This window comes from Lytechinus pictus, chromosome 9, assembly GCF_037042905.1.
Source record: "Lytechinus pictus isolate F3 Inbred chromosome 9, Lp3.0, whole genome shotgun sequence".
Classification (NCBI taxonomy): Eukaryota; Metazoa; Echinodermata; class Echinoidea; order Temnopleuroida; family Toxopneustidae; genus Lytechinus; species Lytechinus pictus.
Window position 1 is genome coordinate 284,710 of NC_087253.1, and position 144,179 is coordinate 428,888.

General features: G+C 35.0%; 1 protein-coding gene across 1 annotated transcript; it reads right to left on the reverse strand.

Annotated features, from left to right (window-relative positions):
- Nucleotides 1-23,549: 23,549 nt before the first annotated feature.
- Nucleotides 23,550-89,143, reverse strand: LOC135155463 (liprin-alpha-1-like). Its single transcript, XM_064104438.1, has 20 exons — nt 88,287-89,143; nt 86,327-86,548; nt 85,193-85,339; nt 83,747-83,881; nt 79,472-79,555; nt 78,144-78,275; nt 76,233-76,387; nt 74,801-74,933; nt 71,649-71,872; nt 70,216-70,367; nt 68,641-68,897; nt 66,359-66,421; nt 61,259-61,297; nt 55,163-55,302; nt 51,809-51,987; nt 47,820-47,907; nt 37,129-37,411; nt 28,085-28,335; nt 27,416-27,513; nt 23,550-26,170 (listed from the first exon to the last, which is right to left on the reverse strand). Exons 2-20 carry the CDS (start codon nt 86,390-86,392, stop codon nt 25,905-25,907), a joined length of 2,892 nt encoding a protein of 963 aa, XP_063960508.1. The 5' UTR covers nt 86,393-86,548; nt 88,287-89,143; the 3' UTR covers nt 23,550-25,904.
- Between the last annotated feature and the right edge of the window lie 55,036 nt (nt 89,144-144,179).

Genomic DNA, 144,179 nt, shown 5'->3' on the forward strand with positions numbered 1-144,179 from the left:
CGTTCATTGAAATTGGACCTTGATCATGTGACCTAAACTTGTCAGTGATACTTGATTACCCCTATATCCACATTTTATACACTATATCTATAAACTTTGAAAGTTATGACAGCAATCTAATAATTACCTCTAAAATGGCCAAAGTTCAATGACCTTAAATGACCTTTGACTTTGGTCATGTGACCTGAAACTCGCATGAGATGTTCAGTGATACTTGACGACTCTTATGTCAAAGTTTTATGAACTAGACCATTTTACTAGACCATTTTACTTTCAAAGTTATAATGGTAATTCAACCAATACCCCCAATTTGGCCAAAGTTCATTGGACCCTAAATGACCGTTGACCTTAATCATGTGACCTGAAACTTGCACAGGATGTTCAGTGATACTTGATTACTTTTTTTTTTTCTTTTAAAAATAATTTTATTGGTAAAATAATCATATGTAATAGTTACATAAAATGTAAACAATGTCATACAAAGCATGAAATATTTTCTTCAACAATACTGTTTTCAAAAATACACAAATTTTTCCTTTTACAACGCTTCTCTATTTCTATACGATTACAAATCAACCTTTTGAATAAACAAAGTACATGTATACCAAACTCTTGAAAGCGACAACTCCGACTTTCTGTTCGAATAAAAATTGAATAAATAGCATACCTTGCATACATAATAAGAAGATTCAAAATTCTATACTCTTTATTTTTAACTCATATCCTTTTATCAAAGTAGCAACATTATATACTTGATTACTATTATGTCCAAGTTTCATGAATCAGATCCATAAACTTTCAAAGTTATGATGGTAATTCAACAGTTACTCCCAATTTGGCCAAAGTTCATTGACCCTAAATGACCTTTGACCTTGGTCATGTGACGTGAAACTCATGCAGGACGTTCAGTAATACTTGATTAACCTTATGTCCAAGTTTCATGAACTAGGTCCATATATTTTCTAAGTTATGATGTCATTTCAAAAACTTGACCTTCGGTTAAGATTTGGTGTTGACGCCGTCGCTGCCGTCGGAAAAGCGGCGCCTATAGTCTCACTCTGCTATGCAGGTGAGACAAAAACTAAAAGAATTGAAATCGACACTTCGCATTTGGAATCTTAGAACTCTTTCCCATTTTAATTATGCAATAAAACAGCTTGGGTAAAGCGATACTTAGACACGGATAATAATGGGAAATGGAAACTATTTTTGAAACGTTTACTTGACAGGTTTGACAATGTTTTTTTCTTTCAATGAATTGTAATATGAAGTCTGTTGATTTACATATCAACTTTGACAATGTATTTTGGAAAGACGTTCTTGATGCATGGAATTTTTTATAAATACTACAATCCTGTAAAATTTAAAGAAATTATCTCTCAAACCCTTTGGCTTAACTCACATATCAAAGTTGATAGAAAAATAATTTTATACAGAAATTGGTTCCAAGCTGGTATGCGATATGTCAAAGATGTTTTAAATGTAGACAGTTCGTTTATGTCATATGAACAAATATGTGATGAATTTGGAAATGAATCGTTTTATGTTATTTTTCTCTTTTACATGCTATACTATTTAGAATGGAAAAAAATAATGAAAAATGAAAGAGGATCACATTGTAGATGAAAGATTAGGTCATTTTACAAAAAGTAATAAGGTCACGAAATTGTGTTATATAATACTTTTTTAGAAAGAAACATGTCCCTTTTGATGACTTACCAAGATTTCAAAGCCATGAGTGATAATTTTTCAGACTATCATATATTTGGAACTCTCGCTTCCCTCTTTTATATAAGTCATCAATTGATAATAAACTTCGAAACTTCCAATTTAAATTTATTTTCAGAAGAATTTCAACACAAGATTTTTTATTTAAAATTGGATTAAAAGATTCTCCTTTATGTAATTTCTGTGAAAACCACGTTCAAACAATTCTCGCTACCCCAAATAGCGATTTCGCCGAGATCCGGGAAAATCCCTGTAACGCGCATTGCATTATGGGATAGCTTTTCGGTATTACAACTTCCTGATCGGAAGTCCAATGCACTGTTTTGCCATTCAGATCAACAGTGCCGTCATGCACAACAACACAACGTCACTTTCGCTCGGAAAGTTCGTGATCACAACCCTCTCTTTCACATTTTCACGTGAAATATATTTTTTATTTTTATTTATAATTCAAATGGAATCAAAACTGACCAAATTAGATAAAAAGTATTATAATCTGTACATATTACGCTGATTGGCATCGATTTCAGCGTGGTGGAAAACTCAGTATCGCGAACCTCGCGTGAGCATAACTCTGAACCGGAAGTGGTGATGACGACCCGACGGAGTGAAAATTATCTCGTCTCGCGCATTATGAGATTTTTGTTCCTATTTGGGGTAGCGAGAATTGCTCATCTATTTCTTAGATGTGAATATGTAATTTCATTTTGGAACAAAGTTCACGAGTGGTTGAAGGCCAAGCATATTAGAAGTACACAATTCAGTGACATAGACATTTGTTTTGGAGTTATAACCCTCAATAACTTTCATCTTACCAATATTATTGTGTTGTTTGCAAAATATTTCATTTATTCATGTAAATACAGGAATATCAAACCCACTTTTGCTAATTTTATGCTTGGTTTGGAAAAAATCGAAACCGAGAGAATTATTGCTTTTAAACGTAATTTTATGAACGTGCAGCGAAGAAAATGGAATATTTTGTATACAAAATGAACCATTTACAATGTACTTTTTCAGGGCATGTATTGGACTGTGGAATGTATTGTATTGGAATATATTGAAAGTGTGAGATAACATTGCAACTTCTGTTACCAGATATTTTCAATGTTTTATTTCTCTTTTGATTTTTTTTCTATTTTATCTAATATAATTAGTTGGTAATAATTGGTACTAGTGCCCCTTTAATGTACATGTAACTGGCTCTGTAAAAGTCAGATTTGCAATCCTTTTTAAAAAACAAGACAACACTCAAATCAAATACAAGAGAGCACTTAAGATAAAGAATAACTTAAGTTTGTTTATTTGGTTATCTTTTTTTTTTTTCATTTTCTATTTTCAGTTGTGATACATAGAGGAATAGATATTACACAATCGTAATCTTCACAATTTTATTCTCTGTTACTGTACAAGAATCACATCGATATGAAAATTACTTCTGTATGCATTATACATTCAATTTACATGGAAATCTCTTAAACATTATTCCATCATTTCTTTTGTGAAGAAAATTACAAGATCCCATATTTCATTAAACTTACAAGAAAATAAAACATACATCAACATATATGTGTTATATGTGACAAAATGAGGTTTCCAAAGAATGTTGTGTCATAACTACATGTATGTTGCAATTATTATAAATGCAAATAAATAAGATCTATGCCACATAAAAGGTGGGACATAATGAAATGACTCTATTCCATTTGTAGGTATATATGATACAATGTGAAACATGCACCATAATAACAAAAATGCAGAGTTTTTATGCATTGAAATCAACAAATACTCAGAATTAGAAGTCAATGCTTTACAAGTAATTAGCTTTTATTCACTATAAAGCTTACAATGCAGGTTTTCCCACAAAAATATTGAATGTCACTTGTTGATTTACAGGGGGCTGTTTTGTGTTGCCTACCTATTAAGTTTTTGAAATTTTATAACTTTGAATGAGAAAAGGGCCTGTTATTGTGACGTACAGGTGTCACTGATCTTGGCATGAGTTTCAAATCACATGATCAATGTCAAAGGTCAATGACCATGTTTTGGTATCTACATAAATACCTTAAGGAATGTTGAGATTTAGTCCCTAGTCCATGAAAGTGAAATATAATGATTATCAGTGGTATGACTGTAGCATTACATTAATAATGTATTTTGGTATATTCTAAGTCTTAAAAGTGGTTCACATATTTTTTGAAACAATTTTTTAAAAGGGAAAATGGCTACCAAGTTTTTTGCCTTGGCACTGTTTTGTATTAGCAACCTCTCACTGAATGGGACAGATTGGAGCTTTGTCTGAAGACGATGAGTTGTCCCTTCATTTTCTCTACAAAACAAACTTTTCATTAAAACGTAATGCATTGACATATTCAAATAAAAAAAGATATTCCACTCTTTACATGATAACCTTGTCAAAACATCTGTTAAATAACAGCTCCATGATATTGTATTCATTATCTCACTCCATATTAAATATTTGCATAGACAAGAATATTCCTCACATAGAGTTACAAATAGAAAAGGTACATGTAAATGGTTGATACTACAAATAATTCTTCAAGAAGATCGCCAATAACTCCTCAATATGATCTTCATTTGACTAAAAGCTATAACACTGTACACCATGTAAACAGCTTTCTCTGTAGTAGCTCCTATATATCATTCTTTATTTACACAAAATATGGAGACTATTTCACACTTTGATCAAAGCTATATCCAGTCTATGCAACATAAGAGGTTTGAGAGTAAATGCTTGGTTTGGAATGAAGTGAATTCATCAACAGATATGACATAAGACAACTTTATTTTATAAAGCCATTAGTCTACTTACACACAGTGTCAAGCATGGATCCTACTAGGCATTTCTCAGTGTATTCAAGCATTCCCTATTAGATTCTATTAGCATAGACAAACTCGGATTTCAGTATGTACACAGATACTGAAATCTGAGTTTGTCGATGAAAAGATGCTAATAGAATCCCATTTAGCATTTCTAAGTGGTATTCAAACATTCCCTATTAGTTTGTGTACATACTGTTGATAAGATGCTATCATCTCAGACATTTGTGTCTCACAAATGACTTTAATATCAAACGCAACACAAAGTTGTACACACTTCAACAAAAGCTGAGAACAGATGTAAATTAATTCACATGTTCGATCACACTGCTTCGTTGCAAAAAAAGCTCTAAATTGTGTAATCATGATGAGAACAAAGTTGAGCATTGAAATAGGGGAAACGTCTATTAAAGAAGTCAATTGCACTATCATGGCCTGTATGTGACTAGGTGAGGTGCGATTGATAATGGACAAAATTATGTATAAATGTTTATTTGGTTTCATGGTCATTTTCCATCTGGTATCACAAGAAAATCATTTCTAATAAATATTACTTCTTTTCAAATAAATGAAAATATGGTTGTTCCCGATAAGATAAATATTAATCCAACTCTGAACATTAAATAATCTGTTCATGAAGGAGTATCTGTGGTTTACAATGTGTTAGTCAATGTAAGATTTGTCATTTATTTAAAGGGACTAAATTTGGCAAACCGGCAATATGCAGAAAACACCCCAGGCCCCTGTCTTACAAAGAGTTGCGATTGATCCAATCAATCGCAACTATGGACGGCCAGCAACGTCAACCTGAAATGTTTTCTATGATGCATTCATTGTTTTCATGAAAAGTGCTTCTCTTTGTTTACAAAGGACATTGTGCAAATTTCCTATAGAAAAAATTATGACACTGATGCATTTCCATAGAGTTATGATTGATTGGATCAATCGTAACTCTTTGTAAGACGGGATCAAGGTTACAATACATTGTATCATTTAGATTCAAATTCAGCAGCCATGAATTGACAAACTGTCAATATATAACAAGTTGCACGCCTATGGCAATCTCGCGTGCATTACGCGATTCGATATTGTATCAGTGCTGACTTTGAATAATTGTGAATAATTATTCACAATTCACAAAAGAAAACATTCATATGATAATAATGACCTTTGACCATGATCATGTGATCTAAGATGTGTGCAAAACGATCATTTATACTTGATTACCCTTATGTTTGTTTCATGAACTACATCCATAAAAATTCAAAGTTACGATGGAATTTCAACAAATACCCCTAACATGCCCACAATTCATTGACCATGACCAGGTCACATGACCAAGGTCAAAGGTCATTACCTTTGACCTTGGTCATGTGACCTGAAACTCAGGCAGGATGTTCATTACCCTGAAGTTTATGTTTCATGAACTAGGTCCATATACTTTCTAAGTTATGGTGACATATCAAAAACTTAACCTTAGGTTAAGATTTCGACATTGATTCCCACAACATGGTCTAAGTTCATTTACCCTAAATGACCTTTGACCTTGAACATGTGACCTGAAACCAAGGCAGGATGTTGAGTAATACTTGATTACCCTTATGTCCCAAGTTTCATGAACTTAACCTTGGGTTAAGATTTGATGTTGACGCCGCCGACGAAAAAGCGGCGCCTATACTCTTGCTCTGCTATGCAGGCGAGACAAAAAAGCAAGGTTTGGTCCATTTTCTATGGGGTCTAGCCTGTACTTAAAAGGAACATGGAAAATTTTCACAGAAATTGGGAAGAACGCAATATTTAAAAAGTTTCATAAAAAACACAATTTTCAGCCCCAAACCAATTTGAAAGATGAGAAATACATACATGCTGAGCATTTGTTCCCCAAGCTTTTTCTGCACAGTGCAGCATGTGTATTTAATGAAGCTTACTATTATCTATAGATATTTTTTTTAACCCTAAGATTCTATCATGGAGCACAAATATATTTAGTACACTAAGAACACAGAATTACTGAGAACTGTGTTATGAGGATATCTGATTTGTCAATGAGTTGATATTGGTGGGCATTCAAAAAAAAAAAATTTACTTCTAGAGACAAACACTTTCATATTTTTGAAAATGTAGAAATTGACAAATGAACACGTAAGCAGAGGTAGTTTAAATTTATATTTCACAAAAGGAAAATGTGTAGTATTCTGATGAAGCAAGTATTTCTAAACTTTTAGTTACTTCTGTGTTACTTCTGTTTCTGTTTATGGTAACTCCCACAGGAACATGGCAGGACTTGCCTGAAGATTTTAGCTACTGACTTAAATGCGCATGAACTAAACTCATTTTGTAAACCTCCTTATCTAGATGTAAATAGACTCTTTCATCCAGTTAAATCTAAATAAATATATAAATTAGCAAATGCAAGTATTTATAAACTGGCATTATCTCTGCAACATCTGGCACTACATGTTTAGGGTCAGTATCATTTAAATACTACATAAGCTATGGGATAATCTTATATAACTACAGGAATTATGCCTTGTGGAATAATGCAATGACAGCTGAAATCATTTAATCTCTCTTACAAATTGATTTTATCTCTTAATAGTGAAAAATCTGATAATTATATCACAATACACCAAGCAGTAGACCAATAAAATCACAAAGAACTGAATTAATCTCTCATGAAATTGATAATTGATTTTATCTCTCGGAGTACATCACCCCCAGTCTCTAGCATGAGAAAAAGAGGATGTGTTCAAATTGACAAATGTCTATTATTAGAGGTCCAGTCCACCCCAGAAAAAAAATGGAGATTTAATAAAAAGAAACAGAGTGTTGCTAAGGCGAGCACATAATACGCCCGCCTGTAACACAGAAAATGGAGTTATTGGTCTAGCAAGAAAAGTGGAAGGTGGCGACTTCACCTTTGACCTTGTGACCTCAAAATCAATAGAATTGCTAGTATCATACACACCAAATTATATGAGCCTAGGTTAAGTTCAACTAAAGTTATCGCGTTAACAAGGTCTTCAGAAGGGTAAGATTCGAGTCATTCATGGGATGTCGCCACAATACATTAAAGATACGCTTCAATCCAATTCGTACTTTGAGATCTGGAAATGACAATTTGCTTCTATTTCCTCGTACCCGACATTCTTGGGGGCATAGGTACTTCTCATATACTGCGGCCAAGTTGTGGAATCAACTTCCTCAGTTACTCCGCTGCATTAAAGTGCTTCTAAAGACCTATTTGTTCAACCTGTAGTGCCTTCGACAACTAAATCCATATTTATTAGAAATAACATTGTTTTGTAGACATGAAAAGTACATTCTATTTATCATCACTCACTGGTCTGACTAGCTAGTCAGCCCCTATGGGGGCTGGTGCTCTTATTTGCTAGAGCTCCTGTGAGTTCTGAGCTGACCGAGATTGCCCCCTAAATTGTCGGTGAAAGGAGCAGCGAGCAGGAGGGCACCAGGCCCCACCAGGATGTAGCTAGAAATTCCAGTGAGTGATGCAAAATTGTACTTAAGTAACTTAAGATTTCTTTTTTACTTCATTTACATTTAGATTTGTAGTTATGTATTTCCAAAAGAAATGTGCTAGCGCCATGAGCGTCTCTCGACTGTGTTTGCGCTCAATAAGACATCACTATAATTATTATTATGTAATTGTTACGAGAAGCATATCAACTGAAATCAATGGCAATTGCAATTAATTAAAGACATACTGTATTTGTGACTCCTAATACATATGCAATTGCCTGCAGATTTCTTGAAATGCCCTCATTAATCCCAGGCCACTGACACAATTTCTGATTGACAATAAATTACCAAAGGAGCTCTTCTATTAGGCAAGTGCATACATGTACTATTTTAGTGGAATGTAGTTACTTTCTAAAACAACAAAATCAAACTCTTTGGATGCATTACAAGACGTAACTGTTCAGATTAAAGTATCGCTTCCTTCTTTTCTCACATTTTCTTTCATAGTCAACACTCTATTGTTAAAAAAAAACATCAATTTTAGATGAATTCCCCCCCCCCAAGTTTGAAGGATATATAGTGAAAACCTAATTTCAAATATGCAACAATTCTGACTTGTCTAGAACAAATAATTATAATCTGTTAGATGGAGTAACAATGTGATTTTATGAACTAGAAACAGGGCCATTAGAGGTATAAGGATTATTATTAAAAGTGTGATATTGAAATCAATATTCATAAACATATTTGGGGGCATTTGTCATAAGAACTGCTATTAATACTAAAAAATGTGAGTCATTTCTCATCATACCATTAATAATCAAGATAAATCCAAACATTACTTCTTTTGATCACAATCACTTTCAGATATCATAAATAGGTAAAGTTATGATGAGTGCTTCAGATATCATATGATGAATAAGGACTTATCGTTGGTCAGTTTTCATGGAATACCAAATAGTTCCTTTCTTAATGTGACATTAAAACGAGAGAGTTCATTGTCATTTGTCCAAGCTGACTAGACCATGCCAAAGTTGCTGTAGAATGGAGTGAAAATAGACAAGGTGACATGCTTACTATAAGTAAACTACCATTCTAAGTAAACTAGTCTTTGGACTCGAAAGGCCAGTAACACAAAGCATAATAATTGATCAGAAAGCTCACTTTTTGATGACTGACTGCATTGATGCAATCAATCATTTACACCTTTTGATGACTGACTGCATTGATGCAATCAATCATATTCACTTTTTGATGACTGACTGCATTGATACAATCAATCATATTCACTTTTTGATGACTGACTGCATTGATACAATCGATCATATTCACTTTTTGATGACTGACTGCATTGATACAATCAATCAGTCACCACTTTTTGATGACTGACTGCATTGATGCAATCAATCATTTACACCTTTTGATGACTGACTGCATTGATACAATCAATCATATTCACTTTTTGATGACTGACTGCAGTGATACAATCAATCATATTCGCTTTTTGATGACTGACTGCATTGATACAATCAATCATATACACCTTTTGATGACCGACTGCATTGATACAATCAATCATATACACCTTTTGATGACCGACTGCATTGATACAATCAATCATATTCGCTTTTTGATGACTGACTGCATTGATACAATCGATCATATTCACTTTTTGATGACTGACTGCATTGATACAATCAATCATATACACCTTTTGATGACCGACTGCATTGATACAATCAATCATATTCACTTTTTGATGACTAACTGCATCGATACAATCAATCATATTCGCTTTTTGATGACTGACTGCATTGATACAATCAATCATATACACCTTTTGATGACCGACTGCATTGATACAATCAATCATATACACCTTTTGATGACCGACTGCATTGATACAATCAATCATATTCACTTTTTGATGACTGACTGCATTGATACAATCAATCATATTCACTTTTTGATGACTGACTGCATTGATACAATCAATCATATTCACTTTTTGATGACTGACTGCATTGATACAATCAATCATATACACCTTTTGATGACCGACTGCATTGATACAATCAATCATATTCACTTTTTGATGACTAACTGCATCGATACAATCAATCATATTCGCTTTTTGATGACTGACTGCATTGATACAATCAATCATATAAATGTTTTGTGTTACATGGTCCATGGGAAAGATATATTTGGATTTCATAGTACACAATGTTTTTCATGAGGTAAATATGTCTACAAAAGCAGACATAAAAATACTTTAATGAGACTGCATGTTAGCTTCTATATATGTCACTGGTTATATAAAATAATGGCTAATAATGGCTACAGTGAGCTGCAGTTGAAGACAAACTATAACATATAAGGTCCTGAACTTTGACCTATGACCTTGCTAGGGGCAAAGGTCAGCTTATGATGGGATGGCTTGGTCCCTGTCTCCATGGTGATACATTCTGTGGATAAGAAATACAAAAAAAATCAATTAGACATGTATTTTCCTCTGAAAAACAAAATTACATCTAAGTGATATTCCCTTAATTTTGATAAAATTTAGCAAATGAGATGGACAGGGCAGTGAAGTATATAATGAATAACTAAAATGAAGGTGACAAAATGTGAATTATTTCAGAATATTTTCTTATTTTGTTTTAAACTAATAATGGCCCATTCTTCTCCCTTTTCTGATTCAAAAGTAAGAGCAAGTTTGAAAAAAAATAATTTTGGGAAGCAGAATGATGAAAACTTGAACCAAATCAGAGAGAAAAGGGCAAGTGTAATAATAAACTCATTGATTCAAGAATAACACTGATCTAGAATTATCAAATATCTATGTCAAATATGATATGATTCCTTGATTTCAATTTAATTTCTTTCAACCATTCTATCTCCCTTATTTTCCTGCTTTCCTTTAATCCATCTTAATTTCAATAGAGAGAAAGGGGGTGCTAGTATATCCCACATTTGTCTTTCTTTTCCACTTCATAATAAACCTAGATATGCATAGAAATATTCAAATTATATATCTTTCAATCTTTAAGGGCTTGCCGATGAATCAGTGTTCCCTCAACCCTAATCCTGCCCGGGGGGGGGGGGGATTTTTTTTTTTTTTTACGTGCCGCTCGCTAACTTTTTACTTTGAAGTCTTGCACATCTTTTGAGACTAAATTTACAGTGCCTGGGTATGCGATTAGCGTGTTCGGCGGCTGAGATCTCAAGGGGGGGGTTTGATTCAAACCCCCCCCCTCCCCCCGGTCATAGGGTTAAGTGAGGGGGAGGGGGTGGTAGATACCTTATATCGAACAATCAAATAAAAAACAAGAGATAAACATGAACAAGACAGGAGAGGTACATAATGAATCACATGCATATAGCAAGCAGTTGGATAAATAAACTTTGGGTTAAAAATAAAAGACTAAAAGCAATGGGACAATGCAGTTAATATCTTTTCAATTGTAGAAGCCTAGATAGAAAACTCTCCACACATCGTCAATAAAGTTTGTTCCATTTTTTTGCAGTAATCAAAAATAATATTTCAGACAATCTTTGTTCATTTTTTAGATCTTGGTAAGAGCAAGAATTTTGTAACTCAGTTTCTTACTTTATACAAATGATTTTTTTAGCCAACATGGTTAATGACATTTACTTGGGGTACTGGTATATCGATGACCAATATTCCCCTTGTTTTCTTTCCCTTAAATTCCCTACCATCCTTTTGGTGAATATTAATCATTTAATTGTGATATACAATCATTTTTTATTCTTCGAATTGGCATTCTAATTTACTCAAAGACCCCGCCCAAACCTAAAAGTGATATTTACAAATCAAATACCAAACAAAAGCTTATAAATTTCAAAACACTGTTTTGAAGGTTTTATGTACTTTCACCGTTGTCCAACTGAATGTTTTGCTTAAATATAGTTACAATTATCAGGCTTCAAAAATATGCTTTATTATTCTTTTTCACCAGCCTGTGACATCTGTGACATCATTGTTTGTTATAAACATTGTAATGGCAAATATTTTTACACAAAGAAACTGGGTAATTATCTGATCTGGGTCTTTAGATTAGCAAACAATATGCTTGGAAATACTTCAATTCATGAAACAAGTAACCATATTGACGCAAATTTGAAGAATAGGTGATCTTTGAAAGTACATGAAACTCCTATTCTGAAATGGTTAAGAAACGTCAGGACACACCTGTCAGCATGAGTATGTTTTAAGATTTGTTGTATTGCTAGATGTATTCCCGGGTGGGACTACCACCCCTCCACCGGCTCCACCCCTCTGAAGGGGTGGAGAGGTTGGTAGAACAGGTACACCATGGACCACCGCCCCTCTCTGATTTGTATACATCATAGTTCGCTGTGTGGGAGAGCCTGGGGAAGGACCGTATGCCTCCATTCGTTCTCCGGCCGTCAGGTCTAGCGGTAATTTGTCCTTTCTATGATGAGCGGCGGCCTCTTTGCTCTTGAACATGCGTCGCCATGATGGACCTCGCCTAAACTTCCCTAACTCTCCCTGTCAGACATACACAAATACTTTTTGATATCTTGCATTCTCTTATAAGGATTTCTGACTGAAATTTCTGATCCATCTACTTCACTTGTTTTCATTTTGTTTTCACTGATTTTATCATTAACCATGTCAAAGCACTGACATGATGTTTCACACGATAATTCTAAGCTTATATTTCAGATCATTGTACTTTCTTTATCACCTAGTATTTGTAATATCATGTTACCAGGTCATGTGACTGTTGGATTCTTTCTTTATAAATTTACATCTTTCATTTTACATAATAATTTTGGAAAGAAATTACCAATCCTATATCATAAGACCATGTCATGTGACTGCTATTTTACCAATATAAAGCCCTCTGACTGTATTGCAACTTCTGATCCATTGTTATGTTTTCAAAAATGTCACAAATGTGTGTATATGGTATTTATGTGACAATGTTTGTCAATAGGCCTATGTGTCTTCTGATTCTTTGATTTTTCATTTCCAAAGCTGGATTTCATTATACTAGAAATATCTGACCAGTTTTGATTTCATTACATGATTATGCTTATGCCATGTGGCAATCTCACAAAACCTCTTATCTATCAGAGTAGTTTTAATATTTCCTCTTTTTCATTTCTTGACAATAACACAATTCAGAGGTGAATATTTCCTTTTTTGTGAATGATATATGGAATTGTATTAATGTGACCAAAAAAGTTTACAGGTACTCATGTAAATTATCAGTTCTGTAATGTAATATAAAGTTAGTAGAAATTCAACAATTCAACTCCTGTACACATTGAAAATTTTACCTCACAATTCAACTCCTGTACACATTGAAAAATTTACCTCACAATTCAACTCCTGTACACATTGAAAAATTTACCTCATAATTTTTGCTATCCACTGCAGTCTTTGCCAACACAGATAAACTCAGAACAATCAACATCATTATAAAGTGTTAAAGACCTACTAATAGTTTTAGAGCATTGTAGAAGATACAGGAATATATTTGAAACGTCATTGTTCATTCACAAAATAACAAACCCCCTCATCAGAGCGTTATGAGGCGTTGTGGCCCAGTGGATTAGTATTCTCACTTTAAAACAGAGGGTCGTGGGTTCAAATCCAGCCACGGCGTGTTTTCCTTCAGCAAGAAAATTATCCACATTGTGCTGCACTCAACCTAGGTGAGGTGAATGGGTACCCGGTAGGAAGAAATTCCTTGAATCCTTGAGTGCCTAGGCAGCCAAGCTAAAGCTGGGGTAATAATAATAGCAGGGCCCGCTGGGAGAACAGTTTTCAGAACAGAAGTGGCTTCCCTGGGTAAATATACCTATATTATCATTATTATCAGAGATATACCAATGCAACTGTTAACTTACAAGAATCAACCACTAGTAGCACTAACAATAGTCCTTTGATCTGTAGTAAGTTGGTATGTGTTGACAATTGACAAGAACCTTAAATTTCAATGGCATATTAAGAATATGTATGTAAGTTTGCATCCTTGGGTATTTCCAAGATTCAGACAAATTAGGAAGCTACTCAACTTGATCAATATAAAACTGTTAAAACTTACTCCTGCCTATGTATCCTCTCACCTTGATTATTGCAATTCTACACTTTCTGGAATCCCACTCTCATATTTACATCAACTCAAAAGTATTCTGAATACTGCTGCAAGGCTTGTTACTCTCTCAAGAAAATCTGAAAATATTACACCAATTCTGAAATCACTTCATTAGCTTCCAGCGTATACCAGCTTCCAGTGTATACCAGCGCATCATTTTCAAAGTTCTTCTCATAAAATAATCAATGGCCTAGCTCCTGAATATCTCTCTAACCTTATCTATCTCCACTCTTCTAGCTCACTCAGACCACTTTGTTCTTCAACTACCTTGCAGCCAACTCTAAGACCACAAATAAATACTGGTTATGGTGGTCGAGCCTTCTTTGCTTTTGCTCCAATCCTGTGGAATCCATTGCCATCAAACATACATAATGCCAACTCAATCAATTTAAGACTCAAGACCCATCTTTTTAATGTCTATCTTTGCTAGACAGATTAGATAATCTGTCTAGCAAATGTGAGTTGGTCTATATGTAGGTGCACATCAAAGTTTCGCTATTTTTTTCATTTATTAAGATTACATTTTTATTTTTTACGGTAATTCATAGTTTATAATAAAACTGAGCGCTTAGAAAGACCTGTATTAAGCGCCAGGGGCGTCGATCCATTTTTCAGATTGGGGGGGGCAAAATCATAAACGTTCCAAAGGCGCTTGATCGTACAAAACACCCACCCACACACACACACATATATATATATATATATATTATACACACACACATATATATTTATATATATATATATGTATATATATATATATATATATATATATATATATATATATATATATAATTATATATGACTCATGAGACACAGACACGTATCTCACTACACAGATAGTTCGAGTGCCGAGAGTGAGCTCAAATTTCTTTATTCTGAGCTGAAAACTTGATATTCTAAGCATTTTTGGTACCAATGATTAAGATTTGTATCTAAAAGAAGAATAGATGCGAGCGCGAAGCGCGAGCTGAAAATTTTGATATTTCGATCTGAAAAAATGACAGTTTACTGGACGTTATTGATAAAGAACAAGCTATATATCCAAGAAAAGATGATTGCAAATAGAAGTTCTTTTGAGGCTTAGAACTGAAAAGGGGACATGTACATTCACCAATTTAATCATGAAAAGTATGGGTTTTTGCTACAGAAATGATGCGAGCGCTTTGCGCGAGCTGAAAATGTTTATATTCCAATCTGAAAAGCGGACATTTTGAGCACGATTTTAAATAAAGAACGAGTTGTGTATCTCAATCTCGCTTGCTGAACATTAAAATATTGTTTTTTTTTCAATGCATATCCGGAATTATTGGGGGGCAAAATGATATGTTTGCCCCCCCCAATATTTTCATTGGTGGGGCGATCGCCCCCCCTGCCCCCCCCCCCCCCAGGATCGACGCCTCTGTTAAGCGCCTAAAAATGTTGTAATTATTCATATAATAAACCCTGAAAAAGGGAGATATCCAGTTGCATTATATGAACTAGTATTATTTCTAATTCTGTGGCTAATTTCCAAGATAAAGTGTGAATTTATAGAAGTCACAGGGATGCACATAAGGAATTAAGTTGCATAAATTATTGTGCTGATCATAATTGATTAAGGATTTATATTTATAAGTTTCTATATTTATAAGGATTTATATTTATAAGTTTCTAAAAATTGAAAATTAATATTGTAATAATCATTGCACTTGTATACCTACAAATTTTTCTCCTGCTTTTTTTTTATTACAAACACGCAACTTTCTGATCAATCTGGTGCCATATCGTATTTAGCTTTTGGTCAATGGATAATGGTATCACTCAAAATATCTTTTGGTCACAGATAATGGTATCACTCAACATATCTTTTGGTCACGGATAATGGCATCACTCAAAATATCTTTTGGTCATGTATAATGGTATCACTCAGAATATCTTTTGGTCATGGATAGTGGTATCACTCAGAATATCTTTTGGTCACGGATAATGGTATCACTCAGAATATCTTTTGGTCATGGATAATGGTATCACTCAGAATATCTTTTGGTCATGGATAATGGCATCACTCAAAATATCTTTTGGTCATGTATAATGGTATCACTCAGAATATCTTTTGGTCACGGATAATGGTATCACTCAGAATATCTTTTGGTCACAGATAATGGTATCACTCAACATATCTTTTGGTCACGGATAATGGCATCACTCAAAATATCTTTTGGTCATGTATAATGGTATCACTCAGAATATCTTTTGGTCACGGAAAATGGTATCAGTCAGAATATCTTTTGGTCATGGATAATGGTATCACTCAGAATATCTTTTGGTCATGTATAATGGTATCACTCAGAATATCTTTTGGTCATGTATAATGGTATCACTCAGAATATCTTTTGGTCATGGATAATGGTATCACTCAGAATATCTTTTGGTCATGTATAATGGTATCACTCAGAATATCTTTTGGTCATGTATAATGGTATCACTCAGAATATCTTTTGGTCACGGATAATGGTATCACTCAGAATATCTTTTGGTCATGTATAATGGTATCACTCAGAATATCTTTTGGTCATGGATAATGGTATCACTCAGAATATCTTTTGGTCATGGATAATGGTATCACTCAGAATATCTTTTGGTCATGGATAGTGGTATCACTCAGAATATCTTTTGGTCATGTATAATGGTATCACTCAGAATATCTTTTGGTCACGGATAATGGTATCACTCAGAATATCTTTTGGTCATGGATAATGGTATCACTCAGAATATCTTTTGGTCATGGATAATGGTATCACTCAGAATATCTTTTGGTCATGGATAGTGGTATCACTCAGAATATCTTTTGGTCATGTATAATGGTATCACTCAGAATATCTTTTGGTCATGTATAATGGTATCACTCAGAATATCTTTTGGTCATGTATAATGGTATCACTCAGAATATCTTTTGGTCACGGATAATTGTATCACTCAGAATATCTTTTGGTCATGGATAATGGTATCACTCAGAATATCCTTTGGTCACGGATAATGGTATCACTCAGAATATCCTTTAGTCACGGATAATGGTATCACTCAAAATATCTTTTGGTTACGGATAATAGCATCACTCAGAATATCTTTTGGTCATGGATAATGGTATCACTCTAAAGGTATCACTCAAAATATCTTTTGGTCACAGATAGTGGCATCACTCAGAATATCTTTTGGTCACGGATAGTGGCATCACTCAGAATATCTTTTGGTCACGGATAATGGTATCTCTCAAAATATCTTTTGGTCACGGATAATGGCATCACTCAGAATATCTTTTGGTCATGTATAATGGTATCACTCAGAATATCTTTTGGTCACGGATAATGGCATTACCAAGAATATCTTTATTTCGCTGTCAAATTAAAAACAAGCAGAGCCTGAGAAAGTCTTTGGAAAATGTTGAATCTTATGAAGAAGGGTGTTGATTGATATTGGCTACCCCCCCCCCCCCATGTTGAAGAACTTCCTTTCATTGAAAAGAGTAGGCAAACATCTCCATTAGCTTTTGTTCATCATCCTCAAGTTCATCATCCTCAAGTTCTCATAAAAAGCATGTCCCAGAAAAGGAGGAAACCAAAATTCCCAGCTACTGTTTTCCTTCATTAGCAAATGATTACACTCAGTGAAAATTACTGCAGACATGCCTCATTTTCAAATACAAGTGGACTTTGACCTTGGTCATGTGACCTGAAACTCGCACAGAATGTTCAGGGACACTTGATTACTCTTATACATGTGCAAGTTTCATGAACTACATCCATTAACTTCTTAAGTTATGATGACATTTAATAAACTTGACCTTGGTTAAGATTTCAATACTGATTCCCCCCAACATTGTCTAAGTTCATTGACCCTAAATGACCATTGACCTTGGTGATGTGAAACTTAGGTAGGATGTTCAGTAATACCTGATTACCCTTATGTCCAAGTTTCATGAACGAGGTGACATTTCAAAACTTTATGAATATGTTTCAAAACTTTAATCTTGGGTTAAAAGGACTGGGGGGGGGGGGGGGGGCATGATGCCCTCTCCCATCGATGCTTCGCGCGTTATTTCCAAAACCAAAAAGACAGCGCCGCAAAATTTTATGATTTTTTTCTTTGAAGTCTAGCGCAACTTTTGAAACCAACGCGATATACGGGTATAGCATCGCAACGTCACGTGACTTCTTTCTTGTAATGTCATGCCGAAACTGGGTCATTTTTATACTTTGTGTACAAAGTCTATGGGAGATAAAATTCATAAAAGGATGATTATTTTTCGTTCTAATTGGTCTGCTTAATCAATTTAGGGTTTAATTTAGTTGTTAAATGGTCTCTAATAATTTCCATTGAAAAAAAAACAATGAAACACAAAAGATGAAAAAACATAGAAATACATAGGGAAAAAATTGGCTTTCTCCATTTTCTTTGTGGAAACCTTTGAATTAGATTACAAAGATAAGATCTGCAAAAAAGAAGAAAATTTGAAGTGAAATTGGGTAGTAAATATGCAAATGTTTTTCATGAATAAATTTCTATATTTTATTCATAATAAATAAAATAATTATTTTCAGAATTTTTTAATACTATCTTGTAGTTTATGTGGTAAGGAATGTGTGTGCCAAATTTCGGCACGATCGCGCGAACGGCGGCTGAGATCAGAAGGGGGGCCATCATGCCCCCCCCCCGACCTCAATACATCTCAAATAGCCCCGTCCTGTTAGGGTAAAGATTTCAATGTTGACGACGCCGCCCTCGGAAAAGCGGCGCATATATACTAGCTATAAACTGCCATGTGTGAACGCTTTTCTGAATAAATTTGGAACCTAGCAAAATTCACTCTTACTATCAAAGTGAAATTGGTATAAACCAAAGAGATTTCTAATGATTGCCATTTTTAACTCTGAAAATGGGTTTCTCTTCTACTGGGATGCAATGTAGTAATTCAACTCAAAGTGGGGGAGATACAGGATTACAGATAAACAGTGTTGATGAGGAGAGAAGTATCTTGACCAAACATCTTGTTTGACTGATCACTGTGGGTAGGTCCCCCGGGGGGGCCACTAACATTGACGAGTGGATACCATGCGCGACCAAAAAAACACGTAAAAAGGATGTCTTTTTCAAGATAGGGCACGTTACGTACGTAACGTGATAAGGGTGTAAAAAACACAAAAATATTGAAAAAAGGGTATCTATTTCGCTCGGAAAAATATACGTGTTTAGGGTCAAATATGCGGGGATGATAAAACAAAATCAAAATGTTTTATAAAGGATGTCCTTTTTGCCCCAACACTACGTGTTTAGAGTCCGGTTTGCGTGAGGTGTGGAAGGTAGGGCCGTACTAAACCAATATAATGGTGTGTAAAGGTAAAACAGACGACCGACGGACCCGTGACATAACAATAAAATATCGCTGTACTTGTTTAGGGGTTCATTCCAGGGAATACTTGCCAAGAGTATCGCTTTGTTTCCAATACTTGTTAAGGGGTGCATTTTCAGAATATGGAAAATACATCGCTGTACTTGTTTAGGGGCTCAATTCTGGGAATACTTGCCAATAGTATTTGTTTCCAATACTTGTTAAGGGTAGGGTTTCACACGCCAATACTTGTTAAGGGGTGCATTTTCAGAATATGGAAAATACGTGTTTAGGGTGCTTTTCAAGACCCCGTGGTCGCGCATGGTATCCACTCGTCAATGGAAGTGGCCCCTCCGGGGTAGGTCCATAATGTAATGCACCTTCTAGCACTGTTGTCATTGAAGTGAATACTAGGATAGCCAGCAGTGACTTTGCCATACTCCACAATAACAGGATATGCATGATATTGGACACAAAGCTAAAACTACTGTAAGCAATGCAATTGTTTTCATCAAACTGATCTATGTATAAGATACCATTTCCACATGAACAGATCTTCTGAACAAATAATGGTGGGACTCACATGTAAATGGTTCTCATTAGTTCATGTCATATTCACAACAGGTTTACCCACAGGCATGACATGTTCACGCACTGTCACATTATTCATTGGGGAATAAGATCGGACCCACCATGATGATTTGTGAATTGCCATTCATTATTGCCAAACTGCATATACCATTAAGGTGAACAATTCTAAGACTTGCAAGAATCATGCATAATTCATTCATGAACTTGTCGTGAACTAGTTATGAATTAGTCGTGAACAAGGCGTGACCTAGTGGCACGACTTGGTCTAACGAGGTTGCGCACAGTTAACGAATAGTTCATGACAATTGTCTCAGAAATGTCACGTCAAAGTTTAAAAGATTCTAAAATTTTGGCCCGACACTTCAAGCATTGTGCCGCAAACCACCTGTACACTTCATGACATGGGATAACGTGGCACGGTTCCGTGCGTGAACTAGTCGTAAACGGTGTCCTAGCAGCTAAACATAATTGATGCAGAATCACAAAGCAGTGTCAGCAAGTGCCTCTCAGCTGCCGACCTCCTTCTATCAGACCATACCTGATAAAGGATGGCCAGTCATCTCAGTGTTCAATGGTCTTCATCAGTCCTGACAGATGAAATGAGAAATAAATGCCAAAGTGCATTCATTCCAAGTGAAAATCATCAAATCCTAATATTTGATTCACAATAATACATCACAATATCTTTAAATGAACTATTCATACACTCTCCTAAAAGTGAGGCATGGGACAGTTTAATCAGGACGACATCTGCAGCCAGCTCGCTGAAGCACCCTTCTTGTCAAATACCCTAGGTAACCAGGCAGAAACTTGTTAAAAATATCCATAATTTTAATGTTAGCAGGGTTCAATAAAAGAACAAGTGGAATCACTACAGAGCAAGTAAGTGTCAATCAGGCAAATAGACAGTAACGCTTCTGCTTTAATGAGGTGCACTTCCCTGGAGTTGAACCAGTTTCATTGAAGATTCCGACATAGCAAGGTAAACATCAAAGAAAATTAGTTAACAAGTGTAAAGAAATCCAGCAGCAATGCTGACTTTCAAAAAAAAAAAGGAGAAAAAATATTCGATAATAATATCCGAAGACTATTGACCTCAAATTACCTTTGATCTTATCCATTTTGTATAATTTGTTATACCCAATAATAATCTCATACAAGATTTATATAATTTGATTCAATATTTTAAAAATAATGAACTACAAATTCTTATCCAAGTTATTGGATCTGAAGTGACCTTCTTCCTTGACCAAGAAATAACCTGAAATCTTGCTCCTCCAAATTCTGATACTTATATCTAAGTGTAGAATCTATCTTTACCTTTGGTAAATACCCCCAATTATTTTACATCAGAATTTAATTCAATAAAGTGACAAATTAAAACAGAATAACTACTTAGTTTTGTCTCGTTTATATAAAACACCTACTTAAGCATGGAATATGCAGAAAATTTGAGGATACATTCTTTGTACTTATCTCACATTTAATATTTTACAATTAAAAGACTACATGTACAGTGTAGCTAATGTATTTATAACACAATGTCAATGAGAAACAAGACACAGTTGTTGGTCAAGTTGCTTTTGATTTTAGAAATGGTATTCTTTTTCAAAACAGCTAGATGGAAAAAGGTTGTACTAACCAATAAGCTCTTCACTTAGCTTCAAGTCACTGAGCATATTATCTTTTTATTGGTCTGTGGCTTCAGGTTGAAATGCATGATGGGTACAAAACACAATGTACTATAGAGGGTGGCAATCAGGATAAATGATAAACAGACGAGGGCAACAGATAAGCTAAACAGGAATTAAAGCAGTATATATCAAACATGCATTTTTCTAAGTAAGCTCCACAAATCTATCTCACTTGCCTAAGCAACAGGTTTGAACTCGATAACTTCTTAACACACACAATTCTCTTTGCAGATGACAGGTAAATAATGATGAAATGTATAATTTAGAGCAAAATTAAGTTTACAGAGGTTTGGCCTTTGAATAAACAATCTTTTGGTTGTTTCCCACATCACACAAATGAACTATGAGACCTGCCACCCCAAAACCATGAAGAAAACACAAAAATTAAGTTTTAATTTTTTTCTTGAGCTAAGAAAGTATATCCTAAGTTTTAAAATGATAATTTGTCAAAATTGATGAACAATAATCTGCAAACGTAATTGACTGAATGTAGAAGAAAGAGTTTAAGAAATGAAAAGCAGGTTTTAGATTCACTCAAGTATGAGATGTGCACTGTACTCTGCGATCTCATTAAAATTCTAAGCAGTCTGGAAAAAATGGTGTAAAAACCATCCTGTATCTCTTCTTTTCTTTAAAGGAGAATGAAACTCTTGGAGCAAGTTAGCTTTTGTGAAAGCAGAAAAATCAAAGAATAAGATCAACAAAAGTTTGAGTAAAATAGGACTAGCAATAGAAGAGTTATGAGCATTTGAATGTCGAGATCACTAATGCTATGGAGATCCTCCAATTGGCAATGCGACCAAGATCTATGATGTCACAGATGAACAACTCTCCCATTTTGGACACTGAAAATATACCCCAAAACATCTCTTTTTGTTCATTCTAATCATATGACAAACGATTCATCAATGATATAATGTTATTCATTCAATCTTCCTCAAACTTTCAACAATATGTTTCTTTGATTTTTCTCTTTGATATGGATTCAGCTGGTTTCAAGGGTTTCATTCTCCTTTAACCCTATCTAGGCCGGGGGGGGGGGGGGGCCTTGGAGGCCCCCCCCCTCAAGGAGTCGCGCGATATTTTTGCCGCGCAAAATTTTTTGAACGCGCTGCTCGCCGACTTTTTACTTTCAAGTCTTGCGCAACTTTTGAGACCAATTATGCGTCACCCGGGTACGCGGTTCCGAAATTACGCAACGTTATGTAAGTGCATGTCAGACCAAAAATTGCTCAAAAACGTGATTTCGTGTACAAAGTCAATGTAAATTGTGTTTTCAAACAAAAATCATAAATGTATGATTAGTTTTAGTTTTGCTGGTCTAAATGTATGTATTTTATGCTGTTTATGATCTTAGAAGAGTCCCCAAAGAATTTCATTGAAAAAACAATGAAAAACAAAGAAATACATAAGAAATTGCAAAAAACAATGTAATACATAAGAAATTGATTTGATATCACAATTTTTTTCATGTAAACTTGCTGAGAACACCACAAAGAGTTTCTATGCCAAAAATTAGAACATTTGGATCTTTATTCATGGAGTTAGAGGAAAAAGTATGATTTCGCATACTAATTATGCATAAATTAGCATAATTACTTAATAACAATTCGCATGAAATAAATTACTATACAATTTTGTAGATTATATCCCAGACAACCTGCGTGCCAATTTTCGGCGCGATCGCGCGGTCGATGGCCGAGATCTCAAGGGGGCCTGGGAGGCCCCCCCCCCCCCCCCCCCCGGCCATATGAACTCCCAAAATACCCCGGCCTAGATAGGGTTAATAAGCTAATTTTCTAGTCATTCATTTTTGAAGAGTAAATTACATTATTGGTTATTTTCAGATAACCTTCTCTGGAGATTTATTATTGATTTGGTTTAGGCTGGTCACATATGACCATCATAGTAAACAATGAATTGACCTATAATGTGTGTTGTTGTATTATTAGATAACTGTTGATATAAATGTTCATCCTGGTGTTGGACTTGCGTCTGCGTTACCGACAAACAATTATGATATGTTGTCATTAAACTAGAAACTGTTTCAGTCAAACAATTGTTTTAAGTGTGTTATGATGTAGCTGGAAATCGTAGCATCTGTGTCACAGATTTCAAAACAAAATGTTTAATCTCTTTTGTTTTACAAGATTAGTTTTTTTCCGTTCTCCTCTGTGCATGTTATTGTATGTGAATTTTCTAGGCATCGGATAATCTGTTGTCATTATTGCTAGTGAAAATCAGTTACGATCTCAAAAAAAATTATGCAGTAATCAAAATTAATGAATTTCCATATAAAATTCTAAATAAAATTTAAAAAAAGCACTATTATCTAATAAGATTCCATTTTCATGATTTTGTTGATCAATAATGTACTACAGATCATATCAAAGTGGATGTATCGGAATCATGCACTAATAAAATGAAAACTCAACCCTGATATGAAATTGATCTTTATTAGAAGCAAGAACCAGGTATTGCAAATTTGAAGTACAGAAAAGATGATTGAGAACCAAAATGTTTACTTATTCATCTATTATTATTTGTATCATAATAATTCTTTAATCCATTTTTTATTCATTTATTTATTTATTACTTATTTCATTATTTTTTTAAAATTCATTCATTATTTATTTATCTATTTTTGTCTTCTATTTTTTTTTTCTTGGGGGCGAGCGGGAGTGGATTCCTTTGCTTATATAATCATTTCACTGGTGACTTGTAAAATGAGATGCAATCAAACACAAATGAAATAAATCAAATCCTCTCAAAATCTTCTAAAAACTCCTACTGTATGTGAAAATTCACTACTTTACATGCGCTTCACACACTCTTAACAGAGTAGATTTGGTGCTTTAATTCCTATCACTGTTATTTCAATATAACTGCTAATATTATAATCAATTAAGCTTTTATTTCAAGATCTCATAAGAAGTATTAAATGGCAAATTCTGAAATACAATTGAGGTTAAATGACAATTAAGAAGTTAAGATGCAATTTCTTAGAAAATACCATGTTTTCTCTCACTGAGAGAGGCACCACCTTTTTTGCTTCCATAAAACCAAGTGACTATCAGGTTGAAATTTACCTCATTTAATTCACGCTCAATTTCCTTACCCATGCAGTATAGCATCAGGACACAGAACAAAAAAAATAAATAAATAAACAAAACTATCTAAAAAACAAAAATCACAAGCGATTAAGAATGGATCAGAAAGTTCAGCCAAAAACTATATCATAATAATAAAAGTGTTATTCTAGTTATCAAAATCACTGAAAATGAAATACATGTGGATGGGGGATGAGTCATTTCAAAATAAATAGGGCATATTAGATTCAATCATTAAATAGATGACAAATAAGGCATGAATATAGACAAGTGAATAGATAATTTATGTTATGCCATATAAATATCAAATGTAAATATAATGGTATCAAAAAGTTAATGAGGGGTTTCCAAACTGTTAGTTGCTTTGTTGATGTTGTTTCTCCAAGAATATAGTATTGTGCTTGTATGAATCAAACTTTTTATAAATACAAAAAAGTAATCCCTATGTTTCTATAAATACAATGACTATTTACCATGACAAGTTTGAGCAAACTTATTTGGTAACTGCACTCACTAAATTGTGTGTAAAATCTCTTTGATTCTCTGAGAAATGTGCGAAATGAAGAACTATAACGTTTATAAAATGACAAGAGTAATTTCTTTTTGCCAATATAACAATATGATCTGAACCACTCATCATTACTAGAGAGATCTTTGAGAAGTAACACTTTTGCTTTTAACATGTGCTCATTTACTCAACAAATAAATAAAAGTTAGTCAGTGGGTTTAGCAACAAGTTTTGCTCAAAACTGACTTGTTAAACAGTTATGGTATTTTCAAAAGGGTTTGTATACGGACCATTTTCTCATGATGATTCCAGGGAGTGTTTCATAACAAGTTTGGTCAGGACGTTCACTGATATACACCCCAATAGATGAGAGCATATTAGTCAATGAAAATTATTAGCAAATTTTATCATGAAGCTGACAAAACTATATTCTCATTGAAGAATATTACATACCTCCTCTAGTCTCCTCTCTGTGCCAACAGTAAGTAGATTATTAAACTCCTGTTCTAACGTGCTTCGTGCCTGCGTGTTTGGTGTTGGAATCTGAAGCGCAAGTGCGAGGGCACTGACATCAAATGTTTCATCCAGAGCAACAATGGATCCATGTACGCCACTTTCCTTCAGGTTTTGAGCAAACTCTTTGAGTCCAATAGAACATACCCACTTTATTACTCTTTCATTGCTCCATACTAATACATCTAAAAGAACAAATATGATAAATACTATTAAGCATCAGGCAAGTATCATGATGTTAACCTAATCATCCAGAGTAGAATCAAATCCATCAGGTAAGCATTATGTAATGCTTTGGAGCATATCTCACTTTCTCATTCTAAACAGCAGAGGGGGCTATTTAATGTATCAGTACTGTGTTAACCCTAAGGTCTGAAACCATTCAGCTTTAATAATGTTCACCCTATAACAGGTGTTGGCATTTATCAAGAATGGACTCATTTCATGACAGACATTGTTACATTACATATATCAGGGATCACTGGCAGATCAGGGGGAGGGGGGGGGGCACAGCCGGCCCGTGCCCCCCCCCCCCTTTTGAGAAGCAAACTTAAAATTTGTAATGTAAACATGCCACTGAAACAGAAGTGTGCCCCCCCCCCCCCCCTTTGAAAGTGAAGACCTTTCTTTTCTTTTTTTTTTTGCTTGTCAAATTTTTCCTCGGAAAAATGTGCCCCCCCCCCCTTTGGAAAATCCTGGATGCGCCCTGTCAGGGAAGCCACTAAGGCTGGATAAAAAAAAATCTGCAAATCATGTAGAATGACCCTTGTCTGACATCAAAAATGTGTTTTCTATGACTGAAAATATCTTGAAAGTCTGAATTAAGACAGTCTGAGAAGAATATACTTCCCTTGGTTGATAAGGTAAAGGAGGAATATCTTTGATTTGATGGTACAGTAGTAACTACATGTAAGCCAAGCTCACAGGTAAGTTACAGGCTAAACAGATTCTTATCCCTGCAAAAAATAATCTACATCCTATGAAAGTTCAAGAGAGATTGTTCTTTGAAATGTTTTCATTCTCTGCCAGCATGCTATTTTGCATGTTATTTGGCTACATCACAGATTCTAAAATCAAATATGTATAGCAATAAGTAGAAGGTAATTCCCAAGTCAAATTCCATGTTCTTCAGTGACATGCATAAAAGATTATCATGAAGCAAATATAAATAAATTTTAGTTTACTCCAAGAAAAATGAATTTCAATAACATTTAATTCCATGCAGTAAACTCTGCAGAACCTCACTGCTTTAAACAAATTATTGGTAGTGATTTTACCAACAATGATGGAAAGCTTTATTTCAATAGATCATGAAAGTGAATGCTAGTGTTATCAGACTTTAAACAGTGCCAAGATAAAAGGTACATGTACATGGATAAAGGAATTCCTGGGGATTGCCCTTTATTCAAGTATTTCTATTTTATACTGACCTTTAACCTCTACTGCACTCTCTTCTCTCCTCTTTTCTAATTCCTTCCTATCATAGTTGACTTTTTTCAGACATAGTATACCGTACTGGAAGCTATTCCTGTTGATACAAGTGCAGGATTCAGAGACTTTTAAAACCATGATCTTCAACTCTACTTTAATTCAAGCCTTCTGTGTAAAAATTATACAAAGCCTAAAATTTCAAAAGTAAATGCTGTTTTTCAAAAGCAACCAATTCATGAAAATTTATTTCTGGTTTGCATCCAGTAAATTATATTGCATATTTGATCTGATAGCCAAGTTAGAAAAAAATATTGGGATTTGAACCTGTCATCTACTGACTGCTGGTCAGTGACTGGTCAGTAACAATGAAATAAGAACAAATACCACAATAACTCTGCCTAAGTTAGTCATGGAAGTACATTTCTGGCTTGCACCCAGTAAATTAGATCACATGTCAGTGGAACCTAATTATCGCTATGATCAAAATTGCCCTTACAGTTGTACAATGAACATATACATTAACTTTTAAGACTATACCATTTCACCAAGAAAAGGTGTTTTCACAATTGACCCCCAGCTCTATAAATGGTGTCACCCTAAAGACGGACATCATATATATTTATATACATGTTAGACCATATCATTTGCTAAAGAAGGGGTGTTTTTACCTATGGGAGCTATCAACCATTTTAAGCTGTCCTCTAAGGTCTTTCTTGGTCAGATGATCCAACATCCTTGCATCTACCAGACATTCCATGAACGTTGAGCGGTATTGCGGCAAGCCAATGCTGGTCAACCAATCATTTCCAATCCATTCATGATTCATCTCACCGAATGCTAAAGTCTGCTCAATTGGATGGGGAGGGGGTGGGGGAGGAGAAGGTGGGCGGGGCGGGGGTTCATTGATATTCTCATCAGACTGCATGGCAGAATGTTTTTGTTTTTAATGGATAATGAAACAGAAAGAAGCAAGGTGCACAGTTAGTAACCACAAGGGCATGCAGCTAATCTACCACCAATATATGATACATTCCCATTCCGCCACTTAAACAAGGGAAAAACAGGTTATTAGAGGAGGATGTAATGAATATTTCAGTGATGAAGAGCAAAGTTATTTTTTACTGACCTCTTCCAGAATATTTTTTTATAAAGCTATGCAAAGAAAAAACTGTCTCCTTTTTGTGCAGGATGCTTAAGACCATGGACCCGTTGCATAAAAGCTGGTAACTTTGCCATCCAATGGTAAATACCATGGTAACACTGATCAACAGCCAATAAAAATAATGGATTTCATGAAAGATGCCATTAGATGGCAAAGTTACTATGATAGTAACTTTTATATAATGTTTTTTATGTCAAGGCTACAAATTCCATTTTTATATCATTTTGTTGTTGTTTTTGTTTAATCATTGTTACTTTTTCTTTTATTTTGTTTTCGTTTGTTTTTTATACAAACATATCCTTCAGTTTACAACATGGAAAGCTAATTGATCTGTAGCCTATTCATGACATCCATCTTACATGTATAAACACACTATAACATGAATTTGTTAGCTCTGAGGTATATCATGCAGATCACATAGATATGGATATGCATAATTTGGCATTTTTATTATATTCAAAATATATCTCCACTCAGTATAGCTGATCAAAGCCGACTTTAAGATGAACTTTTTGATTTGCAACAATGTTTTCTGACACGGTTTTCTCCCATTTCTGTCTGGGTAGGTTGCATTACTGTATCTTGAAGGGTGCCAAAGTAAGATATTAGGTAATAAAAGATAAACTTCCAGGGGATGTTTTACAAATATTTATGTATTACCAAAAATTGCAATTGAATTCCCATTTGCATGTGGTCTTAAGCTTTCATTTAATGAGCATCATCTAAAATTCCAATTAGAAACTTGAAGTACCAGTTTGATCTATTTTTTTTTCAACCACTCATTCTCTGTGAACATACAGTGTAATATTCAAAATCAAGCATATCTAGTGCCCTTTCTTGGTGATTTTTATTATATTTTAAAAGGGCTCTTTGAGCCCTTATATCTTATAAATTTAGGAATAGGTTTAATATCCAATGGAAACCCCACACAGATATTTTATTTTGAATGGGCAATCATGATTATAAAGTTTCATAAAATTGTAAAATTTTTCCTGTACACCACTTTTTCATTTTATATACTCCACCAATAGTGCCTACACAATTCACAGTAATGGAGTGGAATAGTGATAGTCACATTTTTAGAGATTTACCCAAATTAAACACATGGTCAGATCATATCTCATAGGATACAGCATAATCATTAGTAAGATTACACATTGTTAAACATCATGAATGCATTGGAACTTATAGGCATGACTCCCCCCTCCCCCATACTTAAAATTTGAAAAAGTTTGATTTTTTTTTTTACAGAAATGAACTAATGAGAGTAATCAGAGACTTTGTGTGATACTGTTTTCCAAAAGTAGAATATTAGATTATTTCCTTTAAATGACACCATTAATATCACCTCAGGTGAGGGAGACAAAGAGCCCCCTCCCCTTTCCCTCTGGCAGTCTCGCCTGCATTACGCCATTCAATAGAGCAGCAGTGCTGACTTTGAAAACTACTATAAAATCATTATTTTCAAAAACATTATTCACATGGTAATGAAATACAAAGTTCATTGACCCTAAATATCATTTGACCTTGATCCTGTGACTGAAGACTTGATTACCCTTATATCCACATCTCATGAACTAGATCCAAAAAAAATTTAAGTTATGATTTTAAAGAGAAATTCCAGTATTTGCAGTAAACACTGATTTCATGAGAAAGTCTGTAAAACAAGGCTTAATTGTCAGTATATCATCGAGGATCTAGATCTGGTACAGTTACATAAACTGAACTTTGTGAAATCTTGAAATCTACGCTGAAAAATGTTCACACTGAAGATCACCAACACAGATAGGCACACGTGGGACAGTGTATTATTATTGCTAAAATAAAGACCCGACGGAAGTGACCGAATCCGCGCTTATTTTGCTTATTTCTCAGCATTCACACAATTTCTTCCAGAATCCTTTGGCACATATTTTTTATTCATACAAACAGACACTTAGGTGGTCATTATATTAGATTCTGTAAAAAGTCATTTTTAGATCGTTACCAAAACTGGAATTTATCTTTAATTCAACAAATAGCCCCAACACAGTCAAAGCTCATTGACCTTGGTCATGTGACCTGAAACTCACACAGGACTTCACTGATGCTTATGTTCCAAGTTTCATGAACTAGATCCATATACTTTCACTGTTATGACTAGGGTCGCAAAGGGCTGGAAACTTTCCGGAAATTCTGGAAAATTTCCATGGAAAGTTTCTGAGATTTTCAGCTGCCGGGAATTTTGGGAATTTTCGGGAATTATCACTTTTTCACAAAAGTGATAAATTCTGTTTTTAAATACAAAATTATAAATTTATATCCTCAAATATTATACTTTTGTATTTAATCTATTCTTCATTCTTTAAATTGCCCTGGCCTGGGTAATAAAAATACATTCATCAAACTGTACAGACAATACATTAAATGTATAGTACATGTATATGTATCAAGTAACATGATGGAGCATTATGTACAAAATGAAGCTTATCAATTCAACATGAAAAATAAAACATTGCATTACACTATTTTTCATTTCTCTTTGCCCCTTACATGTAGTCTGAACGCACAGACCCTTATTGAAACTTTGATCCATAAGTGGGTCTTCACACAAGACTAGCAAGAATACAACTTTCTGTTGAACAAAAGGACCTTCTGTACACAAGTCATTGGCAGAAACCTTAGGCTGCAGACTACTTTCCTCGAGTGCAGGGTTTGCACTAGTCTGCTGTGCGAAGCCTTCACTTGAGTTAAGGGTCTGAATGTGCAGCCTACTCATGCCTTGTGTACTGAAGGCCCTCTCGCTCAGGAAATAGCAAGATTTTATGTGCTAGTCTTTGTGTGGAGACCCACTTGTTGATAAAGTTTAATCAGGGTCTGTGGATGCAGACTAGGTTTGCACAGCAGACTAATCCCACCCGCAGCTATGGCACTGGCTTGAGTCTTTAAATGGGAAAAATCAGGTCCAGGAACGAAAAATGTTAAATTACTTGAGATGCCCCCCTCCATCCCCGAAAAAATTGGGGGGGGGGGAATAACAATATAATGGCTGACTTTGAGAACAATCAAGATGAATAATTTTTCACAAAGGGAGAAAAAAAAAACATGCACTAAGTTTGTTAATAATAATAATAATAGTGGTATATTTACCCAGGGTAACCACTTCAGTTCCGAAAACTGTTCTCCCAGTGGGCCCTGCTATTATTGACCTTTGACCTTGATTGAGATTGAGAAACTTCTATTAATTTCATATCTTTTGTAATATTAAATTACAATCTCATATCAGTTTCATTTTATTTGATCTGGTATTTTAAAAATAATGAACAAAATGTTTCTGTCCGAGAGGGTTAATTGAACTGAAATAAACTTCAAGCTTGAACCAGCAATCTGTATACTCTATATACTTTATACTCATCAAATTAACTCCGCAAACAGCACCAATTTCTCACTTCTGCTATGCAGAAATAAATGAGAAATGAATTAATGATAATAAAATAATAATAATAGTAATAACAACAATGTTATAATTATTATTAGCAATGATTCGCATTATCTGCAAAAAGATCAGAATATCCAATAGGCATCATTCCATGAACAATGTATATCCATTGTGTAAAGCATTTGCAGTGTACATGTACTGCCATCGCACGTACCATTCAGCCACTAATACAGTAAATCAACTTTTACATGAAATTCATTGAAATTCTGCCTTGTCTGACTGTCTTAGCATAATATTTGGCTTGAAACTTGCTGACAAAGCACAATCAAGCATCATTTGCCAGGGTACTCCTTTTGATTCCTGTATATAAATATCAGAAAAATGCTACTTTTTGAAAATTCCCAACATTTCTTGAAAATTCCTGAAAATTGCCGAAAATTCCCAATAAATTCCCATTTATTCCCATGGAAAGTTTCCACCGCGAATTTTGCAACCCTAGTTATGACATTTCAAAAAACCTAACCTTGGTTAAGAATTCAAATGCCCCAAACATAATCTAAGTTTATTGATCATAAATGACCTTTGACCTTGGTCATGTGACCTGAAACTCACAAAATATGTTCAGTAATAATTAATTACTCTTTTGTCCAACTTTTAAGAGCCGGATCCATAAAATGTCAAAGTTATGATGGAAATCAACAAATGCCCCCAACATGGCCAAAGTTCATTGACCCTAAAAAACCTTTGACCTTGGTCGTAGGACATGAAACTCAGGCAGGATGTTAAGTAATACTTGATTACGCTTATGTCCATGTTTTAAGTTATGATGACATTTCAAAACTTAACCTTTGGTTAAGATTTTGATGTTGATTCCCCCAAAATAGTTTTAGTTCATTAATCCTAAATTACCTTTGACCTTGGTCATGTGACCTTAAATTCAGCCAGGATATTCACTAATACCTAGATATTCACTAATACCAGGATATTCACTAAAACCCCTATGTCCAAGTTTCATGAATTAGGTCCATATAATTTCTAAGTTATGATGACATTTCAAAAACTTAACTTTGGGTTAAGATTTGATGTTGACACCGCCATTAGAAAAGCGGCGCCTATAGTTTCGCTCTGCCATGCAGGCGAGACAAAAAGGGGACTTCATTTTCTAAAACCAGCTCCACTAGTAATTTATCAATCGTTTTCAATACACAAAAATAATAACATTACCCGCCAATTTATCCCCGAAAATAGTCATATAAACAAATAAATTAATAAAACAATAAGATAATTACAAAAAAAATGTAAGATTTCCAGAGCAGGATCATGATTGTAAGCTAGAAATACAATTTATAATCATACAAAGCATTCACCAGATACTGGCTACAAGTAAACATTTGAACAAAAAGCAAGTAGGGATGCAGCTACAATGCATTTTACTTTTCCAAACATGGGGATAAGATATTAAAGCTTCACAATACATATAACTTTTCATCATTCAAGCTGCAGCTGAATACACATATATATTGAACCACAAGACTTTTTAGGTATAAAAAGTGCACATAAAACCTGCCTTACACAGTACATGTATGTACATGTATGACTGTGAATGGATATTCAGTGAAATTGCAAAAAAAAGATTCAAATTGTCAATTGTTTCTGACCAAGGCCCAGAATGGTCATCCACATAAGATAAAATTGATTGATAGCATTTAGGTCTGACAGAGGGCTGAACATGATACTCTGCCTGGTTGGCCATTGTTTTGAATTAAATGGGCCATATCTTATACCGCTTTGACAAACTCATAATCTTTTGGTCCAGACCAGGCCCGCACTAAAGTAGTTCACATCTTAAAACAAGTCGAGTGCCTCTGGCAGTCTTACCTGCATTATGCGATTCAATATAGCAGCAGTGCTGATGTTCAAAATTACTATGAAATAATTATTCACAAAAAACACCATTCATATGCTGATACAATACTAAGTTCATTGACCCTAAATGATATTTGACCTTAATCATGTGACCTAAGACTTGTCAGTGATTTTCTTTATGTCCACAATTCATAAACTATATCCATAAACTTTGAAAGTTATGAAGGCAATTTAATAATTACCTCCAACATGGCCAAAGCTCATTGACCTTAATGACCTTTGTTATGTGACCTGAAACTTGCACAGGATGTTCGGTGATACTTGATTACTTTTATGTCCAAGTTTTATGAACTAGACCAATACAATTTCAGAGTTATAATGCTAATCAACAAATACCCCTAAAATGGCCAAAGTTCATTGACCTTGAATGACCTTTGACCTTGGTCATGTGACCTGAAACTCGCACAGGATATTCAGTGATAATTGATTACTCTTATGTCTGATTTTTATGAATCAGATCCATAACTTTCAAAGTTATGATGGTAATTCGACAAATACCCCCAAGTTGGCCGAAGTTCATTTACCTTAAATGACCTTTGACCTTGGTCATGTGACTTGAAACTCGGGCAGAATATTTGATTACCCTTATAGCCAGATTTCATGAACTAGGTCCATATACTTTTTAAGTTATGATGACATTTCACAAACTTAACATTAGGTTAAGATTTCGATATTGACGCCGCCGCCATCGGAAAACCGGCACCTAAAGTCTCACTCTGCTATCACCCATTTAAAAACTCGGGCACATAAGGAATAATTGTCATGGTAACTAAACACGCCATATACAGAGCAGAAGTGCTCCATACTGTTACCTCTGTCCATGCAAGGAATGTTGCCATGGGCCTGCTATCTTTCATTAAGTTTTTGGTCGGCGCCTGGTGTGGGCCTGGCGCTGGTCTGGTGCTGATAAAAGCAGCACCAAGTCCGGGCCTGGCATGGATTATTTTAGCCCACACCATTCAGAAACTCAAAATTTTCACGACTTAGCCCGGGCCAGGTCCAGACCAGAGAGTAAATGAAAGGGATATTAGGTTCCTATTCATTCAGCAATTTTCAAGACTTTTTCATTTAATTACCTTGAAAATACTGTTTAAAAAATCCAAACAAAATTTCTTTCTAATTCCAGTAACAGCCATTTACACTGTGTGAGGCATGCTTTAAAGAAGAACATCCTACTGAAAAAAAAATAATAAAAAGTATCAATAAAGATCCATTTAAACATCGTAATAATTAACTAGGAAATCCATAACCAAGAGACGAAGTATAGAAAAATAACACATTCAGCATGCAGTAAAACAGCATTAGTGACAATCACATGCACTTCTCCCTTAGATAAACATTCTGCGAAGGGGGCATCAAGTTTAAAATTGAATGTTAAACTGTATTATATCAAATAAAGATGAATGCTCTAATACTAGTACGGACCAATATCAAATTGGCCCACGAGACTGTCTCATACATGTATGTATCAATAAAATAAACCAAATGGATACAGTCTCATAACCTGCATGGAACTTTTGTAAAATAAATATATCATTTACTTGTCTTGTTTTGCTCGATTTTGATTTTGGCTCATTTACAAAAATGATCCATATACAGTTCACATGATACAAGACCAAATGCCCCCAAAACAAAAGAAATAAACAAAAAAAATCATATTAACATAGAAACTGTCACATTAGTCTGTTAGCACAATAGTAAACAAGTGAATAATGTCATCAAATTTAAATTGAAAATTGTCAGTTTTAACAACTTAGGGTGGTACATGTATAATTACTATGCAAAATTGCATTAAATGTAAGGTGTACTGGTAAATATAACTGTCCAGATAATTACTTATTATGTATACACAGGAATACCACCCCCCCCCCCACCTCATAACTCCACTACATATATTCCTAGAATATTTCTAGCTGTTCAAAGTTAAAATAATTGTATCTGTTGATTACGAGTTGACTTTCATATCATATCTGAACATTAAATATTAATGTCTTTTATAGGGATCATTAAGAGACTTATGAAAACATGCAAAATTATACTCTGAAATATTGAAGTTTTTTTTGTTTCTTGTGAATTTAAATATGTAGTACATTTAAATTACATTTCAGAGAATGAACGAAGCACCCAGGCATCTATTTGTAATAAACATGAATTGTTAGGGCCCGTTTCTCAACACCCGTCATATCTTTGTCCACCAACTACGGAGTTAGTTCCAATCTTACCAAACCAGTTTCACAAAAGGCATGAGACTTAGCCTAAGTCACAAAATAGCATTATTTTCAAAAAGCAAAATTTTGATAAATCTGCTATTATTGTGATGAATTGGGAAATACATCTAATCAAAATAACATCAGATGCAAATATACATCATGCATACTCAAACCCTGAAGACTGGAGCATTCAATTGCTGAGAAAATGAAATTATGAATAATTAATTTCATGACTAAATAATCACATGTGGACGTTGAGATGGATACCCCCGTGATATCAAATTTTAATAGTTTACGGAAGTAAACTATAAGGTTCCCTTTGTAAAACGATGACAATTATTTTTTTTTTTTATGATTCCAAACATCAGGATGTAGTGTAACATAACTTTTTTTGTATGTATAACTTAGAGATATAGTTTGTCAAAATGTTGAAAAGGGTCTGAAAATAATGAATACGAGTCCAGTTATGGATGGCCTGATGTGGCAGAATCTTTATCGATTCAATTATTTTACTATTTAAAAATAAATGGTTTTGTGGCTTTTTATCAACAGTGTTTATAGTTTCTGTGTATTACAATTATTATTGAATGATCTATCCCCCTTGTTTTACAATGTAATTTCGACTTCTATAACTGATTACTGAAATTGTCAAATTTGAGACACTTTTGCTTGTCATAGTCTACCCATGTGATGCCACTACGTCATTATGAAAGAAGTTATGACAGGGTTGGAGGGGTCATAAATATTTAGTGAGGTTGTTGTCCTTGATCTTGGCAAAGAGGGCTTTGTGAAACGGTTAACAGACAAGTAGCTCACTATCTCCAATTTAGTCAAGAAGAATTATGACGGTGTTGAGAAACGGGCCCCAGGTGTTGAATATTGGCAATATTGACAATAACTAACAATATGCTTCATGAAATATCAATATGTTTGTATTATAAAGAATTAACTGTTGAACCCATCCCCAATAAAAAAACTGGCAGTAATTATACTCACTGTCCGGGATGTGGGCGGAGCTGACGGACTTGTAAGGCTGACCATTTCTTGAATAGCTAGTCTTAATTTCAGTCTGTGAAGTGGATTACTAATACCGATTTCTCTTTGTATCTCTGTATCAGAGAGTGCAGACATGATGGCACCACTTTTCACATTTGCTCGACACGCTGCTACATACCATGCAGGCATTCCTACCCAGAGTTCCAACCATGCAACTACAGTAGGACCGTTCCATAGTGCAAATGGGGTTCCTGCTCTTATTGCTTCTGCTAATAATTCATGTCTGGATACACAGAAATATATTAAGAAAATATAAGATGAGTGCTGGAATATTTGATAACAATGGATTATTAGGCCTGAATTCACAAAGGTGGTTTTTAAAACCATTGGTTGAACCCATGGTCATGCAGATTTCCTTTTTAAATTACGCTTATTTACCGCATAGATAAATAAATGTCTAATAATGCTGATGATGCACGCTTTTGTCACAGTGCGCCAAATTGACGCCTGTTGTCGTGGTTATCAACGCTATTTTATTCATGAGTCCACTGTTTTGAGTTAATGAGTCCACTTTTCAAACAGTGGACTCATGAACAAACAAGTGGAGCGCCTCTGGCAGTCTCACCTGCATTACGCGATTCAATATAGCAGCAGTACTGACTTTGAAAACTACTATAAAATAATTATTCACAAAAAAATTATGAAAATACCATGATTTTCTTATTTACGAAATAACTGGATATACTCATTTGATTTGCTAGTTCATTACGATTAACTTGCACGCCAAATAAAAAGTACACAATTTTCCTGCGCGCACGCTGCATCCCCCTATGAACACACTATCCCAAGATCATCGTGCAATTTGGCGTCCATTTCCTCTCATGAGCCTGCACGCAAGACATGTTGCCACGCAAGGCGAGGCGTAGATGGGAGGGTTCAAATTAGTATATCCAGTTATTTCGTAAATAATAAAATCATGGTAAATATTTTCATAATTTACTATCAATAACTGGGATATACTCATTTGATTTGCTAGACCAACACGGATTCAACCTGAAGGGAGGCATGTCTAGACTAAGAAAAAAGTGAACAAAATAGGGAGATGAAGACACGAAGGCCGCTGCCTTAAGGACAGAGGAGGCAAATAAGACCTCATGCGAAGTAAAGTCCTTAAGTACAAGGAAGTGAAGGAATTAGGAGAGCGCCAAAAGGCGGTTCTCAAGATGTCATCTACGACGATTCCATCGAAAAGAGCCCAAGAAGAAGCGATACTTTAGTATCATGGGCCCTCGGCCTAGTGTCAGAAGGAGAACATCATCACCAACTGACTTGATCGTTTCAACAATCCAGCGTGAAATGATGTCTCGAGAAGCTGCCGCAAACGGCGCGCGCGACAAGACAACCAACTGAACAGAGTTGGGAATTGTCTGAAGAATGGCAAACAAAGACAAGGGTTAGAAGTCACGCCTAATCTACGCCAATCCCGACAAATGTCCGGGAGCGATGCATAAGTATGCAAAGCTACGTACTGTAAATGGTTACAGGTAAACGGATACAAGAGGGATCTCGACTGATAGACAGACGAAAGATACCCTGAATACCGACCCAAGAGGGAGTTAGTCAAGCGTCAAGAACGACCGACAGGCGCCATGATGGACTAAACCATACAAGCTCAACGTTTGAGAAGAAACTCAAGAGTTTGTAAGATTCGGATTGAAGGTATTAATCATCCGTAACCGGAGGGATGATAATTGCCGATGATCAATAAACAATCCGACTTTGTTGAAAAAATCGACAAGAATCGTGATCGGAAGACTGAAACTTGTACAGTTCAGTAAGTGATCAATCAATCCGAGAAGGCAAAAGCGGGGCTAATAAAAGCCACGGTCGGGTCACCGGCTTAATAAAATTATGCCAAGCCGCAACAATGCAAACGTAAGGAATGCGAGATATCTCAGAAGCCCCCGCGTGGGGGAAAGCGCCCAGAAGTCGATCTCTGTCTCAAATGCGTGAGGGCAGAACATCTGCAGAATTCTGATAGAGAGCTGTGGCAGGACGTTTCCAGCGGTCCGATAAGGACATGGAACGGCAGAGAGTAAGGTTGAAGTTAACCACTAGTAAGGCAGTCAATGTGTCGAGAAAAACGACTGAGTGCCATCCTGTTAATAAGGAAACTGCCACAGACCTGCTGTCTATGTGGAATAGAACAGTCTGGTCAAACAGCTCAACTGGGCGTGTCGGAGAAAAACGGGGCTCGCATCACGACATAACATGTGTGATAGACCGAGCGGTCGAGAGAGGACCCCTGATCCCATCTCTCCCGTACTAAATAAAGCACCCGGGTGCAGCGCCCGCGGCGGGAGGTGGCTTGACTGAAGCTACCATCGGCGTGAGGGCCCATAAGGCTAGGCTGCGATGGATGTCCGCTGAGCGGAGCAATCCCTAGCCGCAGCAAGCGTACGCCAGAGGTGAGCTGGCGAAAAAATGCCTCTGTCATGATCTCACGTGTAAACGACAATCAAGAGATGTCGGTCAAGAAGATGCTCTGAACCAACAGACATCGCCAGACATGATACCTCAACAGTTACGTTCCCGACGGAATCGAGTGAGGTAACAACGGCCCTGTCCTATCAAGGTTAGGGACGGAAACTGGCTAAGAGTGTCTTAGTCCTCGCTTGAAGAAACAAGCGGAGTATGGCGACTTGAGGAAAATAATCACCAATATTTCCCTCAGTCTGCGATGAGAACCAGTTGTTTACGAAAACAACAGCCGCAAGGCCTGGTTTCTCTGGTGATCGCAAGGGCAAGCACCGCCGGCGGCGGTCGCGAAAGCATGGAACAGTCCGATATCGGAAATGTACGAAGGGCTTCTATACCTTGGTCGTGGGGGATGTTGGTATAGAGGCTCTTAACATCCATGGTTACGAGTATGGAGTCTGATGTGAGGGGAGCAGACTTGATCTTGTTCAAAAAATCTGTAGTGTCTTTCACATAGCTTTTAATGTTAGGTAGAAATGCCTGAAGTTTTTTGTCGACATACTTAGACATAGGCTCTGTTAGAGGATCTACGCTTGAGACAATGGGTCTACCAGGGGGAATAATCTTAGTCTCCCTACATTTCTCGACTATTTTTTTTACATCAGACTCGTCGCTTCCACAGATATTCTTAACCAACTGAGGTAATATGTGAATCTTGGGTAACAGGTAAAATTTACTCACCCTGGGGTCATCAGGCACCAGCGTACTACTAGAGTCACAAACAGTTTTCATTCTGAAACACAACTACTTTGAGTTCAATAAGAAGTATTACCTTCAGTGCAAAGGTACAGCAATGGGGACAAAGATGGACCAGCGTACGCTAACTTGTACATGGCTGTCCTTGAAGAGGATTTTCACTCCAAATGTAGTCTCAAACCGTCATTGTACATCAGATACATCGACGACATCTTTTTGATTTGGCCCCATACTGAGGACGATCTGGCATCGTTTCACGATGCTTTCAATGCCCACAACCCAAACATTCAATTTACCATTGAAAGCTCAAGAGAGAAAATCCACTTCCTGGATGTCAATGTTTCTAAGAATGATAATTTGTTAAGTACTAGTGTATACATCAAACCAACCGATTCCTTCTCTTATTTTGAGTATAACTCATTCCATCCATCCCACACGAAGAAATCGATTGTGTACAGCCAACACCTAAGGTACAAACGTATCACATCAGACCCCAAAGTGTTTGAGGCGGACGCTGCGAACCTCGGTGAACTTTTCATCAGACGAGGCTACCCACGTAGACTTGTCCACCATGCCCTTACCCAGGTTAGAAAAAAGTCAAGAGAGGATCTCCTATCTGCAGAACCAAAACAAGGGAATAATGAAAGGATCCCTCTTGTTACTACATACCATCCCCAGTCCAAGAGGTTTGCCAATACCAAAAAGAGGGAATGGTCTGCCAATATCAACCTAGACCCTAAACTCTCAACCGCTATGGGCGATCCTCCCCTTCACTTACAACGCCAGCCCCCAAGCCTTAGAAAGCTACTAGTAAGCAGCGAACTGCCCAAGCCTTCGCCCCCAAAAGGCAACAAAAGATGTGGCAAGCCACGATGCCAAGTGAGCACTCACTTAACCACCGACGGCACAGTAAAAATTTCTCAGTCCCTTACTGTCCACCCCCCTAACCACACATGTGACGCACAGAATGTCCTGTATTGCATAATGTGTACCAAATGCCCGGGGGTCACTTACATTGGTGAAACCAGCACCAAATTTCGCAGCAGATTCAATAACCACAAAAGCTCCATCACCAAAAACAAAAAGGACTTTCCTGTGGCCGACCACTTCAACCTCCCCAATCACTCTGTCAAAGATATCAAAGTCTGCATCTTCGGCGGAGGATACAGATCGGCAGAGGAACGGAAATGGGCTAAGCTGAGACATATCGTTAATAGCCGCACGTTTGAAAGCGGCCTCAACAAAGATCTGTCTTGGCTTAACACATTCACATTCTATAGATAATCATATCTTTTTTGTCTTGCTTTAATTTCCTTAATTCAGCTATCAAGTATCATGTTTATTATGATCTCTCTGTGCAATGTGCAGTGTGCGCGGTCTCAGCTAGACACTCTTATTATTACGAAATCTTTGTATTGTTACGAAACTTAAATCACTCTTATTATTACGTAACTTACGTCATTAATGATCTTTTACCCAAAAGCGCGCAATATCCATTCATAACAGCATTTTGCGCACCTAGCAGCAGTTACCCTAGTCCCGCTGAGATCGCACACGCTTTAATCAAAACAACTGTCATTTAAACTTGTCACAATTCACGAATCTTCCCTGAAGAAGGTAGATGTATACCAAAAATTTTGAAATTGAATAAAAGAACTTGTTGGCATTGCAAAAATTGCATTACTCGTGAATTTGTTTAGCATTTCTGATGTCTTATTATTGCCAATACGTGGAAAACCAACATGCTCGTATATATATATATATATATATATATATATATACATATGCATGCATACGAATACATATACATACATGCATACATACATACATCTATCCACGATCACATCATCCTCGGTCGCGCAGTGACCATGGCCACAAACATAGCATGGAAGGAGGATGAAAGCAGCCTGCGAGGCGACTCAAGTGTGCCAAGTGATACAGCTTCTAAATAAAAAGACAACTCAACAAACGGGCACGGTAAATGCATCGACCGTAACCCACTCCACACAAGGAGGAAGCGGTGGAGACGCCCGCAAGCTTTACCCACATAGAGGGCAGACTATCAGATAGACTGTTTGAGCTCGACCGATGGCCTGGCGGCGGACAGTTTGGTGTGAACTCGCCGACCCGGCACGGTGGGTGCGCCCAGGAAGTAGGCATAGAAATGCCGTCAGAAAAAGCCAGGGGCTTGAAACAAGCCTTAACGCACGTACACAGCCGACAATCTAATGAGATATACGGCTGTTTCTTTCCTCTGAGGTGATGCTTACCCGACCGGGAAAGACTCGGGGAACAAGCTGTGAATGTCAACAGGAGGGGTATCTAGCATATAAATAGCCGATTCCCTCCGGGTGTTCGGTGCGGGTGCTGCCGGCGGGGGACGACCGATGGTGGCAGCTCGGGCAGGGCTCGCGCGAATTCGAGACAAACAGGTTAATCATAACCATAACGCACTGGGTGGTGAAGGCATAGCGATTACTAAGTATAGGAAAACTATTAATCGTCGTGACATTCAGTTCCGATATTCATGCTCATAAGCTCGGCAGAGCTACGAGATAGTGAGTCATACCGCTGAGCGGTAATGGTGCTAATATTATTATTATTATTATTATTATTTATTTGGCCATAAAAACATACAAAAATTGTACAATGTAATATCATAAATACAATTTGAAATTGAATAATTAAATATAGATAAGGTAGAAATGAAAGAGAAGAAGAAAACAGTAAGAAAACGGCTTTTCCATGGGCCAGGGCTCGCAAAAGTAAAATTCAGTAATATCGGAGTCCCCCTCTCTACAACGGCGATCGCTGGAGAACGGGTGTCTGTACTAGCCCTGACTCTAACCTTACAAGGAAGAGTAGGAGTTAAAAGTAAAGACGGGCACCCTTACTTTCATATAGAAAGTGAGGTTCAAGCCAAAAGCTGACGGTCCCGTCGCCTGGGCAGACGGTCCGCGGGCGTGATAGGTTGCCCTCTCAAAAACAGCCAAACATTCTCACGAGAGAAGGAAGGCATGCGGTATGTAAGAAATTCTTACCTACAATCTGCAGGCCGGCCTAAGGGGTTGAATGGAGAGTTACCGCTGAAAGAGCCGTCGCCGTAAGCGATGCCCGGTCAAACTCTGAAGCTTGACGTAGAGGGCGAATTCCGAAATCGGGAGTACCTGCATATTAATGGGGGATACCCATGCAGGCGACCTCGCGGACAGCTCCCCGGAGTGCAGGCTGGCGGGAGAAATCTCAATCCGCTCAATGCCCGACACCAGCAATAAGACAGACAGAAAGCAGCAAAGCGGCTGCAGCGTCCAACCAGCGACATTCGTGGACTTGCCGACTTGCTGGGTGAGACCTATACGTCGGCAGCACCTGTACATATCGTGAAATCACCCGTGCAGGTGAAAGGGCCGGCGGCTGGTGCGAGGCTGCTGATAAGCCCGGCCGTCGCGTAGCGGCGGTCTATAATGACGGAGAACACGAGGGTAAGAACCCATAATGCTCGGGGACGTATTGATGCAACCTGTAAGGATGCAACGTCCAGCCGTCGGTCACCGAGAGCTTGCCGACATGTTGGGGCTTGAAAGCCGTACGTCGGAAGCACCTATATAGAAACGGGGTTCACCGTGTAGGTGAGCAGCGTTTCAATAAAAGCCCGGCGTGAGAGGGCAGGTGACTGCTTGAACCGCACGGTGCTTAGCACGGCGGCTGAAGCTGACATGAAGCGTGGGGGGAATTACCTGCACTGCTCGTGGGCGTGTGAAGCAACATGAGAGTTGCGACGCCTGACCCAGAATTACTGGGAGTCTGGTGACATAATGGGGGGCGACGCCCGTATGTCGATAACACCTGCGTATTAGCGGGGATTTCCCTTGCAGGTGCGTAAGCCGGCGAATCATGAAATTGCCGGTGACTCTCCGAGGTGTGAGATGGCAAATGTCTGCTTGACCTACCCAGTGCTCGACACGGTGGTTTTAGCTGACGGGGAGCATGAGGATAAAAAGCTGTGATGCTCGAGGGCATTCTGTTATAACATGAAGTTACGACGCCTGGCCATCGGCACAAGAATCAGAAAGAAAGGTCTGCCCGCGAAGCGGGGTTAGCGACCTAGAATTTCTTCTTCTTCCTCTTCTATGCGGTCCCCGCCGGGGGGCAGAAGAGGGCACAAGAGACAGGGGGGACGTGATATCTCGCCCAAGAAAAGTCACCCAAATCTGATCAAGCCGTTCAGGCACATGAACGCAATTCCATGGTTCCACCTTTAAGGGCATGTGGACGCGATTCCACGGTTCCACCCTGATCAGATAATCGTGAGATTGACGGGGTCGAGCTCACGTGTCTCTAGCAACTAGGGGCTGGTAGCCCTTTGCTAATGCTCCCTGACGGAGACTGACAAAGCATCGAGCCTAGTCTGTGCCGGGAAAAGAGTCCCACGCTCTTCACCCGGACTTGTTGGACCCGAGAGCCGGTGGGTCAAGCAGCCCTGGAGGAGTGAGGTTTTCTATACTAGTACAACACTCCCCAAAATAGGTTCAGGTCCCGTCGAGGGAGCCTTGGCTATCACCTTTCAGGCACGTGGCCGCAGCGCCACGGTTCCACCCTAAAACGCTCGGGCACGTGGGCGCAGTTCCACCCTCTTGGGCACGTGGACGCGACTCCACGGTTCCACCCTTCTTTTTCCAGGGCACGTGGACGCAAACCACGGTTCCACCCTTTATAGAGCCCTACGCAAAGGGTCTCACTCTCTTGCCCTCATACTCACCGCCGCTGATCACAGGGACAAATACCATGTCTGGTTCTTTCCCAGCGGCAGGTTTGGAGTCATCAAGAGATGAGTCGAAAGAGCTCATCTACCTGGAAAGTTCTTAACCTGAAAGAACAAAAGGAGGGGCGAAAACAGAGAGGGGGCGGAGGGGTGGGTGGGAAAGAAAGGTGACAAAACAAGATCCCTTTCAGAAATTATTAATAATAAAATTAATAACTCAGGTAATTAACAAACAGGACCAACTTTTTTTTTTTTTTTTTTATTACACGAGACATGACGCTAATTAAAAACAGAAAACGTCTAAGTTTTAAAGATCAGCTAAGAAAAAAAAACAAGTTTTTTTTTTTTTTTTTTTTTTTTTTTTTTACAAAGGTCGAAAAATAAACAAGTAATAGGAGCTGATCTGAAAGGAAGAAGTAAAAGCTTACTTCCTTTAAACTGGAAAGCCGAAAACTAATTAGCGAAAACAAAGGACGCTAATAAAAGAACAGGGGGGCTTCCCAAAAAAATTTTAAGAGAAAACATTTTTTAAGACAAAAAGTCTATAAAAAAAAATTTCAATACAAAATAATTATCAAAATTAATTAATAATTAACCAATTAGTTAATTAATCAATCAATTAATTAATTAATTAATTAATTAATCAATCAATCAAGGACAGAAGATTGATTGAAACATAAAGAGAACAATCAACCGACTCAAAACAAGAACAACAACAAAGTTGAAAACAAGTTTGAGAACAAACAAAGGACGATGCTCCTACCTGTCCAGCATAGCCTAAGCTGTGGAGAGGGGAAAAAAAATCAATTCAATTCAAGACGAGGCAAAGGAGCAAGTCAAGAATTGAAGGAATTATAAAGAAAAAGGAGGCGTCGCATCAATGCCCGCGGCACGCAGGAGAGCGCGGAGCTGCGGAGAAGGGAAGTGGAGGCAACCCGTCAGTGAGAAAACAAAACTGACAGTTTGGAACTCACACAGTTTATTTGAAGAAAAAGTGAATAAATAACACGAAGGCTCCGCGCAGAGAGGCAAAGGATTAAAATAGGCAGTAAATATATAGATAAATATGTCAACAACGGACACTTAAAAAAAGCAAAGTGGGAGTGTACTTAGCTAACGTCTCATCACGGCGGCAGGCGAAAGTAAAAGAGGAAATGGACTCCAAATTGCGCGATGATCTTGGGATAGTGCGTTCATAGGGAGATGCAGCGCGCGCGCAGGAAAATTGTGTACTTTTTATTCAGCGTGCAAGTTAATCGTAATGAACTAGCAAATCAAATGAGTATATCCCAGTTATTGATAGTAAATAACATTCATATAATGATATAATACTACGTTCATTGACCCTAAATGATATTTGACCTTGATCATGTGACCTAAGACTTGTCAGAGATACTTGATTACCCCTATGTCCACAATTCATAAACTATATCCATAAACTTTGAAAGTTATGACAGCAATTTAATAATAACCTCGAACATGGCCAAAGTTCATTGACCTTAATGACCTTTGACCTTGGTCATGTGACCTGAAACGCACACAGGATGTTCAGTGATACTTGATTACTCTTATGTCCAAGTTTTATGAACAAGACCAATACAATTTCAGAGTTATAATGTTAATCAACAAATATCCCTAAAATGGCCAAAGTTCATTGACCTTGAATGACCTTTGACCTTGGTCATGTGACCTAAAACTTGCACAGGATGTTCAGTGATACTTGATAACTCTTTTGTCCAAGGTTTATGAATCAGATCCATAACTTCATTGACCCTAAATGACCTTTGGCCTTAGTCATGTGACCTGAAACTCGGGCAGGATGTTCAGTAATACTTGACTAATCTTATGTCCAAGTTTCATGAACTAGGTCCATATACTTTCTAAGTTATGCTGTCATTTAAAAAACTTAACCTTCAGTTAAGATTTGATGCTGACACTGCCGCCGTCAGAAAAGCGGCGCCTATGGTCTCACTCTGCTATGCAGGTGAGAAAAAATACGTACTTAACCATGGCAACGGGTGTCAATTTGGCGCACAAAAGGGCACATCAGCATTGGATATTTTTTTTAATATGTGGTAAATAAGCGTAATTTATACAGGAAATCTGCATAAATCGGGGGACTGTGTGCATGGGGCCATTGCTCTTAATGATTCAATTACATGCACATGTATGTAATTGTGTCTAGACAAAGAAACACATCTTGGGCCCATTTCATAAAGGACTTACAACTGTTTAACTTTGCTGCAACTACCATGGTAACAAGGCTCAGCAGCCAATAAGAATCAAAGATACCATGGTAAATGCCAAAATGAAATGGGCCCTAGATTTGGAGAAAAAACAAACTGATAACTAGACTAGTCAAATATTGAAGGCCCTTCTTGCTAATGTGAACAGGGTGGCTGCTATTCCCCATTATTTAACTCATGTTCATATTCGAAACAGACATCCATTTATCAAAGTCTGACTATAATATATAAATTTGGTATCCGGCTTGTTGGTGATATACTCTAATATGCACAAATGAACATGATGCAGCAATTTCTGCTCCCATTATTTATTTATCTATTTATCTATTCATCCATTTATTTATTGATCCATTTATTTATCTATTTATTTACTATTTACCTATTTTCATCATTATTCTTCTTCTTTTTTTTTTTGGTGGGGGGGGGGTCATAAAGGCTGCAAAACTTACTTCTTTTTCTTTCTCCTATCTTGCTCTCTCTGGCCAGCGACTCCAATTGACATTGAGTCTTGGGAAGATGAATCGTCTTGAAAATGGGCTGAAAGAAATAACAATGCCAAGGATAAGATTTATATCAACAGCATATTTAATATCCTATTAACACCAATTACTGACCTTCTTTAGTTTTGTGATATGGACTGAGAGAACAATGCATTAAATGATAAATTTACATTCATGTAGCACACTTTGTTGCATTTCTAAGTAATTCTGAGAGGATTCTGTTCTACACATAAAGTGCATCATTGTCACTTCCTAAAGAGCATTTTGACTGGCTGCTGCTATCAGTGGACTTCTAATCACAATCATCATCAACATTATCATAATTATCATCATATAAAAAACTTGACTATTATCACTACAAATATCATCACAATCACCATTTTCATAATCATCAGCATAACAACCATCTTCATTATAATCATCATCATCATCATCATAATAATCTCAACTATGTTTTAAGGTCTTTTATTGCAGCTAAATCAACATCTATCCCCATTTCACATAAAGAAATTGTTCTATTGTACAAGAAATTTCATTTCAGAAATATGCTTCAAATCACTGCAAATCCTTTCAAATGACAGAAAATTTGAAAAAGAAATAAATGAAATAGCATGCAGTAAATAACTAGCAGTGGCAAAACAAAAATCAACCGTTGAATGTAATATGATTCTATAATCAACATGTACAGTGTACATATGTAGATATGGTCCATATAGTGCCTATCTTTAGTCCTAAAACTTTGATTGAATAATTTGCAATGCATCTCATAGTGATTTTTGAAAAAAATATGTCTCGTTATCTTGACTCTTAGTTTCTATTAATGTTTCTTGACAAAAACAGAAAAAAAAGTAAAAATAAATGGTGGCTGCAAACAATCTGGCCCTGAGAAAATGGCCACCCCCCAAAAAAAGCCTTAAATAACCAGAAACATAACAGCCACAATGGCTCCAGTGACTTTCAGAGTAGCCCTCTTTGATTTGTAATGAAGAAGAGTAGTTAATAACAGAGTTCCAAATACAGGACTGTAACTGACCTAAAGATAGAATGACTGGGTGTGCTACAGTATATGTACTTCAAGTAGACTTCACAGGTGAAGAAAAGGTTAAATAATATTACGTGTTTTTTTAATTCAAATTATACCAAAGAGTTCACTATTCTATGACTTGGTAGTTTAAAGATGAAAAGGGCAGGAGAGTAATCCAGATTATAAAATTCCAGGAAAATTGATTGGTAGTTCTATTCTCATTTTTACTTTTCAAGACTGAAAATTATTGTAAACATTAATCAAACACACATTACAGGGGCCTGTAAAAAGGAGAAAATCCTCAGCTTACATTTTTATCAAACTGTCTTTGAAACAATCTTATCAGTTTATGAAACACTTTTATTAGCATGCTGAGATGAGAAATGTTGAACAATACACTCACATGGATCCTGTGTACAAATTTGGGAATAAATCCATATTAACCCTTATTAAACTGGGGACAGCAAATTTTGCGGCTACGCCGCCGCGCAAATTTTTTTGACCGCGCCGCTAGCTGACTTTTTACTTTCAAGTACTGTGCATCTTTTGAGACCAAATTTGCAACATCCAGGTACATGATTCCGAAATTAAGCAATATTTTGTAAGTGCATGTCGGTCCCAGAATTGCTCAAAAACATGATTACATGTACAAAGTCAATGCAAATTATGTTTTTCAACCAAAATCATAAATGTATGATTATTTTTACTTTTGTTGGCTAAAATGGATTTATTTCATGTTATTTATGATCGCAAAAGGGTCCCTGGCAAAGTTCATTGAAAAAATCAATGAAAAACAAAGAATTAAAAAAACAATAAGATAAATGGAAAATTGATTATTTTTCGGCAATTTTTTTGCAGATTTTTGTGAGAAATGTAAAAATTTATATGTTCACCAAAAATTAGCATGCTACTAGCTATATAAAGTGAGTTAAAGGCAAAAACATACACAAAAAACAAAATTAGGGCAAATTTCATACGCTTATTTGCATAATAAAAAATATAAGCAATTATTTTTTTGAAAATTTTACTATACAGTCTTTAGTTTACGTCCGGCTCTACACGGGTGCTAATTTTTGCGGCGATTGCGCAATCAACCGCTGAAATCTGAGGGGGGGGGTCAAATTGACCCACCAAACAGGGAAATAGCCCAGTTAAGATAGGGTTAATGTATCAGGAAAAGCATTAAATAGAGTCCCAGGAAAATTGAAAGTTAAAAAAAAGGTTTATTCTTACACCTTTTAATTCTCACTAATTCAAAATTATAATTTAACAAAGTGATCTCAGCAATATATTGTTTATTTCTTTTTTGTTCTGAAACGATATGGACATATGCTACATAAGCTGTTTATTAATATTTCTATTACATTAAAAGCTAACTCTAAAAATGTTTGAATGGGTTTGAAAAAGATTATTCACAATAGTTCTGATGGATTAGAACAAAGAACTGCAGTTTAATTTGATAACAAAGACACACTGAGGGATAGTTTGCATGGATTGACACAGTGTTAGTAAAGGGTGTAACCTTATTATACCTTGGTATAAGCTCCATAAAAGCAAAGCTAATAGAAGATAGGATAGGATAGTGGGTTTAAGAAACAGAGAGAAAAATATGTATGCTCTAATTCAAATGACTGTCATAAAATCTTACACACTTTAGGGGTGCTCTGCTTTTCAAGAAGTGACAACAAAACAAAACAAATACTAGTATATTATATAGAGAGAAAGAAAAGGAAATAGAGGGCGAGGTCATGCAACCCTATATTAGCCAGAGAAATTCAGAGAAAAACAAATGTTACCTTTAGGTTATGTTGCCACCACAACCCTTCTGGATATATTTTGTCAAACAATGACTCTGAGTTTTTTATTGTGGACTTGTTACAAAGCTATATAAACTCCCATTACCTGGTCTATCTAGATCTGTGTAGTTCATTGTTACATATTATCAGAGTAAAGTAAGTAATACTTTGGAAAACCACATGCAATATAATTTCTGTTCATAAACAATTAAAGAATCTCAAAATCGCATGATAATTCTAATTTTGGGATTTTACAAATGTGGTGATGGTGATGATTGCAATTTTGATAACGATGACAGTGATAATGTCAATGATGATGATGATGATAATGATGACCACATTTATGAAAACCACCATGTTAATGGTCATGATGATGATGAAGATGATGATTGCAATTTTGATAACGATGACAGTGATAATGTCAATGATGATGATGATGATAATGATGACTACATTTATGAAAACCACCATGTTAATGGTCATGATGATGATGAAGATGATGATTGCAATTTTGATAACGATGACAGTGATAATGTCAATGATGATGATGATGATAATGATGACTACATTTATGAAAACCACCATGTTAATGGTCATGATGATGATGAAGATGATGATTGCAATTTTGATAACGATGACAGTGATAATGTCAAAGATGATGATGATGATAATGATGACTACATTTATGAAAACCACCATGTTAATGGTCATGATGATGATGAAGATGATGATTGCAATTTTGATAACGATGACAGTGATAATGTCAATGATGATGATGATGATAATGATGACTACATTTATGAAAACCACCATGTTAATGGTCATGATGATGATGATGAAGATGATTGCAATTTTGATAACGATGACAGTGATAATGTCAATGATGATGATAATGATGACCACATTTATGAAAACCACCAAGTTAATGGTCATGATGATGATGATGATGAAGATGATTGCGATTTTGATAACAATGACAGTGATAATGTCAATGATAATGAAAACTACATTTATGAAAACCACCATGATGAGAGTATGGTCATGATATATTTGACAATGATGGTTGATGAAGGATATAAGTCTCCTTGACCTTTGACCTGGGTCATAGTTTGACCTACCTTTATCAGGATGTTCTCTCCCTCTTCTCCCAGGCTTCTCTTTCTTTCCAAAAATCCTACCGAGGGAGCCCTTTATACCTGAAGCTTGTTTCTTCTGTAAATTCTTATTAAGCGAGTCTTGTGAACTATTAGCACTGCTATGGGGGCTGGGTGTGCTGTTACTTTCCATTGAGTTTCTGCTAAAGAACAATACATGAAATAACTTGAGAACAGTCAACATCCATGTATACACACAAAAATTGATGTGAATGAAATTAGACATGTCTAGTATTAGTAGACCGGCCAAACATCAAAAAGTGCTCTAGATAAGGATTTGACGGCAAAATTTGTTGATGCCTGGCATCCCAGCTAAAATTCTGGCAAAAATACCCAAGAATATCGTACGGCCGGATGCCAAGCGCACTTTTGCGTGAAAGTGTCATTTTTAGCGTAAAATCTGAAAGAATGTCGAAAATCACGCATTGTGATATTATGACGGATTATCATCATATTTTTTATTATCTTTGATATGGAATTATTTTTATTTGGAGTTTCAAATTATAAGTCTCATAAATATGCATTTTAAATTTGAATATTACACACAAACATATGGCACAGTGAAACATAAAACCGCGATTTCCTCAAAATGAAAGTTTGTGAAAACTATCAATAGTTTGAAGTTTTTTTTACGCAACTTGAATTCTTCGATTTAAATGCGTTTATCCATCGAATGTATAATAAATGTCCTAATGAACGCCTACATGTAGCTTATAGTGTGTACTTATACATGTAATTAAAAACTCACTTTAGTATATTACATGTAATTATGTACATAATGTACGGTATTTTCAATTTTTCTTTCAAAATGCGCACCTGGTAAAATGCACATTGTCTCCTTTCGGATTACATAAAATGAGATATCTTCCATCTTACTTGAAAATTTGTTTAATATTTGTGGCATTAGGACATTTACTATACATTCGATGGATAAACGAATTGAAATCGAAGAATTTAAGTTGCGTAAAAAACTTCAAACTATTGATAGTTTTCATAAACTTTTATTTTGAGAAAATCGCGGTTTTATGTTTCACTGTGCCATATGTTTGTGTGTAATATTCAAATTTAAAATGCATATTTATGAGACTTATAATTTGAAACTCCAAATAAAAATAATTCCATATCAAAGATAATAAAAAATATGATGATAATCCGTCAAAATATCACAATGCGTGATTTTCGACATTCTTTCAGATTTTACGCTAAAAATGACACTTTCACGCAAAAGTGCGCTTGGCATCCGGCCGTACGCTATTTCTAGGTATTTTTGCAAGACTATTAGCTGGGATGCCAAGTATTAGCAAGCATTAACAAATTTTGCCGTCCAAAGAATAAAAAATCATCTTGGCCGGTCTACTATATCATAGCTTTTATCTGTGAATGAACTTTACTAATAGTAACCGCCATTAGAATGTCAAGACAATAGGTAAGCAAAGCAAAATGAAACAGAATTTATACGAACGTTTTCATGTTAGAAATGTGCAGTGATGACCATGATCACTTGATTGAAAGTCTAAATATGGCTATTACCAGTGATACGTCATGGCATTAACCAGCACTAATCAAGACATACAAACCTGGTGATAATACATTGCAGTGAAAGGGTGTTTGTACATATACATGTAGAATGAATGAGAAGAAGCAACTATCCATTTTTATCTTTGAAAACGTTATACAAGGACAACATACATGTAGAAGGAAGATTTTCATTTATCTGAGAAAGTATGCCCTCACATATTATATCAGGAAACATCTCTAAAGTTCTAACTCTCCTTCATCGTGAATCTTTTTTTTTTAATTACATATCTAATTTACAACTTCATGCATTTTCATGACTTTTCTTTTATTTCGCTCAGTTTATTGAATAGAGCGTTGTGGCCCAGTGGATGCATAAAAAATGTGTATTGATTATATTCTTTTGTCGATAGTTATCGATATCTGTAAGATATTTTTAGAGACATATCGACAGAGTATTTTCTTACCAATAACAGCACTAATAATTATATATTATTTTTCAAAGTTAGCTTATTTTTTTCTAACAATCTTACGTTATTTGATCACTCTGGCATGGTCTTACTATCTTATTGTGGAGCGTTGTGGCCCAGTGGATTAGTCTTCGGACTTTGAAACAGAGGGTCGTGGGTTCGAATCCCAGCCATGGCGTAATTTCCTTCGGCAAGAAACTGATCCACAATGTGCTGCACTCAACCCAGGTGAGGTAAATGGGTACCAGTAGGAAGTAATTCCTTAAAAAGCTGTGTGCGCTATGAACGCCTAGCTTAGCCGGGTAATATAGGAGCGCCTTGAGCACCTTACAAGGTGGATATGTGCGCAATATAAATACCCTATTATTATTAATAATATATATTATTATTATTATTGTTTAATTGATCTCATTATTTATGTTAGATCAGTATATATAAGGATATTTTTCTAAATTTATGATTGCTGAATGTTTGTTTAGCTTGTAGATACATGTAGGTAATGATGTGATTGGGGAGGTATTATGGGGATTTGCTTGAAGTGACTAACTCACATGTTTGACAATTGCTTTACATCTTTGCAGTATCATTTTTACTTTTAAATATCTTCATTTTCATTTTCTTTTTCTGACCTGGATTGAGTTTGGGAAGTTTTGGGAAGGAAGACCTGCGGGTTATAGATATTGAGTTTAACCTTTTCCATACCCAATACCCAGGCAGCCTCTCCAACTCTCATCCAGGTCTTATTTTCTTTACCATGCAAAATGATACAGTAATTGTTCTTCCCATTGACTTGTTTGTTACTTATATTCGCAATGTATATGAAAGGTTGAATAAAATAATATTAAAAATAATAGTAACAATAATTCTCACCAGAGAAGCATAGTATATGGAATCTAAAAGTGTCAGTATATTCAATAACTGAAAAAATGAAAGTGATTTAATTTTTGAGCTGGATATATACTCAAATACTTAATTTCATACCCCCATCTTTAAGAAAAATATTTTTATTCATCAAGTTCCATTAACAAATAGAATTCATGGAAAATAAATTACATGATATATGGGCGAGCTGCTCTCATATGATGCCACATATTAAAAACTTTTAAAACCCATACCTCTCTTATTCTGGATTTTCATCACACCTTGACTATTATATTCATCTGCTTTTACCAAATCCAATTTATTGCCAGAGTAAACTTCCCCTTTAATAGATGCCTCATTAAATAAAATGCAATAATGCAGTGTTTGAAGGTATACAGGTAAAGGGTTTTGGAAAGTGCTAATAGTACAGTGTATTGCATTATTGATGTATGATCAGAAAGCTAAAAATTACCTTCTTTGTTCATTTTGACTAGCTTGAGCGGCTATAGCTGCAGCCATCTTCTCAAGCTGTTGTGATCTTGGTGACATGGGTGGACTTGGCTCGCATCGGATCGGTCTCACCTCCGCTGTTTCCTTCTCCTTTGTTATTGGCTGAAATAAAGGAAAAAATTATTGTTATTACAGCAGATTACTCTGCTTTCTTTCATTTTAGTTTATAATGTTTAGTTTTATGTAACTGCTGGTAATCAAAGTCTACATCCCAATCAAAACTTTGAAATTGTTTTATTTTGGCTACAATTGATTTTAACTAAGGATGAATCCCTTTCTAGAATTCAAGATTGAAAACAACCCTATAGGATGTCACAACCATTGACTTTGAAAATTGTTTGTCTAAGGACTGTATGTTTGCAGTCCTATCCAAGGTACTAGAAATGCATTCACTCAATGGCACTCAATGCCTTCTCACAAAGATCATGTCTCTGAATTATTTATAACATTTTTAAAATGCCAGCGTCACCAAGTAATAGCTTAGCAATCCATAACAGTATTGATTTTTATCTAAAATTGAATTGATCATCATAATCATACAAGCTATATCACTTGTATTGATCATCAAATCATTAAGTTGTTTCCCAGGATCCAGTAACACAAGGGTCAAATTGATAATCATGATTGAGTTTATACAATCAATCATCTCAGACTAATCACTATGCTTTGAGTTATATAACTCTAGTCTCATCATGCTTAAATACACGAGTCATGAAATTTCATTCCAATCTAGTTTTTATTGTTCATTGTGAAAATGAAAATAGATAGAACATCTCCTAATCCAAATACATGTATATGTCCCATTCAGCTTTCCATACATGTGGGTTTCTATTCTTGGACGCAAGCCTAAGGTGTATCAATGTTTGACATTCAGGGAAAAGATGATACAGATGATAAGTCAAAAAGAAGATGAGGCAATCACCAAACATTTCATATGGTAGGCTCACATCTATACTGCTGTGTTATCTATAGTCAACCATACCCAACAATGCACCATAAAATAATGGTGAGAATATTATTTATTACTTAACAATAAACATGGTTTTGGTAAGTATAGCACTGAATACTAGATTTCAATGTTGCAGTCACTTTATCATGTGGATTACTACATGTATATAAGCGGTTTGCGAATTGCTGATCGCCCGCAAATTTAAACATGCGCGAAAATATTGACACATTTAGCATTTGGTGCCAATGTCCCCAATAGCAAACATCCTGTGTGGTGAAATATTGAGATACATGTAAGCACCTATATATGTACAAAAAATAAGGTTGAAAAACTAGTTAATAATTCATAAAGTTAGCTAGAATTCTACAAACAAAATCAAAGCCTAAATTATTTCCTAACATATTTTAATCAATACGAATTCACTCACTTTTAAATTACAATGTATTTTTCAAAAAATAATTTGATTTTATTGTCATCTGATTGACTCTGTACACTGGCAGCTATTTGCATACTCATTTATATTCATAAGTCAAATGACCAGAAATTTTGAAAATGTAAGATTTTGTTCACAAAATTCAACATTTTTGCACTGAAACCAACTTTTAAAAAAATGAATCTAACAAAACACAACTTCCAAAGATTACACTTACAGATCAAACTGTAAAATGATGAATCTTCAGATCTAAAGGTACCAAAAAAGGGAAATTAAAGCCACTTTCTTCACACTTTGTAACTGTTTTTTATAGGGACTTATTTATGTATAAAACACGTCAGTATGGGGGTTTTGTGGAGCATAATTATTGCACATGTTTTGCGCTATGTTTGCTTCTCCGTAATGCTGTGGAAGTGTTTGATACATCTTCTGATCGTGAATTCAAGAACCTGTGAAAATGTTGGGACCCCTGAAATTCAAGAAAAATTCTGTAGGCGAAAATAAAAGTTTATACAGTACTAGCTCGCAGATGCCGCTTGTATAAAATAAATGATTTGCGAGCTGCAGAGACATAGCATGATACAGCCATGGTCTAACTCTGGGCTATCTTATGGGAACCCAAAAATGCTCAAATTTTATTTAATTTTATGTTTCTTATGTTTACTTATTACTATGCTTATTTCTCAAGTTTAAGTTGAAGAAAACTATTTCTAGTTATCATTCCTAGATTGTTATGAATGATTTGAGGGTCAAAAGAGCTGGACCTGTGATGAGCCTAGGAGAGGAAAATTATGCACAAAGTGAAGCAAAATTACTCCTTAGCAATGAATGATGACGCACAGCATTTGTATAGCACCATATATCTGTCAAAGACACTTTTTGGAGGAGGCAGCCAATCTGGGTAGCCAAGAAGGGCGCGCACACAGAACTGTGACCTGCAGGTCTCTCCTCCTGATAAACAAGTAATTGACTGGGGGAATACAGGTGAACCACTGCACCAGGGTTTCCCCCTACTCTTAATTGAATAGTGCAGTGGGTTCTTAAGGTGTTGACTCTCCTCTACACAGGCCTCCATTCAAAGTCCTATTCGAGGGACAGAATGTTTTCCACTGTAACATAGCCTGCATCTATGAAACAGGGGAGAGATGTTTACTCACAATGCACTGGCTTCAGTCATCCGCCCGGGGTGGACTCGAACCCACAATCTTTGGTTCGACAGGCAGACACTTTACCGACTGAGCCAACTTTGCTCTCAAAGCCAACTTTGCTCTCAGATAATCTTCAAACTAGCAAGTTTGTAGAGAGCATGTTTGTCATAGCACTTTGCCTAATTCTTTGAAGGAAGCAACACAGAGGACTGATGGTCCTTTTTGATGGACCTTGTAAGAAGTCTTTATAAAGGGTATTAGTAAACTATGTGAGAATCAAACCAAAGAAGCCCAATTGCGAGCCTTCAATCTATCGAACTAACATGACTTCTTATTGGGTACATGTATGTCTGCCTATGTCTCAATTCCTATAATAAACACCATAATGCAAGCCAAATATGATAGAGTGTGATGCTAGATTTATGTCCCAAACCGTCCAGTAGTACATATATTCACTGGAAATGATATAATTGCTTTGATCAGTCTGGTGTTAGTACATCTGATTGTATAGCATCAGAGAAGACATTCTGGGATTAATTCATTCAAATGTGAATAAATGTACACTACACATGCATTCAGTATACATCATTCTTAAAGGACATTTCATACCTGAACATTTACTATTGTAAATGTTCAGGTAATAAAAATGTTAAAGACAGTGCATTCATATTCACATTCATAAATAAAGATGAAGAGAATTTCATCTTTAGAGTAAAGAGGGAGAGTCTGGATATCAAACTTCAATATAACACATCTGAGTTATGTTTACAGGACAAGTCCACCCCAACAAAAAGTTGATTTGAATAAAAAGAGAATCCAACAAGCATAACACTGAAAATTTTCATCAAAATCAGATGTAAAATAAGAAAGGTATGACATTTTTAAGTTTCGCTTAATTTCACAAAACAGTTATATGCACATCCTGGCTGGTATGCAAATGAGGAGACTATGACGTCATCCACTCACTATTTCTTTTATATTTTATTATATGATATATTCTGATTTTCTCCTCATTGTCAAGTGATACAACGATTAATTCCTGAACATGTGGAATTAGCATTGTTTAATACTATATGGTTCAGTAAAGTTGGTCCTTATTGTCAAATCTATAAAAAAATGAAATATTGTATAATTCAAACAATAAAACAAAAGAAAGAGTGATGGACATCATCAACAGACTCACCTAGTTGTGCATATCACTGTTTTGTGAAAAATAAGCGGAACTTTAAAATGTCATAACTTTCTTATTTTACATCCGATTTTGATGAATTGTCAGCACTATGCTAGTTTGATTTTTCTCTATCTATTAATTTCAGCATTTTCCTGGGTTGGACTTGACCTTTAAAAAACATGATAATAAATGATAGAATTTAATGTCAGCCAATGAAATGGCCTAATGTCAACCCAGGTAACCACTGAAACACTGTCTGTAAAACATGTACATCCATTGTCAACATTACAATTCTCATCCCTCTGCTTTATACTAAATCATAAAATCACACAAGCAAATTACTTTGGGAGTAATGGGTAAAGGGGGATACAATTATTTCCATGGATGCCCATAATCATTCTTCCTGACTGTATTTTGAACTGAATTTTACACTCTTTAAAAATCTTGTAGAAATAGAATAGACTCGAGGGGGGCGGGCTTTCTTATAAAGCTTTTATTAGGTTACACACAACCTTATGAGCAACTGGAGTGTGATTCATAAGCCAAAGTTGAAATATATAGTCCATACTTGTCATTATCAATAACATTTTTACTGTACAACACTTTTCAGACTCAAGTAAAATTGTTGCTATGGTCTAAATCAAATCATATGAAATACAATCATGATTTGGAAATTTCTTACTAAATACATATTGGATTATATTTTGAAAATTTCATATTCCACTCCACATGAAGTTGTTTGTAACACTACTAACTGCTTTATGAAAAAAGCTGAATATAATTAGGTGGTATATATTTCAAAAATGAATACTTTCACACACCCAAATTCATAAAGATGAGACAAATTCACATTGGCAAACACCTGGGCCTGTATTCCATAAATGAGATAAGCTTTTGGCTTAAGTTTGAGCAATTTGTCTTTAATAGAATTTTACTTGTCTAAGAAATCTTCCCTAACGATATTCTATACACTTTACGACATTTATTACAGTCAGACCTATGGCTAAGCCAAATCTCAGATTCTATGACGTCTTAAGAAAATTGCAAGGTTGCGCAACTTTTGTCACGAATGCAACAGCTGCCCCGCGGTAAAAATTCTGTGCATTTTACATGTTAAAGCAAAAAAAAAAAGACACGCAAAAACTTTTTGCCCAATTCTAAGACAAAATTCTTAGTCGATGCTTAGTGGAATATGCGTCTTGGCTAAGAATTTTGTCTTTGACAAAAAATAAGACAAAGCGCTTATATTTTTTACTTAAGCATGCTTATCTCGCTTATGGAATACAGGCCCTAAATATTAAATCTGTATTTCATGAAAGTGGTTAACCCATGGATTAAATCTTGTCACTTGATATCAAATACTGCATTAAATCACATGCTCAGTCATGCTTTTTAACCCACTTTCCTGAACTGCATTTAACTTATGATGTCAAGTGACAAGAGTCAGCCAACTTTCATGAATTCAGGCCAGACACTGTATCATATTTATAGACATGAAAACAAGATCTATCAGATAACAAAATGATATGAACATTCATGAATGTAAATTCATTATGAGAGGTTACAAAAATACATATGGTTCTTCGTAATACAGGGTATTTGATTAAGAAATTGAAGATAAACAAGACAGTACACAAACAGGTATGTTTTGATGAAATCAATTCCTGAGACACACATGGATACAAATTACAATGCTTAACACTATAAGATAATACTCACACATTAAAAGCAAATGAGGGCATGAATTGAATGTCAAATTGATATGCATTCAAGATTTTGAAGGAAAACAAAAAGAAAATTGTAAAATATTGGAGCAATGCAATGGCTATTACAGAAGTGAGTTATTGCAATTTTATTTTTTATATATACTCTTTTTGCATGTTGCTTCAAGAATAATTATTTGAGAGATTTACAAGTAACATATTTGTTCTGATAACCATTGATTTCCCTTGAATGGGAGGCATGGAAGACACTAGTTTTAACAAACAAGCAAACATAATAATTGACAACAAGTTTATTCTTTGATGATTGTGGAAGGTAGAGAGTTCTAAATATGAACATTGCCATTTTATCAATGTTAATATGCACAGTTTAATAATGTACAGTATGTGTTGTTTTTTAGGTTAAAGTTTTAGGTTATAATTCAATAATATGCTTTTTTCTGTTCGTATTTTTACTTTTTGAAAACCATGTTTGCATGCCTGTAAAACCAGGCTTAGTGATGGATGATAATACATGCTATTTTATAACCTCAAGATCAAAATAATTCTAAAATGAAGAATAACAGCAGCTCAAAGATGAAAAAAAGATTTCTTTCTTGGATTAAATGATGACAAAAAGAATATTAGAAATAAAACCTTGAAATTGAGTGTTCTAGGTTCCCAGATGACCTCGCTCTGAAATACAAATAATTATACACAACTAAATACATATCTAAATGTTCAACAAAGATGTTAAGAAATATTGCACTCAAAGTCACAAAATTAGATCCAAAATCATGCTTTAACCTAGAATGGTTAATGCAAATTTGTACCTCAAGCAATTGGGAGTTAAGCACATATATTAAAAAAAGTTCAAGTTGTTTACATGTTCGTCTGCTTTTGTTAAAAGATATAAATTCAAGCCAATGAATCTCAAGATAATGGGTCAGATTCATAAAAAGTAGCAATTGCTTCAAGCAAAAGATCATGATTCAGCAATTGCTTTATTTCATATGCATAAATAAATAGCGACGTCATGCTGGTGCGAACACGACTCACAGAAAAGGCAGGACTCGAACGCCAAGGTGTGGGAGTGCAAATTACCTCTTCTTTCATATAACATATTTTCCTCAGACATGGTGTCAAATGAACTTGCTCCTTTTTGATAAATTTATATATTTGGCATTTGATTTGCACTGTATTAGGAAAAAAACATGTACATGTAGGCTACGGTACACCTTGGGGTTCTCTCTCAGGTGATTAAAAAACAAGAACGCCCTGATCAAGCAAACACTCAAGCTGCTCTCAAAGAGCTTGAAAAAACCAAAGCAAGTGCTTAAAAGCATAAGCTAAATGTTTGCTTTATACATACTCTTTTTAGCAATAGCTTAATCATCAAGGAAATGCTAGCAGTCAGTAAGAAATTGCTACTTTTTGTGCATCTGACCCAATATCTGATTCATCACATCCATGGCCACATCAAAATCAGACACAAGTTGCATGACAACAAGATGAGAAAATTGATCAAATATATTTTAAAATACCTCAATATTGTTGAATTTTCTTTCTTGCATTTCTTTCATATTGAATGTTTCTGACATGAAGAGACACATGTAATTCATTCTAAATATCTGGCAAATAAATGTAATACTAACCTAGCAGTCTTATATCAATGCATATATCCTCATCAGAACACACATTACAAATGAATTCAAAGCACTCAGGAAACAAAATATTTAGACAATTTATGGGTGGTTTCTTTTTAGTCAATAAAAATAAAATGGTATATAACACAATGTAGTCATGTGTCATTTAACTGTTAATATGTTAGATGATAAATAATGCAACATTATTTAGTTATTTAGTAATATCATTAGACTATACCAACAAAATAATGAAAACATTCATAAATCATGATGCAAACCAAATTAGATCTAGGTATAGTAATACCAGAAAATTACAAGTACAAGTGACAAACATTTCCAAGACATACGATCATGCTGTAATTCAGAGTATAATACACTGTGATTATAAATAAATATTAGTAAAAATAAATAAATAGATGAAGTAGACAATGTTTTCTTCTGCATTCAGAATAAATAAAAACACACAATCCGATCAATGACAAATTAATTCAAAGAATGGATATAAATTCATATAGAATGATGAAAAATTACTTGTTATCTTGAAGGGATCATTTTCAAATTTTTAACACTTTCCCCAAACAAAATAAAGGCAATGAATTTCACAGAAATTGGAACACTTATATGAGTGCAACATAATTTCTTTCAATATTTTAACCATAGCATCTCAATAGCATAAGCATAATCTATGGTTTAAGCTTTTATATTCCGGATTATTTTTCATCACACTATCATTATCATTTCTGGTAAGAAAAGGGTTGGATTTCTTTGAAAATAGAACTGTGTATGTGAATGAATGAATGAAAGAGGCACATATTGATCAACATTAAAATATTTTGATAATTGATATTGTAATATTATCACAGGAAAATGGAAACATTCTAACCCTTGTATTTAAGAAACATGAATCCATAAAAGAGAGCGATAGTAAATGCATGATCCGATGGTACACTCCACAGATACAACAGACCAAAATAAGGATGCAAAACAAAACAAGTAGAATGCCTCTGGCAGTCTCGCCTGCATTACGCGATTTGATATAGCAGCAGTGCTGACTTTAAAAACTTTGAAAAATTAATTATTCAAAAAAGAAGACATTCATATGATAACAAAATACTATATCCATTGACCAAATATGACCTTTGACCATGATCATGTGATCTAAGATGTGTGCAAAACAATCATTACTCTTATGTCTAAGTTTTATGAACTAGCTCCATAAAAATTAAAAGTTACAATGGATATTCAACAAATACCTCTAACATGCCCAAAATTCATTGACCCTAAATGACCTTTGACCTTGGTCATATGACCTAAAACTCATGCAATATGTTCAGTAATACTTGATAACCCTTATGTCTAAGTTTCATGAACTAGGTTCATATACTGTCTAAGTTATGATGACATTTCAAAAACTTAACCTTGGTTTAAGATTTTGATATTGATTCCCCCAACATGGTCTAAGTTCATTGACCCTAAATTACCTTTGACCTTGGTCCTGTGACCTGAAACCAAGGCAGGATGTTTCCAAGTTTATTTCCAAGTTTCATGGACTAGGTACATATTCTTTCTAAGTTATGATGTCATTTCAAAAACTTAACCTTAGGTTAAGATTTGATGTTGACGCTGCTGCCGTCGCCGTCAGAAAGCGGCGCCTATAGTCTCGCTCTGCTACATGTATGCAAGCGAGAGAAAAATGGAGGCAAAAACAAATATTGCTTAGACCGTTCATTTAAGGCTGCAGAAAGATCAGTAACCTTGAAAATAGTATTATGAGGTGATATTACTCAGGCATGTTATCAGCAGCCAGACTACAAAACAAGTGGAATGCCTCTGGCGGTCTCACCTGCATCACGCGATTAAATATAGCAGCAGTGCTGACTTTGAAAACTACTATAACTCGTGCAAGATGTTCAGTGATACTTGGTTACTCTTACATGTATGTACACGTTTTATGAACTAGACCAATACACTTACAGAGATATGATGGTAATTCAACAAATACCCCCAACATGGCCAAAGTTCATAGACCTTACATGACCTTTGACCTTGAACATGTGACCTGAAACTCGCACACGATGTTCAGTGATACTTGATTACTATTATGTCTAAGTTTCATGAATCAGATCCATAAACTTTCAAAGTTATGATGGTAATTCAACAGATACCCCCAATTCGGCCAAAGTTCATTGACGCTAAATGACCTTTGACCTTGGTCATGTGACGTGAAACTCGTGCAGGATGTTCAGTGATACTTGATTAACCTTATGTCCAAGTTTCATGAACTAGGTCCATACATTTTCTAAGTTATGATGATATTTCAAAAACTTAACCTTAGGTTAAGATTTTGATGTTGATTCCCCCAACATGGTCTAAGTTCATTGACCCAAAATGACCTTTGACCTTGGTCATGTGACATGAAACTCAGGCAGGATGTTCAGTAATACTTGATTAACCTTATGGCCCAGCTTCATGAACTAGGTCCATATAGCACCTAACAAGGTGGATATGTGCGCAATATAAATACCCTATATTATTATTATATACTTTCTAAGTTATGTTGTCATTTAAAAAACTTAACCTTCGGTTAAAATTTGGTGTTGACGCCGCCGCCGCCGTCGGAAAAGCAGCGCCTATAGTCTCACTCTGCTATGCAGGTGAGACAAAAATAAAGAGTAATCAGTTACATATGATAAAAAAGTTTGTGCAAAATAAATTTTGTTCAAAGTTTCGCAATACCATGGAACTGATATTGAAATCATTGTGATGTTCCAGCAGTCAACTTTGGTCTATATTTTTTGTTGAAGCATGTCTTAACGATATGAAAAAAGATGGTGAGTTTTGTCAAATATTATCTGAATGACGCATCTAAGTTAATCAAAGGACAGGGGGGGTAAGTGCAACTCAAATATAGAATTTCATTCCCTTTACTAACATTTATGAAGAATATCACATTTAATCTTGAATCAGTTTGAGCTCTTAAAACTATACAAAAAGAAAAAAAGTAAAATCTAAAATGCATTAGATGTAGGCCTATATTTTCAATTCACCTATCTTCCAGATACAATCAAATCTGATTTGGATAAGCCTGATTTTATATATAGATGAGTGAATTATACTTCAGACTTGGTAGAGAATAAACCACAAACATTCATGCAACCATAGGATCCATGCAATGAAGGGTGAGATACATTGAAGGGAAGGATACCATGATGACCTACAGTATACCACATTAACTTTGTTGACAAACTCTTAAATTTTTGAAATATTGATGTACTGGATGTCATTATTTTCATATACGTGTATGAAGGGGGCCCCATATCTGCACACCTTTACAATTCAAAATAAGATTAATCATAATTTTTATTTCTATTTCACAAAAAAATTCAATTGATAATGTTCCTTATACTCTTATGAGTAAGTGTGCCAAATTTTCATTAAAAAATTTGAAAGAAATACATGATTTTCTTGGGAAAAACCTCCGCCAGTCATTTTCAGATTGAACAAAAAGATGGTGGCCCATTCACTTTGCACATGATTCAGGGATTTTGGTGAGAAAGGCTGCATTTTGAGGCCGTCACATGAAATGCCCCAAATTCATTATTTTTCCACCATTTTAAGTTGGCTTTTTTAATGAATACATGTATCTGTCTATGTATTGCATGTGTAAAGTTTGTGTTTGTTGCATATCTTCTTTAACTAGAATGGCGCAGATACGCGTGAGTGCTTACAAGCGTAAATCGCTGACAAGGGGCACTGCGCAGACTTAGGAAACCTATTGTTGATACATTAATTTGTTGAATCTGTGACAACTATAACTGACTTATTGCTATGGAAACAACAAAATTGGAGAATGTTAATGTCGTATGCAAAATTTGAAGATAAAATGATCGAAACTGTTCTATCTCATGTAAATATCAATCAATCTAACAAAATTGGAAAATTGTTGCATATATATTACACAAATGTTAAAACAGGAATTCGAAAAACAACTATACAACATCTCAAGCAAACGTGAAGAAGGGCGTGGCTAAGCAAGGTGATTGCTATGGTGACAGGGCAATGTGGGTGGGGCTATTCATGGGGAACATAATGCAACATATGCCTTCTATACCTTTTGCCAATACTGCAGCTCCGACTCAGAAAGGGACATAGAACGATTGTGAACATATTTGGGCTGTGTCACAAAAAATAGAAGAGAAGAGAACAGGAGAGAGAAAGGTAGAAAAAAGAGCAATGTAGGAAACAGAGAGAGTAGAGAGTTTTTGGGGGAAAATGAACAGATACAGTTTTGAAATAAACAAATAATTTCACAGCAAAAAAATATGACAACTGAAACTGGAGAAAGCATGAGTAAGTATGTTTCTCTGGACATCTCTCTTTTTTTTTCTAGATCCCTGTAAAATTAATCAACATATATTTCAATCCAATGTATAATGATTTTGCTGTAAGCAGACAGCCATTGTAGATTGCTAATATATTAGGAGAAATATGAATACACAAATAATTAAATAAACATGAAAAATTGTGCAAAATCTACAACTTTTCTACTTTTAATAGTGCAGTGCAGTGAATGCTAGCCAGACAGCCAGTATCTTTTCTATTTTCTATGCCTATACATGTAACTGTGACAAATAAATTATCTATGGAATATATATTACTTATTATTTAGTTATTTTTTTGCTTTTGAAGAAAGCTCAGAACTATGACAAGCTCTTTTACAACAGTAACATACGATAGTTTGAGAGACAGGTCACTGTTTGCTTTTGAAAGAGAAAGAATTATCAACACTACAAAGATTGTCCTGGGCTTAGTTACATCAAGCTAAGCAATTAATCATGGGGTGGATTTTCACAAATGATTCTAAAACAATTCTGATCAATGCTATCAATATTGTAAAAATCAGTCAAATGATCATTACTGCTAAGTGATATGAGCCACAAACTATTAAAAGATGTGCAGTGAAAATAATTTAACATACCATAAAATCATACTCTCTTGATTTCTTTCATTATTTCTGAACTCAAAGTTGGTTTACCACAACTATTAGTTGTTTTTCATAATATATAGAGAGATTATCTGTCATTAAAATTTTAAATGAATGAACCTCACATACAAGCTTAATACATCTAGGGATGGAAAGATGAGAGGAGACAGACCAACATAAGAATTTCAAAAAGTGAATCATCACTTTCATTCAATGCACCATAAATTTCAACATTGTGCATTGAGAGACAGAGAGACCTAACACACTATTCTACCATTTTGAGAATTTGGAATGAAATAAACACAAAACTGATTGAAAAAAGACTGCTAATCATGGCTTTGATTGATCTGTGAACTGAAGCAGGAAGCCTAATCTCAATTCAAATTGTCTATAAACCAAACACTGCACAATATCTCAATAACCCTATATGATAACAAGGCATAACCGATGTTGTGTCTCGCCCACTTGTGGAAATAACCAGAAATATCGCGATTTGCGACTGCACACAACAGAATTGTATCAACAGATCATTCATTGTGAAATAACTGGGATGGAATAACATTTTTCATAAGAGAGTCTTACACGTAAACTATAACACTGACCTCAAAATGACCTTTGTCCTTACCATGTGACCTTCGACTGCAGCATAACATGCAGGTCTCCTAAGTACATCTACAACCCAAGTTTGATTTAAAAGTGACTTACGGTTGCAGAGTTAATGTGTCATAAGAGAGTCTTGAATGTAAACTTAAATGCTGACCTGAATAAATCTTTAACGTTGACCTAAACATGACCTTTGACCTTACCCTGCGACCTTCGACTGCAACATAACATACAGGTCCCCTAATTACATCTACAATCCAAGTTTGGCTGAAAAGTGACTTATTGTTGAAAAGTTGTGTCATGTTTGTGGATCCCTTAGTCTCGCCTTCACCTCTGGTGGGTGAGACAAAAAGTGGAAACATCACTTTTGGCAAAATCACTCTTTTGGGAGTTAAAGCCTCAATACCAGACTCTTATGCTTCATAAAGTCAAAACTTATGAAGAGGGAAATTTACTGAAATCAATATAAACTATAGAAAGCAAATGAAAGTATATTTTGTCAGAACATGATAAGGTACAGTGATCTCCAGAGGACTACACTCATTTTCGATGCTTATCAATCAGCCAATCAGCATGCTCCATTTTGTAATACAAAATAACGACAAATAGGGAGGTTACCAACTTTCAAAGGTTGATGATTGCAACTCTATCTATAACAGGAAGGTGCGTTTCAGTTCCTAGTAAATAAATGACATGACTAACAAGTAACAAATTGAAGAAAAAAAACTGGAAAAGAAAAGATATACAAAAAGTAATGTAAAAAAGCTTTGATTTTAGAATAAAACCAGTATGACAAGATGACTCACCCTTGAAGCTATGTCATCCACATCGCTATCATAACCTCTTTCCCGTACGCCATAAACAGCGCCCCCTAGTGAGGATATATGAGGTTGGCTGGCACTATGTTTATAGTGAGAGGTAAGAGGTGATGCTGGTTCAGCTTGATGGATTCGTCTAACAGTGACCGGTGTTGAATCAGCGCTTTGAGGAGGTGATTTATTATCTCCTGTACGTTGTTGTGATGGACCCTGATCTGATGCTGTAGTCATCATTAGCATACTTCCTAAATTGACATTAGATTTGATGCCATTATTTATTATCTTTAATTTTCAACATAAAAATCAATGAGTAAAATCAATAAACAGACAATATCAAAAGGTAGCGTACTCTCTGACAAGGCATTTTAGATTTTAAAAATTGAAATTTTAAAGAAAAAGATACGAGAGTAAATAAAATAAAGTGAAAATCAAACTCTCTTTTTACATACTGTTAAATCACATGTATGAGATGGCGCAATTAATAAAAATTGAGATACAACAATCTTTTAAAAGACTGTTTTCGTGCTGAAAATGTTGAAATGTCTTGCAATCAGTGCACACATCGTGCTGAAGTCAACAAAACAAAACTTCATTTTCACCTTTCTCTGTGAACCTCCCTGAAATTCTTGAATCAAATTTTTGGATAACAAATGATCAATTTTGGACAATTATATCATTTAATAACATACCAAAGTGCAAAATGAAAAATAAACAAGTGGAACGCCTCTGGCAGTCTCGCCTGCATTACGCGATTTAATATAGCAGAAGTGCTAACTTTGAAAACTACTATAAAATAATCATTCACAAAAACACCATTCATATGACATAATACCACGTTCATTGACCATAAATGACATTTGAACGGTGACTTAAGACTTGTCAACTACACCCATGTCCACATTTCATTCACTCTATCCATAAACTTTCAAAGTTATGATGGCAATTCAACAATTACCCCAACATGGCCTAAGTTTATTGACCTTAACTGACCGCTGACCTTGGTTTTGTGACCTGAAACTCACAGGGGATGTTAAGTGATACTTGATTACTCTTATATCCCAAGTTTTATGAACTAGATCCATAAACTTTCAGAGTTAGGATGGTAATTTAACAAATACCCCCAACACGGCCAAAGTTCATTGACCTTAAATGACCATTGACCTTGGTCATGTGACCTGAAACTCAAGCAGGATGTTCAGTAATACTTGATTAACCTTATGTCCAAGTTTCATGAACTAGGTCCATATACTTTTTAAGTTATGATGTCATTTCAAAAACTTAACCTTAGGTTAAGATTTGATGTTGACGCCGCCGCCGCCGTCGGAAAAGCGACGCCTATTATAGTCTCGCTCTGCTATGCAGGCGAGACAAAAATCACTTCATTTGTTTTGAGCTGGGATATACATGTATATCCATAGAAACAGTACTTTTAAGCCAATCAAAATCAAAGGCTAAAGCCAGGGTAATAATATTCCTTTGCAGTGCATAGGGATGTTATATCATAATAAGATATATGTGCTATTCAAGTACTGTGTTTTTAAAATCAAGGTCTATTGTACATACCTGGCAATGACCTTGTAAGTGACCTTGGTTCTGGATTCCAGTAGCGATGACTCGGGGAAGTCCCATATATATCAATGTTATCAACGCTTCCTACCCGATGCTCAAGCTCCTCCGCTCGCTGCTCCGTGCTAAATTTTTCCTCTTGTATTAATCTATTAAAAATCAAATAAAAAGAGCTTGATCAGCTGATCGGATGGGTGGATTTTATTTTTCATCTTTGATATTGACATTCAGATGGTGCAATCACTTCTGAATGCTATAAAAGAAAACATTTCTGAGATTTATGCTACCCTATCTATGTGCAGTCAATTTCAGTTAAAATGAATGCCTGCAGTAGTAACCATGATAATGAAAATGATACTCTGAAAAAATATTCAAGGTAACTTTTTCAGGCTTTACAATATACCTGTCCATGACAAACTAAATAAGTACTGTTGCAATAATAAACTTTTCTACAGTATGCTGGGATAAACAATGAAGTATGATCAGTGCAAAAAAGAAACTTTTCTACAAAACTTCTCTCCATCATTTACAAGAAACATTGATGATCCTGGAGTACTTGATTGGACCTGGATAATCCTTGCATGAAAAAGTTACACAATTTTTAAACAATATTTGTTTCTGAAAAGAACATTTATTACTTCTGAGAAGATGGAATGTCAGAATAAACTTAATCACACAATATTTTCTATATTTTTATATTCTTGTTTATTGCTACTTGTTCCTAAAGCATAACCAGACAATTTCATTTGAGTTTTCTGATTTTTTGTATTTGTTTTAAAGAATTGTCTGAATGTTTTGAGACAAGTTACATGATTTCATTCTAGATTGTATCTCTAGTTGCTCCTTAAGCACCGCACATCATTCAAAGACTAGAAATTTGACGTGTCCAAAGGACACAAATGCCCCCGCTTAATGTGATCAGAAATTCATTCTATATGATTGAACCAACTCGCATATATAATGAGCTGTGACCTCTGACATGCGGACTCCGAATTCGGACTTAGCCTGTATTTTGGTGTCATCTACCTACACACCCAAATTTTTTTTAATCTGTTGAATATTTCATAAGTTATTATGCGGAAACCAACTCGCATATTTAATGAGCTGTGACCTTTGACCTGCAGACTCCAATTCGAACTCAGCCTGTATTTTAGTGTCATCTACCTACACACCCAAATTTTTTTTTAATCTATTAAATATTTTTCGAGTTATTGCGCGGAAACCAAGTGGGGGGACGGACGGACAGGGGCACGCTTAATGCCCCCTCCTGACTTCGTCTGCGGGGGCATAAATGTTGGCAAACTGCATACATGTATAATGCCTGGTTGTTGCAAGGGTAAATAAGAACATTCTGTTTAAATCAGAGGTAACCTTTACCCGAATAACCAATCATTTTCATTCTTAATTGTACTCGTAGAATGATGACTTACTTGATTTCATTATTGATTGCATCTAGTTGTTCCTGAAGCATCGCTGCTAACGTCTGAGCATCGGTCTGACCTTGAGGAGACAACATATCAACCGCTGAGAAGATATCTGCATTATCATCACCAGCAGGTGAAGAGCTCTCGCTCTCAAAAGCTTGGGCAATGTTTGCCAAGACATTGGCCTGCTCCGCCTTCTCCCATTCCTGCTCATTCAACGTGTGAACCTGCTGAAATGCAAGGGTGAAGGAGGGAAAAGATGAAATGACGAAGGACAGTGATGGAAAGACAGATCACCCACAAGTGTTGTGACAATGAGAAGGGATGGAAGGAAAGATGAATAGTCAATAAGGTGCAAGACCAAAGCATTGTCAAAGGACAGATAAATCACAAGGAATGTGAAAATGAATTATGGAAACAAAAGAAGTAATAAACAAGGAAATTAATAAATAGGTAAGAGTATGAACGTCAGGGATTAGAACAATGATTACAAAGGAAAATAAAGATGATATTATAACAAAAAACAATATATGAACAAATAATATCAAGGATTGTACCATTAAGAAAGAAAGAAGGGATGGATGAAGAAAGCAATAGATAAGTGGTGGGTGTGATTGAAGGCCATTAAATGATAACAATGGAAGAAAATAAGATGGAAAGACCAAAGAAAGTGATGAAATGATGAAAGACAGAATACAAAAGATTGAAGGAAAGATTAAATGACAGGAGTAATGAAACAATGTAATTAGGAATTATAAGGATGGATGACCATTTATAGTGAATGATAATAAATGCATGGATGACCAGAGGGAGGGAGGAATGGATGGAATCATTGATTGAAGGAATGAACAAATAAGCGATAACCATAAAAAATGAATGGATTGATTATTGAGTAAAAGAAAGAACCACATTCAATGGTTAAAAAAAAAACATGGAACACACAATACAACAATTCAAATCAATAAATTCAAAGAAAATATATTCAAATCAAAGAAAATCATCAAAGCATGTTATGTACAAATTTGAAGATTATATGAATCACAAATGTATTAAATAAAAGAACAATAAAATAAGCAATGTAAAAATTAAAAGTTTAAATTCACAAATAGATGATATCACAAACCACATTGATTAGTAGAATTTTTACCACAGAAGTTTTACCAAACACAAACAAAAGATGATGAGATAAGGATAATGAGATGGGAGAAAAATCAAAGAGAAAACCAAACGCATGTGAACTAGTGTGCATGGCTTTCAATCTAAATAATGAACAATATCTCATAGCATTCACACTCGCCCATGTTTTTATAAATAATCTATACTACAGCTTAGTCACTGGTGATAATTGAATGCTACTGAGAGTTGTCATTATATTGATGCAAATGACTAAGGGCCTTTTCACACATGAATCTTGAATCATCATTGTAATGATGATTGCAGTAAACTCATCTTTAGAATCATCGGACCTTTCACACACTCACTAAAAAATTGTGATTTAAGTGAAATTTAACTGGAATTCACCTCCAGAGAAGAATTGTAATTCGTGATTGTGATTAGCGTTCGTGATTCTAGTTTGATTTCACGCATGCTAAAATTTGTCACTAGCCTTATTTTTCACTGGAATCATTCAAATTACGATTTTTTTTTTACCGTGTGAAAGGGCAGAAAAACTCACAGGATTGAAAGGCTACATTTTCAAGGAACAGTCAGTTGGGAAAGCATTTTATGTTTTAATCTACTGAAAATCTTGCATTGGTTCAAGTCAAAATTGACAAAGAAAATCCTTAATATTTGCTTCATGAAATGCTTCCCAATACACAAATTCAGGAATGTAAATATTTTAATTTCAATGCATTTAAATTAAGATAAATTAAAATTCTTTTTTTTTCAAGCATCGATACATTAAGTACTTAAAAAGGAATGATTTTCAGCTGCTTCTTTTATCCATTGCTAATAACATGCTCAGCTTGATGTACGTGCATGACAAAGGTTTTTTTTTTTTTTGCATAACAAGCTGTGCTTATGAAAAAAAAATGGAAGCCAATGGAGAACAATATTTATTTTTCATTAAGAAGCTTATCAGAAAATCAGAAAACTGAAGAATGATAACCCCCCCCCCCCAAAAAAAAAAGAGTTGACATAGTAACTTGTACAATAAATAATCAAACTAAGCAAAAATTTGCTGCTCATATTAATTATGTTTCTGACCAGAACAGAACAATTCCCCAATATGATTCCTAGATGAAAACAATATTAAATATGTCAGTCAGAGATCCACCAGCTTTCATGTGTATATGTATGTATCTGTTGGTACAGAAGCTACATGTATGTATGTACTCTCCAAAATAGAGGGTGCACTTCTCTCAATATATGATCAACAGTACCAGACAAATTATTAATGCTATCATGAATAGGATCTCTTCAAAGAGATATCTGTAAACTATGTATGAAACAGGGGAATATTTCATTAACAAAATAGTGATATCCACTAACAAAATGTTTGTAGCTATTGAAATCCTGGCATCTAAATTGCTAATAGCAAAGTTGTCAGTGAATATCAATCAGTTTTTGCTTCATGAAATATGATGAGTGGAGGTAGATGATGGTTCAATGGATTTGGGCTACATGACTCAAATATCACTAATAATCTTTACTGACAATGATCTACAATCATTACATTCTTACTGCAATGTAATCTTTGAGAATTCCAGAAAGGAAGAAATATGTTTCAATCAAAGATTTGAGTCTGTTCTGGTCATGCATTTTAATGGTGGAATTAATTGTCTGAAAATAACTGGGAGATGCTTAAGCCAAGTAAAAAAAAAAAGCCAATCGAAAAACAGATTCATGAACACAAAACTGTTACATGAGGAGTATTTTTATGTGGTATGATCATTTATGTGTAATCCAATACATACATTCAGTGTACATGTGACTCATAACAAGAAGAATAATGATCTTTTTACAGAAAACTTAAAAGCAAATCTTACACCAATTCTTTGGTCCATTAAAATCATAATCAGTATTTTGTGATAAATCAGAGACAATTTCTTTATACATTTATATCTTATTACCACAATACATAAAGGGTAATAAAACAAAAATTGAATTCAAATTCCTAATATTCCATAAATCATTACATGATATATCAAGTATACCTTTCTATCGTTGCCTTTGAGTGATTCGATGCGGCCCTTCTGAGGGCGCCGTATTACTTCATCCTCACTTCTTCCCTGTTTAGCAGCATTGGCCATCACAACATCAGGTACCGCTTGGGATGTTGTACTGCTACTAACAAAAAAAAAATGAAGAAAATAGACTGTGATGAACCTATTCTTCAGTAATATCACATTGTAATATTTCTAAATGTTATCCCTGGTAACACTATGCAATAAACCTCCAATGCGCCACATTTGTTTTCTTCTGAGATGTTTGAGACTAACTTTGTCATGGCTTAGAAAAAAGTTCTAAACTTACGCAATATGATGTAACTGTATGGCAGAGCTATAATTCTCGCTACCCCAAATAGCGATTTCGCCGAGATCCTGAAAAATCCCTGTAATGCGCATTGCATTATGGGATAGCTCTTCGGTATTACAACTTCCTGTTCGGAAGTCCAATGCACTGTGTTGCCATTCAGATCAACAGTGCCATCATGCACAACAACACAACGTCGCTTTCGCTCGGAAAGTTCGTGATCACAACCCTCTCTTTCACGATATAGTTTAACAGCCTTTTCTGCTAAAGTCACTAATTCGCACGACGCTTTCCATTGCACGGTATTCTTCTGTCAGTTAAGATTTTTTTAAGTTCCGAAACTGATTTTTTATCCATTTTGTGGTCGACGAAAAATTGAACGGAATGAATGCTGTATATATTTAGCGTCTAGTCGAATACGATCGTGATGTCAGGCCGGTCGCTAAATGCAAAATTTTAAGATATTCATTTTTTGTTTAATTTTTTAATAACCAAATAAAAACATGAATAAAAATTATTTTCACGTGAAATATATTTTTTATTTGTATTTATAATTCAAATGGAATCAAAACTGACCAAATTAAATAAAAAGTATTATAATCTGTACATATTACGCTGATTGGCATCGATTTCAGCGTGGTGGAAAACTCAGTACCGCGAACCTCGCGCGAGCATGACTCTGAACCGGAAGTGGTGATGACGACCCGACGGAGTGAAAATTATCTTGTCTCGCGCATTATGAGATTTTTGTTCCTATTTGGGGTAGCGAGAATTGCTCAAAACATGATTTCATGTACAAATCCAATGCAAAGGCTGTTTATTAAACTCAATTGGTTTTTATGATCCAAATAATGTCGCTTTTGATTTCCATTAAAAAAATTAATAATTTAAACCCTAGCTTTCTTGGGATCTGACTTGAGGTTTCAGTAATTAATGCATATTCTTCAATGTGTTTGGGATTCTTTGTTTACTTGAATAACTTTTGAATACTTTCTAGCAGTGCATGCTCTCTAAGAAAAAGTGACCCACAAGGATTGGCACTCCTCTCACGAACATTGGTGTCACATATATTATGAAACACATGAAGTGAAAATGAAACATGTTAATACACACCTTATATTTCTAGCTGAGCCATCAGAATCAAATCCATCTCTCAAAGACTTGATTTCTATTCTCAATCGATCCCTCTCTTCAACAACTTTACTCTTCTCTCTTTCAATCTCATCCATTGATCGTCGGATCTTGTCCAATTCCTGAGTCATCCCATTCTGAAAAGAAAGTTTTCAATCATGCAACAAGAAAGAGGGAATTAATACTGAGATGAACAGTATAGAGAGATGTTGACAAAATTAAAATATCACTTAAGCAACAAGGCATTAGCAATGTTCTGTCTCGCCCACTTGAGAAATTAATCAAAAAATATTGTGACTTTTGAGGGCACACAACAGAATTGTATCAAATGTTCATTGTAAAATCACTGGGATGGAATAACATTTGTCAAAAGAGTCTTGCACATAAACTTTAATGTTGACCTCAAAATGACCTTTGACCTTACCATGTGACCTCTGTACACAATTACATGCAGGTCTCCTAAGTACACCTACAACCCAAGTTTGGGTGAAAAATGAATTACGGTTGCGGAGTTATGTGTCATAAGAGAGTCTTGAATGTATAAACTTTAACGTTGACCTGAAAATGACCTTTGACCTTACCATGTGACCTCCAACTGCAGCATTACATGCAGGTCCCCTAAGTATATCTACCATCCAAGATTGGTTGAAAAGTAAAAAAAAGTTGTGGAGTTATGTGTCATGTTTGTGACGGACAGACAGACGTGGTGGGCGAGACAAAAATAGGGTTTGGTTTGAAGTGATAACAAGAGAAACGCCTCTGGTAGTCACGCCTGCATTACATGACTCAATATAGCAGCTGTGCTGACTTTGAAAACAGCTATTGAATAATTATTCACAAAAGAAAACTTTCATATGGTAATACAATACTATGTCCATTGACCCAAAATGACCTTTGACCATGATCATGTGACCTAAGATGTGTGCAAAACAATACTTGTACTTGATTACCCTTATGTCTATTTTTGATGAACTACATGTATATATGGATCTATAAACTATCTAAGTTATGATGCCACTTCAACAAAAACCCTCAACAGGGCAGGGCCTGACCTTTACTTTTTTTAGGGAGCCAGCCGGGCTCCTCAACCACTTTTTTAGGGAGCCCGCAAGGGATTCAGGGAGCCCAAGTTTATCACATTTTTGGGGGGTCATAACAATGGTCAGTATTAAAAAACACACTAACACATTTCCTTGTTTTTATAATCATCAATACCAGGTGTATTATTATTAAGTAAATGTGAGGATTAACTGAACTGAAGAATTAATCTTACAACAATTGACTTTTGTGAAGCCCTTTTACTACAGTAACAGTCTAACATTGGACTTCAGGTTTTATCAGAATGAGATATAGCATTGGATAAGTCACTCTTCCTTCATTCAGTCTTCAATATTGCTCAACAGATTGAGCAAGCAATAATTAATATCATTTGCAGAGAGGAAAATAAAAATGACAAAAACTATTGAAAATGCATTTAACCACTAGAAATACACTTTTCTTTCAGAACCTTCCCAAAATATGATATTTTCATCCTTTGCTCAATCTGTTTCATTGCATATTCAATTTCCACTCAAATGGACATTCATCTCATCCATGATTTCAGAATTGACATCTTTGTTTACATTAAACTCAGCCACAGGCACTAGGAATGCCCAAGAGGCTCATACAATGACCTCCCCCCCCCCCCCCATGGGGACATACCATTGTAACCAAGCAACACAGGCTTAATGTTGAGTTACGAGGTCACTCTCTGTCCTAAAGTCGAGCCCTGCCGGGCCAAAGTTCACTGACCTTAAATGACGTTTGATCTTAATCATGTGACCTGAAAGGCACACAGGATTTTCAGGGGTACATGTACATGGTTGCTCTTATATCCAAGTTTCATGAACTTACCTTATCATCTAAAGCGGACATTCTTTCCTTGAGATGTATCTTTAATCTTTCATTTGATTCAGTTAATAGTTTATCTACTGTCGCTGATAATCTCTTATTGTGTTCTTCATTCATTCTTTCCCTCTCTCTTGCCTGCAAAAATATGGTAAAGTAAATAAAATAAAATATATTCAGTACTAGATTGTTTTTACTCCTTCTTTTTAATTTAAATCCTTCACATTTTTTTTCTTTCAATTCAATTCAATTCAATTACATGTAAATCTATTTTTAAAGGACAAGAATTTCACTTGAATAAAAAGAGAAAAGTCCAACAAAGCATAACTCTAAAAATTTCATCAAAGCATAACACTAAAAATTTCATCAAAGTCGGATGTAAATTAAGAAAGTTATATTGTTTTATTTCGCTTAATTTCACAAAATAGTAACATGCACATCCTGGTCAGTATGCAAATGAGGGAACTCACTAGTTCTTTTGTATATTATTATATGAAATATTATAATTTTCTCCTCATTGTCCTGTAAAACAAAGTTTTATTTCTCCCTGAACATGTTGAATTACCATTGTTTAACATTTAATGGTTCAGTCAAGTTTGTCCTCATTGTCAAATCTGTAAAAATTGAAATATTGTATAATTCAAACAATAAAAAACAAAATAAATAGTGAGTGAGGGTCATCGTCTGTCTCATTTGCATGTAACTGAGTTGTGCATATCATTTTTTTGTGAAAAATAAGTGAAACTTTAAAACTTTCTTATTTTACATCCGAGTTTGATAAAATTTTCAGCGATATGCTAGTTTTCTCTATTGATTCAAATCAACATTATTCTGGGATAGACTTGACCTTTAATAATCATTTAAACATCATCAAATTTTACATTCTTTTATATAGAAGTATCATTACAAGAAATGGAGGGCAACAATTGGGGTTTCTTGCGATTGCCTTCCCGTTTTGTTCTTCTCTCAATTTGGTTTATAATATTTCTCATTCATCCTCTTCTTTCCTCCACCTCCCCTTGTTCTCTTCCTACTTCAGCTCTTTTCTCCTCTCATTCCCTTTCCCCTTTGTCTTCTTTTCTCTCTTTCTTTTTACAATCAACTTCTTATGATATTCTTCCTAAAGTACCTCCTGCTAATTTCCATCTATTTCTAATATCATATTCATATTTCTCAATACTTGCTCTCTATTTTTTTCCTTAAAATTCACATTTTCCTCATTCTCCTTTTACCTTCTCTCCCTTCATGCTTCCTATTACCTACTACCTATTACTCTCTGTATTCTCTACAGATGAACCCTTCTATCCCCTCCCCCAATCTTCTCTAATACTCACCCTTTCTAGTTCATGTTTACATTCTTCTAATTCATTCCTGAGTTGCTTTAGTTTTTCTTCTGTGTTTCCTTGCCTCTCTTCAGCCTGCAAAATGGGAAACAGGGATGGGTCTTTCCATGAAGTTGCGGCATGAATTGTGTAATTTCAGCATAACTCAAGACTGATCATACTATATATTTATTGTTTGTAGGCTTTACATTTGTATTAAAGGCATACATTTTACTGGAAATTTGGGGCCAATTAGACTGATTTTCCATGAAGTTATTGAGCAAAACAGAGAATGCTGTTACAGGCACACAGTGTCCTTGTAGCATCGGGATATTTACATTTGGTCCTAAAAGTCAAATTATGGCAATTAGGTTGACCAACACTTCATACAATATGCACATTTACATGTACTTGTTAAGTCAGGTAGCTACTAAATACCTCAGATTTCCTTTGCATATAGTTCAACAACAAAAATGTCCAAATTGTCATTATGCTCCTCCGTGTCCACCAAATGTGACATTTCCCAATGCTACATGGACACCGTGACAATTCAATAAAAAAATTATTTTGAAATTATGCATAGGAAATCTGAGGTATTTAGCTGACTTAACAAGTAAATGGAGGTATTGTTTCAAGTTATAGTCTGTCTAATTACATTAATTTAACTTTTAGGAGCAAATGTAAATATAACAGAACCTAGACAACATATTGCAATATTTCCACATTGAGGTGAGCATACGTTGGCCCCCCCAAAAAAATTGTTGTATTGGCGTAACCCGCCTGACCCTAAAAATATCCCAAACCGTACTTTTCTTTTCTTCTATTGCTATTGATATAGGGTATCGTGCTGACTTCGCGATCAAATCTGCTGTGTTGAAAACCCGGAAGTGTTGCGGCCAGAATAGCTATTTTCCCAACGTAACATATTTGTTTCGAGTGGCTTCGACGAGAGTATTCTTCGTGAGCACGATAGAGATGTATTTAGTATTCGTGAGCACGCCCAATACCACTTAATATTAAGATATCTACGCCCACATCCAGGTCGATTTGCCCTCAAGACAGGTCGCCCTAGGACAGGTCACCATCCTGTTCGTGAGGGTGACTTGACTTGTTTCCCTACTTGTGAGAGGAGATGCTCTCACATACATTTTAATAGAGCAACCTGTCATAGGGCGGTCTGTCTCAAGGGCGACTTGCCTGGAGCCGCTTCGCTGTATCGCTGTACTAGAATCTGCTGCTCTCTCTAGTGAGTGGAGCCGATCGCTAGTCGCAGCCTAGCACCAAGCGCATGGCCTGGATATCCCTAGACACTTTGCTGGCGAGCTGTTTACTTCAACATGGCGTCTTACACTGTGACGGTCACAGGCAAACTTGGACCTGAAATCCTGTAAAGGGGCCATTCCACAGAGAGCAAGACCGCTGAAAGACCTTTCAAAGACCATGAATTCTGGTTGATCTTTCAGAGGTCTCTCAATGAACCTACAATGGTCTTTGAGGTCTTACACGGGTCCTGACCAATCTTTCAGTGGTCTTCGTGGTCTTCATGGGGTCCAAAATTTTTTGAAACGGTTCAAAACAGTCTTACAACGGTCTTACAGGAAAATGGTCTTTCAGTGTTCTTTCAGCAGTCTTTCAGCGGTCTTTCGATGAACTTACAAAGGTCTTTATAGTCTTTCAATGATCTTTCGGCAGTCTCTCAAGATTTTCGCAGAGATCACTGTAAGACTCATGAGAGATCATTCAAAGATCATTCAAAGATCATTGAAAGACCAGGCAAAGTCCATGGAAAGAATTCTGAAAGATCACTTGTCGCATGAAAGATCTCTGAAAGACCATTGAAAGATCTCTATAGGACTAGTCTAAGACCAGTAAGACAAGAAATATCCATCAGTCTTTCAGAGTTCTTTGAGGGGTCTTTCTGAGCCATTCCACAGAGATGACAAATTTCAGTGATCTTGAAGACCGCTGTAAGACCTCACCAATTTTAAGTCTTTCAGGGGTCTTTCAATGGTCTCCGTTCTGTGGAATGGGGGCCTAGTAAAACCCCCATTCCACAGAGAGCAAGACCTCTGAAAGACTGCTGTAAGACCACGAAACTTGCTTGATCTTTCAAGGGTCTTTCAACGAACTTTCAAAGATCTCCAAGGTCTTTCACGATTCTTGATTCAGTGGTCTTTGTGGTCCTCGCGATTCCCAAAACTTTTTGAAAACGGTTCAAAACAGTCTTTCAGCGGTCTTTCAAAAAAATGGTCTTTAAGCGCTTTCTATGAACTTTCAAACTTCTTTTTAGTCTTTCCATGGTCTTTTGACTGTCTCAAGATTTTTGCAGAGATCACTGTAAGACTCATGAGAGATCATTGAAAGATTCATCAAAGACAAGGAAAAGTCCACTGAAAGATTTCTGAATGTTCACTTGTTGCATAAAAGATTTCTGAAAGACCATTGAAAGCTATCTCTAGGACTAGTCTAAGTCCAGTCAAACAGTATTTCAGAGTTCTTTGAGGGGTCTTTCTGAGCAATTCCACAGAGATGACAAATTTCAGTGATCTTAGAGACTGCTGTAAGACCTTGCCAATTTTTGGTCTTTCAAAGGTCTCCCCTCTATGGTATGTGGTATGGGGGCCTAAGCAAAATGAACCAGTCTTCAGTGATGTTTGTATGAATGCATGTATGTATGAGTGTCTGTTGGTATATGTGCAGATTGAGAGAAGAAAAAAGAAAGGAAAAAAAAAACGCCCTACCTAACCTTTTTTTCAGTGACCCATTACTCCAATACAACAATTTTTTTTTTTTAGGGGGGGGGGGCCTCAGGGTGTGCTTATGCTTCCACTGCGGAGACAGAATCAGCATTTTCAAACGTTGTTTTAGATCACCGATTGCAAACGTGGTTCTGGGAGTGCTGTTTATCCTTCATTTTTCAGAGGCAATATCATGATTTGCTGCTGGCTTCGCATCGTAATTTTCATTGAGCAGGACTAGGTCAAATTGGGCGCGCCATTTTTCGAAAGTTTTTTTATTCCAAGTGTTGTTACGGTCGACTATCATTTAAACTTCGAACAATTTCCGATCTTTTAGTTATTGCATGGAGCTACTTGATATAGAATTTCCACCATGGTGAGGGTAATAACAAGACAAAATAAAGAAAAATTTATAATATATGTAAGAAAAAAAAAGAGACATCTATTTGTTCATGCTACTTTGGCTTATCGCTCAGCGATGTCTCCTCACCATAACTCGTGTCCCAGGTTTTTTGTAAATCCGTCAACATTCATCGTGATGACAAATTAGATGAGTAGTAATAGTGATAGTACTTAATAATTACACATGCAAATGTACATTGGTCATGATTAGAACCAAGGATATGAGAGGTAATTCCGTGGAGGTAAGTCCCTGTTTGAACCATGTGACTGTATTCGCCCGCAGATTTTCATCTCATCTACTTGATATAGAATTTCCACCATGGTGAGGGTAATAACAAGACAAAATAAAGAAAAATTTATAATATATGTAAGAAAAAAAAAGAGACATCTATTTGTTCATGCTACTTTGGCTTATCGCTCAGCGATGTCTCCTCACCATAACTCGTGTCCCAGGTTTTTTGTAAATCCGTCAACATTCATCGTGATGACAAATTAGATGAGTAGTAATAGTGATAGTACTTAATAATTACACATGCAAATGTACATTGGTCATGATTAGAACCAAGGATATGAGAGGTAATTCCGTGGAGGTAAGTCCCTGTTTGAACCATGCGACTGTATTCGCCCGCAGATTTTCATCTCATCGGAATGACCAAATGAAGTCATTTAAAACGTTTACGATCGTGGTTCTGTTTATACTTTCCCAGAAACTCTGATTCTGGTCAAACAACGTTTTGAAACGTACCTTTTTGCAAGTTTACGATTAGCCTTCTGAAACATCGTTTAAATGAAAGTAAGCATGGACGCAACTGTGTTTTGGACTAATCACATATGAAAACGCTGATTCTGGCCTGAAAAGTGGAAGCATAAACACACTCTAAGATTGTTCATACAAACACATGGGTGTCATTGTTTATTTTGTTTTTTTTATGCAGATAAATGATATGCATCACCTGAATGATCATTTTATTGATATACAGGTTTGTTATACAGTTCAGTAAATGAATATAAACAGGGTATCAATGCACACCCCTAGGCTATAAACAATTGCTGATGCGTCTTCCATAGGAATATTCTTGTTCTTTTCTTCTGAGGGGATGTTGCAAGAAAGAGAAGGAAGCTATTCTATTGGCTAATTCAAACTCACCTGAGAGAGTGCAGCCATTCTATCAGCTAATTCAGCTTCTACACTTGGTAATGCTTCAGCTTTGCTTAATGATTGTGATAACCTTTGTTCTGAGGCATCTAGTCTCTCCTGCATTCCTCGCTGTTTATCTTCATACTAAAAATAATAGTGAAAATAAAACAATAGTAAAGCATTTCATCTCATCAGGTATGTTCACTGTCTGGGGCCAATCAGGTGCAAAGCTTTTAGAAGCTCATAACAAATGGGGAAAAATCAATGGTTATTTGTATGAAATGCTCCCAAGTTCTAGCTCTACGATTCAAAAGATCAGGATTTGAACTCAATTCCTTCTCGCATTTAAAGGGGAAGTTCACCCTGAGGAAAGGTTTGTTGCAAAAATAGCACACACAAAATATAATAATAAATATTGGTGAAGGTTTGAGGGGAATCAATTAAATGTTGAGAAAGTTATTAGAATTTGTTTTGGATTTGTGACGTTATAAACGAACAGCTGCCCCATATGTTATGTAATATAAAATGCATAAATTTCAATTTTTTAATGGTTCGTGACGACTTGTTTTTGTTTTTGTTTTAGGAACGGGTGTTGAATGCTTTGTCTATTGATATAGTGAAGTTACAGTAAAAAGCATTTTCAATTTTCTGAGAAATGACATTTCATTGATTTTTTACCATTCGATATGTAGAAAAGCAGCTCGCATATAACGTTAAAAATCAAATAATTAGAATTCTGATAACTTTTTTATTCTTTTGATGGATTTTCATCATCAATATTTTCTACCGGTACTATTTTTTCTGCTATTTTACAATAAACTTTTTGTCAGGGAGAACTTCCCCTTTAAACAAGCTATTACGGATTTGTCTTTAAAAGGAATTATATATAATATACAAAAATATTATGTAAATATAAAGATTTGATATAACATTTTCTCAGTCTCTCTCTGTTTGGTTTAGGTTAAGCATTATATTTGCCAATGTGCTGTTATCATACAGTGTATATCATATTTTCCATATGGGTTGGCCTCTGAAAAAGTTTTTAAAAACTTGACAATAGTTTGATGTATTTTTTCATATCTCACAAAATATTAAATACGATGTAACATCCATAAAAATAAAGCATTAATGATACAAATACATCACAATAATTCAATTCTGAACCTGCTGAGAAAAAATGGATTAACCCCCCCCCCCCCCCACATACACACACAGACAAATTTCACCTTATGTATTCTATGATTTTTAATCTTTTTTTTTTCATTGTTTTTTTCAATGGAAATTATCACAGACCATTCAACAACTAAATTAAACCCTAAATTAATTAAGCTGACCAATTAGAATGAAAAATAATCACTTTTATGAATGTCATATCCCACAGACTTTGAACACAAAATATAGAAATGAGCAAGCAGTCTAGTGCAACTGGAACATAAGAACCATTGAAATACAAACCTGTTTAACGTCAGCCTCTCGACTGGCTAACTCAGCCTCTAATTTATCATTAAGATCATGTAGAGATGTGGTTTCTCGCTGGGCATTTAGATATCTCTTTTCTAACGTAGCTATACGTTCCTCCATATCCTCCTTCTGGGCCATGGCCTACATGAAACAAGACATTAATGATACGGAATTATCAATATCACTTCATCATCAACTAACATACTGTCTTATAAACAGTCATCTATTAAACATCATATTAAAACAAGTCATTACTATTATCAATAACCATCAAGAAGACAATCATCAGGGCCATTATTATTACCACCATCACTATATCGTCATCATCAACAACATCACCATTTTCATTGTGAACATAATCATCTTCACCACCACCACCACCATCATGACCACTGACACCATCATAAACACTTCAAATTTTCAAATATTCTTTTGGATCACACTAAAATACCAGAATTTAATAGGATGATTTTCAGATTTACAACTGACATTCGGATAAAGTATTTCCAATACAAAGTTTTCAATAGAATTGTGTTTTTAAATGATATTTTATTCAAACTAAAGATCACCAATACTGAGTGCTGTACATTTTGTTATACTGTAAAGGAAACAATTGAACACTTCTTTTACTTCTGTAATTTTAGTAGAAATATTTGGAGTAAAATAGAAACGTGGATATCATCTCCTACGTTTATTCTTAAATTTACTCCACAGAATATTTTGTTTGGATATAAAGAAAAGCGAAATGATGCCCTGAATTGTATTATCATTTTAGTAAAACAACAATTATATTTCTCGAGGTTGAACAAGACTGTACCTGATTTTAAGAAGATTAAGAAGGTAATACAAACTTATTATTTAGATGAATGTTACATTCATGATCTGAATGGAAAAAGGAAAGTTTTTGATTTGAAATGGAGTATGTTGAAACATTTGTTTGAATAATGTTATAATTTGACTTCTGTAAACGTGTTCTTTTTTTGTAAATAAACTTGCCCATTGGGGCAAAAGTATGAAAAAAAAAAAATAAACACTTCAACTTCAACTTTTTAACTCCATCAGCTTATGAACATAGGCACTATATCATAACCTTCACCTCCCCCTCCCCCCATATAGTATCTTTCTTACCTCTTTAGCATCCCTTTGATATTTAGCAGCACTCTCCTGTGCTTTGAGCATCTCTTTCTGAGCCATAGCAAGACTCTCCTCTAGCTCTGCAACCCTGATGTTAGCATCCGTTACCCTAATTTTAGCCTGACCCAACTCATGATTCTGTTTCTCAAGAGTGTCGCGAAGCTCGATAACCCTACTAACGTCGTCATCTGGGTCAATGGACCCATTTGATAACCTCTGTAAGTACAAATCAAAATAATCATCTTAATAGTATTAATTGCACTTTATACACATATAATGTACATAATGTTATATCAACAATAATACAATATTTAACCAAACCAAAATCCTCCTGTGCAGGTTGATAGGAAAGACTCTGATAAAGACAAAAAAACATAAGCCTTGTACTTTAGGTAGAGTTACAAGCTAATAGAAAAAAAAATTAACAGGACAATTCAGGGTATCAATAGACTTCAATAGATTGTCATCTAAAAACTGGACAAAATTGAATGTAACCCCTTTTTCAAGAAAAAGTAAAATGAAATTGCAAGAGTTGGCATGGTAGCATAGAGGTAGAGCGCACGCCTTATGAACGGGAGGTCGTGGGTTCAATCCCTGGCCAAGTCATACCAAAGACTTATAAAAATGGGACCTTCTGCCTTCTTGCTAGGCGCTCAACATTTAGATTGGAGAAGGGTAATATGTTGTTATGCAGGGCCTGCTGGTAGAGCAGTTTCCTAATTGAAGTGTAAATAAAACGTTATTATCATCCATTATTATCATCATCATTATTATTACGGAAGATGTTAATCATCGTGGTAGGTTGAAATCAGAGTAAGAGATAATCTGTAGTCTCACGATGTGGCAAACTGAAATTGCGACATTTCGACTGCACCTGCTAGTCTTCGTCAGGCAATGAAGTGGACACTCGCTGCGCGCGGACGTCGGGGAAATCCCGTCGGCTGCAGGCGGCGTGGGAATTCATCATCATTATTGTACAACGCCTACTTAGTTTGTTGTACGCAAGCTAATGGGAGACTGGATGTCAAACATTTGTAGTGTAATTGCACACACAACGCACCATCCAAAATGTACCGTTACATGGCTTTAGGAGGTGACGTCACAATACCATTTAATTCATTGCGCTCAGTAAAAAATGAAGGTGCAATACGCGAATAGCCTGCCTGCTGGCTAAATGCGCAATGCTGCCCAAGGTCATGTGCGCTTGTGGGATTTTGCTTTTCGCTTTTAAAATCTGTTCTCCCTTTTCAATAGATTACTGTAGGAAAAACTCTAGTTTTTTCATATTTTCGCTGGATTCCAAGGTGTTGTACAACACAATTAGCGAATAGCAAATATTCATATTCGTGCAATGGTGCGAGATTTTGCATTCAGTGAAAGAAAAAGACGCTCTATTCAACTTGTTAGCGGCTAATGCCTCGTTGAATAGAGCATCTTTCTTTCACCTCATGCGAGATCTTGCACCATCGCACTGATGCCTATTCACTATTTGTATATTATTACATCTGTTGTCACATCACAACTTGCTATGCATTTTTTTACAACATCTTCGTAAAATGTTTGAGTAAAAGGGTTATACAATGCATGGAACTGCTAAAATCATTTCACCACACAGTCACACTATGAGAGAGAAAAAAGTGCAATTGTGCACCATTCCAATAGGGGCTTCTTTTTTTTGGTGCAACTTCGCACTGTAAAAATTTGTACACCTTTATAGGATGTAGGTAGCTTAATTTTACACCCATTAAGAGTGTAATGTACCCTTTAGTTTAGGGAATAATTTGTACTTTTTTAACAAGTGGAAACAAGTCCAAAAAGGCACACGTTTGCAAATTTCTTAAACTTAAGGTGCAACATTCGTCTATAAGTGGGCTTTAGCAAAACTGAAAATCATATATAAAAACATAAATATGTTCCCTGTGGTGTTTGTTTCTCACACACTTTATGTTCTTACCTTTGTGTTGCTAATACTGTGAATGGTATCTCCATTATTGAGGTCTTTGTGGTTTCCATTACCTACTCTTGAGAGCTGGTCTTTTAAATTATTATTCTGCACAAGAGAAAATGAAACAATAAACTTTTTTTTTACAAATTTGACACAGATTCTCCTCAAATTTTTATGTTTCTATAATCCATGCAAATGTATTGAATCGAATCAAATTTAGTGAAACCTCATTGGCATCTGCAAATATTATAACACAATATTAAAAACACATATAATTTAAGGAACAACAAATACCCCCCCCCCCCCCAAGGCCAAAGTTAATGTTGTATAAATAAAAAATGTTATTTCACTGGGTCCTAAGCAATACAAGCTTTGCTTTTAATTTAGGTTCCCCCACTTTTGTTATCTTTTTTGACAAATTATTGTTAATTTTTCGATTTTGTGTAACTATTTCTTGATTGATATGTATTATTGTCATATATGATTTGTTATTGTAAACGAAAGTGGAAAAATAAATTCAAATCAAATCAAATCAAAGTTCATTGACCTTAAATGATCTTTGACCTTGGTCATGTGACCTGAAATGCACACAGGATGTTCAGTGGTACTTGATTACTCTTTTGTCCAAAAAAAAATTTCCAAGTTTTATGAATCAGTTCCCTAAACTTTTAAAGTTATGATGGTAATAAGGTCCTTAATGCTACAGTCACATTTCCCCTTTTTTTATTCATTTTTATTCAAACCACCTATATGTAGCTGGTAAAAAATGTTAAAACGGCTGTTTTTTAAACGCCATACGGCCGCTGTAGGGAATATGTGACTGCGCAACTGCATAGACTTCCTTTGGAACCTTTGATCTTCTTCTCTCTCTTTCTCTCCCTCGTATTCTTTTTTATCAATCATCCCTTTCTATTTCTCATCAAACAAACTCCTTTCTATTTTGCCCGTTGTTCTCTTACTGAAAGAACATTTTAAAAAGCACATAAAGTTGAACTTTATATCTCATTCCAGATGAAGTGCACACTAGATCCTTTGAACTTAGAATGATCCCCACAATGTGGTTTATAAGTGAATCTAATTGCTTCCAAATCTCTCTTTCAATTACAAGTCATCAATTACAGGTTTCCATCAAATTAAACTCATGCTACTTGTGCAGTTCATAAACAGTCACATTCATTGCCCAATAAATCTACCTTCATCAATCACCTCCTATGAATAGCATGTCACTGAATCTATTCCAATGATATTCAGTTTACATAAGGTTACAACGGGGCTTAGAAGGTGGCTTCTTTCCTATTTTTCTAAAAAGTTGTGAGTAGTTTTTGGTGGTGAATTTGTTGGTTGTTGTGACCACCCATCCTTTCTAATTACTCAAAAATATGAAAAAAATTGTATTTAACATAGGGGTGCACAGCCTATCTAAAGAAGAGCTCTGAATGGTTCAAATTCAGATTTTTTCCTCTAATTCCATAATGGTGATGATGATGGTGGTGGTGGTGGATGATAATGATGATATTGATGATGATCTTAATAATGATGGTGATAACAATGACAATAATGAAGGAGATCCTGGAGAATATGGTGGTGCTGATAATGGTGAAATCCTAAATATCAAGTTAATTTACATCAAGGCCTTTGCAAAACTACTTTTGAAATGTCTTCGGTAGGTGTGGTTGTTTATCTTTGCCCAATAATGAATGAATTGTGAGAAATGTACATTACAGAAAGTATCATTTATCGCCTTTATCGTTGACACAATGTGAAAATTAGCCATTTTACTCAAACCAAATGCTGGGAACTTTACAATAGTTGGCAATGGTCTCTCAAGTGTAATATTCTGTCAATAGTCATACTGCCATCTAACATCCTAAGAATACAGTATATTAAAAAGAAACAATCCCCATGCATGCTTTCTAAAATTGTAAATATTTCATTGATATTACATGAAAAGGGCATTATCAATTTAATATCAATTATCAGTACCGACCAATTTATGGAAGAAAGTCATAACTGAAATTTAACTGCACAGGACCAAAAACTTTTAAAGTATGTTAGGATCTGAAAATGTGATGCTACGTGAGTGGTTTACCGACTGGACCCAAAATTAATAAATCACCAATCGAAAGGTACACTAAAATCACATCAAACTTGAACTAGAATATTTCACAACCATTTCCTTTCTTTCAATAATACATTTACAGATGCAATGATATCCACTGCTCCATAACTAAAGGTACATCTTACTTTTAATAGAGTTTGACCTGTTTCCTTTGAAAGGAAGCAATAGCATGTGAAAACATTGCCAGGGTTCTTGACAAAACCTCTTTAGCTTTATGATATTAATCTTGATATTCCTTGACCTCTGAAGTGAGATTTAAACTGATTGCTTTCAAACACTCAATTGCAATATACTACAGCTGTTCACACTATCAATGCAAATGTTGAAACAAATGGTGCAAAACATCGCACTAAAATCAATCTCCCCCCTCCCCCATTGACTATCCATGATTATTTTTTTACCTATTTTTTTTTCTCTTTGAAATATTCTGTACGACCACACAATATTTAAAATAAAAAAGTCTAGATCTTTGCAACATTGTTTGAATGTAAAGTATATTAAACTCAACATATAATCATACTTAAAAATTAATCCATCATTTGAGTTCAAATTATTCGAGGTAATATTTAACTATTTGTGAACTACAAATTTTGAGTACTATTTTTAGTTTTTTTTATTTAACTTATTCTATGCAATGTTTTAATATTTGTGAACTACAACGTTTTTGTATTAGTATTAGTTTTTTTTTTTCAATTTAACTTATTGTATGTACTGTTTTACTATTTGTGAAATATAAATTTCCTACACTTGATAGAACCAGTGAATGTGGATCATAATATCTTATCCCTCTGCACTGCAAATAAGCCAGTGATGATATATGTAATAGTGTGAATGCACCAAATGAAATTCAACTTGGCTACGTTGTTATCCTGCTATGATTGAAAATTAAGTGACTGCCCAGGGCACTTAATCTACTTTGGACTAAGAAAGGATTTAAGATCTTAAGAATATATCTAACACAAGATATGAGAAAAAAATATTGGGGAAAGAAAAACAATATGATGTAAGCTAATACACAAGAGGGTTCCTAAATAGTTTCATATGGGAAGAATATCAGAAAGTATAGTGAGAAAATGAGGAAACTTTCTAGTTTATGTTATATTCTAATTCAAACATATTATTGTATAAAAAAATATACACCCTGGTGTATTCAATGATTTTTTTGGATAGTAACGGTTTGTAGCAATTCACAAGCATAAGAAGAAAAAAGAAATCTAGAAGTTTATAATGAATATTATCATGAATATTTAAAAACCCAATCCATTAAAGTATTAATAAATAATCTACACAAAGTATCATTAAATCTTCCTTGCTAAATTATATGTTCATCATCAAATAAACTTGTAATATCTCAAAATATGGCACATTTAAGGACTAGTCCACCCCAACAAAAAGTTGATTTGAATAAAAAGAGAAAAATCCAACGAGCATAACACTGAAAATATCATCAAAATCGGATGTGAAATAAGAAAGTTATGACATTTTAAAGTTTCGCTTAATTTCACATAATAGTTATATGCACATCCTGGTCAGTATGCAAATGAGGGAACTGATGACATCACTCACTCACTTTTTCTTTTGTATTTTATTATTTGAAATATGAAATATTCTAATTTTCTCCTCATTGTCCTGTGAAACAAAGTTTTATTTCTCATTGAACATGTCATTACCATTGCTTAACATTATATGGTTCAGTCAAGTTGATCCTTATTGTCAAATCTGTAAAAATTGAACTATTGTATAATTCAAACAATAAAAAACAAAAGAAATAGTGAGTGAGGGACATCAACGATTCTCTCATATGCATGTGGGTAAATTGTGCGTATAACTATTTTGTGAAAAATAAGCGAAATTTCAAAATGTCATAACTTTCTTATTTTACATCCGATTTGATGAAATTTTCAGCATTATGCTTGTCTAATTTTTCTCTGTTGATTCAAAACAATTTTTTTCTGAGGTGGACTTGACCTTTAATTAATAAATGAAAATATATTTTTATAAATGCAGATTGCAATTCAGTTCAGATATAAATGATGCAATAAATTCCACATTTAAAACCAACACCTATCAGTAGTAGATATGAACAAACTTTATGAAACCATGGGTGGTCCACACAAGTAATAATATTGACATTACTATAGTGGTAGTGGTAGTGGCAGTGGTGGTGGTGGTGGTAGTGATGATGATGATCATGATGATGATGGTGATGATGGTGATGATGGTGATGATGAAGATGATGATCATGGCAATGATTGTAATGGTGATAACATAAAACTAGTAACAATAACCATTAAATAAACTACAAGAGTTCAAAAAGTCCCAATTTCAGCAGATTTGGTAATCATTTTCAACTCCAAATCAATTTGAAACCGTATCCTGAAAGATTTAAAAATTTGAATGTAGAAAACTTCACCTAAAATGTTTCCTTATAAAACAGGCATGTTGCAATCATGAAATGGGCTTCATAGTTACATTATAGAAACAAACAGGGGTTCTGATGAAGATATTGATTACACCCAAAGGAATCAATGGGAAAAAAAGAGTAGAATGAAAGGGGTAGAGGGAAAAGGGGGATGTATGAGGACAGAGTGAAATCAAATGCAACAGAATGAAGGGAACAGAATGAGGGAATGAATGAGGGGAAAATTGAGAAATTAACAAAAAGTAAAAATGAAGAGGGAAAAACTGAAGGGATGAGGTGACACAATGATGAAAGGAAGGAAGAGGATAACTGAAGGGGGGATAGAAAGAGGAGAAAGTGTTTTTGGAGGAGGAGAAAGAAAAGGGTTATGCGAGATTAATAATGAATATTGAGGAATGGGAGAAAAAGGGGAAGGAAAGGAGAAGAGATAGAGATGGGAAAAAGGAATGATGGGGAGAGAAGGATGAAAAGGAAAGGCAAGAGACCTCCCCCCCAAAAAAAAATATATATATTATTGCAACCAGACAAGAGATTAAATGGGGCAAAACATGAGAATGTCAAAATAATAGACAGAAAATGAGATTAAATACATCACAATCTTTAAAAAAGGAGGAGTGGGCAGAATAAGAGAAAGACAGAGAGGGGGAGAGCAAATGAAAAACCACACGTACCCAAGCCCAACCAAAGGTTACAGGAGAAATAAAGATACACCATCCCAATATCACTTACAATGCACACATCAATAGTGTATAGATCCAAGACAAATGTTTAAGGGTCTAACTTTACTCCACTGGGCCCTATGGTGTTGATCAAAAACAACATCTTGCCTTCTCGTTATTGATCCAATAGAATTGCTTAAAACCAGGTGGCTGCTTCAAGTCAGCAAGGTTTGTATACCCCCCTATACTCTCACTGCCTCTTAACCATTATCAAATTAGAAGAGTCAATGCTGAAATAGAATAAAGAAAGCAACATTCTATACTCATAGCAGTTTCCCCCCCCCCCCTCCCTCAAGCCCCCTCACCAACAGACTGCCTATCCTCATTTTAGGCCTTTAATAAGTGTTTGTTTGGATAACATAGGATAAAAAATAAGCCTGTCAGTTATTTTTTTTATTTTTTTTTATTTGATATGAAAGCTCTTTTTTTTTCAATTATGTGCAGTGGTGGTTACTTGCATGTATTATACAATGTGCATGAATGATACATGTACATTTGACATCAATGGTCAGTAAGAACAGCAAGGTCATTTTAAAGTAATTTTTTTTTTTTTTTAATATACAAAATTATGAAAATCAGCGTTCGCTTGCACATCTTTTTTCCTCAAAAATGAATTTGAAGTTGGCTTACGATCATACGGCAAACAAACTTGTTTTATTTGCCGAACTTTAAGTCAAATCTACATTCAATAATGAAGGAATTAACATAAATTCTTTTTCACAGGGCAGTGACTTTTCATGAGATTACAAAACCAGACAGAATTCAGAGAAATTGCCATTTGATAGTAAACATGAATTTAGCAAAGGAATCGGGTAAAATCCAAGGGAAAATCAAATTTTCGAACTCATTGATATGTTATAATGTTTGGCAAAAATATCACAACAGGATTTTTTTTTTTTTTTTTTGTTTTTTTTGGTTCTTATTGCCTGTACGAAAGTCAATTTGAAACGTAATCATACTGTTTTAGAAAATCTAATGTGCTTTGTTAATGTTATAGTAATCAATATCTTCTACAGTTTTATTGTATTGGTAATATAAATTGTATCAAATTTACAATTTGTTTCAACACATTAAATGCATTGATAATGTATATTTATGGTTGGTTTATAGGGTTCTGTGCATGTGTTGGAGAAGGTTTGCCTGTCATTGCCATTAAACTCATCAAATACTAAATTTGAAAATAAATGCAACTCAATAAAATAACATCACCTATTACATTTCAGTTCTGTATAAAATAACATGACATCATATATGTGCTAATTCTTATTAAAGGCATACTTGTTGATTGTGTCTGTGATACAGTTTTACACCCCAAAAATTGCACCTGAAAATCATTCAGATCTTCAAAAACGTAAAAATGTACATTGTACTTGAGACACAATCTCAATTCTGTTCCATATATTCATTTGTTACAATTACTCTATCTATGAAAGTATTAAATACAACACATACCAAATTTGACTAGTGTCAAGAACTCTGTAATGTTAACCAATATCTTTAAGGGTGATGATAACGTCATGACACCCACATAGATATGTATAAATATACACAATCTATTGAGTGACGTTGATTTCCCTCATGAACTAATATTTGCATTATCTGAGTGTTGTATTCTTTTCTTGCTTTCACCAAAATATTCCATATGTAGCATTGTGATGTCATACCACCTGCAGCCTTTACCAATACAGAAACCAGGATTGATTTCAGTAAGCACCTGTTATTACAAATCTAAACTGAAATCTGTTTATCAGGTTTGCCTATAGTTCTCTTTCTGATCATAACAAGTCAACCTCCTCTTAACATCACGTTCTCTCATATACTTTTGATTTTTTTTTTCAATTTGTGACGTCATATGCAAGCAGCTATATATTTTCCATGAATTCAAATGTTTAATAGAACATGATGAACAAATATTGCATTTTCAGAGAAATTCTGTAAATTCTGTGTTCCTCCAAAATTCCATGAAACTTTCTGTTTTCTGTACCATGGATAACTGGGAGCTCTATAGGCCCAAAACACTTCCAGAAATAATATGATCCTGTGCCTGCTTTTCTTTCACACTGGTTGGTATAACAGTGAGCTGGATAATGTTTTGTTCTGCTTAGAATAGGATGCTCATTGAAAATATTACTGAACTTGAACTCTTTTCCAAAATGTCACATTTTGGCAAGCGTGTTATATCTAAAAGCTCTGTCACATTGTTCTGTGCAAGCCTTGAGTGTGACTTACGGATGTTAATGTTTGCTAACAGCGGTTTGCCCACATTGAACTATCTAGCTCGTATCTCGCATGCAGTTGCCCGCAGGAGCGCATGCAAGTCTGGTTTTCCCACTCCTCACCCACCAGGCTTGCATGGAACAATGTGACAAGGGCTTAACATAAATTAATTCCGTGGCCCTTTTAAATGGTGATTTTAGACTACCGTACAACATTTTGATATCTAGATTTTAGTATCTTGAGTGTTATGTTAGAAAGAAAAAGAATACTACAAAGGATCAAGACCTTGAAACTAAGATCCTTAATATTGTAATATGCTATCATAGCCTCAATGAATGAATGACCATTGAGTTCATCATACATGCTCTCCATACAGGCTCCCCCCCCCCCCCCTCTCTCTCTCTCTCTCTATCTATCTATCTATCTTGTAATAGATGGCAGCCTCAGCTTGCAACTGCTTAGTTGATACTTCACTGATAAGTAATATTACAGGTCTATACATTTTTAAATTGGCACCATTAATAACTTTCTTTCATTTCTTAGTATACAAATATACCAGGCTTTGAGTAAGTATAGCGGAAATTATTTGTCCGAAGTTGGACTGGTATTACTATTTTTCCCAGAGAGGCGAAGCCCTGATAAAAAAATAGTAATATTGCCAGTACAACAAGGGACAAATTATGAAAATACTTACCATGATTTTCTTATTTACGAGATAACTGGATATACTCATTTGATTTGCTAGTTCATTACGATTAACTTACACGCCGAATAAAAAAATTTCCTGCGCGCGCGCTGCATCTCCCTATGAACGCACTATCCCAAGATCATCACGCAAATTGGCGTCCTTTTCCTATCATGAGCCTGCACGCAAGACATGTTGCCACGCAAGGCGAGGGGTAGGTGGGAGGGTTCAAATGAGTATATCCAGTTATCTCGTAAATAAGAAAATCATGGTAAGTATTTTCATAATTTACTATCAATAACTGGGATATACTCATTTGATTTGCTAGACCAACACGGATTCAACGTGAAGTGAGGCATGTCTAGACTAAGAAAGTGCGTACAAAATAGGGAGATGAAGACACGAAGGCCGCTGCCTTAAGGACAGAGGAGGCAAATAAGGCCTCATGCGAAGTAAAGTCCTTAAGTACAAGGAAGTGAAGGAGAGCGACAAAAGGCGGTCCTCAAGATCTTCTACGATGATTTCATTGAAAAGAGCCCAAGAAGAAGCGATACTTTAGTATCATTGGCCCTCGGCCTAGTGTCAGAAGGAGAACATCATCACCAACTGACTTGATCGTTTCAACAATCCAGCGTGAAATGATGTCTCGAGAAGCTGCTGCAAACGGCTCGCGCGACAATACAACCAACTGAACAGAGTTGGGAATTGTCTGAAGAATGGCAAACAAAGACAAGGGTTATAAGTCACGCCTAATCTACGCCAATCCCGACAAATGTCCGGGAGCGATGCATAAGTATGCAAAGCTACGTACTGTAAATGGTTACAGGTAAACGGATACAAGAGGGATCTCGACTGATAGACAGACGAAAGATACCCTGAATACCGACCCAAGAGGGAGTTAGTCAAGCGTCAAGAACGACCGACAGGCGCCATGATGGACTAAACCATACAAGCTCAACGTTTGAGAAGAAACTCAAAAGTTTGTAAGATTCGGATTGAAGGTATTAATCATCCGTAACCAGAGGGATGATAATCGCCGATGATCAATAAACGATCCGACTTTGTTGAAAAAATCGACAAGAATCGTGATCGGAAGACTGAAACTTGTACAGTTCAGTAAGTGATCAATCAATCAATCCGAAAAGGCAAAAGCGGGGCTAATAAATGCCATGGTCGGGTCACCGGCTTAATAAAATTAAGCCAAGCCGCAACAATGCAAACGTAAGGAATGCGAGATATCTCAGAAGCCCCCGCGTGGGGGAAAGCACCCAGAAGTCGATCTCTGTCTCAAATGCGTGAGGGCAGAACATCTGCGGAATTCTGATAGAGAACTGTGGCAGGACGTTTCCAGCGGTCCGATAAGGACATGGAACGGCAGAGAGTAAGGTTGAAGTAAACCACTCGTAAGGCAGTCAATGTGTCGAGAAAAACGACTGAGTGCCATCCTGTTAATAAAGAAACTGCCACGGACCTGCTGTCTATGTGGAATAGAACAGTCTGGTCAAACAGCTCAACTGGGCGTGTCGGAGAAAAAACGTGGCTCGCATCACGACATAACATGTGTGATAGACCGAGCGGTCGAGAGAGGTCCCCGGATCCCATCTCTCCCGTACTAAATAAAGCACCTGCCCGAGGATGCAGCGCCCACGGCGGGAGAGGTGGGAGGTGGCTTGAATGAAACCACCATCGGCGTGAGGGCCCATAAGGCTAGGCTGCGATGGATGTCTGCTGAGCGGAGCAATCCCTAGCCGCAGCAAGCGTACGCCAGAGGTGAGCTGGCGAAAAAATGCCTCTTTCATGATCTCACATGTAAACGACAATCAAGAGATGTTGGTCAAGAAGATGCTCTGAACCAACAGACATCGCCAGACATGATACCTCAACAGTTACGTTCCCGACGGAATCGAGTGAGGTAACAACGGCCCTGTCCTATCAAGGTTTAGGGACGGAAACTGGCTAAGAGTGTCTAAGTCCTCGCTTGAAGAAACAAGCGGAGGAGTAAGGCGACTTGAGGAAAATAATCACTAATATTTATGGGTTTTTTTATTTTTATTAATTACACGAGACATGACATTAATTAATTAAAAACAGAAAACGTCTAAGTCCAAGACGAAGAGCAGGATCAGCTAAGAAAAAAAACACAAGGTTTTTTTTTTTTCTTGACAAAGGTCGAAAAAGAAACAATAGGAGCTGATCTGAATGGAAGAAGTAAAGGCTTACTTCCTTTAAACTGTAAAGCCGAAAACTAATTAGCGAAAACAAGGATGCTAAAAAAGAACAGGAGGGCTTCCAAAAAAAAATTAAGAAAACATTTTTTTTAAGACAAAAGTCTAAAATAAAATGTCAATACAAAATAATTATTAAATTTAATTAATAATTTAACAATTAGTTAATTAAACAATTAATTAATCAATTAATTAATCAATCAAGAACAAAAGATCGATTGAAACATAAAGAGAACAATCAACCGACTCAAAACAAGAACAACAACAAAGTTGAAAACAAGTTTGAGAACAAACAAAGGATGACGCTCCTACCTGTCCAGCATAGCCTAAGCTGTGGAGAGGGAAATAAAATCAATTCAATTCAAGACGAGGCAAAGGAGCAAGTCAAGAATTAAAAGAATTACAAGGGATTATAAGAAAAAAGGAGGCGTCGCATCAATGCTTGCGGCACGCAAGAGAGCGCGGAGCTGCGGGGAAGGGAAGCGGAGGCAACCCGTCTGTGAGAAAACGAAACTGACGGTTCGGAACTCACACAGTTTATTTGAAGAAAACGTGAATAAATAACACGAAGGCTCCCCGCAGAGAGATATAAATGAAATCAATCTAAAGCCGAAAGGCAAAGGATTGAAATAGGCAGTAAATATATAGATAAATATGTCAACTAAGGACACTTTAAAACAGCAAAGTGGGAGTGTACTTAGATAACGTCTGATCACGGCGGCAGGCGAAAGTAAAAGAGGAAATGGACGCCAATTTGCGCGATGATCTTGGGATAGTGCGTTCATAGGGAGATGCAGCGCGTGCGCAGGAAAATTGTGTACTTTTTATTCGGCGTGCAAGTTAATCGTAATGAACTAGCAAATCAAATGAGTATATCCCAGTTATTGATAGTAAATAATTCCCTCTATACTTTCGAAATAAAGGCCTGGTAAATTTGTTTTATATCCTACATTTAATAAGTTAGAACAACAGATCTTGATAATCTAGTTCATTACAAGTAGTTCATCTTATTTTAATCTGAACCAAAGTATGGATAACGCACTATGCTGACTGACCTACAATTCCTGTAGCTGCGCCTGCTCAGTGGAATACATATTAATGCCTGCCCATTAATGCATAATTATATACAATGTATTATCACCCTGCCTATTGCCATTGAAGAGGAGTATGTCCAATTATCACTGGTAAAGGACCTGGGTTTATTGTACCTTCTCTATTTTATTATAAAATAAAGATGATTTATAAAATAGAATTTAAACGCAATGTTAATTTAAGAATCTTAGGTGATAATTTTCATCACAAATTTTTCCACCAAAGAATAAAAGACAGAGGCATTAAAAATTAGTTTTGTGGGGATTTTCTTACTTTTTCCTAGATGTATTTTACTGATTTGGGGAAAGGGAGGGTTAGGCTGGAAATCAAATCTTATTAAGCCAAACTACAAAACATGGCCAATTGTCATGAGCCCTTTAACATATAGCTATTGAGCATAAGGTTGATATTTATGATTATAAACTGCTGTGATTATTCTGTATGAGCAATTGTAAAGATCAGCCTCATCATCAATTACTAACATTTATGTCACAGGGCCCTAAAAGGGCAAAGTTGATTCTACAAATTGAACTGAATGTGCTTTAGTGTTACATTGGGGGTGCGTAAACAGACCTCATGAAACCAAACCGGCGCTCATGGCCAGGGGGGTTACAATGTTACTAGCATGGCTCTCTCACATAGCTCACTGCAAACTTGTATGCATTTTACACTGCTTAGAAAAATAGAAGCGTCTCAAATGATAGATATGATTACGCAAATACACATACTACTGAGGGTATGACATGATCATCAGTTGAGTGTAAAGATGAATGGAGTATGCACCCTGAAGATGCTTTCAGTCACATTTGTGAAACAGACTCCAAAATCAACTGATAATATGGAATTTGAAATAATATAATTAGCCTTTATCTGTCTGGAGTTTGTGTGACTTCAGAGTATAGACTCATTTTGTCAAACTAAGAACTAAGTTCCTCTTTGCACCAAACTGATGATACCATTCATGTCATATAATGTGTATGATAGGTTTAGTATGAGCTAATAAGTTAATAGTCACTAAAAAACTATGAGCAAATTAAAATAAAGCTATGAAACATATCGTCTGTGTTTATCTGAGCTGTAGTATCAGTCAAAAATTGATCTTTAAGATTATGGCAAAAAATGAAAGCACATGTCCTACTTCATTAATTTCTAGGCAGCATAATAATCCTAGCTTTAGGTTTAGACCTGCTTTTGACCAATTGCTTCAATAAAGCTACTCCCATTTTCTGACAGTTAAAATGAAAAATTCCACACGCAAGAATTCTTTTTAAGTACCTATGTCAAATGTCACACTGCATATAATAATTCTTTATGTCAGTCCATGGCATTCCTTAGTAGGAATATGCACCCATTACACTAACCTAATATTATACCAAGTTGAGTTGACCATTTTTTAATATCTGAATTGCAACATTCAGTTATGAATACTAGAACTCAAACTCTGTGAAAATGGTGAAAGTGGAGAAAATAGGTCAAAATTTGTGGCAATATGTAATAAAACTTTTCAGGTCACTTGTAATTTGTCACATGTAAATTGCTATGAAAAATTGGTCAAATTGACATCCCTGTACCTCTCAAGCAGAAGATCCTATATTTATTCAAACATCAAGCTATAGCACATTTGAAGTAAGTATGACATTCTGCTTGGGTCTTATTCATACACCATATACAGTATGTAAACACTCAAGTGGAATAATGTTCACTCCTGTGACTAAACGTGTCAATAGACCCTCTCCACATACATCTTAACTACAGTCAAGTACACCCCTATATATCATGACAAAGCTGACATTGCCCAGATTGCTATTGGCTATTTATGACTACCATACACTGAGTGAAAATATCTGACTTCTTTCAGTCAAGGCCCTCTTAAACATTTCATAAATCAATGAGCATAAAAAAAGGATTTGTTATGATGGAAGAAACAAGATGCATGTATAGCTAGATGTAAAGGATTTATGCTCTTCTGTTTAATATTCTTAGTTATTAATTAATTAATGCAAATTATCATAATAATTTAAAAATATAATATTGATCAAGACAGAATTGGCATCATAGTATAAAACTTTCCAAGTTGCTAAATGATTCACCTACCCCAAGCTTCAACTATTCACAACTACATGCCATCAAAGACATCACAAACTCTTTGTGACAATAAGAACTTACAGTATTATTCTAAATAATCTTTAATGATAGCTTTACACCAGTAACACAACATACATAATGAGCCAGAAAGAAGAATGAAAATTCATTTTCTACATTTGAACTATAATGCTTAACAAACCAATTGAATAGTAAAAGCATTCAAAATGTTCAGGACAATTTGTGAAGCCATCCTGAAAACTTTCATGTTTTAAAACTTCCAGACCTGTTCATATGAAATACCTCTCAATTGTGATCTACCTGTATGTACAAATAACATTTTGATTGAATTTTTAGTTGCAGTCAATGGAATATAAAATCGATATCAAAAGTCTGCTGGAAGTTTGTAGTTACCAACTCTAACCCTTTGACAGAATACAACCAGTGCTGTTCATCAGTTCTAAACTAGAGCTGTCATTTGTTTGCAACAAGTATTTTTTAGATGGTAAAATATTTTAAAACTGTTTTCAGATCTACTGAAGATGTGCCTAACACCAACTAGCACAGTTGAATGTTACAGGGGGGGCTGGCACAGGTGTCAAACCTTTCAAAGCGATAGGTACCAGTATTTTACAAACTAAACATACAGAAACGCTGTATCACACAGCATCTGAGTCACAAATGTTATGCTGTTGCTCAGAGTAAAAACTACATGTACATGGCAAAGACAATGGATAGCATCAGAGTCGCTCTACAACTTTGTTTCTTATCTTCTAGAGTAATATACATCAAGGATGGTACATTCAAAGCCACATTAGTGAAGATTAAATCAATTGCAAACATCAGTTAAGCACTACCCACGAAGCTGATATGAAACTCATTCAATAAAGTCTCAGCATTTCCAACTATTAACAGCAGCAACCCAATTTTTCTTAAATGGCATGCTATATTTGTGAATAGGGGCATGGAAAACAAATTACAAGGCAGATGAAGATATAAGTCAGGGTGGAAAAAAATGCAAGAAATTGCTGGAAATTGTTGATGCTCTGTAAAAAACTTTTGAAGTATTACCTTTCCAAGTTGAACCCTCTCTTTGTCTACTTCTGGCAAAGGCCAAAGCAGGCTTGCCTTTAGGATGATGATAAGGTCTGGTACGATAAGATGTCCTTGGGCAAAAATACTTTTAAAATGATGATGAAAAAAATCAGCAAGAGTGCATGGAGTTCTAAGCCAAACACTTACCACTCGCTCCTTGCCATCTATCCTAGATCACACAGGATATTCTTCGCGGCACATCATGACCGTTTCCGGTCATTGGGCCAAAATGTCCATAAAAAACTACGCAAGAACAAGTGTCCAACACTCTTTCTTCTGTAAGACACCATTCGCACTACCGTCCTAAAACTAGTTTAACGTGTAAGGAGAACAGCATTAATTTGATTCTTAACTATAGTATTCACACTTCTCTTGGTATTTTCCTACGGATACCTGACGGGCGACTGTCAATGGATTTTCTTATTAAAACTAAAAGTAGATGTTTAGTCACTTGAGTGCTATCCCAAAATTTAAGCATATTTTCTGTTTGTGTTTTGAATTACATGTAAGATTCATGTTTGTTATTCTAGCTTTCATTTGAATGCTCTCAGAGACACCTAAACATAAAATACTACCCTCAATTAAATTCTGTTATCATTATCTACACTGGTTAGTCAATACAGCATTGGCAATAGAAGACAGGTAACTAACCTAATATAGCTGATTATTTACTGCTGTATCCTTGGGGGAGATCAATAGATAAATTAATAATATCCAGTCTATGTCATCTCACTATGTAAATAAAACATCAGTGTGCTGGCAGACATGCTGCTTTCATTAATGGCCTGATAGAAATGAATGACTAGTAGAGCTGCACAAGGTTTATATCCAAGTGGTCTAATAACAGATTGTCTAATTCTCAAAACAACTATTAAAACACACTTGGTACACTGTCAATTTGGTCTTATTGTCACTTGATCTTATCATAACTTGGTCTGAGGCTGTCGTTTAGTCTAATGCCTACATGATCTTATCATAACTTGGTCTGAGGCTGTCGTTTAGTCTAATGCCTAGATGATCTCATTCCCACTTCATCTACTTTTGATTTTGTCACATTGATATTTGATTCAGTTCATCTAACTATAAAGTGGTGTTAGACCAATCGGATAATAGATGAAATGAGTATAGCCTAACATAAAACTAGACAAAATGATAAAAGGGCTAAATTGCAATTGGACCAAAGTGTAGTAAGACCACATGACCAAACATAAAGGAGATAAAGGGGGTGTATACCCTGTACAAAGAAGAAAGAATGAGAAAGGTAATGAAAGAGAGAAGTAGACTAGCTACTACAAGACACAGATAAAACTAAAATATCTTAATTACTGAAAGTCTTTTAAAACCCAGCCTATCATGACTGCCTCATGTATTCAAGGAAAAAATGAAAATAGATATTTTCCCAGATTTATTACCATAATATTACTTTGGCAATACAGTACCCAATACATTTTAGAAAATATGTCTTGCACATCTCCACTCTCAGAAAATTGTGTGTACCAAGTCTCATGAGCGACAGCTATAATCAAAGTACAAACTTTGCTCTGCAAGGATTTTTTATTCAGATTTATTACTCGCCAGAACCATGGTCATACAGAGAGAGAGAGTGGTAGAGATAAAGGAGAGCCACCATAAGAGATGGGAAACAGCTAGCAGAGACAGAGCAAAGATAAAGAGAGAGGGGGAGAGAGATGGATATAAACAGTCATACACACATTATAGATAATGAAGTAGACAAACAAGGAAAGAGAAAGGAATTACTACACTCATACTAACCAACAAACATAGGCCTGGTATAGACAAAAGAAAGAAACCTTAAAACAGAAAGATTTTATAATTTAGAAAAATATAGTTATAGAATTTATCTTATAATGCATTCAAAGAGCATACTCCCTAATGGGCATACACCATAGAAGCATGCATGTCTAAATAGTTCCAATCTAACAAGCATTAAGAGTCCTAGCTTTATTGTGCAAACATACAAATGGAGTAAAAAGCATGTTACCATGGCAACATACAATAATGCTCATTCTTCCTGGATTTCCACAAGTTCGGCCGCACTCTCAGTTGAAAGGTACATGTGTGAATATAGTCTAGCTTACCCAGACAGAAGAAGATGATACCAAATTTAAAACTACTGTTGGAGATTTGGTGAGCCTCTACAGTGCGTATAAAAAAAACGGGACAGTTTTGAAGTCTATAAAAAAATTTGTTTCAAATTATTATATCTATATTTTGATGTTAATAGATGCTCTAAGATCTTATCTTTGAAATGCCATTTAAATAAATAAATTTTGTTCATGCTTGAGCGAACACGGGACTTTTTGTCGGGGGTTCAAAAAGAGGCTTGCGCCAAGATGGCAGAAATTAGAAATTTGATGATTAGACTTTTGGCTAATCAGCAGACTTCCTCTTATCTTTTCATTATCTGTGCCATACTTTTCGAATTATGCTGTCAAATTTCATTTACAGATTTATTTATTTACCTGAATTATTTTGTTTGTCATTCAAACTTCTTTTACCTTTGAATTTTCCTTCATAAGAAAAGAAGACTTTTTGTCAACCCTAGAAAGAAGATTTGCATTATCAATTGGGAGAATTTGTAATTATTCAAATCCTTTTATTACTTGTATGTAAAACAAAATTATATTATGGTACCTATAAAAGACATGAATCCTATTTTCAAGGGATTATTGAATCCTTCACCAAGTTTAATTATGTGCTTGACAGGACAAACACGAAAGGATTCATGTTTTTCAATGGCAATGGTGTATTGAGTCAATTCTGAAGGAGCAAGATATGGCAGATCAGGTAAAATGTATCAAAAAGTTGTGAAGCGAGCAAGCAAAAATTTCCACTTTTTTATTAAAATATTAGATTTTGTGATTTTGACATAATATTCAGTAAATGATATATTTCAATTTCTATGTTTTCTGTTATTTTCCTTTCCCCTTTTTTTTCTTGGTCATGATTTTTTTTATTTAGGGGGGGGGGGTCACCCTGAGCCCCCATCCATCAGTATGCCACTGTACAAAGACACCATAACCTTTGTAGCACACAATGAAAGGAATTGAAGAAAAAAAAACACGCTCTCCCATACTTCGGTTTTAAAAAAATTGTTCTTGCCTAAAGAAGGAATATTCAAAGCTAAAAGAAAACATATCAAAAAGGAACAACAGATCTATTCAAGCAAATAAGAAGACTTGGAAATGAATTTTGACCGCATAATTTGAAATTATGGCACAGATAATGAAAAGATTAAGAGGAAGTCTGCTGATTAGCAAGAAGTCCGACCATCATATTTATAATTTTATGCCATTTTGGTGCAAGTCTCTTTATTAACCCCAGACAAAACATTCCGCGTTCGCTCAAGCATGAACAAAACTATATTATTTTAATAGCATTTGAAGGATAAGACTTCAGAGCACCTATTGACACCAAAATATAGAGATCATAATTTGAAACACAAATTTTATAGACTTTTCAAATCTGTCCCGTTTTTTTTTATACGCACTGTAGAACACTTGACAATTTCTTTTCAGAAATTAATACTTTTTACTATCATAGTGTATGCTTTGTGAGATATAGACTTCTGGGCCTCATCTTGCTGATTGATCCAATCAACCACAAGTATGGAAAGCAAGCAATGTCAACATATAAAATATGAAGGTTTGTTCAAAATGTTTTCTAGATGATATATATACGCATGAATTATCTTGACAATCCAGTATACTCTTCTGTATAAAATGACATTGTGCAAATTTTCAATAGGAAAAAATACATCATTGGTGGATTTCCAATGAGTTTAAGTTGATCAGATCAATCATAATTATTTGTACCCTGAAGTTAAAAAAAAGCATGTGGAAGACAAAATAAAGATTAAACAACATCATGACCCTAGCTATAAAATAAGAAACTATTGCTTATGTCCTGCCAAATATGATTTTATCAGGGGGGTGAGTAAAATTATGTTGAAAAGGGAATAGGAATGTGGAAGGTTGTAGGTTGGAAGGCCGGAAGGGGGGTGCAGACATCAGTAATTTGGAAAGCCTAATAAGATCTCACTTTTGTAGCATTCATGTTTGCCTGAATACATTATCATTCTTATTTCAAGACAAGTTATTAAACAAAATCATGATACATCTAAATTTAGAATAAACAATAATCAATATTAAGGAAGAGACTATATGGAGTGAACCCACCGTTTTATTTTTTTTAAATAGACAAGACTAGATGTTAAGAAAGAAATAATCCATTTACGCAAGAATTAGGTGTATAGCTTTGACGGAGTAAGGATGTTTCTAACTTGGCACTGTATATGTATTGAATTGCATCTTGGAAATGAATTGAGAATAGAGTAAGGCCTTGTAATCAGATAACACAAAAACCTTTTACTTCCCAAGGGAAAAAAGATCGCCAGAAAAATGCTTTCAGCAAAATGACAGCATCCCTCAATCACAGAACATGCTGAAATCATTGAATGATTCAAAATACGATGGGTGAATTATGCACCTTTCCATGTTCATTAAATTGTTTTGAATTTGTAATATCAGATTACAAGTTAGCGTTTCTATTTCAATCGGAGTTCTTATGATGGAAACTAAAAAAGGCATCTTTGTAGCAATTTCCAAGGAACTTGCAATCATGCTTTCAACAAACACTCAATTATACAGCCTACCATGCATGTTCAAGATATATTTTCTTCCAGATTCGGAATATTGAATTACAAAATGTACCATTTCTATAGAAACTGCATTAATTCAAAAATAAATTGAAAAAGCAACATTAAAGACCCCCCTCCTTTTAATGAATTTTTAACATGAGTGCTTCCTTTCATATTAAAGAAATTATTTATATTTGTAGAATCTGACTACATGTTCCATTTTCACTTCTAAACAAATCAACTTAAGTACAGTATGTTATACTTTGTTTACCCATGGACCTATGAAGAGATAAAGTGAGACTTCCTTTGATGGAATGATTGTTACTGTCACCTGATTATCTTAATAATCTTTACAACTGAACTATATATGTATGGCTCAAATCAGAATCTCTGGTTTTAACCATTATTTTTTGGCATGTGTTAATTGTGTCAATTTATTGCACTTAAATCAGTATTTAGAATAAGTGTTATGGTATGAAAGCACAAGCTTTAGCCACAGGGCACTTAAAGTCATGCCTGCAACTAAGGTTACTGAACTAAACTAGAACTATCACTGAACATGATTAAGAACCCTGCCGTATGCCATTACCATGGCAACAGTTTCCAACTCAAAGAAAAAATGTGTCTTGCCTAGCATTAGCCCAAGACCAATGTGTAAGCTATACAGTGTGTCCCAGAAAAAACGAAACCGAGATTAAGCGATGATTTATCATAACTTAATCACAAATACAATAGACAAATGACCTACCAAAATAAAGCTTAGAATCTCCTCTTTCATTTTATATTATTTAGATTATTCCTCATTCACGCATGAGTGAGCAAAAACAATTTGAACAAAGGATACCAAAAACTCATTTGGCGGGGGGTATCTGAATTTCAAAAAGAAAATCACATGCCTAAAAAGTTCAATATCTGCTCTTTTATTTGATACCTTAATCACAAGAAATGGTCAAGAAGTAAAAAGTTATGTTCCCTCGAAATAATGCTTGTATTTCCATAATTTCATGAAATAACCGTGTTTTCACCGGTTTCCCACAGAAGCTATCGCATGGTTAACAAAAGACTTAATGCATGGCTGATCGTCATCAAAACAGAGTGTCGAGTGAGTTTGAACGCTAGCCTGTAAAACCTCTTCATTTCATGAAATTATTGAAATTCAAGCCTTATTTCAAATAACCAGAACTTTGTTATTTCTTGACCATTTTCTGTAATTGAGGTATCAAATTAAAGAGCAGATATTAAACTGTTTACAAATGTGGTTTTCTTTTTGAAACCCAGATACAGCCCGCCAAATGACTTTTTGGTATCCCCTCTTCAAATTGTTTTTGCTCACTCATGCGTGATAGAGAAATAATCTAAGTAATTTCAGATGAAAGAGGAGATTCTAAGCTTTACAATGGTAGGTCATATGTCTATTGTATTTGTGATTAAGTGATGATAAATCATTGATAAATCTCGGTTTCGTTTTTTGTGGGACACACTTTATATCATGAGAATTGGTTAAAAACTGAAGAAGTATTACAAATTGCAAGATTTTGCCTAATTTTTTTACATATCCATGGCAACATGATTTCCAACATATGGAAATATATGCCATGTGCATCTTTACCTCAAGACAATGTGTGAGCCAAATTTCATGAGAATTGCTTGAAAACTGATGAAGTAGTATGAACGCCAAGATTTTTACATAATTTAGGGCATAAAATATGTTGTTACCATGGCAACTAGATTTCCTACACACATAAAATATGTGTCTCAGACAACTTTAACTAAAAAACAATGAGCCAAATTTCATGAAAATTGGTTGAAAATTGATAAAGTAATTCAAACCGCAAGATTTTTATCAAATTTTCACCCTTTAATATGTACCATGGCAACATGATTCAGTTTCACTTTTATTTTTTCTCATTTCCAACAAAACAGTAGACAAAATCCATCATAAATACAGTTATAACAATTGATATGTAATAAAGAAACATGTAACACAATATATTCAGCTAAATTATACATTTGAAACTTAATATGGATCATGAAATATTTGTGGCTGAAAATAACATAGTAGAAATGGAGAGGTCCACTGTGAAGCTTGTAAATCATGGACCCCTCAAATCAAATTGTTCATTAATATTACATTTTTTTACATAATTTCTGACACACACATTTCTGACAAACACATTATTTATGTCTTACACATCTTTAACACGAGACTAATGTGTGTGCCAAATTTCATGAGAATTTATTAAAAACTGAGAAAGTAGTTTGATGAGCAAGATTTGCAATGGACCGACCGACCGTACACTGATTCCTATATACCCCTTCAAACATGGCATTTGGCATGGGTATAAAAAACTGTTTATGGAAATTAATTAACATGACCAATGCACTCATTCTTTCAAAAAAACAGTGGGCTTATTAACTTAGTAACAAGCTTCAATTTAGTGTGCTGCAATAAAAATGCACATTTATCAAAAGACACCTCAATATGAATGTAGGCATAACTAGCAAGAATTCTGCATAAAATTTTATTTCATTTATGTATATATATATATATACAGATTCAAAACAACCTTTGTGACTTTGGGTCTATAAATAATAAAATAATGATGATAATATCGTCGTTGGTCATCCAAACCGTTGTATCACACATACGACAGTGCAAACCCATTCCAGAATAAATCGACTTCAAAGTTTATTATAATTTCCACATTTTGTTCCCCAGCCTTACAACATTTTCATAGCTAAACAAATACAAGGTTGGAAAGTCCAAGACAACTGCTTGACATGACAAAAGCAAGGATCAGAGAAAATACTGCAAGAGAGCTACATGCTTGTAATTTTGGTCTGAGCAGTTTAGATTTTCCCTGTAAAAAAAACGCTATAGGGGATACAACAACCCTTTCTGCGATTTCAATGCTTGTGATCAAGCAAAACGTATCGCTCTTTCAAATGCAAATTCAATGCAGTGCAGATATGATGGTTAAGCCTGAGTCGAATTTGATTTTAAAATCGGTGTTTGATCGATGTCATCGAGCGCCGGTGCAGATTTTGCAAAATCGGTGCATCGAAGAAAAAAAGAAAAAAAAAATGCGTCGGCCGGCCGATTCGTTTGGTTCACACAATCAATCATCAAAATAAAGAGTAATGTCCAACTTAACTACTACTTACTTGATTTGTATTCCCCCCCAAAAGAAACCGATTGTGTAATTATGATGCCTATTCACCATTAATTTGAAGTTTATTTCGATCCTAGTTTGAGTCTTACTTGTCTGCTCGTGCCGAGATAATTTATGCACGATGAATTCATGAATGGAATTCTGGAAGCTGTCATCGATCATGCAGCGCATGCGCAGTACTGTGCTTTAATCAAACCAGAAAACAGCTGGAAAATTGATAGGATCAACGTAAAATAAACCTTGCTATCATGAGCAATATTAATATCATGACCATTGAACATTATTTAATCGTAATATTTAACAATAATTTGCATATGATAATCATTAATAAGAATTTAGAGCTTGATGTGAAACGTTTGTATTTTGTTTCAATTTTCAATGACGAACATCGACATCACATGACGATCGACTTGAGTGAGCTAGTGCACTTGTTTTTAAAAAAAATATCACGTCAGGATTGATTCTCAAACATTGTCAACATGCAGAAACTCTTTTCAAGATCGTAATATTACCATATAATAACATTTTACATGACAAAACAGAGAAAATTGCGTTTGATATTTTTTCCATCAATTTGAAGCTAGTTTGTGCCCAACTTTGGGCTCTGATTTCATGAATGGAAAATATGTTCTTGTCAACGAACGCGCATGCGCATTGTGCTTCTTTTTCTCGGAGCTAGCTCCGGAGACGTCCAGGCCAGAGATGGAATAAAAATAATGCCAGTATAATACTATTAATGAACATGACATACTTTGCTGACATCATCAATATTTATAGTATGGCCATAAAATCTTAATCGTAATTATTTAACATCCAATAATAATTTATATGAATTTAGAGCTCGATCCGAGACATATTTATTTCGATCGCATGCTCTTGACTTGTGTCTAAAATATGAAGTGGATTATCATATCAGGATTAATTCTTGAACATCGTCATAACTCATATTCCACAATCTTTCCTCACAATCGTTATATCAGCATTGAATACCAATTCAAATGACCATCCAGAGAAAATTACGTATTTATTCCCATCAATTTGGAGCACATTTTGGATCCAACTACACAGTCTAAGGCAAGTTACAGTGCTCCCGCTGATTGCACTTGTTTGCTTGCGCTGGCATCAAGCATGCCTAAGGATTCGGGAGAGTGAGTGTACGGGGCTGCGGGCGGGGTTGGTGTGTGCGAGTCTGGACCGCAAATGCTAGTTGACCGAAAATCGTTCGGATCGACTCTGCGTGATTCATGTATTTGATATTGTTTCATTTTAAACTTATATGTTGTCATCTGCAAATATCATTGTTGATGATATTTTGGGAAAAATTCTGCATTGGTCCCCGGCTTTTTTTGTGTTTTGTGATCATGGAAAATACAAACGAACTTTGCTCTGTCATCTGCTTGTGCAACGCTCACCCGGCCAGCGCATACCGTCAGTGCATGCAATGCGTGCATAGCGCATCGACGCGACTGCCGGAGCAAAAAAGAATTGACTTGATTTTCCCCGCCGCGCCTTCAAAATTTGATGCATCGATGTTCGATCGAATTAAAGCTGTCGAACACCGGTTTTCAAAATAATCGATATGACTCAGGCTTAATGATGGTTTGGCTGAATGCGCATTTGCATATTAAGTGCGCGCATCTGTTGTTTGCTTTGCTACAGTACACGTTTCCTATAGGATTTGCGCATATTATCAACAAAACGTATGGCATCGCCGTGATAACTCCCACATAACTCAGAAACTAAAATGAATTGCTGCCTAGAAATTTAATCATGTACAGAACAGGACTTGTAACCTCAAAATTGATTTTTTTTTTCTTGACCAAATTGACTGATGTGACGGTTCCCATTAATGCCGACTATTTATCAGTTGAATGCATGATATTTATCTTGTTTATAGTATACAGAATTATTGACTTTGATTAGAAAAAGATGAGATTCATTAATTATTCATTCTACAATCATCAGTAGATATGAATACACAAATACTCTGATTAGTTTTTCAGGATTGTAAAAAACTACCATGTCTTATCAAATGATAATAGTATGTTACTTTGTAATTATGACCATTCACACTATTACACTACTCAATCAGAATGTGTTCATATCTTCTGCTGATTTCAAAATGAATAAAATCACAAAATAAAAGAAAATTTGGTGGGAATGTGTCCAAGGGGGCCTTAGATATGACCTAATGAATACATAATAAGCCCCATTGAAGTCAATGTAATATTGGCCTGGTTCTAATTTGGTTCTTATTTGATACAAATAATACCAATCTTGATCAAGATATGAAATATGACCAATAAACATGACACAATAACTACACAAAACATACACAAATGAATGTGATCATGTGTGAACAGATCAATAAAACCTATCTGGGGGCCCCATTCCACAAAACCTTTGGTATGGTTTGAAAAATATATGAAAAAACAGTTTTGATTGGTTCCTGGTCATTGTTTTGAATAAGGCGTGCATGCAACAATGATTTTGATTGGCCAACTAGTGACTTATTACCCTTGTGTTAGACAGCCCTGCTGCCAAAACAATAAATTGATAGGATTCTGATAACAAATCTATTGAGTTGTATTTACGAGCAATAAAAAGTTAGATTATTCCTTTATATCTCCCGTTACCTATTTTAGGCCCTGTAAGATTGTTCCATGCAAGCCTTGTGGGTAACTTGGGGGTGATTGCCCGCAACATTGCCCGCAACAAAGTTTTGAGCATGTTTAAAAGTTTTCTGCATGCATATTAGACTTGCATGTGCTTCTGCGGTAACCTGCGTGTGAGATATGTGCAAGATAGTGTCAATTCAGAGAACCTGCAGGTAACAGGAACAGATGTGACACGGCCTTTAATGACAAGTCATGGTGTGTACAAAAAACAATATAGGATGATAATTAGCTATCAATGTGTGTGTCTCTCTCATATATCCCCTCCTCTCTGTCTCTACAGAGTGCTAAAAAGTTTGTGAACCCCACCAGAAAATGAACATTTTTGGAAGTGTTCAAGTTCTGCCATGTTATAGATATTTAATTGTGAAGGCAGGGAATAAAATATTACATTCAGTAAAGTTAGTTTCTCTGGGCTTGCCAGACGTTGTAGTGTTGAAATTTACATTCAGCACTCGGCACGAAGAAGTGCATTTTGTGGTTGGGTTCACTAAATTTTTAGCACCAATGTATCTCTTTCTCAATTCCTCTCTAATTCACTCTCTTATTCTCCCACATGCAACCCCTTTAATACATGTTTCCCCCAATCACCCCTTTTTATCCCCTCTCCTTTATATTCCTCCATCAACTCCTCACTATCCCCTTTCTCTCTATCTCTCTACCTGATTTCCAGCTATCTTTCATATTTAATTAAAGCATAAGTTGTATTGTAGGATCGATAATGCAAAAAGTTCAATACAACTGCAATGAACAAGATATACATGTACAGTGTATGCACATCTTTCCCCATCATCTTTTCAGAGAAATATCATGATAGTATTTCTTTTATTGTGGTCCAGTTGACCTTACTTCACTGACATGAGGGAGGGATGGATGAACAGTCAATACGATAGGCCCACACAAGCTTGTTACACGCTCTAACATTGATTTTATTCCTATCGATCTGGGTTCTTCCTCTTTCCATAGCCTAACATATAATCATGTGTCATGTCATCCTATAGCGGGTTGATATCACAACTAATTTCATTGCTTGAAAAATTATTTTAAAGATGTTTACTCTTTCTCCCACTCCCTCTTAGCTTCAATGTTCAGTAATGTAATGATTTCATGTAGTCAATGTTCAGTAATGTAATGATTTCATGTAGTCAATGTTCAGTAATGTAATGATTTCATATAGTCAATGTTCAGTAATGTAATGATTTCATGTAGTCAATGTTCAGTAATGTAATGATTTCATGTAGTCAATGTTAAGTAATGTAATGATTTCATGTAGTCAATGTTCAGTAATGTAATGATTTCATGTAGTCAATGTTCAGTAATGTAATGATTTCATATAGTCAATGTTCAGTAATGTAATGATTTCATATAGTCAATGTTCAGTAATGTAATGATTTCATGTAGTCAATGTTCAGTAATGTAATGATTTCATGTAGTCAATGTTCAGTAATGTAATGATTTCATGTAGTCAATGTTCAGTAATGTAATGATTTCATATAGTCAATGTTCAGTAATGTAATGATTTCATATAGTCAATGTTCAGTAATGTAATGATTTCATGTAGTCAATGTTCAGTAATGTAATGATTTCATGTAGTCAATGTTCAGTAATGTAATGATTTCATATAGTCAATGTTCAGTAATGTAATGATTTCATATAGCCAATGTTCAGTAATGTAATGATTTCATGTAGTCAATGTTCAGTAATGTAATGATTTTATGTAGTCAATGTTCAGTAATGTAATGATTTCATGTAGTCAATGTTCAGTAATGTAATGATTTCATATAGTCAATGTTCAGTAATGTAATGATTTCATATAGTCAATGTTCAGTAATGTAATGATTTCATGTAGTCAATGTTCAGTAATGTAATGATTTCATATAGTCAATGTTCAGTAATGTAATGATTTCATATAGTCAATGTTCAGTAATGTAATGATTTCATGTAGTCAATGTTCAGTAATGTAATGATTTCATATAGTCAATGTTCAGTAATGTAATGATTGCATGTAGTCAATGTTCAGTAATGTAATGATTTCATATAGTCAATGTTCAGTAATGTAATGATTTCATATAGTCAATGTTCAGTAATGTAATGATTTCATATAGTCAATGTTCAGTAATGTAATGATTTCATGTAGTCAATGTTCAGTAATGTAATGATTTCATGTAGTCAATGTTGAGTAATGTAATGATTTCATGTAGTCAATGTTCAGTAATGTAATGATTTCATATAGTCAATGTTCAGTAATGTAATGATTTCATATAGTCAATGTTCGGTAATGTAATGATTTCATGTAGTCAATGTTCAGTAATGTAATGATTTCATGTAGTCAATGTTCAGTAATGTAATGATTTCATGTAGTCAATGTTCAGTAATGTAATGATTTCATGTAGTCAATGTTCAGTAATGTAATGATTTCATGTAGTCAATGTTCAGTAATGTAATGATTTCATATAGTCAATGTTCAGTAATGTAATGATTTCATGTAGTCAATGTTCAGTAATGTAATGATTTCATGTAGTCAATGTTCAGTAATGTAATGATTTCATATAGTCAATGTTCAGTAATGTAATGATTTCATATAGCCAATGTTCAGTAATGTAATGATTTCATGTAGTCAATGTTCAGTAATGTAATGATTTCATGTAGTCAATGTTCAGTAATGTAATGATTTCATGTAGTCAATGTTCAGTAATGTAATGATTTCATATAGTCAATGTTCAGTAATGTAATGATTTCATATAGTCAATGTTCAGTAATGTAATGATTTCATGTAGTCAATGTTCAGTAATGTAATGATTTCATGTAGTCAATGTTCAGTAATGTAATGATTTCATATAGTCAATGTTCAGTAATGTAATGATTTCATATAGTCAATGTTCAGTAATGTAATGATTTCATATAGTCAATGTTCAGTAATGTAATGATTTCATATAGTCAATGTTGAGTAATGTAATGATTTCATGTAGTCAATGTTCAGTAATGTAATGATTTCATATAGTCAATGTTCAGTAATGTAATGATTTCATATAGTCAATGTTCAGTAATGTAATGATTTCATGTAGTCAATGTTCAGTAATGTAATGATTTCATGTAGTCAATGTTCAGTAATGTAATGATTTCATGTAGTCAATGTTCAGTAATGTAATGATTTCATGTAGTCAATGTTCAGTAATGTAATGATTTCATGTAGTCAATGTTCAGTAATGTAATGATTTCATATAGTCAATGTTCAGTAATGTACAAGATATTCAGGGATACATGTTTACTCTAATGTCTCCAGTATCATGAACTAGATCTATAAACTTTTAAGTTATGATAATTCCACCAATACCCCCCCCCCACATTATCAAAGTTCGTTGACCCTAAATGACCTTTGACCTACATCATGTGATATGAAACTTGCACAAGATGTTCAGGGATACTTAATTGCTCTTACGTCTGAGTTTCATGAACTAGATCCATAAAATGTCAAAGTTATGATGACAATTCCTCAAATACCCCCAACATGGTCAAAGTTCGTTGACCCTAAGTGACCTTTGACCTTGGTCATGTGACCTGAAACTCAGGTAGGATCTTCAGTTATACACTATCACCCTTATGTCCAAGTTTCATGAACTAGGTCCCTATACTTTAGAAGTTAAGTCAACATTTCAAAAACTTAACCTTGGTTAAGATTTCGATATTGATCCCCCAACATGGTCTAAGTTCATTGACCCTATATGACCTTTGACCTTGGTCATGTGACCTGAAACTCAGGCAAGATGTTCAGTAATACTTGATTACCCTTATGTCCAAGTTTCATGAACTAGGTCCATATACTTTTTAAGTTATGATGACATTTCAAAACTTTAACCTTGGTTAAGATTTCAATGTTGACGATGCCGCCGCCGCGGTCGCCGCCGTCGGAAAAGCGGCGCCTGTAGTCTCGCTCTGCTATGCAGGCGAGACAATAAAAATAAGAAGTTGAAATATTAAGTAATTATACATTCCTAATAATGTATACCCTCTTCCCTCTCAATCGACCAAAGATAAGTTCAAATGATGTATGTACATTGTAGACTAAACTTCTCTTTCATCACATTCTTGTGCCATTACCCTTCTCTATTTCTTGTCCTCCTCTTTCTCTTCATTTTATCATCCTCTCTTTTTCCTCATGTCCTTAATCCTCTTTTTTCTTATTCATCTTCTTTTCTATCTTTTCACTATATCTCTTTCTCTGGTTTCATCTTCTTCTCTCTGCAATTCCCCCGCCCCCTCTCTCTCTCTCTCTCTCTCTCTCTCTGTCATTCTAACTATCTCTCTGCCTGCTTCTCTGTGTCTCTCTTTGCCTAAGTAAGATGTGATAGAGATGAAAGTACATGGTAGTTTGTATCTTCTTTCACCCCTTAAGACCACCAATCCAATTAATCAGTCGCATCCATCTAGTATCCCGTAACCCTAACATCGCAACCAACCCGCATCCGTTATTCCAAACACCGCATCCATCCCCCCTCTGAGCCTATCAGTTCATGCTTTAACACCATCATCAATGGACAACTCCTACAATGAAAGAAGTATCAAATAATGTGTTATGGTGCAAGAAGGCTCTCAACTGCATGTGGATTAATTCCCTCTTGTTCTTCAACAGACACCCTACTGAAAATCAACTGCCTTTGAAAGAAGAAAGATGAATATCAGGAAAAGGTAAATTTGGTTAAGAATCTAGTGATTGACAGTAATGTATTCATGTAATGTAAGAGAACTATACATAAAATTCTCAACTTCAAATCTTTACAATAACACTGTTAATAATTGAGAGTTCAGGGAACCTTCACATAAAGGTTAACTGCCAATGACCAATCAACATCATTGTTGCATGCACACTTTGTTAAAAGCCCTGAGCAAAAACCCATGAGGCTATTGTTGGAGAAGGCAAACCCCTGTTACCAACCATGGAAAACCTATATCACCCAAGGCCAGTTATTTAAGTATCTAAACATGTGTTTCTTTACCTTGATGGGTCCGAAGAAAACTAAACTGCAATTACATAAGCAGCGCGCTGATTTGAGCAAACTGGCTCACCATCGCATGCAGTCATTTTTTTTTCTTTTAATAGTTTCCTTATTTCGGGGCCGAATTTCTTCGTTCAAAACTGAAAACAGAATAACATTGGATCTCAAAATACAGTTTGCCTTTGAAAACTTCATTAAATATCAAATAAAATAATTTAATTCCAAAAGGCCTACTACAGTCGGAGCTTCTCTTACGTAATATCAGCTGTTGTTTATGGTGCAAACATAACAGAATAATTTTCCTGGTATCGCATCGCAATTTGCTCCCCATTTTTGAAAGACTGCTATGCATAGTCTTTTGTATAGCATATTTTTTCATCGGACTGTACATTACTTAGTTGAGAGCTTTTCTCTTATGACCAAAAATGCTATTCAAATATGTAAAGCAAAATTAACCAAATTTAACACCAACTGAAAATAACATCTCACTTCTCCCATTCAACCTTATACTTTTATCCGCATCACTTTTTACCTTAATGTTCATAAAATATAGCAAATGATATTAGACTTGCCATTTCAACACAATTACACTTTGACATCTCATCTTTGCTCTCTTTCCACTCATTCCTTCACTTCTTCCGTTTGACCTTTGACCTCTTAACATGAACATCTGTGTTTGACTTTTCCTACTCTCACCTATCATATATCCAAACTGAATACATATTTGCCCTTTAATACAAGACAATACAATTTGACATCCTATATATACCTTAGTAGGCAACATCCCAACATGCCCTACACCTCTCATCCTGTAACCTTTTTAAAACTAGGGCCGTTATCGTTCAGAAAATTCTCTGTCAATATATCGCTAAAAATATCTTACCGATATCGATAACTATTGACAAAAGAGCATTTTTTATGCATTGTAGCGATGTCAAATGTATACTCGCGTTGGTCAAAATTTGTATCTGACACTGTATCAAGAACGCTTTAAAATCCGTGTTCATCAGATGTAAATGATTTATGACATCTTTTAACGAACATATTCAGCATAAATACATCCTCACCTTTCACGTTATTAGCATTATTTTAGGATTGGATGAAGTTTTATCAATAGTTTTGGGGCTTTTTGGACATCCTTCTGAGCAGTCAACGTCTTTCGCCGATCCGCCATTTTGATATCGTGCTGTACATCTTCGAACGTAGAGGGCAGCATTACATGGCCGTGTGCTGCCTTCTACGTTAGTTGGTACTTCGCTAAAATTGAGCTTGCGCTTGTGATATTTTTTATTCGATCGAATGGAGTCGAGTGCAGTCATGGTGTTTTGATTGTCATGATTATTGCAAAGTGGGGGTGAGATTGTGTTTTGTGGCTAGTAAGTATTTGTATTTCGTTGAGATTTTGAAGCAATTTCTGTTGCTGTTCAGTGTTTGAGGAAAAATACGTTTTCTGTTATTTTCTGTTTTAAAAGCCACTTTCAAAAGGCTGTTTCGTGAATTCCATGAAATCATGGAAAATCACAGTGTCCCTACATAGATAGCTGGTATTATCGACGAGAGAAAGGTTATCGTTATCGCTAGGTGGCAAAAAACAAGCGATTATCAACAAGACTAGCGTTTAAGACATTATCGACAACAGCCCTATAATAAACATTTAAATTTTGACCTCTTACCTCTGTATGTGACCTTTCCACCTCTCCCTCTAGTGTGTTGACCCTATCAAGAGCAACCCTAAGCTTCTCCCTGACCTTTTCATCAAGAGCTTTATGATGTTCAAAAAGAGATTTCAGGGCCTTCAAGACTTCCACCTCTGATGACACTCCGGCGGGCGATGATGCTTGGCGCTTTACAACCGTCATCCTTAGTGAACGCTCGTGACGGGACACGAGACATTCAAGATGCTCTAACAGTAACTGTGTCAAAAAAAAAAAAATCAGCAATACATGATTTTTAAACCAAACATTTGGTAGAAAAACAAAGTGATCTGAAACTATATGGGCAATTCCACATGGGAGAAGGTAAAATCAGTAAATTTCAAAATTAATAATATGGATCTGAATGTGAGTGACCTTTTTGCACAAAACCTTATATTTTAAGGAACTGAAAACCTTTTTCAAATACCTTTTACGGTTTTTGCTGAACAATCTTTTGAATTTGATGACCATTTTCAATTAGAGAACATATATTTTACATTATTTTGGATAAATTTGGTAACTAAAAAAATGTTTTACATTTTTGGTTCAAAATCATCTAATTTTGTGTGTGAAGGTGTAATAATTACCAGTAGCAAATGTCTTTATCATGGGTATTTTCAAATTTCTCAGAGAAAATTTTGCAATCTACTACAAAAATGGATGTAATTCCGTTACCAAAAACTGAAAAAGTTTTTCCTATGAACTAAATCCTTACTTGAATTTTATATAATTCTGAATTCTCTGATTTCATGTGACTTACTAAAGGCTTAGCAACATTTTTTTTTAATATAATATCTAATTCTGCTGTAACTCTGGTAACGGAATTACATGGTAACGGAATTACCATTATCATATCTTTTAAGGGGTGTGCGTTAGCTCATTTTGTTCCATTAGCATGTTGATATATTAGCTGTAGTTCATAGTTATGAACATTAAAAGCCTTCTGATTAGTAATTACACTCAAAATCAGGATGAGATTATACAATTACTTGACAGCAAGCTCCCATTCAGTATAACATTCAGAATAAAGGCAATATAATGTACATTGGCATTAATAAAGTATATTGATGGAGCATACAATGTAGGTGAATGCCTTTCAAATGATTAATGGGCACTCACTTCTTGGGGAGGAATAGAAGAATGATTATACTATGCAGGATGATCTAAACAAAATTGTCATCCAGATTGATTTTGCCAAAAATGGCACTGCCAAGAACCAGTTCTAATGAGATCCAAAATACTGGACGCACAATCACGAAGTGACCATGTTCACTGTGTGTGCCTTGGAAAAGAATGGCATTTAATTCTTATGTAAGTGCCTCTGATCAACTCACCCTCGACAGTCTGTAGTGAACTTTTCAGTAAAAAAAATTCTGGGATGGCTGGGAGTATTTCTATGCTTCAAAGAAGTGGCTATATTTTTCAGATGGAATTGCCGAATAATTTAAGCGATATCTTATGTGTAACTCTCCTTGCATCAGAAGATTGGAAATTCTTTGCAACAAGCCATGGTGAGGGACCAGACTCTGGCATTGGCAAACAGTGTAATGAGCAGTAAAAAGTAATGAGTGGAAAAGGTTGAAGTGAGATCCATAATTTGCAGATGTTGCAAGGGCCACATGCCAAAAACATCATACTAAATCTTGATACAGATGACATTCCGAAAGTATGGTGGATTTTGACAAAGATATTCAATATGTCTTAATTAGCACCAAACCAATACTGTTCTCCACCCCTATGCAATGGATGTTCAGAAACATGCAAAGTCAGCATCATTCAATAATCAGTACTTCATGGATGGAGTAAGTGAGGAACAACGATCACCCTTCAAGTAAGGATGATACACAGAATGAACACTCCTTTAAGGAGAGGATGGTGATAATGTTGAGACCAACAGTGTCATCAATAACAAAACATCTGAGAACAGCAACATAACAGAAGACAAAGTTAATTGGAAATGGGTAGAAATGAACAGCATTCTGCTGTGAAAGAAGTACAAAGAGACAGTGGTAGTACTCTGAGATACATTTGTCTGAGATAAAATAAAATATTTTATCTCTATTAAAATAAGTGATATAATAAAATAACCTAAAGTTCTTTCCAAAATGGTATTCTAATAACCATTTTATCTCTGTTTTATCTCTGTGACACATGTCTATAAATGAAGCAATTTCCAATGAAAAAGGCTGTTTTTTATAGCACTTATCTCATTTAACCAATGAAAAGCCTTTCTGCCATGAGGTTCGGCAAATGAGTGAGATTGCATCAATCAAATTCTGTGCTTACAGGGATTTAATTGAAAAAAATGAACAATACTATTCAAAAAGTCAATTTCACATTTCCTACCTCATTTCATTTCTAAGACAATATTAGTCAATCAAATTATTTGAAATACTTCTTTTAATCTACATGTACAAGAATAATGTTAGAGTAGTACTCTCATGATTAAATAATTTATTATTTTTCCTTTATTTTTATTTCAAAGTTTGAGCGAATTGACCTAGAAATATTGCTGAAATTAAAAAAGATAGAGAGAATAGCCTCCACCCAATTTGAAGTTCTTTTTTTTTCTTCAAAGGAACATTGGCGCAGGCACATCGTCTGTGATGCAAAGGTTGGATACGCGATTGACATGTCTACATCCTTGGCACTGCATTGTCACATATCTTTAGATACGGAAGATAAAAATTCATCTCGGATAAATTTTCATATTTTATATGAAAGATAAATTTTAAAATAGAGATCAAATAGAAAATCATGGCCTGAGAAAACCACCTCAGGTCATGAATATGACTTATGATCATCAAATCATTACAGTTTCTTAGTGTCACATCTGGGAAATACATCTGTCCAGAAGATGATATTGACTTTATAAACAGATCTGTTATATTTGCAGTCCTCAGTGAGCCACATATAGACAGTAAATGAATCCTTACCTTTAAAGAAAATTAGATTAATTGGTGCACTAATGAAGGACCAATTTATTGCTTAGTTGTCCACAACATTCTTTCAAAATGTGAATGTCAACACTATTTTCATGTGGTTTGAGCATTGTTTCTCATTTTAGTACATTTATTTAACAACCAAATAGAAAGTTTTCACTTTAACTGTTTTAAGATGCCAATGGTATGTAAAGCTATGTTTCTTTTGAATATTCCAAGACTTTAGAATATCTTAAACTACCATCTACACAATTTTTTGACTAAATATGCAGATCTGATCACATGCTGTCCTCAGTTTTTGTAAAATTCCTGATGTGTACTAGTTTGGCTGTTGTCCATGTAATTCCGTTACCATGAGTATTAGTGATGATTTTTGGCCTTTGCATAATTCTTTTCATCAGTACAGGAGGCAAAAATTGGCTAGTAAGTCCTAATACCCCTGAAGTTGAAAATTAACTAAAATTTAATTACCACTGATCCCTAATATTTTGTAAAATTCTGTTTATTTATGGTCGAGCCACTTATTACATACTATATACTTGTATTTTATTTGATATTATAGACGTAAAGTACTTAGTTTGTGTTAAGTATTAGAGAAGAATATATAAACAAGCTTTATTGAGGCATTTCTTCAGTCATAAATGCCTAAAAATAAAATTTTCCTTCTCAAATGTCAGAGGCGTAATTCCGTTACCATTATGTGTAATTCCGTTACCATGTACTTCCCCAAAAGAAAGACCAATCACGAAAATTTGTTGATAATATTTGTGAATAAATTACTTTCAAAATAAAGTTGACATTATAATAAATTGAATCAGACATTAGCTTGGAGCTAGAGTGTTGTAAATTTCAGAGAAACTTTTACTAAACTTTGGGTTGCAAAGTGACTCATTTCTCTGGTAATTCCGTTACCATAGCACATATCCGTCATTCACATCTGAACGTGTGAGGGGTTTTCTAAAAATCTTGGTTCAGAATATAGCACAAGTGGCCATGCATAGTATTAAGTTTAGAAAATGGGAAATTATTGAGATATCTGGATGCTGTGAGCAAAACTAACAGCCGAAATTCTCTGATTTGTAATTCCGTTACCATGGAATTGCCCATATGTTACATTGTCTGCCTAGAAAACATGTGTAAGATCATTTATTATTATCTTTATAGAGTGTTTTAGCAATGCATCAAAAACACATATTTTGGTCTGCATCAATTGCCATTCAATAGGAATACCTCCTGAATAATGGACTGAAATCCAACAAATATCCCATACATGCTACAGTACAACACTTCCAATACAGGACAATATTGAACACTTCAATGTTCATGCGCGAATGTGCAAAAAACTTCAACATTTAGTCACGTACAACAATGAATCCATTGCAATGTGCAGCATAGAGCGGAACGATACATCATAATGAACTACATGTAAGTCACATTTCTATCATCAAGTTTGATATTATGAAGTGAGCCCATATTAAATAATTGTGGTAAAGTGACACCAATTTTTTTCCCTCTTGGTGGATGGGGGAGGATAGATAATAATAATTATATTGGGTGGCTTTATTTCACTCATTAGGGCCAATATTCCACTCATCTACCATTCATGGATGTGTTATCCTTAACTCTTGGAATATCTCTAAGCCATCCAATATAATATAAATATTCCATTTGTGACTGGCAGAGAATTTCAGTGTACAAAAATTATACTTCTCAAAAGCACTATATATTCAAATCATTCCTTTAAATCACAGAATAATTTTGCTAGCATTTTTGGTCATAAGAGAACAGCTCTCAACTAAGTAATGAACAGTCCTACATACAGGTAAAAATATGCTATACAATTACAAAAGACTTTATGCATAGCAGTCTTTCAAAAATGCAGAGCAAATCGCGATGCGATACCAGGAAATTTATTCCCTGAATGAGATTAATATTTCAGCTATATTAGTAAATTTTTTGTTTTCTCTATTTATCATGAACCAACATTTATGGATGCACAGTTTATCATACCAAGTTTTTACTTCAGAAATTATATTTAGTGATTTGCATATTGAATATTCATTGAACAAATTTACTTCTTTGATAGTGGATGTCTTTCATTGCTATGAAATTGGAATGAAATTCTTTTAAATGTATTTTTTATGATTTCTAAAAAGAAAATGATATTTTCTGCACGAGGAAAGACCAAGCACACAAGTATTTCATGAATATTCAATAGCAATTACACCAATCATAGAATAGGATTGAGCACACCTCTCCTATACATTTAGATAGTGATAAATATTCATTCCTAAAATATATAGTGAATAAATGTATTGATAGCAATGTGTAATCCCTATGACTGGCGGTGATGAAGACATTTTACATTGAAATAATAATAATAGCAAAATATGAGTAAGACATGACAAGTTCTTGATATTTTCTTCAATGATTATGTAATGTTTCCTTGAAACTCATCTGATCATTATCATCATATTTTTATAAGAATAGAAGAAACCTTGAGAACTCTGCCCCCAGGGAAGCACCTAACACATCTTCTATGTCATCAGTTATCACACCTTGTTCTAATGAGAAAAGACATGCTACCATTCTTTATGTCATGTCAATTTCATGCCTAGCCAACGTGCGCCTGGATTTGACGCATGGCCATGTTTTCAATTTCCGTCTGCTTCCTTACCATGTGAAGTCAGATAGGCGGCTAGAATATTGAACGGAGAGTGAGATTGTGAGCAAGGACGGAAAATTATCGAGAAACGCAACATAAACAAACAATATAGGTCAGAAGGAGTAGCATGTTTTATTAGACTGGTACATGTCTGTAAAGAAACATGTCCATGCCAATGTGCTTTAAAACAAGGTGAGCAAGGCCTAGGATGGATGCATGTCTTGGGGAAAAAAACATCTAGCACTTTGAATAACTGTTCATTAAATTGTCTATTTTTAAAATGAAATACAGACCTGTACATGATACATTGCAGTTTATTCATCGATACAGCAAAGTATAATGAATTATTATGAAAGATACAAAATATCAGGGGCCTGCTTCATAAAGCTGTTTGTAAAATTATGTATGATTTTACAAAAAAATGGAATATGAAAGATTATGAGAACAAAGTCCTTCATAAGAAATGATGATAAAACAGCTGTGCCCCAACAATTCCACACCCATGTTTGCTCCCAGAACAGCTTGATCAAAGGAAGGGAGTGGAGTTCTCTGCAAACTTCCGACATTGAGAAGACACCAGACTTGACCTTCTATTGGAAAATAATATGAACCAAGTACTTACCCTAGTATTATTCCTCTCTGCCTTCAGTTCACAAATCTCTTCCTCTCTTTCAAGCAGCTGTTCTCTGGCCTGGTTAAGCTCCTTCGTTAATGTTGCAAATTCCTGCAGATGATAAATGATAAAAAGAGAGGATTGATTACAAGAAACCATATTGCTGGTATTTATGCAAATCGTCCTATCAGTCGTTGTGATTCCTTAGGTTTGTACAGTACACAGAAAAAAAATGGATGATTTTCTTTGCTATCCAGATTATGCATTTGAATATGTTCACTTCTATCATTGTAAATAAGCTTAACATGACAAAGCAATTTAGGCCAAATAAAAGACAAGCAAATAATTCACAAAGACATAGTCAAGACCTGAAGGTCTCTATCAATTTGAGCACTGAATAATTTACAGTGCTGTTTTCCTCTGCAAATTGTAAAAAAAAATATAATTCATAATCTGTACATAAAGAAATTAATTGATCATTTATACCTGTATATAGAAACCTATGTAGTCAGGCCCCTCCTTACAAAGTATGATCTCATGTAAATCATGCCCTTGAAGCACGAGAAAGCCTATTTTCAAAACCCACATATTTGAGTTTTTAAGACAAAATACTCAGAGCTCTGGCAAGTGGTTTATTGAAAGTTAGATTGTTTCTGGTCCTTTTCATATCTTTTTTCTCTTGGTAAAATCTACTTCTACAGACAGTGATTTTCCTTTGAAGAAATTGTGTTTTCAGTTTCTGAAAATCTGTACTTCTGTTTCACATGTACTTAACAAAAATATGAATTTCGTGTTGCAAAGGTAAATTAAATGAACTTTCACGTGCAAGGTAAAGAGCTATATGTAAAACTGATTTTCCGTTTTGATTTTTATGTAAATGAAATTCACTGTCCTTTCGGTGCAACAACATCTTTCAAACGTAAACCAAGTTTTCAATGTTAACCCTCCTTTTTTTAATTACCAGCATAACACACCACAGAAACAACAGTTATTAAAGGTACCACCATGTTAAACTACTTCAATGACATTATGATAATGATCAAATATTTTGAAGTCTGGATTCTGGCCTATTGGGCAAGCAAGTCATGCACATGTACATTATTATACAAATTATATATCTTCACATTCAGAGGCAAACTTAATGAGCAAAACGTGGAAAGATCGTTGTAAAAGGGATTAACCTCATGGAATGCCCTTTTCTCATGATATCTGATGCATGGTAGATGCATTAACTCATCAAACCCTAAGCACAAAGCCCTTTGATTGGTGAAATGCAGGGTGTCATTAGGCAAGGGGGTAAGGGGTTAATATCTTGCTGTTTATAGAAGTAGAGGTGTGAAGATTTCTGGATGATCTATGGAGCGTGAAGGCTCTATACACCAAGATGTAATAACACAGCAATTAACTCAGCACTCATGGATCTATACAGATCATTAACGAAGATCTAAAGCCTCTCAATTTAAACTATGCATATACCTTCGTGTGATAAAGGGAGATCTGTATACCTTGGATTTAATGCAGGTTGCAGACCACTGGACAGGTAGATCATAAAACTTGTAAAGAGGTGTTGAAGGGGTGTTGAAAATTCTCATTTGTAAATAGCAATGGCAAATTTGCAATTTTTATTTGAAAAAAGATAACTATAGAGAACTCATTTTACATTAACTGTGGCAAGAAAACTATGAGTAATCATGTGTAAATTTACAATCAATTTTAAGACCAATGACTGACTTTAATTGTATTTTTTTTAAATTGCAATGTTTTTGCAACTCCTGGTACATATGGGATATCTTCAAGATTATTCCAGCTCTTCCCCATACATCTGACACCCCAAATGTACAGTGGGAGTCAAGGAAAATAGTATTAAAAAAAGAGAGATAAAAGCAAATACATTATTTTGTACAATATTTTAATAAGAAATCTATTAAAATTTACCCAATATTGAGTAAAAAGGGTATTTGCTATTTAAACTTCATCCCACAATGGGATGAAAATATTCTTATTTACATCGATTAGGTAATTTTTTTTACTCAACCTTTTTGTTAAATATAGAATGTTTTTTGAGAATAAAGAAATAAACAAATTATTAAATTTCATTGCATTCAGATATCACAAGTGTTAAGGCTAGTAGAACGAACAAGGGGGTATAATTCTACACAACAGAAATTTGTTTTGGAAAAAAAAAATCTTGACATTTAAACACTTATTATCTAATCAGTTTGACAAGAATCAAGTCATTTTGTTTTATTAGAACCTCTACGTGCCCCTCTAACATCTAAGTACATTGTTTCAGTGAAGTGATGAACTACAAGTAAAATTCATCACTTTTTTCAGAGATCTAACTGCACTGAAACATTCAGCCAATCAGTAACATTAACTTCACCTTTTTTCATTTATTTCACATTTAATGAATGATTGATTGTTGTCATGTAACTATGAAAAATGGATTGTTTACTGTGGGGGTCAGGAGACCTCAACAGAAATATGAAATGTGTAGTGTTATATTCTTCATTTTGTATTCCTTTGGTTTGTGATTATTTTCTGAGAAATGTGAACCAAAAGATGATTTTCATTCAACTTTTGTTTATTCATGACAATAAATAAATTCAATCAATCAATCAAATGAAGTGGGTATGGTGCATGGCTACAGGGTGATAAATCAAAGAAACATTCAGCTTAACCAATCAGATTTAATGTAAACCTAAGATAAGAATGGTACCTGATAAATGAAACATAACAAGCTAAAACCTTACTCATTCCATTGGAAGAATTCTTGTAGGCACTGATAAATTTTGTTGACTTATTCAAGATAATCTTGAGAGGAAGTTGATAAAAATGTTAGAAGCAGACAAAAAATGATGCAATTTGTCCTCTTCACTGCTTGAGTGTGTGTTTCCAAATATAGAGTTTTTACAGAGAGTGTACAATATATGTCATTTTAAATGACTTCAAGGAAATTAATTGTAATTCATTGTAAAACTAGACACAATCTACTGAAGATGTTAAACTATACATGTATTCCTTCTCTTCCTATTTTTCTTAAGCACTATAAAAATATACTAACTAGGTGATATCACACATCAAGCCTCTCCGTATCTAAATCAAAATGGACAACTATGATTGAATAAAATTGCATAAGAAAGGGACAAGGTTAACAAGTTTTGACTGGTTTGAAAAAAAGTAGCCATGGTTTATAAACAAAAAATGCTATATGTACCAGATATAAATTATGAAATGAGCATCCTTTGTCTAAAGCATTGAATAGTATTGGACCTTAACATGTTTATACTAAGTATATGCATTGTTAAAGGGGTACTTTGGGCTGAAGATATTTATATCTAAATAAATAGAGTAAAATTCAGAGCAAAATGCTGAAAATTTCATCAAAATTGGATAACTAATAACAGTTATTGAATTTTAAAGATTTGCATTATCCCAATGAAACAGTTCTAGGCATGTCTTCATGAATATTCATTAGGTGGGCTGATGAGGTCACATCCCCACTTTCCTTTTAAATCATAATTGTTTTTTTTTTCATTAATGTGTAAATGATGTGTCTCCATTATGATGAAATAAGTTGCAGCAAGAAATAACTAATGCACTCAATCAGTTTGCAATTCATATGTTTTAGTTCTTGGTAGAAAATTTTTGAATAAACCTAATTTCATATAATAAAATAAAAAAGAACGAGATGGGATATGACATCATCAGCACACCTAATACATATTCATAAAGACATGTCTAGAACTGTTTCACCTGAATAATGTAAATCTTTAAAATTCAATAACTTTGTTATGTTTAATCCGATTTTGATCAAATTTTCAGCATTTTGCTCTGTGAACTTTACTCTATTTATTAAGATATAAATATCTTCAGCCCAGAGCATCCCTTTAAATACACAATACAACAGCTGCATAAACCATGGCTTCATTTTAACAAACTTATGCAAATTTCAGCCAAAATATTGTTACAATGCATGGATGTACTGTACAATGGGAGTCCCACTCAATAGAAAATTATCAATTGGAATTAAAACATTGAACCAGTATGGTTTCTTCAAGCAATCTGCAAACTAGTTTATTCATGAAAGTTGTTTCACTCTCGATGTTTATGCATCCATATTTTTTAATGGAGCCTATAGTCACCATTGTCAACATGAATAAAGAGAATGTATTTGTGCATGTTGCTACACCACGTAATTAGTGTTATCAAGAAACCTTGGCATTACCACACAATGCAATTAGCTTGATTAAAACACTATGAAAACACATCATATTCCCATTCCACGCTCATGACGTAAAACACTATTCCTTATAATACAAACTATACAGTGCTTCATCTTGTGTGGTGCTTAGCCCCTTTCAAAACACTTAACCATGTGAAACCAGCTGTGTAGAGCAAGAATGAAGAGATTGGTGCATGTGAACATGCCTCCTAAATGTATTATTATTTTCTCATCAGAGCAAAATATCAGAGGTAGAGAAAGGGATTTTAGATTGTCTCTTCATATTTGATGGCATAACAGGGCATGTATGACTTTAAATGAAGAAATAATTACAGGTTTATTATGGCTTGTCATTATCTCTTTGCGTTATATTGCATCACTGCTTTCATTAAACATTCAATATTCTGTCTTTATCTCTCATTCATCTACTCAGGATGAAAATTCTCTGTCTGTATCGTGTATCACAAGATAGACAATATCTCTTTCTTGTTGGTTTAAAAGAAACTAAAAGTAAAATTAAAAAGAAAGTCATAAATAGGAACTTCTGATTAGATGAAAATCAAGTTGCATTGAATTTGTTGAAGTTGCATTTGACAACTCTTTCTGAAACATAACCCTAGGTATCCTTTCATAGGTCCTTATACCCTAAATTCCAAGGATTTAAAATAAATTCAGATCAGCTGTTAATAGTGACCTGGTAGCCATTATCAGATTTAGATTTAAACCTTGTTGATTTAAATATGAATCTAAAAGATTTGAGTTTAAATCTTTTGAGATTTAAAAGTTAATCCTTAAGATTTAAAACTAATTCAAAATTAGGCTGGTCACTGTTCACAGCTGATCAGGATTTATTTTAAATCCTTGGAATCAACCATTTGGGATGGGGAGGGGAGGGAGGCTGCTGTTCAAAATTCAAAGGCACCCCCCCCCCATCACTCTCCATGCAATGGAGAATTAGAAAAAATATGATTAAGTTCTTTATTCATAACTCCAAAACTAACACAATCCATACCTTCTATAATTCAAAACAATTAACCAGACTTTGGAACTCAACTATCGCTAGATTCAGTTTAAAGGTCAAGCCCACCCCCAAAAATGTTACTTTGAATAAATAGAGAAAAATCAAACTAGTATAATGCTGAAAATTTCATCAAAATCGAATGCAAAATAAGAAAGTCATGACATTTTAAAGTTTCACTTATTTTTCACAAAACAGTTATATGCACAACTCAGTAACATGCAAATTATGAGACAGTTGATGATGTCCCTCACTCATTATTTCTTTCTTTTTTATTGATTGAATTATACAACATTTCATTTTTTACAGATTTGACAAGGGCCTACTAGTCATGACTGAAGCATATAGTATTAAAATAATGCTAATTCCACATGTTCAGGGAGGAATTTATCTTTGTTTCACTTGCCAGTGGGCCAGTGGGGAGAAAATTAGAATATTTCATATAATACAATACAAAAGAAATAGTGAGTGGATGACGTCATCATTCTCTTTACCGACCAAGATGTGCATATAACTGTTTTGTGAAATTAAGCATAACTTTCTCATTTTATACATCCGATTTTGATAAAATTTTCAGTGTTATGCTCGTTGGATTTTTCTCTTTTCATTCAAATCAACTTTTTGTTTGGGTGGACTTGTCCTTTAAGAATTCCCATGAATCTAATTAATCTAATTTGAGTTGAGCAATCCAATCATACCAAGCTATTCTCTCTGACCTATTTTATATCCCTTTACCCTTAATATAGTGTGTAACCCCAATATTATTGAAAAAATGTCTTATAGCCAGTTGGTCTAACACAATTTGGTCTAATAATATATGTCAAATGCCTTCATCTACTAAACCTGTCTACAAGTATTTAATGGAAGCTATGGTTGTGATAACCTCCAAGGATAGCATAAAAAAAACATGAAAAGTCATGAGACCATGGCATGACTACCTAAGAAGAAAGCAAGGAAAGGGGATGAAAGAACAAGGAAGATGGGGGAATAGAGACAACGGAATAGAAACTGAGAATTACTCACAGGCAAATAGAATTTAACCTACAAAACTTCTGTGCTTAATTTGCACTCATTAAATAATGACTGGTTTTTAGCCTTAAGCTCGCTGATGTTGGAAAGAGAATATATTGAATTAACGAAACAGCCTATAGACAATCACTAGTCTTGAAATTCACACTTCAGACAAATCAGTCTGCTATATCCTCTCATTTTGTCTCTCTCTCTCTCTCTCTCTATCATTCTCTTCATTCAGGTAATGGTGTTAAAACTCCAAGGTGTATTAAGCCTGTTGATGTGGTCCTCTAAGATTGGTGCTTATCTTAACACCATAGTTTGTAAACTAAAAGCATTCATTAATTGTTTGGAGCATGAAGTCACATTGAAGGCTTTTCGGGCAATTAGTAGTCAAATAAAGCAAGCACTTTATTCCATGGTGTTTTATAGTAGTATGTTACAAATTACCTCTCAAAGGAATCTATATTCATTGCTGCTTTTTAAACATTAATTGTATTGATTTGAAAAGAGAAAATTTGAAATAATTTTCAGATAATAAGGGGGAACATCCATTTCTGGGAGGATCAGATAAAAAAAATCAAAAAGAATAAAAGTCCAGTTACCTGAAATCTATAACTGGCTTCATATTGATTTTTGTTTGAAATCATTGTAAGCTCCTTTCATTTCCTCAGTAACATTCAAGGATAGAGTTTCTGTGTAGGAAGCCGACATGATATGCCATGTGAATCTTGGGACTGAAATCAATTCTCTGATGGTTGCTTAAATGGCAAAAAAACATGAACTGATGAAAATATGATCTGGGCATCAATGCTTGTCACCCTCCCCCCACACTCCCTACCCCTCCTCACCATCCATCACTCCCACCACTAGATCTGGTACTGTAATGAAATTGAAATATTGCTTGGACTATAGTATATCCATGTACACATTTCTTGACTATAAGTAATATAAAATATTAAACAAAGTTAAGTATACCCACTTAGAAACAGGAGTAGAGATGCTGCAAAATAGATAGAAAAGTTCATATGAGAATATTTCATCCAATAAAGCAAAATAATTATTTTATTCAATATCTGATTTTACACTAAATTAATTATAATTCATCAAGGGAAAAATGAAAGACAAAAAATGTTCCGAAGAACATCAGTAGAATGCATTCTTTAGAACTCAGATTTAACCTTGAAAAAATAGTTCATGAAAATAACTCATTAGCATGAGCGGTTTTAAAATAGGAGACACTTTCACAGGAGATTAGTGACCTTTTAAAAAGTGTATGTTATCTGTATGGAAAGGTCAAATGACTATGTAGAAAACAGATGCTATATAAAATAGTCCATTTATAAAGTACAAATTGATGAAGGATCCATGGTTAGATGTAAGAAAGAGATTGAAATGAGAAGTATCCTAGTACTAGGTAGTAGAAAGGATTTACACTGTAAATGTCAGCAGTCACAAAGCAGCATGCATACTCATCCATAGTAGAAGGCCTATGTATATGTTTTGTTTTAATGTTTCCATATTAACTCAGACATCCATTGGAACCTTTGTTTACAAGCTATTTATTTTTTAATAGGTTCTTCATATCTTACATAATTGCATTTTTTTTGTCTAACATAAAATGTTAGTTTTAACATGTTTTTTTAATAGAAGTTCAAGACAAATAATGTGTAAATGGAAAATGGAATAAGAATAAAAAACAAACACAAAAAATAAGATTGTTAAATCAATCATTTTCTCAATAATTATTTGATTTTTCAATTCTTTGAGTTTGATGTGTGTAAGTGATGTTACTGTTCTTTACACAGTACATAATTTGTATTGTGATGTTTTTGAGACCTTATAGAATGCCTCTATTACTTGTCTATCATTCAATATTTATATTTGACCAAGGTAGTCTTCAATCACCTATTAAAAAAAAAGTCATGTTGCATTTATTATGAATGCATTGTAATGTATTCAAAGTACATTATAGGCAATAAACATGGGACTGACAACATATAGACATTCAGCACAATCATTTGAAGGGCGATTCCATGCTAGAAAATTAAGCCGTTTTCACAACATTCCGTCCAAACAAACGAAGAACTTCAATTTGCTTTGTGGTGATATTAAAGTACTACTGGGTAGACATGCAAAAAACTGACAACCAACAAAAATATGTTGTCCATAATGAATTAGAGCTTAAAATGTTGCGTGTCGTACGGGACATTTCTGGGTCCTGTACGACACACAACATTTTCACCTATAATTTACCCATAATCATATTTTTTTAGTTGGTTATTAGTTTTTCACATGACTGCCCACTATAGCTTTATCATTGACAAAAAAAAAAATTTATTGCTCAAGCATTCAGCTAGGAAACTAAAAATTGTTGTCATATTGTCCCATACGACACGCAAGGAATTGTACTCAAGTGTTTTATATCATGGCATTTGATAACCCTATGTCATCTGAGAAGTGATTATTTTGCATTTAAACTATATGTTTTTCATATTGCAACATTCTTTCAAAATAATAGAAGACAGTTTGTTTTCTGTTGCAAATGTTTATTCAATTGTTCTCCGTGTGCATTAGTTTATGCAATGGGGCTTTTGATAATTCTGTTATTATCAGTGGTGTAATGTGGCACACAAATTGAAGGGGACTATGGGGCAATATTTCTGACAAGTTGAGATTGAGTGAAAATTTTAATCATGTTAAAATAAAAACCTGATAACTGTGAGAAATGTACATAAATATGTCACCTAATTTTCCCTCCCCAACCCCTCCTTACTAGTGGTTATAATTTGCATGGCATATCATTTTAGATAGCATGGCATCAACAACTAAAATAAATCAGACTGAACATATGACATTATCACAATCTCTTTTACTCTTGAAGATAGTATTGTGCATGTCAATGATATTCAGTTAAACATGGTATTTGAACAGTTTGAAAGGGTATAAACCAGTGATACCGGTTGGTTTCATTCAATTAGTTTGAAGAGAATCCCAGACCTAATAGAGACAAGTGTGCAGTTATTAACAGCCAAAAAATATATAAAAACAAATTGGTTCAGGAGAAAAAAAACTTGTAGGGGCTTGGAGTGAATCCCCCCCCCCCCATCCATGACCCAAAAGCCCTAAATATCTTTTTAAAAGAGCCCATTAAATTCCTCTGGTCCAATGTACATGTAAACTATATACAAATTCAGCAAATCTAAGCTGGTGAGATTGTAAAAAGTAGCCCCTGGAAAATACATGTATTTCACTGTATCGCTTTCTGATTTAAAGCCCTTCCCCCTGAAAAAATAATCACTGATACCCCCCCCCCCCCATGGTTCCCATCCAAAGTTTACATGTAAGTGTGAAAGTTTGTCAATGTTGATCCCTTTGATGATCTCTTGATTCTATTAAAGAAAAGAAGTATGAATGCAAAATATTTTGTATTACATTCATAAGTGCAGTGTAATGTATAATCTGGGCTCATGAAATGTGATGAACTTGACCATGTTAAAAAGTGTAACATCATAATAAACATGACACACACTCTATCAGTTTCATGATTCAAGGGCACTTTTATATACTTGATTATTCTCAATCAATCATCAAAAAGAATACTTGCAGGGATGTTTTAAAACTACAATTCTAAGCAGAAAAAAAAATGTTGAAGTCGAGGTTGAGCCAATATTGGCTGTTTTTCAAAGATGTGATAACATTGTAGAACTCGGCTCATAATCATTTACAAAATACAGAAGAGACAATAGATATTTGAATGGAGAGAAACAAGGTTGAATTTTTGACCTTTCCAATTTCATCTATAAACATGAAGACACAGTAATTTGATGAGAATACGATATGAAAGGACCCTCTATTATTAGAACTTGCCCTGACCTCCTAGTACATATAGATGTAAATAACACTATCTAGCTCTAGACACCATTCCTAATTCTGGACACTAGAAAGTACACCAGTTCAAAAAAATCTTTGCAACACAGAACATGGTCTTTCGTCACACTGGCCGAGCCATAGTATGGACTAATGCATCTCGTATTACGAGCTTGACCGGCGAGCTGGAAAGCAATGGATTAGACTGACGTATCTTCAGGCTACAATATGACCCAGTTAATAGTGTGTGCCCTATACTCAATAGCATGGAAGCATTTAGAGCTGGGTTATATATTAAGAAATATTGAATGCTACAAGACCCTAAAGCCGGGTTATATAAAGAAATATTGAATGCTACAGGACCTGTCAATAAATTACTGCTTCAATAAAACTGCAGCGAACAAACATATAAAGGGGTATATGGGCTCACACCAAGTGAAACATACTAATATTTCCTAACAAACAATCCTGAAACATACATTGATGTTTTTTACTTCTCACTATTACATGCTCTAGAAAGAGAGACATATTTGTAATTTTTTCAATATTTAGACTAATATTTTTAGATTTTCAGTCAATCTTTTTGAGATACCTAGAAATTTGCTTTTCTATCAAAAGTTCTATATACTGCAAAGGCAAAACTTGTTCAATAAAGGAAAGCTGTGGTTTGGAGAAGGGAGAGCAAAATGTATGATGTTCTATATGTTTTGATGAATTTTTAATAATTGCACTTTGTTGGTAAGCATGTATCGATGCAGTAATGCAATGTTCATATCTTCAAAAGATAATGAAATCTTACCATTTGTGATTTTGAAATCAAAATTTTATCAATAAAGTTGTAAAATTGGGTAAAAATATTACCGGATTCATATCATCACAATATAAACAAAAATGTTTAAACCACTTGTATTTTGATAGACAAATAGGAAGATACATGTACTGTCAAACTAAGTGTTACAGCCCCATCGGTTTGGTGATGTAAGATGACCTTTAAATGTTACACCATGGAGTTTAACACCAAATAGTGTAGACTGGGTGTTGAATTAACACCATGAATTTAATACCAGTCCAGACCTCTGAGTCATATCAATTTTAACTGCATTTTTTTTCTAATCATAACCACGGTTTAATTCTGTAGTTTAACTATGGTTAGCAATATGGGGCATAAATCGGTGCCATTGGTATTCAATATATCAGCCATTATACAAATAGCCAATAGGCATGAGTGCCATGGTGCCAGATTTCACATGAGGTGAAAGAAAGATGCTCTATTCAATGAGGCGTTAGCCGAGTTGAATAGAGCGTCTCATTTTTCACCGAATGCAAAATTTCGCACCATTGCACGAATAAGAATATTCGCTATTTGTGTTGTACAACGCCTCGGAATTTAGCAAAAATATGAAAAAAACAAGTTTTTCCCTGCAGTAACCTATGAAAAGGGAGCAAAAAAATTGGAAGCGAAAAGCAAAATTCCACAAGCGCACAAGACCTTGGGCAGCATTGCGCATTTAGCCAGCAGGCTTATACCCGTATTGCACCTTCATTTTACTGAGCGCAATGAATTAAATCGTATTGTGACGTCACCTCCTAAAGCCGTGCAATGGTACATTTTGGATGGTACGTCGTGTGTGCAACGGTACGAATGTTTGACATTCAGCCTCCCATTTGCTCGCGTACAACAAGCTAAGTAGGTGTTGTACAATGAGTTATCTGGCAATGAAAACTAAAAAAGTTTCATTCACGATTTACGATGCATGAAAAGGGAATGCATGTATACAATGTCGACAAATTCAAACACATTTTGATTCTCATACTTTAAACCATGGCTTAAGGTTCAGAATATGGACCATCGCATTTAAGAAGAAATATATGATTTTCACACTGCATATCCTTAACCCCATACTATCCTTAACCCCGGACTATCCTTAACTACAAACTATCTTTTTTTTTGGTTTCACACTGTCTTTTTCAACCTCATATTTTCTTAATAGCCGGAGTTAACGTCTTAACCCCGGACTATCGCACAGGCGGCACAGCTCATGAATTTTGATGACTTTGCCACACAGCGTGTGATTAACGTGCCATTTCAACTTCTGTGATTGGCTAATGCCCACTTTTCCTTAGCCTTGGTTTCGTTTCACACTGCATCTGTTAGCACTGCAATTGTGGTGCTAGTACCGCAATAAGCCGGCTAACCCTGCTTTTTTGCAGGGCTAGATAGTACCATACTATTTACAGTGCTAGCCCACCTTGCTATTAAATCGTAGTGTAAAACCGAAGTGGGCTAAGCTTAACCCCGGGAAATTGGTGGGACTAAGAACCCCCCCTCCTTAGCCAAACCTATTTCCCGGGGTTAAGAAAAAAAGTGAAGTGTAAAAATTAATAATAGATATGGGTTCAGTTTATCCCTATTGCCTTTTATACCTAAATATATGGAAATTGGTAGATAAAGGCATACCTATTTGGGGGGATCTTACACAGCCATTGTGAATTTTCATAACACAAATAAATTCAAACAAATTTGAACAAAAAAGTCCATTCTAACTGACAGGTAAACTTACATTATGCACCTATATTCAATCAATAATACTTCATCTTTAGAATGTATACGGAATCACAGGTTTTTCCCCACCAAAAAAAAAAAAATTCTTTGCTAATTTCCATGGAAAAATCCCTATAGAACGTCCAGTAGGTGTGATAGGTCAGGCAGATGATTGACCAATGTAATGCAGTGTTCAAAGCAATTCAATACCAAGAGATTAAAATCAAGCAATGAAGTCTGACTAATCCTAACTTGATAAAGCCGAATCCAAAGGGAATGAATATCAACCGTCCGAACAACACTCTTTGCACAAATGTAATAAAAGCCAGTACTGAGCGTGTGTGTCGAACTTAACCAATTAGGGCCAGAGATTACAAGACTATTAAATTATAACGGTCTGTCCGAACCCACCTTGTACCAAGCAATGCCCCCCATGTCGCCCCCCTGAGGCATAATGAAATATCTTTATGCACTGTAGCTACTCTATTTAATACTACTAGTTCCACATGTAGCATTGTACTCATAGCCACAATTCTAAAATACAATGTTTACTCTACATGTAGCCGATCAATGCATATATTAAAACTTGTAGAGCAGACTTTAAAAATGAGTAGAATATGAAACCATTATGCAGATAGATATTTTATATCTGATTTTGATGAAATGTCAGCATGTTTGATTTCTCTATTTAATTCAAATAATTGTAATTGGGGTATTTATTGGCTATTAACACAAAATTCAAATAATTATCGGCCATAATAATCTGCCATCTGAAACATCGTATGACAGTGCAAACCCATTTCAGAGAAGATTGACTTCAAAGTTTATTGTAATTTTCACACTTAATTTCCCTGCCTTACAATATATTCATTGCAAGAAAAATACATGGTTGGAAAGACCAAGACAATGCCTGACATTGGTACCTTTATTCTCACACAAAACCTAGGATCAGAGAAAATATCGCAAAACAGCTACATGCTTGTAATTTCAGTTTGAGCGGTTTAGATTTACCCTGCACAAAAACGCCTTAGACCACGATTTCAATGGGCTTGTTCAGTCAAAACGTTGTATCGCCTTTTCACGTACAAAGTCAATGCAGTGCGGATACGACGGTTTGACCGACTGCATATTAAATGCGCGCAGCTGTTGTTTGCTTTGCTACAGTATATTTCCTATGGGATTTGCGCATTTTATCAACAATTTGCATGGCATCGCCATGAAAATCCCAACACATCTCAATAAATTGCTGCCAAGAAATTTACATGTAGTTATGAATAGAATAGGAATTGTACTTTCATTTTCTGCAAAAATCTCAGAATCTATTTTTTTACCAAAATTGACCGATACGACGGTACTAAACATGGTATACATGTACCTTGATAAATATGAGCCTTTAGATCTAACACTCACAAGCCACCAATTGAAAAACCCTTGAAATTCTTTCTATGTCTCTATAGAGTGGGCACTTAAAGGTTTTCATTCCCAGACATTTTGAGATGTCTCGTCTCAAAGTGCATTTTCTTGAGTGCTGACTGAGTAACCTTTTTTTATTCATTGGATACACTTCTGTTCCTCACATTTCTTGTCAGCCCCCCAAAAATATTGCAAGTCTGGAAATAAAAACACAGTGGATACATATAGCAGACTTCAGCAATATGCCAATTTGGAAAGGAAAACTGTGAATTGGATTATGATGTGATTCAGTCTTAGATAGAAAAAATCACTCTACAATTCCTATTATTTCTGTTAAAAAAGAATGGGAAATGAATAGAGAATGACCTCTCACAGGATTATGACCAAAAGTGCAGTTTGACCAAAATGACTGAGAAGAAAGCAATAGGAGGCAAGATGAGTACATTGTCATTTTGGTTGCAATATGACCAGTCATGCAAACAAACTCTATCAAAATTTGCCCTGGTAATATGTACAGAGAGGTAGACATTCTGCACACTTCATTCAAATCAGTTCATACATTGAAGCTCCCCCCCCCCCCCTCTTAATTTCCTGCATTCTCTATATTTTAGAAAGTTACAGTACATTCCCCTGAGATAGATGAACATTCAATCTAAATTTGATTGATTTGAAATAGATCCAAACTGATCAGTCAAACTATGGATGTACATAGTCATTTAAATCTGATATATTTCAATACTGTCTATCATTTTAAAAACAAGTCCGAGATATTTGAATGTCAATAATTTTAGAGTAAAAACCAATCTCAGATATAATTGAAATCCAATCATTTCAGCTTGAAAAATATATCTTTAGGATTAAGATCCCTTTCCTCAAAGGATCAAGTTGAGCAAATGTAGATTTAATGTCTTGCTAGAGGAAATTAGTGTTTAAAATTGGACCTCACTACCATGTGATTCACGCTATGCATTTATACACACCATTTTGGTGCTATCCAATTTTATTTTTATCATTATTCATTTTTAATCAGGTGAAAAAAACAATATATTATTAAAGGTCAGGCCCCAAGAGCACCATCTATATCTTTCAAATCCATGTACATAAATTCATTGTTGAATTTCTAAATTTCATGATTGAAACAAAAATGTGGAACTGACCACAAATGACTGCAACAAGAGATGAAAAGAAGAAATGCAGAAAATTATAAACTCTTTGTAAATATCAATTCTTTCAAAATGCTGTAGGTTGGTGAACGCAAGAAAATGTAATGAATATTATTATTCCATTTGAGATTGGCCAGAGGAAAGTGAAAATGATATTCATGTATCGTATTCTAACCAAGTTCAGTTATATTCAGGACATGAGGGAATCAACTGAAACTTGAAACCGATTGCTCATTCCAAAACGTCACAAGTGTTGTTTTTCCTATATACAGTAAATTGTAATAGATCTGTATCCATTTCTCTTATTGTCGCTTTATGCAAATGTTAATTTTCAGCATCAAAAAATATCTTCTGGATGTGTTCAACTTTATCATAAAATATACAGTGCATATTAATACAAATTTACACTTTGTCCTGGGAATTGAAATATATACAATATAGGATAATATTTAAACATATATTATTGGGTTTGGGTCTCATCTATAATCAAATGAAAGTAAAAATTTTGACAGAATGTTACACTTGAGTGAGCACTGTCCATTTTTGGAAAACTAGTAGAAACACTGATATTCACACTGTGTCAAGGTAAAAAGGCGTAAAAAACAAACTGACCACGTGGTACATTTCTCATATATTTCTTTTGCATTTTTAGCCAATTTGAATAAAACAGATACATTTAAATATTTTTGGAACAACTTTGCCACCCAAATTAACATTTTAACCTAAGGTAAGCAAAACCATTACCTTTTTGTGCCAGCTGGATCTAAGGACACAACTGAATGTAAACAGAAGTTTCTTTCAGACTTCTCCAGCATTCTTTCACTAAGTTTTAACGTGGGACCATAATTCATGTTTCATTCAATACTTGTTTCTCCACACTTTTCCAAAGCTTGGCAATGATCAACAAACCTAAAATCAAGCTTAAGCCATTTCATGTGAATCACAGCTCCTTATAACGCAGATATCATCTTGGTGTGTTGGAGGGGTTTTGGGCAAGGAAACAAGCTAAAAAGGTAAAAGATATCTTCAAAGATTTCTCGACAGATCATCATTTGCTCAAAGAGATCTGTACCAATGTTTAAATGTGGAAAAAACTTCAGGATATTGCAAATATATAATTTTACAGCATTATTTCTAAGTGTAAACTTTATTTGATATGCACTGTATAAGTGATAAAATGAACTTGTTAAGCACGGGATGTATATCCCGTGTATCATTTTTTTTTAATACTTTATTTATTATCAATTCCACTGCATTCAACTGAATTGGGCATTTTCAGAGTCCATGAGTTATAGAAATCAATCAAATGCTAAAGCAGAATAGATGGTCATACTAATACCCCTTCTTACTTTATTTCCATAAACAAGGATAGAGGAAGGCTTCAAGTTTTCATGTTCTGTATTTTAATTTTTTGTTGTAGAAAAAATATATGTTAGACTTTCTAGACAAGATGAATGTTTGATTTCAATTGCAAAGTTTTAAAATAAAATAATAAGTTACATTTGTATAGCACTTCATACTTTGGTACATTGTTACACCAATCATATGATCCATCACTGTTCCACACATAATGTGCACCATCTCCACTCCCTGGAAAGTACCCTGGCCAGGCAACCATTAATTAATGCACACATGCCAGTTTAATCACATTGACTTTCACATCTTACCAGGTACCCATATAACACCTGGGTGGAGAGTGACAAACATGGATAACTGCCTTACCAAAGGATATTAGTGTCGGGTGGGAATCAAACGCTCGACCCTTTGTTTAAAGGCCAAGGGACTGAACCACTGCACCATTGTTTATTCAAGTCCAGGACAATCAAATCATACGCTACTTGATTTTCAGCCAATAACAAAACATGTTATCTGGGTTTTGCACTTGGTGAATTAAGTTGTATTTAAACACTCATATCAAACCAAATTAAAATATACATTAAAACCATTTATGAACAGATGCTTACTTTCCACATAATTCCACAGACACATTGTCTGATAGGCACATTAAGTTATTGGTTAGCTCCACAATGTCAAGATTAAATCCAGTGGAAGAGCAAAACTGGACTCAATTCAGAAAGTAATTCCACACACTCCTAGAAGTAGTATAAAGTAATACAATGAGGCTGTTACACCAGAAGAAATACGTAATTCTTACACCTGTATTTATATGATCCTTACAACAGAAAAGATGCGATCCATTATCTGGATAGATGATGGAGCAAATTCTCCAGTAGAATGATGCAAACTTTATACCGGTAGAAATGATGTGGACATGTGGTCCTAGCACAGAAATACAATCCAAACACTAGTAGGGAGATAGGATGCTTATACCGGTAGGAAGAAGAAGATGCGATCCTTACACCGGTAGGATGACAGTGAGAGATGCTGTGAATGTTTGTATCACTCAGATGCAAGTGGGAAAGAGAGAGATGATATGAAGCGACCAAAGTCAGAGCCACCTGCGTCAATGTGTGTGTGATATTTGGAATGTGTGTGCTGCAAGAGGATGACAAGCACACGGTAGCGCACTCCTCAACTAGTCTGTGTTATCAGACACATTTCACCAAGCACTCAATTTATTTATACAC

Bases quoted from the DNA above. Each gene is read 5' to 3' on its own strand.
- LOC135155463 (XM_064104438.1), bottom strand. From the start codon at position 86,392: ATGGCTCAGAAAGAGATGCTCAAAGCACAGGAGAGTGCTGCTAAATAT. The intron at 79,556-83,746 runs GTGAGTTTGAAT...CCCATTTTGCAG, and splicing joins GAATGGCTGCACTCTCTCAG to GCTGAAGAGAGGCAAGGAAA. The intron at 27,514-28,084 runs GTAAAAACACCC...TTGTATCAACAG, and splicing joins ATGGTTGATAGCTCCCATAG to GAATAGCTTCCAGTACGGTA.